The 124,219-nt window shown below is 54.3% G+C and overlaps 6 protein-coding genes across 11 annotated transcripts; 2 read left to right on the forward strand and 4 right to left on the reverse strand.

Moving 5' to 3' along the window:
• Positions 1 to 1,429: 1,429 nt before the first annotated feature.
• On the reverse strand, positions 1,430 to 7,180 carry LOC146440549 (sterile alpha motif domain-containing protein 10-like). 4 transcript variants are annotated; one of them, XM_085057260.1, is made up of 5 exons: positions 6,525 to 6,800; positions 6,139 to 6,230; positions 5,365 to 5,617; positions 2,295 to 5,287; positions 1,430 to 1,715 (listed from the first exon to the last, which is right to left on the reverse strand). In XM_085057260.1, the coding sequence occupies exons 1-4, from the start codon at positions 6,721 to 6,723 to the stop codon at positions 5,283 to 5,285; spliced, it is 549 nt and encodes a 182-aa protein (XP_084913386.1). In that variant the 5' UTR covers positions 6,724 to 6,800; the 3' UTR covers positions 1,430 to 1,715; positions 2,295 to 5,282. The 4 variants fall into 4 exon arrangements, with proteins under 4 accessions (XP_084913386.1, XP_084913385.1, XP_084913388.1 ...); XM_085057259.1 differs by having other exon boundaries at positions 2,295 to 3,464; positions 6,525 to 6,799; XM_085057262.1 differs by lacking the exon at positions 6,525 to 6,800 and adding an exon at positions 6,830 to 7,180 and having other exon boundaries at positions 2,295 to 5,617.
• A 393-nt stretch (positions 7,181 to 7,573) lies between these two features.
• Positions 7,574 to 21,821, reverse strand: HADHB (hydroxyacyl-CoA dehydrogenase trifunctional multienzyme complex subunit beta). Of its 3 annotated transcripts, none has more exons than XM_085057265.1 (16): positions 21,792 to 21,821; positions 19,571 to 19,645; positions 19,179 to 19,220; positions 18,146 to 18,242; positions 17,099 to 17,143; positions 16,125 to 16,224; positions 14,828 to 14,915; positions 13,787 to 13,974; positions 12,466 to 12,646; positions 11,245 to 11,366; positions 10,285 to 10,364; positions 10,159 to 10,206; positions 9,759 to 9,846; positions 9,597 to 9,671; positions 8,781 to 8,945; positions 7,574 to 8,136 (listed from the first exon to the last, which is right to left on the reverse strand). In XM_085057265.1, exons 2-16 carry the CDS (start codon positions 19,635 to 19,637, stop codon positions 8,101 to 8,103), a joined length of 1,422 nt encoding a protein of 473 aa, XP_084913391.1. In that variant the 5' UTR covers positions 19,638 to 19,645; positions 21,792 to 21,821; the 3' UTR covers positions 7,574 to 8,100. The 3 variants fall into 3 exon arrangements, with proteins under 3 accessions (XP_084913391.1, XP_084913392.1, XP_084913393.1); XM_085057266.1 differs by lacking the exon at positions 21,792 to 21,821 and adding an exon at positions 21,627 to 21,650; XM_085057267.1 differs by lacking the exon at positions 21,792 to 21,821 and adding an exon at positions 21,531 to 21,541.
• Positions 21,822 to 22,041: 220 nt separating this feature from the next.
• On the forward strand, positions 22,042 to 47,052 carry HADHA (hydroxyacyl-CoA dehydrogenase trifunctional multienzyme complex subunit alpha). Its single transcript, XM_085057264.1, has 20 exons — positions 22,042 to 22,198; positions 27,219 to 27,260; positions 27,347 to 27,417; positions 28,514 to 28,647; positions 29,800 to 29,938; positions 30,900 to 31,019; positions 31,101 to 31,203; positions 35,296 to 35,418; positions 36,056 to 36,174; positions 36,909 to 36,965; positions 39,144 to 39,253; positions 39,499 to 39,633; positions 40,227 to 40,398; positions 41,103 to 41,189; positions 42,625 to 42,765; positions 43,803 to 43,871; positions 43,999 to 44,194; positions 44,554 to 44,668; positions 45,447 to 45,592; positions 46,531 to 47,052. The coding sequence occupies exons 1-20, from the start codon at positions 22,111 to 22,113 to the stop codon at positions 46,674 to 46,676; spliced, it is 2,313 nt and encodes a 770-aa protein (XP_084913390.1). The 5' UTR covers positions 22,042 to 22,110; the 3' UTR covers positions 46,677 to 47,052.
• An 800-nt stretch (positions 47,053 to 47,852) lies between these two features.
• Positions 47,853 to 54,637, reverse strand: GAREM2 (GRB2 associated regulator of MAPK1 subtype 2). The gene is made up of 6 exons (XM_085057263.1): positions 54,443 to 54,637; positions 52,942 to 53,082; positions 51,345 to 51,475; positions 49,803 to 50,909; positions 49,039 to 49,202; positions 47,853 to 48,953 (listed from the first exon to the last, which is right to left on the reverse strand). Exons 1-6 carry the CDS (start codon positions 54,552 to 54,554, stop codon positions 48,101 to 48,103), a joined length of 2,508 nt encoding a protein of 835 aa, XP_084913389.1. The 5' UTR covers positions 54,555 to 54,637; the 3' UTR covers positions 47,853 to 48,100.
• A 4,629-nt stretch (positions 54,638 to 59,266) lies between these two features.
• On the reverse strand, positions 59,267 to 96,226 carry RAB10 (RAB10, member RAS oncogene family). Its single transcript, XM_085057268.1, has 6 exons — positions 96,092 to 96,226; positions 72,145 to 72,205; positions 64,443 to 64,581; positions 61,882 to 61,971; positions 61,027 to 61,128; positions 59,267 to 59,696 (listed from the first exon to the last, which is right to left on the reverse strand). The coding sequence occupies exons 1-6, from the start codon at positions 96,216 to 96,218 to the stop codon at positions 59,613 to 59,615; spliced, it is 603 nt and encodes a 200-aa protein (XP_084913394.1). The 5' UTR covers positions 96,219 to 96,226; the 3' UTR covers positions 59,267 to 59,612.
• A 10,864-nt stretch (positions 96,227 to 107,090) lies between these two features.
• On the forward strand, positions 107,091 to 119,542 carry KIF3C (kinesin family member 3C). The gene is made up of 8 exons (XM_085057269.1): positions 107,091 to 108,652; positions 112,614 to 112,715; positions 112,798 to 112,920; positions 113,017 to 113,135; positions 114,328 to 114,444; positions 114,712 to 114,820; positions 115,272 to 115,447; positions 116,173 to 119,542. The coding sequence occupies exons 1-8, from the start codon at positions 107,240 to 107,242 to the stop codon at positions 116,252 to 116,254; spliced, it is 2,241 nt and encodes a 746-aa protein (XP_084913395.1). The 5' UTR covers positions 107,091 to 107,239; the 3' UTR covers positions 116,255 to 119,542.
• Positions 119,543 to 124,219: the final 4,677 nt, after the last annotated feature.

The following is a 124,219-nucleotide window of genomic DNA, read 5'->3' on the forward strand; positions in this document are numbered from 1 at the left end:
TCCATAATATAATGTGTATTTGATATCTACTATTGTTGATTTCTGGCATTAATTTTGATTGTTCTTGACTCCTGCAATAATAATTATTATAATAATTTAATTATTTTTGCTATTGACTAATAGCACCCAGGGATGGTGGAAGGTGTCCCTGCCCATGGCACGGGGTGGAATGGGATGGGTTTTAAGGCCCTTTCCCACCCAAACCATTCAGGGATCCTCTGGATTTAATAATCCTGGGTACTTTTTCTAGAAGTGAATTTTGGGGTATTTCTGGCAGAGTAATAAAGGGGGCAGGAGCTGCATCAGGGCACTGTGACCCCCAGCTGCTGCTTCCCGGGTGGGTTCTGCTGGCTGAGAGCTTTTCCTTGCAAACCCTGTTCCCTGGCTGCACTGCTCCAGCTCCTCTGGCTGCCCCATGTCCCCAAGGCCCCACCTGCCCCAGAGCATCCCAGGCTTGGCTCCAGGGAGCTGGGGGAACTCCCAGTCAGTCAGGAGAAGGCAGGGACAAGGTGCGTGGTCTGTCCTGGATCCCTGCAGCCCATCCAGCCCTGCTGGGATTTCCTCCAACAAGGGGGAGAAGCCCCATGGAGATCAGGCACAGGAAGCAGCTGTGGAAGGGAATGTTCTCTGGAAGGGAGATCCTGAGGGACCCAAGAGCTGTGGCTCAGGGGGAAATCTGAGGGCTGATAGCAGCTCAGAGCTGCTCTGCTGGAATACCTGGACATTGTCTCAAGCTGCCTCAACCTGCTGGAAGCTCTTCAGGCATTGACACAGCTGCCCAGGAGTAAATCCCCATCCCTGGGGGGTTAAAAGCCCTGTGGATGTGGCACCTGGGGACATAGGGCAATGGTGGCCTTGGCAGTACTGGGCAATTGTTGGACTCCATAGGCTCTGAGGGTTTTCCCAACCTCTGGGATTCCATGATTCCACTATGCAGTCCAAACTGAAGACACAGGTGTGGAGGAGCATCAGAGCCACACTGGGATGGCTGTGGAGTGCAGGGAGCTTGGCAACCTGAGGTGCCATGGACAGGGAGCAGCTGCTGCTGTTCCAGCTGTGCTGGGAGGTGGACACGCTCCTCCACACCCTGGGACCAACAGAGCCCTGGGAACCCTCCTCACCTCCTCCCTCTCTGCAACAGACACTGGAGAGTCCTGATTGGGGTGTCTTTGCCCAGCTGCCCCCCAGCCCAGAGCACAGAAACTGGGGAGCAGCAGCAGGAATTCAGAGAGGATGTGCTGCTGATTCAGGAAGCTCAGGAATTGACTCTGGGACAAAGCAGGACAGTCTCTGTACCACAGATGGTACCACAGATGAGCTTGGAACAAAAGGGAGGCCAAGTGATGCTTTGGACCCTCAAACCCACATCTAGTGTTAATCCTGCTGTGTTTCTGTTGGTCACCAAAGTAGAAAGTACTCCAGGACATGATTGCCTACAAAACAATCAAAGATATTTTTTCCAGCTGACCAGATTTCAAGAACAGGCCGATAGAGAGCCCAGATGGGGAATTATACATGGATGCAAGTAGCTCTGTTTGCAATGGAAAACACACATGAGGATACTCCATGGTGACTCTGAGGGAGGTAACTGAATCCAAGGCTCCAGAATCAGGTGTTTCAGTGCAGGAGGACAAACTGGTTTCTCCAACATGGACATTGGAACTGAGCAAAAGAAAGTGAACATCTGGATGGATTCTTCTGGTGTAGTGCCTGCCCTGGAGAGAGTGGTTTGTTATCAGCACAAGATATATCAATCTGATGCCTGATGGTTTTTGTCTTTTCTCTTTATACCCTTTTTATACATTGTTTATACCCTTTTCCCTTTCCTTGTACCTTTCACTCCCTGTACCTCAGCCCTACATGTCTATAACTCTTGTACTCTGATATTTAGCTTAGTTTGGGGTTCTCTGGGGAAGATGAGACATCCCTACTATCTCAGAACTAGAAGCTCCAACCTTGGACAGAGCCTCCTCTCTGGATCATGTTTTTGTAAACTAGATTGTAGCCTCATTTAGGGGGGGATAATTAGAATAGGGGGACAATTACTTCATTTGTTAAGTTTCTTATTAGGAGATTTTAGGTAGATATGCTAATTTGTAAGGTCTGTAAAATTGTACACGCCTTGTACACGAGGGGTGCTCCTCAGCATGATTCCACCTTAGACAAGGGTGCACCTGGGATCCTATTAAAATCAACATAATACCCTTTTTTCCCCTATACTGCTGTGTCTGCCTCTTATTTTTACCAGTTTTTAAGGCATCAAATCAAACACAGGATGTGAGTATCACACTTACTGGAAGCAGTACAAAAACAAGCTGAGGCTGCAGTTCTGCACTGTAGAACACACCAGACTGATACTGACATCGGCCAGACAGAAACTTTCTAACACAGTTTTGAGTACTAGAAAGCAGCCCTTCTTTATTGCAGCACTGGTCACTCAGGGGATCCTTCCTCTGATTGAGAGTGAACAGAGATTTTATCATACACACTGATTACATATTCATTTGCTACCCCTGCTTACTTGACTTTATTTTTCACAGTCACACGCCTTTTCAGAAGTTCTTATATGGGTTTTGGGGTCTGTCTTCAACATCCAGTGTCCTTTCTAGGGGGCTGTTCCTTGACCCCTGCTCTTGAGTAAGGGCAATATTGTTGTTTTGCTCAACTTCCGCTTTGTGAGCCTTGCAGAGCTGAGCTGGCATCCTGCTTGTGTTTTTCATGACTTCTGTTTGCCTAAGTTACACCCTTTATCTATTTCTCCAGGGCTGTGCTGTTTTGTTCTGCTGTCCTTATCAAGTCCCCCCTTTTCTGGAGACTAAGTTCAGTACAGGAACCAGTCTCTTAATATTTATATTAACCAGTCTTTATATTTTATTTTAGTGTGTATAGCATTACAACAGCTGCAACACTGAATCTTGATGCAAGATAAAACCATACAACAATTGTTATGGTGATGATAAACAAATCTTTTACCAAGTCCAGCTGAGTAATCATGAAGGAAGTTTGGTCCAGAGTTCCTCAAATGCCCAGGAGGCATCATCTTGAGCTTTGCATTGTAAAATTTGGGGTTTTTTTCCAAATTTCCTGGACATCTGTAGACACTCTACCACTTTGATCAATGCATATCCAGCAACTGGAGTTAATGACAGTGCATATTCCTCCTTGGGATGCTAAAACAAGGTCGAGTGCCATTCGGTTTTGTAAAACAGCTCGTGACAAGCTCTTGACTTCTTCCCAAGGGGCTTCAGCCCTTTTAATTCTGGAACAACATATCCACAGATTTACTCTGTCCCCTTTCAGGGCAGTAAAAGTTGTCAATAGTACTTGGGAAGGTCTTTTCACACTTTGGCTGGAGTGGAGCAGTCTTCCAAGTCTTCCAAGCAGACTCAATCTCCTGGTTGGAACTTGGGCCATGGTGTGTCAAATCCCATCAGTCTGGAGATCTCCACTGCTCACTGCAAATCCTGTAAGGTTGTGGCAGGCTGTGACTGCAAGTGTCAATGGCTGAAGGACCAACCGTAGGAGGCAATGACAGCCTAGACTGTTTAAGTCAGGGAGACTTTTGAAGAACAACAGTGAGCCTCTGTGGCTGAGGAGTTAAACATGCAGCAAAGTTAAAGACTATTGGTCCTGCACTCTCCCCCGTCCCCTTTTCATATATGGATTTTGTGCTAGAAACTTCACCTTTGTTCCCCTGAGTTTTGTATACCATTGGTTCTTTTAAATTTTGTACCCTCCCATATCAGAACCCTATTGGTTTGTACCCCCTTCTTTCTTCCCTCGGACTTCCCTGGTTGGTCCTTCGAGGCTAGCCACTCCCCTTTTCCCTCCCCTTATAATCCCCTGTAACAGTCTGTTCGGGGCTCCCAGCCTCCGGACTTCCAGCCCTACACCCATCCCCTGTTCTCCGTCCCTCTTCGCCGTCCCCAGACCCTCACCCGAAGACCCTCAACAAATTCCCTGGAAGACCACAGACTGCATGCCTTGCATTCCTCCGTCGCTCCGCTCCCCGGGCCTGGGAAGCCCTCTCCCCATCCCGGGGAACCCGTAGGGCATGGGAGAGGATCCCTTCCCGCAGCCTTTCACCTCCTCCCTGCTTCTCACCAGGGGCAGCTCCCCTCTGCGCGAGCCACCCGCGACTGCAGGAGGTGACAGCCAGTGGCGCCAAGGCCAACCGCCAGCAGCTGCACCTCTGAGCCATTGCGCTGACGCTCAGCTGAGAGCAGGGCAACCTCCCAGGAGGACAACAAAGTAGTGGTACGACTACTACATAAGGTTTTACTGAGAGAAATGAAGTGATTATTCAAATCAACCCCTCCTTTTACAGGTGTGTTTCCTGGAGTGTGGTACTTGGTGGGGTCAACCATAGAGCGGCTCAGAGGGATTTTGCTGGTGCCCCACAGCTGAATTGTAATTCAAAGGAGAGCAGCAGGTAAGGATTGGCCCCAGGTCAAGGAGGTTTCCTGACATATTATACCCAATTGTAATTTGATTGTATAATTCATTCACTCCTTCACTCCACTTTGCCACTAGCTTGGTGCCTATAAGGACTGTGAAGATCCCAAGCTATTCCCAAGGCCTTCCTAAGCTGTTGTACCACTTCTGCAATCAAGTGGGAACCTCTGTCTGATGACATTCCCAAAGGTACCCCCAATCTAGGTATTATTTGATTCAACAGTACTTTAGTCAGTTCTCTAACCTGGTTGGTGGGACAAGGGAAAGCTTCTGGCCACCCAGAAAAGGTATCCACCAGAACTAGGAGGGATTTATAAACCCCTTTTCTGCGCAATTCAGTAAAATCCATCTGCCAATATTCATCCAGAACATTTCCAGGTTTTATGGCTCCTGGCATTACTTTGTTAGCCATGTTAGGGTTGTTTCTTTAATAACCTATACTTTGTTGGATTCTTGATTGTACAATCTGAGCCATTTCAGACCCAGTTACATATTTTTGCAAATGTTTCAAAAGTTTTTCAGCACTCCACTGAGTGGCTTTATGTTTGTGGTCCTCTATTTCATGCAAGATCAGTTCTGGGAATACTGTCGGCCTGGTTGGGGTAACTGCCCAGCATGGTGGATCAAATCTTGCTTCTAAGGTTCTGCTGTCCTTATCAACTCCTGCACCAGCCAGAAAGGCTCAGGATTTTTCAGGGGTCAGGGTGATCTCAGGGCTCCTCCAGCACTACTCCTGCACATGTTTCTCAGTCCTAGCTGCTTTGTCCTCGCACTCCATCTCCTCTGCTCCCACAGGCTCCTCCAGGACATCCTCAGAGCCACCATCTTCACTCTGGGGAGAGGGGGGAAGGTGACACCATCCCCCGAGGGGTGCAGCCCCTGCCCTGCCCCCGGCGGGGTGATGCTCACCGCCAGCGATGCTCCGCAGCTCCTGGATCTCCTGCCGCAGCCGCAGCCGCAGCAGCTCCCGCAGCAGCTCCCGGCGCTTGCTCCGCGGGGTGATCCCCATGCGCCGCAGGGACCCCTCGGTCAGGCGCAGCAGCACTCGGCCCGTCAGGGAGTGTTCCCCAGCCAGCTCCGCCAGCCCCTCGGCCCCGCCGTGCGCCGCCAGCCAGGAGCCCACCTCGGCCCCCGACCACCGCCCCGCCGGCCGCTGCGGCCCCTGAACGGGAACAGAGGGAGAGCTGGGCTGTCCTGTCGAGCCCCGCAGCCCATGGGAGCCACTGGGTGAAGCTGCCAGCTCTGTTGCAGTGTCCCCTCCCCAGCCAGTGACATCCCCGCACTGATGCTGCACCCACATCTCCATCCTCAGCCCACGGGGGTCCCCAAACCCCTGCCTGTGTGGATCTCCCATCCTCCGTCCCTGGGGACCACAACTATCCGTAGGAATCCCCCATCCCCTGCCCATGGGGATCTTTTACACCCCCAAACCTCCTCCTGTGGGATCTCATCGTCCACCCATGTGGGTCCCCAAACATCTACCCATGGGGTCACCCACCCTCCACTTGTGGGTATCCCACATCCTTCTTTGGCGTGGATCCTCCATCCTCTGCCCATGGGGGTCCCCAAATATCCACCTGGGGGAGTCTCACATCCCCCACCCATGGATGTTCCCCCGTCCTCCACTCCCCTGGGACACCACTGCAGTTATCCGGGGGGTTCCCAGCCCCTGCCCACTGTCACCTCAATCTCGGGGCACCCCTCCAGGGGTCCCTCAGCCCCATCGTGCGCCGGGGGATCCATGTGGGACAGGGCACGGGGGCAGCTCTGGCTCCCTGCAAACAGAGTTCCGTCACTGGGGTGTCCCCCGGACCATCCCCCATGTCCTGCCAGCCCCACAACCCCCCCAGCCCTCACCCCGGCAAACCCCCATCCCTGGGTCCCTCCTCGGGGGGACACAATCGGGGGTTGTTGTGCCGCTCGATGCCACCTCCCCGGGTCCCCCAGCACAAGGAGCTGCTCCCGGCGACACCAGCCCGGGCTCGCCCGCGCCCTGAGCCCGAAGGGGACACCGGAACCATCCGGCAGGGACCCCTGACCCCTTCCTTCTTATCCCCCCCGCCTCCTACCTCGCTCCGGCTCCGTGCCCAACAGCAGGAGAGCGACAGGAACCTTTGCCCCGGCGCTGGCTTCATGGGCACAGCCCCGGGCGCGCCCCAAAACCCCCAGCGCTGCCCCACGAACGACCCTCCCGGGCACAAGGGACCCCTGGGCACCCCGAGGAGCCGAGGCACAGGGCCGGGCTGGGTTGCAGCGGGCTCCATCCATAGCGGGAGCCGTGCAGGAGCTCTGCCGAGGCTCCTCCAGCCCCTCCCGGAGTGCTGCCACCAGCCCACCCCGCTACCCTGAGCACCCGCACGGGCAAGGGACGCACCGGAGCTGCTTCAGCCAGGGTGGTGTCGATGGCAGCCAGGGTCCCACAGGCGGTGGGGACACCCGAGAGGCACCGGCGGCACAGGGGGAGGAGCGAGATGAACCTCCAGGGTGAGTCACATCCGACGGGCTGCAGCCCTGCCCTGCCTCAGCCCTCGCCTGCAGCTCCCCAGCTCTGCCCCCGCAGCCCGGAAGGGGTTAAACCCCCCCAAAAACATCTGCCCAGGGCAGGGCTGGAGTGCCCATCCCGGAGGGATTGAACAGCAGCGTGGACGTGGCACTTGGGGACATGGGTCAGAGGTGGCCGTGGCAGCGCTGGGGGAGTGGCTGGACTGGATGACGATCTGTTTCCTTTTCCACCCTAAACAATTCTGTGATTCTAAACCCAGCCCGGCGCCGCCTCTCTGGCCCTGGCAGCTCCCCTCTCCCCCCGAAATGCTCTTGCACAAGATTTTCAGTAAAGAATAAACAGGACAGCCCAGGTGTTGCACCCATCGAGCCTCTGCAGCTGGGCTGGGCGGCAGCTGGTGGGTGGCAGAAACAGCCTGGGACAGTGGGAGGTGTCCCTGCCATGGCAGGGGGAAAATTATATGACCTTTAAAAGCCTCTGCCCACCCACACCAGTCTGTGATTCCATGATTTCAGAGCCAACACCTGGTTTCAGCTCACAGCCCCCAACACACACACACCAGGAACGGTCCCCAAAGCATTTCAGGAGAGGGAAGGGAAAGAAAACAGCCAGAACTGGGTTTTGTCCTGATTTATTGTGGTTCCATCAGCGACATTCATTCATTTGACAGATGCAATTTGCTCATTCCAACAGCATTTGGACAGCATGGAGCAATCTGCCCCCTCAGAGCCCAGCTCAGCCCCTGGGACTGAACCTGCTGCCCCAAAGAGCTGCTCCTCCCCACAGCATTACCTCCCTTCTCAGCCAACCCACCCCACTGCCTCACATTCTCCTGATCTCCAAACTTAACTCCATAGAGAGCTTTGGAATAATTTTTGTTCCCCAGTGGGAGAAATCCTGGAGTTTCCAGAGGGATCAGACGGGTTACAAGGAGCCTGTAGAGACTCAGAGCCACAGTAACTGTTCCTTTCCTGGAAGTGGAATAGAGCATGCTCATTAGATAAAAATTACTGGCTGAGTAGCTAAAAGGGGTTGATAAAGGCCACAAATCCCCTCTCCAAGAAGGATTGGGTGTAGGATTTATTAGTGCATTGAAATGGCATCGCCAGGCACAGGACGGGCAGACAACACTCCCAGTGCCATTACTGGGGGTAAAGCTCCACGATCATCGCATGTCCCTGGGAACAGAGAGAGAGAAAACATCACTGAAGTGATTCATTAATAGAGATGAGACTAGTTATTACAGACACAGACCAGAGCTCCCAGGCACTGCATCAAGAACATGAGCCACAGCAGCTGAACATGAGCCCAGGTGTGCCCAGGTGGGCAAGAGGCCAATGGCCCCTGGGCTGTGCCAGCTCTGGGGTGGCAGCAGGGCCAGGGCAGTGCCTGTCCCCTGTGCTGGCACTGCTGGGGCACCTCCAGTGCTGGGGGCAGCTCTGGGCTCCTCCTGACAAGAGAGACCTGGAGGGGCTGGAGAGTGTCCAGGGAAGGGAATGGAGCTGGGAAGGGGCTGGAGCTCCAGGAGTGGCTGAGGGAGCTGGGAAAGGAGCTCAGCCTGGAGAAGAGAAGGCTCAGGGGGACCTTCTGGCTCTGCACAACTCCTGACAGGAGGGGTCAGCCAGGGGGTGTCAGGCTGTGCTCCCAGGGAACAGGGACAGGACTGAGTGGTGGTGTGGGACAGCCAGAGGTGCCTGAGGAAGCTCTGGACACTCAGCACCCACAGCTGGTGTAACCAGACAGAATTCCAGAGTCCCACCAGGATCAGAGCTGCCATTCCTGCCCTCTTGTGAGGGGACATGCAGCAGCACAGCACCCTTACCTGCCCTCCTGCAGCACAGGCAGCGACCAGGCCATACTGTCCTCCCTCCTTCTTCAGCCTGTGGGCAGCAGTGATGACCAGGCGGCAGCCAGTGGCCCCAAAGGGGTGGCCCAGGGACAGGGAGCCTCCCCAGGTGTTGAACTTGTCCAGGGGAGGAGCTCCAACCTGCAGGGACACAGAGGGACATGCTGAGGGTCACACCCCATGATCACCTGGCTGGAAGGGAGTTATCCCATCTAATCCCAACAGCGAGCCTACAGCAGTTCAGGATGGCACATCCAGGTGGCTGATGAGGAGATAAAACCATCCCAAAGGTGTTCCTGCTTTACCTGCAGCCTTACTGTGCAAGGACTGAGCCACTCACACTGTCCTTAATTCCCTCCTCTCCCAGGATTGTGGCTCTGGATCTCCACCTCCTGCTGACAACGGGAATAGCATCCCAAAGAAATTTCATTTCCCAAAGAAACTGTGTAAATTGGGATTTGCTAACCCCAAGCTCAAGAAGCATCACTGCTTCTCACCAGACAGAGTCAGAGCCTGGCTGTGCAGCACCAGCACTGGCAGCTGGCATGAGAGATCCCAGGAATCCCAAAGTTAAACTGAACTGGAGAGAAAATGGAGGAGGAGGAAGAGGCCATGGAGATTTTGGAAGGGCTGAAGCCCCTCTGCTCTGGAGCCAGGCTGGAAGAGCTGGGGGTGTTCAGTCTGGAAAAGGCTCCAGAAAGACCTCAGAGCCCCTTCCAGTGCCTAAAGGGGCTCCGGGAGAGCTGGAGAGGGACTGGGGACAAGGAGGAAAATGTCATGACTGTGCCTCACCTTTGACTTCCTGCCCATGTAGTTCTGTGCAAACCAATCCGAATCCATGGCTTTCAGGTTAGCCAGGATTTGCCCCTGCAAGGGAAGGGAGGGTGACATTGATAAAAACCCACAGCAGTTGCCTACAGGGAGGCATCTCAGATGCCTCTAAGGAGCACTTACAGCAAAAGCCTCGTGGAACTCAAACACATCGATGTCATTCAGGGTGAGCCCAGCCTTCTCCAGCACTTTGGGAGTGGCGTAGGTGGGGCTGAGGGAGGCAAGTCACACCAGTCTTGCATCAGTGTTGCCTGTCAGCATCATCCCCCTTTTTCTAGAGTCACATCCTTCTCTGGGTTCATGGCCCAGCTCTGCCCATCCCACAGTCCCCAGGAGCTATTGCTGAGGTGCCCCAGCAATCCCAGGGTGCTCCTGCTGCTCTCCCACCTCCCCTCCTGCTCACACCTCGTGAAGGCCTGGAGAGATGCAGCATCTCCTGAGGCATTTCCCACAAACCCAGGGTGGCAGGAGAAGGCTGCTGTGAGAGCAGGGGCTGTGGGGAATGCTCTCCATCTCCACCTACCCCAGGAGCAGCTGGTCCTTCGGATCCTGGGACACATACACAAAATCCCTGTGCAGGAGAAGGGCTGTCAGTGCCAGGGAGAGGAGAAGGAGGCAGGAGCAGAGGTCACTGGGGCAGCCCTCTCACCTTAGGTAGGCCTTTGGTTTGTATCCCATGGCCAGGGCCTTCTCCTCAGACATGATCAGCATGGCTGACGCTCCGTCAGTCTGGAATGAGCAGGGAGGAGCCAGGTGAGGGCTGAAGGGTCTGCACAGCCTGCAGACAGCCTGCCCCAGAGCCCTCAGACAGAGAGGAGCTGAGCACCACCAGAGCCTCCAGGACACCCCATGACAGGGGCCAAAGGAAAGCCTGCTGGACTGAGGGGATGGAAGGATGGATTGAGGGTATTGAGTGGATGGATGGATGGAAATGGATGGATCACTAATGATGTCAGCACACACACTGCTGACATCACTGCACTTCCTTCAGCCCACAGGCACAACTCCCCCAGTTTCACACAGGACAGAGGTGCCTGAAAGCCCTGCCAGGCCTGGGGCAAGCTGGTTATCCCAACCACTCACCTGTCCTCCCAGCTCTGTGCCAAAACTGAGAATAATTCTGGGATGACAGAAGCCACAGGCTCACCACACGACAAAAATGAACACTGTGGGTTTGGCATAACAAATCATGGAATGGTTTGGGCTGGAAGGGAGCTTAAATCTCATCAAGTTCCACCCCCCTGCCATGGGCAGGGACACCTTCCACATGATTCTATGACATTCAGACTAAACCTACTGACTTTAGCTGTACATGATTAATCCCATCCTGGGACAGAATTCCTACATGGGCCTGTGAAGGATTGACCCTCCTGAAGCAGCTACAGAGAAGGAAACAGCTGAGAGAACCCAAACCTTCAGAGGTTTTGTTACTGATCTTAAAATGAAACAATACAATACCCAAATTCACCAGATTACAACTCAGTTCCAAGTTACACTTGGAAAATCTGGAAACAGTCAATATTAAAAATCTCATTCCCAGATTACACCAGCTAAGGGAGGCAGAGGGTCAAGAGGACAGTTCTCCCTTCTGGCTGGGAACAGGAATTACCAGGAAGGAGGAGTTGGCTGCTGTGACAGTTCCATAGGGCTTGACAAACGCTGGCTTCAGTTTTCCCATCTGCTCCATGGAGGAAGGCCTGATCCCATTATCTTTGGTAACTGTGTCCTTGCCTGGTGAAGGAAAAAGAAAATTAAAACTAAAAAACCAGCAACACACGAGAATTTCATCACCAGGAGTCCAGGGGGAAAAAAAATCTGAAAATTGTGGGGTTCAGGATAAGTGAGAGGAGAGAAAAAAGGAAAATCCGTTTGTGGCATCAGGACATTTAACATGGCTAAAAACAGCACTTAAAAATTGAAGCTACCTCACTTCTCTGAAGACAGAAAAACGAAGTGCTGCCATCTGTTTACTGTAAGAAAAAATTACCACATGGGAAAAGAGTGAGAAAAAGAGTTTAAATTTACCAGTGAGAAAAGAGTTTAAATTTAGGTTAAAAAGCCTAAATGGAGAACTGGGCTTAAATCAGTTTACATTTATGTGCCGAGTTTTGAGGAATCAAGAGCACTGGGAAAACCCAAATATATCCACCTACAACTATGCCAGCTGCTAAATAAGCCTGTTTATTTAAGCCTAAATAAACTGTTCCAGCTCCCAATGAGGCCTGGTGAACTGGGATCTGCCACATTGCAGTTCTTCCTATCCAGCACCTGAGTTACCAGAGTGGGATTTTATTTGGCTTGTGTTTGTTGTTGATATTCTGGGGTATAAAGGTGGTTTCTCTTGCCTGGCTGGAAGAGCAGGGCGATTCCAGGTCCAACTGTCCTGATTTTCCTTGCTCTGTCAGCACATTAGCAGAGATGTGGGGCACGAGAAGATTAGATATGTAAAGATATGACAGAGGGCAAGGCTAGATGAGATAGTGGGAAGGAATTCTTCTCTGTGAGGGTGAGGAGGGGTTGAGATGGAATTCCCAGAGAAGCTGTGGCTGTCCCTGGATCCCTGGAAGTGTCCAAGGCCAGGCTGGACAGGGCTTGGAGCAACCTGGAAGGTGCTGGGGCTGGAATTGGGTGATCTCCAATGTCCCTTCCCACCCAAACCATTCCATGATTCTGTCTACACATCCAGATATCCCCAAATTCTGCGTTCAGAAACACAAAATCCCTACGCCAGCCATCCTCCGGGGAAAAACAGACAGTAAAACCCACCCAGACCCCCAGAACATCCCAGAGCTGCCACCAGCAGTGAGTGCTGGCTGTGGCACACTGTCACCTGGCACTTTGAAGGGCACCACATCCTCCAGCAGCCCTGAGTCCTGGGCTTTCTTGGCCAGCGTGTGGGAGCGCAGGGCGTACTCGTCCTGCTCCAGGCGGGAGACGCCAAAGGCGGCGGCCAGGCGGTCAGCAGAATGTCCCATGGTCTCGCTGGTGGAGAACTCTGCCACAGCTGGGAGCTGCCAGCAGGGAGGGGAAGTCAGCACAGGTGGGAAAAAAACCTCCTAGGAGCACACAGAGCTCAGCCCCACAGTCAGAGGGATGCCCTGTCCTTTGTTAATTCGGAGCTACCCAATTAACACACAACAACCAGAGCAGAACAGACTCAGTAAAATGTGTCAGAGGAAGTGTGTCTTTCCAAGATTTTAGAAAAAAATGAGGTCCAGGCTGCTGCTTCCTCCAGGGTTTCCAGAACTGTGTTGAGAGCAGCTGCCTGTGCATTTAACAAAGGGTGACCAGACCTTTTGTGTTCAGCTCAAACAACACATCCTGGGACCTCAAAACTCCTTGTCAGACACCTCCTGATCCAAAAGTGGAGCCCAGAGGCGATTTTGGCTTAGTTTTAATTCTTCCAGCAGTACATAGGAAATCCCTGGGTGCATTCAAGTTTGAAATTTTCACAGCTTATGTGGATGTGGGGTCTCAGCTCTGTCATACTTTACCTGGCATGGGTGCAGTTTCCTTGCAAAGACCTCGGGGTGGGAAGGAAGTAAGGAAGTGCTGCCCTTTCCCTCCTCAGTACACTGCAATTCACCTCCCTGTGGCCCCCAGGACAGAGCAGTGGCTCACTCTGCTCCTGGCCCTGTGGATGCTCTTCAGGGGAGCTGAACACATCCTGCCCCGGCAGGATTTGGCCAGGAATGGGAATCATAAGGCATATTTAAGATTAATTAATCAAATAACAATTATATTCATATACTGAGAATATCCCTGTCCACTACTAAGGGGGTTACTTCTATTATGCAGTAAAATTCCTCTGACCCTAGAATTCTTCTGACACTTCAGAATAACCTTTATATTTATGGGGGGGAAAAAATTCTACTTCTGTCATCTGCAGCACAGTTTATCCAGGAGTTGCAGAAGGTTTTGCACTGAGTTGGGTTTACTGAACATGAGGTAAGAAAAAGCAGAGTCCCAAATGGTGTGAGATGTATTAATCAAGGTTTTAACCCAAAGCAGAGGACAGAGATTGATCATGGTGAACCCCAGGAGCCACCTCACCCACCTTAAATCCTCTCCATTGGGGCCAAAAACGTTACCTGTTCACACTTTCTAAAGCAGTTTAGCTAAACACATAAATGCCTGAAAAACAAAAATACCTCAGGAGCAAAGTAGTCAGGGCGGATTTTGGAAATGAGGGAGAGCTTCTGGCCCAGGGTCTTGGCTCGGTTCAGAGTCAGCATTGTCTTCCTCATCTTCCTGCTGTGGCGGATGGGGACGTCAGACATGAGCTCCACACCTCCAGCCACCACCACGTCACACTGCCCAGCTGCAATCATCCCCACTCCTGCAAAGAGAGCCATTCCCAGGAATGCTGCCAGAGCAGGGACACTCACCCCAGCAGAGCCCTGGATACTCCTGCATTTCAGTTCCTCCTCCAGCCCTTCCAGTAACACATGAGCTTTTGTCACTTGGCTCCCACTTGTCACACAGAGCAGGGAGGGAAGGAAGGACAGCCCCAGCAGTTTGAGCTGGGTTTTCATTTTTTAGCCCTTTTTAGGCTAAGCTAGAGATAAAAGGAGCCTGAAAGGAGCAATTTCCTCACCATGGTTAGTCTTTACTTCCCAAATAAACACAGAGACTGGGCAGAGATGCTGCTGCAGGGCTACAGCAGACACTCAATTTATGTTGCATTTTGTTGGTTAAAAAACTTCCACAGAGTCACTGAGGTTGGAAAAGAGCTTCCAAATCATGGAGCCCAAGCTGTGCCATTGTCCCCAGCCCAGAGCACTCAGTGCCACAGCCAGGAATTCCCAGGACACCTCCAGGGATGGAAACTCCAAACCTCCCTGGGCAGCTCCTGCCAAGGCCTGACCACCCTTTCCATGGGGAAATTCCTGCTGATGTCCAACCTGACCCTGCCCTGGCACAGCTTGAGGCTGTTCCCTCTCATCCTGTCCCTGTTCCCTGGGAGCACAGCCTGACCCCCCTGGCTGTCCCCTCCTGTCAGGGAGTTGTGCAGAGCCACAAGGTCCCCCCAGAGCCTCTTCTCCAGACTAAACAACCCCATTTTTCCTTCCATTCCAGCACTTCTTCAGATGTTTTTTTAACATCCACAAGCAGTGCAAGTTGCATGAGGGCTGTAAAAGAATTCCCAAGCTCTTTCTCAACCCCACAGCTTGTTCATCCAGCCCCCATACCTGTGGTCATGGCCTGGTTGGAGGAGATGCAGGCCATGGTGACGGTGTGGGCTGGAGTTTTGTCAGAGAACCCTGCTCCCAAGGCAGCCTGCAACAACAGACAGTGGCTGTTAAACCCAAAGCTTCTGCTCCCCAGGCCAGAGCTGCCCCTGCCCAGCACTCCTTGCCAGGTGCAGCCTAAGACAACAACATGGAGTTTTCCTCCAGTTAATTATGGCAGCAGCTCTTCCCCTCCCCAGACTCTGGAGAAGGAGCTGAGGCTGCTGCCAAGGCTCTCAGCCACCTCATGAGAACACTCACTGCCTCTCCACATTTTTTAATGAAGAGACAAACGAATCACATCCCTCACATTTTAAAAATCACGTCAAAAGAGCTTCCAACTACTTGACATCATCTTTGCTTCACCTTCTTGGCAAAGGCAACATGTGAAAGGGGTGATTTAGACAGCTCAGCACTAAGCACTGTGGCTTCAGAGAGCAGCAAACAGTGACTCATCTGAGCAGCCCAGAGACCTTCCCTACTTGGGATGTGGCCAACTAGTTGAAAGTTCAGCAGTTGTTCCCAAGTTAAAATTACCCTGCAGCCCCATCTGACTGGCAGGTGACCAAAGCCACCTTGCATTCACGAGGCTGAGGCTGCTGCTCAGCACCTCCCCAGCTCCAGGGAGCCCAGGTTACATCATGGATTTATCCAGGTGCAGAGCACAGCAGAGGCTGCAGGTCAGCAAAGATCAGGCTGCCTGGCACATGACTCCAGAGGCTCAGCTGCTCTGTGGATAATACAGGAATTGTGTTTCCTGGCTGTTGGAACAAAGGGCAGCAAAGCTGCTCTGCTTCAAATCCTGCAAACGCTGTGTTTGACCAGCCAACTCAAATAAATAAATACCACAACAAAGCAAACCCTCACAGCACACTCTGCTCCTCCCCAGGACATTGGGTAAGGCAGCATTGGAGTCCAACTGGTATTTAGGAGCTGAGGGATCAGCAATCCTTAACAAAACCTTCCTTTGCAGGGAAGAGTCAAGCAGAGGCTTCGCAGAGTTAAAATATGAAAATCTGATTAAAAACTATGCTAAATGAAATCTGTGGCAAATTTCAACAGGAGGCAGAGAATCACAAAATCATTTTCCTTATAGTTCCAGGCACTCATTTAAGAGAAAATGCTGCATGACTACTTCATACTCTCAAATCATATTTAAGTAAACAAAAATACTGGGAATTCATTTTTATCAAGTATTTGTCATCTTCAGAGCAGTTGCAGAAATCAGACTGCCAGGGAAACACTGAACAGAACCCACCTCTCTGGCAACATTACTGGTTTTCACCTCCTGGATAACTGTGCCATAAACAATGTAATCAACAACATCCCTTGGGACACTGGTCCTGGTCAGCAGGCCCCTAAGGAGAGGATCAAAACAAAGGGAATTCAGCAATAACCTCTCCAACATCCTCTTCCTGCCAGCTTGCCTGGAGAAAAAGGCACCAAGAGAGCCACAGCTTCTGCCCCCAGCTCAGGAGAAACCCCATATGCATGTGGGTCTGTGAGCTGATTATGGGCTGCAAACCATCATGGGGATAATTTCACTATAAATTATTACAGAATTTCATTAAAGCAACTACTTTATACCCCCCATACCCCTCCTTCCACTAAATGGTTTATAGAATCATCAAATCCCAGAATGGTTTGGGTGGGAAGGGACCTTAAAGATCATCCAGTGTCACCCCTGCCATGGGTAGAGACACTTTCCACTGTCACAGGGTGCTCCAAGCCTTGTCCAGCCTGGCCTTGGACTCTTCCAGGCATGCAGGGACAGCCATCTCCAGGCTTTTCCAAGCCTTCCCTCTTCTCCACAGCAATTTGCTCTGCCTCTCAACAAAACAAACCCACTGCTAATGACCCTCAGAGCAGAAGGGACAGGCAGGGTGACAGAATTAGCTTGAGATCCTTGTTGCCACTTAGTTTCCTCTGTGTTTTCCAGGTTGTTTTTCCCAGCAGACGTAAACTCACCTCAACAGCAGCTTTGATCTCTGTGTTTGGAAAACTAGAGCTGGGAAGCAAATTCACTAAAACCCAACCAAATTCCACCAACCTACTGCAAACCCCAACATCAACACAGACCCCACTGCTCAAGCCACCCACTACTGTGGAGAGAGGCCAGGAAAATAAATACCTGGGCTGTTCAGAGCCAAGCCCAGAGCCTTGGCTTTGCAACCCTGAAACCTCAGCAGATTAACAAGAATTCTGAGCCCTTCCAGTGTTCCATTTACTTACTGCAGTGCTGCTCTGGCTAAGTCATGTGGCATCAGATCTGCATACCTGGAAGGTGAAGAGAGGCAGGAACTTAGAGGTGTGAGAAATCAGTAGAGAATTCTCCTGTGAGCACAGAGCAGCAGCAAGAACTGGGGATGGACCAGAAATGCTCCACTGTGTCTTGGATCAAACATTTCAAGGAATCACAGATTAGTTTGGGTTGGAAAAGACACTAAATCTCATCCAGTCCACCCCCTGCCATGGGCAGGGACACCTTCCACTATCCCAAGGTGCTCCAAGCTCCATCCAGCCTGGCCTTGGACACTGCCAGGGATCCAGGGGCAGCCACAGCTTCTCTGGGCACCCTGTGCCAGGGCCTGCCCACCCTCACAAGGAGAATTCCTTCCCAATATCCCATCTCTCCCTGCCCTCTGGCAGTGGGAAGCCATTCCCTGTGTCCTGTCCCTCCATCCCTTGTCCCCTGCCCCTCTCCAGCTTTCCTGGAGCCTCTTTAGACCCTGGAAGGGGTTCTGATGTCTCCCTGGATCCTTCTCTTGTCCAGGTGAACATCCCCAGCTCTCCCAGCCTGGCTCCAATCACTGCACTACACCCACAGAAAAGCAGCAGTGACCAGATAAAAAAATCCCTTCTCCACCCTGACTAAGAGTCAGATCTGGTCCTAGTCCAGCTGTGGATTTGGTGGCACAACAATCCAGGAAGAAGAGCCTACAGAAGATTTTGGCTCCTGTCCTGCTAGTTCTGTGAAACTTGTCATTTCATCTGCTATAAATTCCCCAACAGCTTCCTCTAGACATGCTCCACAAATCCTTACTCTTCCCAAAATTCATACACATGGACAACCTTCCTCAAACACATTTTTGCATTAGATAAGCTGGAAAAACTACAGCAGCCCAACTCACTGCCCCTCCAGAGTCTTTAGGCCTAGGAATAACTAGACTGAAAGGAATAACTACACTGAAATGAAAAAGTGAGATTTTTCACAGGAAGAGTTGAGTATTAACCAATTCAGGGGTGTTTTCTGGATTTTAACTCCTCTCTGATACTCACGAGGTGCCAGACTGCAGAAAGGGGATGCGGACACCCTCCACCACCACAACATTCTTCACCCCACTTTTGCCCAAGGTCTTCTTAGTCTTGGGCTGGACTGTGAAGAGAGAAATGATGGTGACAACAAGATCAGCAATTTTAATACAGATCCTGCAAAAACTTCTAGAAAACAAGGGGAATTGTCCTCTTTTGGTGCTTAAGTGACAGACAGGGAAGGCAGGACACCTGAGCTGGAATCTTGGAATCATGGAGTGGTTTGGGTGGGAAGGGACCTTAAAATTCATCCAGTGCCACCCCCTGCCATGGGCAGGGACACCTTCCATTGTCCCATGTTTCTCCAAGCCCTGTCCAACCTGGCCTTGGACACTCCCAGGGATGGGGCCTGTGCCTCACCACTCACTGCCAAGAATTTCTTCTTAATGGGAGGAAATTCTCTCCCTGCTGGGACAGGGTCAAGACAAGGGATGTGATGATCCAGCATTGTTTGACAGGTCAGAGCCAGGATGAAACTCCAGCACTGGCTGGGGATTTCTTCAGGCTCTTCACCAAGCCAAGGGGATGATGGGGAGCTGCTGTCCAGGCCTGTTCCCAAAATCCCAGAGCATGAATCACCTGAGCAACACCCACCATGAATCCCAGAGCATGGATCACCCCAACACTCACTGTGGACTATGACTGCAAACCAGTAACAGCCACTGGGAGCCAGAGGCAAACTGGGAATGGTGCTGGGAGTGAGGGACAAACAAGAAATGGTGCTGGGAGTGAGAGGCATGCCAGGAATGGCTGCTTGGGGACAAGAGCAGACTGGGAATGGCTGTTGGGAGCCATGGCACTTAGAGGATGAGAGGACTCTGCTGCAAACACTGGTTTGCTTAAGTTATCCTTGTTTGCAGCTTTTCAGGAACACCTTAACTAAGGCACCCTGCACCATTTCCATGATTTAAGTGCAACAAGACTCTGGCAAAGAGAGGCAACTTCCAAAACAGCCTTGTCTAGCACAGACCCACTGAAATTACTGGTGTTTTCCGTTTACCTGCAGCTTGGAACTGCGAGGAGCAGCTGAGTGATCGAGCAACTGGAAAAGAAGGAAGAGGGAAAAAAACAAAAAAAAAAAGTCAGAAACATTTCTGGTCTCTGTAAGAAGGGTTAAAAAAAGCAAATAATGTCACTGTAAGATATCTAAACATCTGTGAGGTATGGGGTGGTTTACTCTGTTCAGGAACTTGACCAGGTTTTGTTAACTGTGAACTCAAGACTCTTCCCCATGGGATGTGGGAAGGGACAAACATGGCAACAATGTAATTAGGGAATAAAAAATAAACACTGACAGCTTTTTAAAGGTGAGAACAGACCAGGTTCAGATCCCAGCATCCACTCTACACCCAACACTTCAACCAGAAGTCTATGAAAGCTAAAGATACTCACAGCCCCCGGCAGCCCAGGCTGAGGACACGGAGAGGTTCCGCAGGGCGGAGCACAGCATGGAACTCATTTTGGAATCTAGGGAAAGGCTGATGTCAGTCCAACCTGCTCTATCCGGAGCAATCCCAAGGGAAGAGACCTGCCTGCCTCCCACAGAGCCAAAAAGGTGAGGAGCAGACACTCCCAGGGCAGACAGCAGCACAGGGAATCACTTCCCACCACACCCCGTGAGTGGAATCAGACCAGGAGGAGCCTGGCTTGTGACTGGGGCTGCAAATGTGTCTGTGAATAAATACTGCCCAGTGAGCTTCCCAAGGAACTGCTGCACCACTTCCCACTGGAAAGTTGTCCCAGTGCCCAGCCAGCCCTGGTGCCAGCAGCACCTCCTGACACAGTGTCCTTGGCACTTCTTCACTCCCCTGCCCCTCGTTATCCCCTGGTGCCAGCCTGAGGAACTCCTGCTCTGCATCCCCACGGCAAACAGAGCAAGTTCATGTCCTCACCCCCAAAAACTGCTCTGCAGCTTTCCCCAAAAATTCCTCTGCAGCTTTCCCCAAAAATTCCTCTGCAGCTTTCCCAAAGCTCACTCCAAATTCGGGTTGCCTTATAAACAAATGCTCATTGCAGATTTGATTGCCCAGGGCTCAGGATAGTCCTCACTCCAAATCTCTGGCTGATCTGTGCCAACATTCATCTCCCTCTGTCACACTTCCGGGGTTCAAATCCCAGCACTTGCTCCCCCAAACACAAAGGTTTGCCATGGAGAGGCACAGGAACACCCACAGTCCCAAATCCAGCCCTCTGCAGCTCCCCAAAATGCAGCACAAGCAGCCAGTCCCCCACTTGGACACCTCCCAGCTGCAGCTCCACAGCTGGAATGTGCCACCACGCAGCATTCCTCCCTTCCCAGCCCACAAACCTAACCCAGGCTCCTCCCATCAACAAAAGTCCTGAAAACACTTTTTCAGGGAATCCTGCTCTTCCTCCATCTGTGCTCTCCCTTCCCACCCCTGATGGAGGCTTTCCCCTAAATTCTGCCTGCCCAGCTGACAGAAGTTCCCCCCAGGTGTAACCTCCTCCTCCCTGCCCACACTTCACAGCCATCTCCTCCCCATGCACCCCTCTTCCTGCCCCCCAAAACGCCCCAGCCCCTCATTTTTGGCAGCCAGTGCTCCCCTGGCACCCCAAGGCTCATCCCTGCCCGCACAGATCTCCAGGGCAAAGCTCCTTCCAGAGCCTGCAGGATCTGCCTGGATTCCACAGCTGAGCTGAGCCCCGTGATCCTCATGGATTCCAACTCGGGATAATCCATAATTCCATTCACAGCCCCTCTTCACACACCCTGACACTTTCACACACCGCAGCACTGTCACCTAACCCCCGGGATTCCCAGTGCCCACCTGCAACACCCCAAAATACACATGTGCTTCTCTCAGCCGACCCCAAATCCCTTCATCCATCCAGGACCGACCCCAAATCCCTCCATCCACACAGGACTGACCCCAAATCCCTCCATCCATCCAGGACCGACCCCAAATCCCTCCATCCATCCAGGACCGACCCCAAATCCCTTCATCCACCCGGGACTGACCCCAAATCCCTTCATCCACACAGGACCGACCCCAAATCCCTTCATCCACACAGGACCGACCCCAAATCCCTCCATCCATCCAGGACCGACCCCAAATCCCTTCATCCACCCGGGACTGACACCCCGGCCCTCCCTCACCCTTCCCCAGCCTCCCCGCCGTCCATCCGGAACAAACCCCCAGCTCTCCCCATCCATCTGAGACAAACCCCCGGACTCCCCTCACCCTCACCCTTATCCCGCCCATTGGGGACAAACCCCCGATCCTCCCGCCCATCCCGGACCGAGCCGCCTACCCCTCGCCCCGACCCCTTCCTCCGGGACGGACTGCCCAGCAGCTCTCACCCCTCATCCCCCCAGCACACAGCCCCTCACCTGCCCGTCCCCGCCGGTCCCCGGTTCCGCCAGCACACAGCCCCTCACCTCCCCGTCCCCGCCGGTTCCCGGTTCCCCCAGCACACAGCCCCTGACCTGCCTGTCCCCGCCGCTTCCCCGTCCCAGCACACAGCCCCTAACCTCGCTGTCCCCTCCGGTCCCCCAGCACACAGCCCCTAACCTCGCTGTCCCCTCCGGTCCCCCAGCACACAGCCCCTAACCTCGCTATCCCCGCCGCTTCCCCGCTCTGCCGCCGCTCACCTCAGCCCTCACCCCGCTCTGCCGCCGCCGCCGCCAGCAAGGACCCCGCGCCCCTCCACCCTCAGGGCTGCCGGCGGCGCGCCTGACCGACACCGCCCGCCCCGCAGCTCCTCCCCGCGCTCCCCCGCGATCCGCTGCCGCTCGGAACGGGTTGAAAACACCCGAGACATCGCGGGGAGTGGAAGGGAGAGAGGCAGCCAGGTGGTGGAGGCGGTGAAGCGTGCAGGCAGTGCATCGGGCAGCCGCGGGCGGGGCGGCGTGGGCGGGGCGGGAGCGGTCAGGCCCCCGGCGGCCTCTCCCTCATTCGACCTCGGCGAAGATGGCGGCGGCGGTGCGAGCCATCGGGAGCCTCGGGCGCCTCCCGGCCGCCGCCAGGGCCGGCCCCACGCGGCGCACCCCGCCCCGCGGTGAGCGGGGGGATGGCGGGGAGCGGCTGGCGGGCGGTGTCCCCGCGTGAGGGGAGCACTGAGGGATGGGGGCACTGGGGGCAGCGAGGGGTAAGGGACGGAGATACTGGAGGGGCGCTGAGGGGACACTGCGGGAAGGGGAGCGGTGACAGGCAGGGGGACAGTGAGGGGACACTGGGGGAAGGGGAGCGCTGAGGGGCTGGAGGACAGTGAGGGGGCACTGGGGGGCGCGGGGGACACTGAGGGGAGGGTGTCACCGACGGGGCAGTGAGGGGTTGGGGGAGCACTGAGGGGCTGAGGACTGGGGTGGGACGGAACCCCAGAATAGTGGGTTCTGGGGGACAATGAGAAAGTACAGAGAGGTGAGCGGGAGGGACCTGAGGGTGCGAGGGGCAGGGGGACACTGAGGGGTCGGGACGGGGGCACTGAGAGATGGGGGAGCACCGCCGGGGCAGCAAGTGGGCGAGGACTGGGGTGGCACTGAGGGGATGAGGAACAAGGTGTCCCAGAGAGGGTCTCTTGGTGCTGGAGAGGGGAGTGTCAGGGTGTCACGGTCTCTAGATGGTGTCACGGTGGGGCCTGTAAGAAATGGGATATTCCCAGGGAAGGGTTTCTTTAGGACCGGGACTGGGACTGGAGGTTCTCTGGGGGAGCTGTGAGGTGGGAAATGTCCCCACGTGTGTCCGTGCCCCGCGTGGGGTTTGGTCCCCACGGTCTGTAAGTCACCTGGGGGATCCCTGGCACATCCCCAACACCCCTGCAAGGTTTCCCGAGAGCAGGGTCTGTTCCCCCATGTCCTGAGGTCTTGAGGAGGGGTGTGTCCCCATGGGGGACATTCTGTGCCAGTCCTTGCACATGGACATACTGTGGGAATCGTGTGCAGCTCTGGGGGTCCCTGTGACCTGCCATGGAGAGGGGACACACCCTCCAGTCAGGATGGTCCCTGCACGTGAATTTATCCACAAGGAGAGAGTGTCCTCGTGCCCTGACACATGTGCCTGTCCCCAGTGCCCTGTGTGCCTGCTTGGAAGGGAGAGGATGTCCCCATGTCCTTGGGTGTCCCGATCCTGTGGTTGCCCTCCAGGCATGCAGAAGGAGCATCCCTGTGTTCCCAGGGGGTGGGGAGGCTGTGCCCAGGCCTCTCACTGTCTCCAGGTGCTTCTGGGTGTCTTGGATGAGACAACTGGGATTGTTCAGCCTGGAGAAGAGAAGGATCCAGAGAAAACTTAGAGCTCCTTCCAGTGCCTAAAGGGGCTCCAGGAGAGATGGAGAGGGACTTGGGACAAGGGATGGAGGGACAGGACATAGGGAATGGCTTCCCAGTGCCAGAGGGCAGGGCTGGATGGGATATTGGGCAGGAATTGTTCCCTGTGAGGGTGGAGAGAGGCTGGGATGGAATTCCCAGAGAAGCTGTGGCTGCCCCTGGATCCCTGGCAGTGTCCAAGGCCAGTTGGACAGGAAGAGGGAGAGGAATCTCCCACTTCCTGGGACAGTGGAAGGTGTCCCTGCCATGGTGGGGCTTGAGACTGGGTGAGCTTTAATGTTGTCCCTTCCCACTCAAGCTATCATGGGATGCAATGATTCCATGATTTTGTATCAGGTATCTCCCTTGCCAGCCCAGGCTGTGACTCTCCCCTGCCTGTTCACAGAGCTGGCTCAGTGCTTCCTGGCTACCAAGGCTGGAGCCCTGGCAAGGCTGAAAACCTCATATTTGAGCACTCTGAAGGGCCTCAGAATCCAGTATTGATGTTGACCCAAAATCCTGTTGCATTTCATTTAAACCCAAACCTGTGCTCAGTAGTGCTGGGTTCAGAGCTGGACTCAGTGCTCTGAAAGGTCTTTTCCAGCATGAGCAATTCCATGACTCTGGGCTCACACCTTGTTACGTGCAGCCCTGGAGCAGGTTTGTACGTGACAGGGTGCTGCAATCACTAATGAGGAGACCTGTGGCAACTCCAGGGAGTTCTCAGGCTACTGCTGGTTGGAATTCTTGTTCCAGCTGGTAAAACTCTTCACAACAAACAGCCCTGGAGCTGCTTTGAGGATGCTGTCACTGCTCCTAATTAATTAGTACCCTTGTTCTGCCTTGCAAAGTGTTTGGGGAGTGGATGCAAACCCCTGCAGGGCAGGCCAAAGGCAGGGAGCAGGCAGGAGCCAGGTGAGCTCCAGGGCTGGCTGTACCTGCTGAGCCACAACCATCAGGTTCCCAGAGTGGATCAGGAAGCTCAGTTTGCCACGAGTTTCCCACCTCACAGGTCACAGCTCTGTGCTGAGCTCACAGGGACAGCTCAGGTGGCCTGAGCTTCATCCCATCCATCCTGCTGGGGCTCGGGGTGCTGCAGGACTGGAAAAAGGCTTTTTCCCTGAGCCATCACCCATGGAGGCTGTTCCTGGTTCAAGTGGTGTGCCACGTCCGGGTGAGTGGAAGGGTGGGAAGGGGAAGTGCTGGACAGGGAAGCAGCTGAGGTAGTAACAGGGAAAAGAGAAAGTGGGAAGGAGCAGGCTGGGCTGTGAGGTGGGATGAGGAATTGTCCATTCTGTCCTGCATCAAAGTCCTGAGAGCACCTGAAGTGTTGATGTCCTGGTGTTGGACAGGGTTTGAGCTGGAGTGAGTGGAGGAGTGAGGCTGGAATCGATTTTTGAGGCTTTAACTCTGGAATGAATGGTAGGACGTGGTGGAAGTCTGCAGCTGGGCTGCTGCTTCCTGCAGCATTTTGGAGGATTTTTCTGGCTCCAGTCTTGGCACATTCCCATTGCAGTGCTGAAGGGATCAGCACCTAAAGCAGATATGCAGGGACTGGGACCAAGGAGCTGCTTTAGTTTCCAAGTGAAAGATATTTCACACAGATGTTCTGGACTCTAAGATAAACGACTGTCAGGCTGCAGAAACCTCACTCCAGTGTTAACCAGCTGTTACACTGCTGGCAGCACCTCTCCCAAAAGAGTCTAAGTTCAAATGGAGTGAGATTTGTCCAGTCATGCCCTTGATTTATGTTTTTCCTGCTTCATCTCTTCTGTTTTGTGAGAATAGAAAAGCAAAATGGAATGGAAGGTTGAAGGTTTTCATGGAAGGAATCTGTTTGGGAACTGATAGGGAAAAGGAAAGCCATGTAAATAGCAAAAAACATGGAATCCCAGACTGGTTTGGCTGGGAAGGATCTTAAAGCTCATCTTGTTCCACACCCCTGCCATGGGCAGGGACACCTTCACTGTCCCAGCTTGTTCCAAGGATTGAATGAATGAATTTGGATAAACAGTTCAGCCCTCGCCTTCCTTAAAGAGGTTGTGTAGCTTTTATTGGGTTAAAATACTGCTGTTAAACATGCATGGTGTTCTGCTGAGCAGCATCTCACCAAAGGATTTCCTGTCAGCCCACACTTGCTTTGTGGCAGTTGAATGTTGGTGCTTGTTTTCAAGAGTACCTGACTTGAGCACACGAAAAGTTTAGGGAAATTATTGTTGCATGCAGCAGTCACATGTGGGTATTAAATATTGCTGAGGAGCTTTGGAGTGGGAGCCAGTTCAGTCTTTGCTTATAAAATTCTGCTGTGGGCACATGACACACACACACCCCAGACCTGTTTGCTGGGACAGCCTGACACTGAATTTCCATCCCCACGGCATCACACCACATATCCCGGGCTCAGGAATGGGAGCAAAGGTCAGTCCCTACTGCCAGCACCCCGGACAAGGTGGAAAGAAGGCCAAAGTGCAGCAGGGCTGCAGCCCTGAGCCTGTCACGGGGCTGTGAGAGGGGGAGACACCTGCTGGGGAGGCACAGTTTGCACTTTATTCTCCTGGGACTGGATTTTTCTCCCTTCTTGCTGCTGGGAATGGGAATGTTTCATTCCTAAAGGTTTTATCAGTGTTGAGCAGAACCCTCCCCTGGCTGATTGGCTGTGTGCCAGCTGGTAGGTACATGTGGAAGTAACACTTTTATTGGAATTCAGACTTAAAGCAGCTTTGGCAGGGATTCCCACTGGATCTGAGTTAGGGGATCCACGGGGTCAAGATCAAGGTCACTTGAATGGAGCTGGAGTTCATTCATGTGCTGAGAGATTGTGGGGCCAAACACAGTTTCTGAGCAGAAAAATGAGATTAAAAAGTCAGGAATTTGTGGGCAGAACTTGTTCATCCCATGGTCTGAGTTTTATGAGGGCTCTGGAACAAAACACATCTGTTTGCTTCCATATGTGATCAGGAGAGAGCTGGAGAGGGACCCCAGGCAAGGGCCTGGGATGCTAGGATGAGGAGGATTGGCTTCCCACTGCCAGAGAACAGGGTTAGATGGGATATTGGGAAGGAATTCCTGGCTGTGAGGGTGGCACAGGGTGCCCAGAGAAGCTGTGGCTGCCCCTGGATCCCTGGAAGTGTTCCAAACCAGGTTGGACAGGAAGCACCCTGGGATAGTGGAAGATGTCCCTGCCCATGGCAGGGGTTGGAACTGGATGATCTTTAGGGTCCTTTCCCACCCAAACCAATCTGTGATTCTTAGTATTTTGCTGGTGAAGGCAAGAATAAGTACTTTGTGAGCCTTTGTGGCCCTCCAGTTGTGCCCCCTGAGATCTGTGTGATCACAGTTGAACTCACCCCATTTGCTGGCACCAGCATGTGTTTTCACAGAAATACCCTGGAGTTGTGTTTGCTTTGCAGGGAATTCACCCTGAAGCTCCCTGAAGTGCAGGAAAGTCCCTGGTTTAGCATGTGAAGAGGTTGGAATGAGGATAATAAAGGCAAAACTCCCTGTGCCATCTGCTCCATCCCTTGTCAGCCTGTTGGGAAGAAGGATTTCATTTTTGCTGCTCTCAGTTGGGCACTGCTGGTGCTGCAGTGTGGTGTCTGTGCTGGAAAGTCACTGCAGTGCTGTGGCCACTGGACTCTGGTGGGGCACAGGTCAGGCTGCAAGGGGAGGGATTTGCTCATGCCCAGAGTTTTCCAAAAGCTGTCCTTGGCAGGTGAGGGGAGCTGGGAGAAAATTAAACTGAGAATTCCTTTAACACCTCTGACATCTTTTCCTTAGGTTATGCCTGCCGTAACATCTCCACCTCCAGTGCCCTCCAGAGTAAGTGTGAAGCTTTTCTATAAATTCGTTTTATTCCTTAAAATCCCTGGAGCAGGAGCTGACTTCACCCTTGTGTTTGTTTGCAGGCAGAACCCACGTCAGCTGTGATATCAAAGGGGATGTTGCTGTCGTGCGCTTCAACACACCAAATTCCAAGGTATTGGAAATTCCCATTTGAGACTGAGAGCTTTCCTAACCTGCAGCCTTACAAAGCTGGGAGCAAAGGAGAAATAGGGAAAGGAGATTTTGGGTGTTTAATGAGACATTTGGAGATGCCACTTGGAATATTTTGTGTGTGCTAAGCTAATTTGTCTCTCTCCCAGGCATTTATGAAGGTCTTATTAATGTCAAAATCTTAAAGAAATCTTACTAGAAATCTAAATTTTACTAAGTTCTGGGATCCAAGATGGTTAAAGAGTGTGTCCATACTGCAGTGCTGTGGAATCCATAAGCGCTTTTGGTTCTATTATTGTGAATACAATATAAATAGAACTAATTTTCAGTTTCTGGGTCAGTACAGCTGCAGTTGTTCAGGTGTCAGGAGGCAGGAGCTCTGTAAATGACATCTCACAGATATGTCTAAAAATGTATTTTGTAGTCTCATAACCAGTGTTTAATTTCAGGTGTCGTCTCACAGATGGAAATCCTCTGTGAAGCAAGGACAGAGCTAGCAATAAAAACCTGGTTTTTAAGCTAAGCAGCTGAGCTTTTCTGATATTACACAAGATATAAAGATTGAACTACTACTGCTATGAAAAATCTTCTATTAATTGTAGAAGTTTGTTGGGTTTTTTTTAGTGCTCCTTCCTTTTGAGGAATAGCTGCAGTCTCAGGTTTGAAATGCCCTATTTTCTGTGAGGATTTTGGTGGTATCTAAAGAAGCTAGGCTGGATTTGTTCTGCTTGTTGCATCCTTTCGGTAAAGCTAGAGGGATGTCATCAGCCTGGTCTGAGGAAGGTGTCCCTGCTCACTGCAGGGGGTTGGATGAGATTACCTTGAAAGGTCCTTTCCATCCCAAACCATTCTGTGATTCTGTAATTTTACAGAAGCAGAAAAACAGTTTACAAGCTCATAAAATCCTTGTTTGGGGTCACAAACCAATGTTGGGAAGGTTAAAGTGGAACTTCCTAATTAAAGATGACCTGCAGCAGGGTTTTATCTCGGAATGGTTTTGTGTTAGGACAAAGCTGAGGTGACTTGCAGCAGACCTGGGCTGCAGCTGAGCCCCTGCTGACAGTACTGCTTTGCTGCAGGTGAACACCCTGTCCAAGCAGCTGAGTGCAGAGTTCACCGACGTCATGAACGAGATCTGGGCCAACGAGGCTGTGAAGAGTGCTGTGCTCATCTCCTCCAAGCCAGGCTCTTTCATTGCTGGAGCAGATCTCAAGTAAGCACCGGGCCTCAGGAGCTGGTGGAGCTCTTCCTGAAATCCAACATTTGGGTCTGGAGTGCAGGAAAGTGCAGAGGTTTATCCCTGACATCTCCCTGTGGTGAGGCTTCCCTGGGAGCCAAAGTTGCTGGAATGAAGTGAGGACCTCAGCAAAAAGGGACATGGAGAGTCCTTAAACCCCTCCTGGCTGTGACACTTGGTCACTCCTTCCTGCATGCTGGGGTGCAGCCAAGGAAACCCATCCTGGCTCTGGGATGGGCATTGTCCCTCAGTCTGGGATACAATGAGAGTGGATAATTCACATGCAGGACTCGTTTAAGCTGGGTTGGAGTGCCTGGCAGCCTTCCAGCCTGGCCCCTCGCTTGGGCAGGGTTTGGCACTCTGCCCTGTGCTGAGCAGCCTCCCAGGCTCCCTGGGTAGCTTTTCCAGGGTGTGGGATGATCCTCTGGGTGCTCACTGGGACCTGGAATGCCATTGGCTCCTCCTGCTGACACTGACAGGAGAGAACAGTTGCTTAAGACAGACATTAAGTTGTTAAGCACAGACATTAAGACTTTACAAGCCAGAAAGCTCTGAGGAAAGAGGGTAAATCACAAACAGACCCTTCAAAACCTGGTTACATTTTTGGCTGGCCTTGTCCAGGGACAGAGACTCACTCCCTGTGCAGGAGGGAAGGAGGTGAGCAGAGCAAAGGCCAGGCTGTGGTTAAGAGGTGCCTGCTGGCCTCAGCACCTCCAGCCTCCCAAACTGCTCCTGCCTGGCAAAGGCTGTGAGCCTCCAGAAGAATAATTGGCACAGGGAGTCTCTAATTGGCAGTGTGGCATCAGAGCACTGGCCGTCTGCTCCTCTAAAAAGTGATCCTGGACTCTTCCCTCCACCCTTTCTCCTCTCCAAAGGCTTGCAGAGCCCTGACTCAAGGGATCCCATTCAGTGCCTCAGGCACAGCCCATGTCAGTGTGCAGGGCCTGACCTTGCTGGATTTGATCTCCCTGTGTTGTCTGATCCAAAATTGGGGCTTAAATAGCTCTTGCCTGCCTGTCAGGCACTGGAGATTGTGGGAAAACAGGGACAAACTCCTCAAAACCTCTCATTTTCCTGCCATTTTGTCAGTGTTTTTCCCACCCTGATCCTGCTTTCTCCTCCTTTCAGCATGCTTGAAGCCTGCAAGACTGCTCAGGAAGTGACTCAGCTCTCTCAGGACGGACAGAAGATGCTGGAAAAGATTGAGCACTCTCCAAAACCCGTGGTTGCTGCCATCAGTGGCAGCTGCCTGGGAGGAGGGCTGGAGGTATTGGACAATCCTGGGGCTTGCAGCAGGACTGGGAGCTGACATTACTGGTTCTCTGATTATCCAAATGATGCTGGCAGGACTGGTACTGTGAGAGGGGTTTGGGAGCTGATGAGGGCTCATTACATCATGTAAATGAGTTTGTGGCAAGTTAATGGCTCAGTTGTGCTTCAGGGCTCTGCTATGTGAGTTCTGCTGCTGCTGTGGAAAGAGAACAAATCAAATCTGAACCTGTGTGGGCCAGGCTAATATTTAGTTGTGTGGCAGGGAAAACTGGCTGTTTCCAGCAGGCATTGGATCTGCATCAATGCTGCTGGCAGAGTTCAGCCTGGAAATTGCTGCTTTTCAGATGAAATGAGTCTTGTATCCCAGCAACTTCCATTCTTTGTAGGGTTGCTGTGAGAGGGGTGAGTGTGGGGACCCAGCTGGGCTCCACCCTGCCAGCAACTCTGCTCCAGCACCTTGGCTGGATCTTCTGCCTTATAATCTCCATCTAGGATTTTGTAAATGGCAAAGGCTCTGCTAATTCCTGGAGCAGGGTTGTTACTGAAACAGTGTAATCTTGGGATGGAGTCTCTTCAGTTTGTGCTGATTTCTCAAGCAGTCACAGCTTTTTACACCCACTGTGTTGGCTCATCTGGGTTTGGCAATCCAGGGATGAACCAGGAATCATGACTGATCCGTAGATGGGACTGTGCTTTTGGTGTAGTGAATTAACTAAGCCCTTGATGGCCTAGGTGAGGTTTAAAATCAGTTTGGTAGTTTGGTGTTCATCTCATACCTGCTTGCTGTCATCCCCCAGAAGAAGCCACCCATGAGCACAGAGGGAATTTGGGCAGTTGGATTAGAGAATTGGAGTAGGTCATGAGGAAAGCTAAGGCAGGAGAGAGCTGTGTGATGGATGCCCAGTTCTCCTGTGATCTTTCACATGGAAACCTTTCCTTGTCTCTTCCTTTTTAAGGTTGCCATTGCCTGTCACTACAGAGTAGCAACAAAGGACAAGAAAACTGTCTTGGGAACACCTGAAGTGTTGCTGGGTCTCCTGCCTGGAGCAGGGGGTACTCAGAGGCTGCCAAAGATGGTGAGTAAGAGGAAAACCTGACTCCATAGCCCCTTCTGCCTGCTAAGCTCCCACTCTGGAATCCTCTTTCTGCCCTTCTAGGTGGGACTTCCTGCTGCCTTTGACATGATGCTGACTGGGAGGAACATCCGTGCAGACAGAGCCAAGAAGATGGGGCTGGTTGACCAGCTGGTGGAACCACTAGGTCAGACATGATATCTCTGTTTCTTCATGTGCTGCCTGTCAGGGAACCTCTCCTCTCACCAAAATGTGTGCAGAGGTCTTGTCCTGCTCTGCAGGGGAGTCACTGTTCCCACCTTACAAGCATTTGGAATGTCAGGCTGCTGCAGGAGCTGAGTGAACAGGAGAGGTCAGCACTGAGGGCAGGCCTGCTGGCTCTCCTCCTTGAGCTGATTATCCAGAGAATAACCCACATTCCTCATTCATCATGTCAGAGGACAGATTGCAGCCCCTAATGGAAGGACAATAGATGACTGATGTCTGTGTTTCTGCAGCCTGCAGATGGTAATCCCTGACAGGAGCTGGAGCAAGCAGCCCCATGGCTTAGGCACTAGGAATTGCCAGCTGGCTGTCAGCTGGGTGGAGAAATTCCCTGCAAACTGCAGGATTCCAAGTGCTGAGCAGGCTGCTCAATAATGTCTTGCTCCCAAACTTCTTTCACTAGGGCAGCTTCCTGGGAAGGTGACTAAATGGAGGAATTTGGGGACTAATAAAAAGGGAGGACCAAACCCTCCAGAGCCTCCTTAGACAGGTGTGATCAGCCCCACCCAGGAGTTAGAATGGAAGTCACTGCTCCAGCTGGCAGTGCCATGGAGTTGGAGGGTGCTGAGTGTGGTTTCCCCAGCAAAGCATGGCCAGAGCACACTGGTGGTGCTGAAGAAAATAAAATTATCAAAAAGGTGCTGCTGCCCACCCTGAGCAGTGCCAGCAAAGCCCTGCTGTCCCACAGGCCAGTGCTCAGCTGGATCACAGGATCATGGAATGGCCTGGGTTGGAAGGGACCCTAAAGATCATCCCCCTGCCATGGCAGGGACACCTTCCACTGTCCCAGGCTGCTCCAAGCCTCATCCAACTTGGCCTTGGACACTGCCAGGGATCCAGGGGCAGCCACAGCTTCTCTGGGCACCCTGTGCCAGGGCCTGCCCACCCTCCCAGGGAACAATTCCATCCCAATTTCCCATCTATCCCTGCCCTCTGGCAGTGGGAAGCCACTCCCCCTTGTCCTGTCACTCTATCCCTTGTAAATTCTCTCCATCTTTTCTGTCAGCTCCTTCAGGCACTGGAAAGCTGCAGTTAGGTCTCCTCAGAGCCTTTTCTTCTCCAGGCTGAACAATCCCAATTCTCTCAGCCTTTCCTTATAGCAGAGCCATCCCTCTGATCATCCTGGTCCTCTGGACTCTCTCCAGCAGCTCCAGGTCCTTCTGCTGTTGGCCCAGGGCTGGGGCAGCTCTGCAGGTGAGGTCTCACCTGAGCAGAGGGGCAGAGGGCAGAATCTTCCCCTTTCCAGTGCTGGAGGATCAGCCCAAGATACCCAGATACTCTTAGCATGTATTTGTTAAAAAACAGATCTGTGGTTCCCAGGCTGGAGTTAAAATTGCCTGGATAAACTTTCCCACTTTATACTTGCTTAGAAGTGAATTGGTTTTTAAGAAGCAGCAAATGTGGATTTTTATTACCCCAACTTGCTAAAAGGAAACATCAGCTTTCTGAGGAGCTGCTGGGAATCCTGGCTCAGCCCAGGGAAGCACGTAGGAGGAACACAGAAATACAAATTATATGCAAACATTGGATGTTTTCCTTGTTATCCCAAACAGCAGCCAGCACCAGGAGGGCTCCTGTTCACCGTGTCTGGGGAAAGCAGCTCTGCCTGGGGTGGTGCTTTAACTGATGATAGAAAGCTGGGAAGGAGACAGACTCCATCAATCAGGAGGCAATTTCAGGGCATGCAATCAGTTCTCCTTCAGCAGGGAGCTCTGCAGCATTCCCTGGATCCAATTCTGGCATGAGCCATTTGTAAAAGAAAGCAGATGGGAGTGGACAGCTCAGAGCTCCTGGGTTAGGACACAACAAAACAGTGGGAATTAACTGCAGGTAAAGGAAACCCACACATGTGGGGTCAGCCACTTTGTGTGAATGGTTCTCACAGCTCAGACTTTGAAAGGAGCAGCATTTTTCTTCAGCTGGAGTAGCAGAATCCAGCACTTATTAATGTATCCAGGCTACTGGAAATGGGAAATCAGGGACTGACATCTTGAAGCACATCAGTCACAGAGCTGAAGGTCTCAGCCTTGGATGGCGAGAAGAGAATTTGGAAGCTGGTGAGGTCTGAGCTCTCAACTCCCAGATTTTCAATGAATCTAGAATTCTCTAAAACCCACAGGGCACTGCTGAAATGTAGATTATGCAGCAGCTCTGAGCTATGTTTTGTCTGCTGCCTGTAAAATCATCTGTGTTGTTTTGTTTGGCCTGTTTTTCCTTGGACTGGCTCTGACATTCTGCCAGGGCAGGAGGGAGACTTCCACAGGGAGCTTCCCTGAACTGTCAGAGTGTTTGTGCTTCTTTATCTCCTTCTTGCTGAGAGACTCCCCCAGCAGGGGGGTTTGGTGGGTGAAAACCCTCAAGTTGTTACACAAAGAGAGGAGAAACAAAGATGTTCCAAGGACTTCAGCCAGGCTGGGAGAGCTGAGGGTGCTCACCTGGAGAAGAGAAGGATCCAGGGAGACCTCACAGCCTCTTCCAGAGCCTAAAGGGACTCCAGGAGAGCTGGAGAGGGACTTGGGACAAGGGATGGAGGGATAAGACACAGGGAATGACTTCTCACTGCCAGAGGGCAGGGAGAGATGGGATATTGGGAAGGAATTGTTTCCTGTGTGGGTGGGGAGGCGCTGGCACAGAATTCCCAGAGAAGCTGTGGCTGCCTCTGGATCCCTGGCAGTGTCCAAGGGCTGGATGGGGTTTGGAGCAGCCAGGGATAGTGGAAGGTGTCCCTGCCATGGCTGGGGTGGATTATATGACCTTTAACATTCCCTTCCCAACCAAGCCATTCTGAGATTCTGTGATTAAAACTTTTAAACTGAGGACCTCAGCCTTTTGTGGAGAAGGAGAATACTGGAAACTGAAAGAGGAGGGAGTTTCTGATTTTGGATTTTAGTTGTCTCCTCTGTCGGGGTGTCTGGGGTGTTTCCTTTGCCCTGAGGACTCTGCAGCATCTGGATGTGTTTGGAGCAGTTTGTGTGGAGGTGAATGTCTCTGCCCAGCTGCAGGGACACAGGGTTGTCACTTCACCAGGTTTATTCAGCCCAGGGTTGCACATTTAGCTCCAGGGTCTTGGTGGCCCTGTGCAGCATCATCAGGCACTGCTCTGTCATTAATGACTCAGTTTGCCTCTGGCAGCATCTCACAGCTGCCTGTTCAGCCCTGTGCTGTGTCCTCCTGTCCTGATGATACAACTGTCTGGAAATGAGGATTACTTTGCTTGGAAATTGTGCAACCCACCCTCAGAGGCTGCTAAAACTGGTTTTGTGGTGGCTTGCTTCATTGTGGGACAGCTTAAAGTTGGGCCAGGTGTTATGAGGTCTTGCAGCAGCTAAAGCAAGCGAGAGGTTTCCTGCACTGAGTTCAAAGGTTGGGGTTTGTTGGACATTGGCCCCAGAACAGGTGATTTCCAGGGATTCAGCACTCCCTGAATGCTGTCTGTGTGTTTAACAGTTGGTACAGTGTGGTGGTGCACACTTGTTCCACAGAGGAGAGGAGAGGGGGGGGGGGGGGGGGGGGGGGGGGGGGGGGGGGGGGGGGGGGGGGGGGGGGGGGGGGGGGGGGTGCAGCAGGGGGGAGTGGAGGCAGAACACCTCAGTTCCCTTGGGATTCCAGCTGCCTGCAGTTATGCCAAGTGGAAGGAATAAAGGGCACAAGTGGCAAAAAGATGGTCAGGAGCTGAAAGAGGTCATGGAAGGTCCTTGGAGGTGTTCAGAGGCTGGCAGAAGGTGGTCCTGAGCAACCTGGTCTAATTGCAGAGCTGGATATAACTTGGCCCTGCATCCACAGGGAGCCAACATTGCAGCATTTCTGCACAAGGTCTATATAATCTATATATATAATCCCTTGGGGCCTTCATATGGTTCCTGCTGAGCCTTTCCACCATTGGACATTACCAAGAAAAGTCCAACAGGAGCAGGGAATGGAATGGTAACAGTTCAAAGGCTCATCATGTTGTGTCTGGCCATGGTTTCCCTGCATCCTCAGGGATAACATCTGCTGTGTTCTCTGCTCTCCCCAGGGCCAGGGCTGAAGACTCCAGAAGCAAGAACGATTGAGTACCTGGAGGAGGTGGCCATTGGCTTTGCCAGGGGTCTGGCCAACAAAACTGTGTCTGCCAGGAGATCCAAAGGGCTCATGCAGAGTAAGTCAACAAATGGGACAAATCCCAAGGGACTGCAGTGAGTGCAATCCATCTTGGCTTCTCTGGGATGTGTTTGTGCTCCTGCTTAATTCCATTTTGAGTTTCAAACCCAAGTTAGTTCATGTTGGAATCATCTCTTGAGCCAGGTGGGGTGGTAGAGAAAACATTGCTCTGCAGATCTGGGCTTTGGCAGAGCTGGACATGGTGGCTCCTGGGGTTGCTGGAAGGGAGACAGGCCTCAAGGAGAGGGGGGAGCAGATAACCTCCAGGGGATTACCTATCCTCGAAGTTTTAGTGGCAAGTTCTGCACCAAGCTCTTGTAGGCAAGTGGGAAAAGACACATGGGGCTGCTCTGTGCTGATCTTCAATATCAGAGCCCAGAAATGGGGACATGTCTGTGGCAGTTCTCTCCTCAGGGCTTAGTCTGTCACTATTTGTGTTAGGAGGACACTTCAGCCCTCCATGAGACTTGTCCATGGAACAAGCCATGGAAACCCTCTGAGCAGCCCCCCTGGGTTTCAGGTGCACATTTCCAGTGCAGATATTCACATTTGTGTTCCCTTACCTTTGCAGTCCATCCTGGCAGGCTGGCTGTGCAGCAGCCCTGTGCTGACCCCTGTTTTGTCCCACCTTGCAGGGCTAACAGACTATGCCATGGCTCTTCCCTTCGTGAGGCAGCAAGTTTACAAGACAGTGGAGAGCAAAGTTCAAAAGCAAACCAAAGGACTCTACCCTGCTCCCCTGAAGATCATCGAGGTAACCCCACTGTGAGGTGTGAGGAGCTGCAGGGCAGGCAGGGAAGGTGATCCTTCCTCTGAGTCAGGCCAACATCCTGATCCTCACAGAGATCAGTCCTTAGGAGTGCTGGCTGTGGGGTAGAATTCAGAATTACTCAAAATATCATCACCAGTTTATGGGCACTGGTACCAGTGAGGGGGTCGAGCAGGAACCCCAGTTGAGGAAAGGCTTAGCTGGAATATTTTGTCCATCAAACTTTCAGCTGCAGCTTTCCCAGGTTTTCTATACAGTCTATAAGGAGTTCAGGGAACCTGTTTGAAGCTAGAAAAACAGAAATTGCTATAATTTTCTTAGCACTAACCACATAACACTGTAATAGTCCCCTATTACACAGACATCCTGTTACAGACACTCTGTGATTGAATCCTTATTGTAAAATGACTTTTCACTGTTGAAATTGTTGCCAAGATTTCTCTAAAACCTGTGAGGGATTTGAAGAGCAGTAACATTATGGGAGTACAATTCCTGAAACCACACAAGGGATGAAAGTGAACTTGCTGGAAAAGTCCCCACCTGTCCTGTGCTAGAAGGACAGGGTGACACAGCTCTCCTTTGAGCACCAAGGACAGGACCCAGGGACTCTGAAATCTTGAATGTAGGGGAGGGGTCACTGGAGACAGCAGAGAATCCTGTTAAAGTGTGTGTTTGCAGCATGACTGAACTGTGGTTTGTCTTTCCTGCTCTTGGACTAGGTTGTAAAGACTGGTCTGGATCAGGGGAATGATGCTGGATACCTCATTGAATCCCAGGTAAGGAGAGGCAGGGATGTCCTGGTGTGCTCAGGGAATCTGTGTTTAACCACACAAAAGGTTCATCACCCCCTGCCAAGGCAGGGACACCTTCCCTATCCCAGGGTGCTCCAAGCCCCATCCAGCCTGGCTTTGGACACTGCCAGGGATGAGGAGCCTCAACACAAACCACTCACAGGCAGGGCCAGTGTGGGTGATGGATGCTGCTCCTCCTGGATGGCTGAGCAGAGCTGAAGTTCCACACCTCCCTCTCAGAGCTGGCTGTAGATGTTTCATCTCTCACTCATCTGACCATGCTGGCTCATGGACCTCATGTCCTAAACACCATCCAGTCCTGCTTGAGCTTTGCTGGGACAGAGTGAAAACTGGAGAAGAGTTTAATTGAGGGTGTAGGACAGACTGTGGTGAGCAGGTCCAGGGCTGGAGCAGAGGAGTGTCCTCCCCAGCAGCTTGTGTGTGACCTGTTTATTCCACACACACAGTCTTTGTTTTCCTCAGCCATCCTCATCCCTCCATTTCTCTGCCATAATAAACAACCTGTCCCTAATTAGTTTTTCCTCACTGGACCCAGTTTTGCTACAGTTGTGCTCAAATTTGTGCCACAGTGGTAATTCTGGCTTTGCACAGAGTCACAGGTGGGGTTACCTGGGCACTGCCAGCTCTGCAAGACTCAGGTCCCCAGCAGACCCACATTTCCATCTGATTATCTCTGTATTTGGGTCATCCCCAAGGTCATTGCCCCTTAAATGCTGGTGAAGTCCACCCATCTCCCACTTCCCTGATGTGCTTTGTAGCTCCTTTTGTTCCTTTCTGGTGCCCAGGCCTGCTCTGAGCTGTAGCTGTCACCTTACCAGTGCCCTCCTGGCTGTGCCCCATCCCAGCTGGTTGTGCATTCCACCCACGTTTGGTCTGGTGCTGAATAAAAGCCTTGGGATACTCTGTTCCTTACAGCAAAGAATGAGTGGGTTTTTTTCTTCCTGAGAACAGCAGCAGGATGGAGATCTTCCCAGAACCCCTGAAGAATAATAAGTGTCAGTGTCATGGCTTTTTTACTGCCTCCCTGTCTCCCCCAGGACAGGAGTTTGCAGATTCTCTTTTAGGCTTTGTTTTGGATATTTAAACTCACAGGGCAGTGGTGAAGGAAGGTACAGCCTGCTCCAAACCACATTCTCTGCTTTTCCTTGGCAGACTTGGCTCAGACAACCTTTGTTTTGTGTGTGCTTATGCTTTCTTTGTGTTCCTCAGAACATTCGTGCTGAGAGCTGGGAGGTTATGCAGGCCTTAGATTTTGTTGCGTGTCTGTGATCCTCTGAAAATAGGATCAGGCTGCTGCTGCCAGAGAGAGCTGACCTGTTTGTAAAGACTTTTGTCAAAGCCTGAGGACAGGGTCCATCCACCTGCATCTGTGGGGACAGTGGCCCCAATTAATGTGGGATGCATGTGGGGGAGGAAGGGTCTCATGTCAGGGAAATCCAGTCCTGCCACTGAGGAGCTGGAATAATCAAATTCCAGAATGGTTTGGGATGGAAGGGACCTTAAAGGCCATCCAGTGCCACCCCCTGCCATGGCAGGGACACCTTCCACTATCCCAGGCTGTTCCAAGCCTCATCCAACCTGGCCTTACACACTTCCAGGGATGGAACAGCCACAGTTTCTCTGGGCACCCTGTGCCAGGACCTTCGCACCCTCAGGGGGAAGGATTCTTTCCCAATATTCCATCTAACCCTGCACTCTGCCATGAAAGCCATTCCCTGTGTCCTGTCCCTCCATCCCTTGTCCCAAGTCCCTCTCCAGCTCTCCTGGAGCCCCTTTAGGCTCTGGAAGGGGCTATAAGATCTCTCTGGAGCCTTCTCCTCTCCAGGTGAACACCCCCAGCTCTCCCAGCCTGGCTCCAGAGGTGCTCCAGCCCTCTGAGCATCTCTGTGGCCTCCTCTGGACTCTGCAGCAGCTCCACGTCCTTCTGCTTTTGGGGAGGAGGAGGTGGTGCAGGGTGGGCTGTGCTGAGCCCAGAAGGTGCCTCTCCTCAGAGATGACTTGTGTCCTTGTCCCTTTTCTATCCAGGTTACTCACCTGTGCAGTCACACAGTGCTTGTCTCTCCCCTTGACATATTTTGGATGTGCTGGCACTGAGGCAGCTGTTCAATGTCAAACTCTGCTTCTCTCTCCCCTTTCTTCCAGAGCTTTGGCCAGCTTGCAGTGACCAAGGAGTCCAAGGCACTGATGGGGCTCTACCACGGCCAGGTGCACTGCAAGAAGAACAAGTTTGGGACACCTCAGAAAGAGGTCAAGTAAGTGCCAGCATGGGATGCCTGAAGGAGCAGGTGGAGGACCTGTGAAAGGCTCCTGGCATTGAATGGGCTGGAGATCCATCAGAGCAGAGATTTCCAGCCTCCAGAGGCTGATCTCCTGCAGTTTGGAGGCCTCACTCAAAGTGGTGCCTGGGTGGGTGACAGGATCTGTGTGAGTCTGACAGCAGTGATGGGAATTCAGATGTTTCCAGCTTTGAATGTGTCCCCTTGGTCCTTCCCTGCAGGACTCTGGCTGTGCTGGGAGCAGGGCTCATGGGAGCTGGGATTGCCCAGGTTTCTGTGGATAAAGGCATCAAGACCATTCTGAAGGACACAACACAGAAGGGCCTGGACAGAGGCCAGCAGCAGGTCTACAAGGGGTATGTGAGTTCAGGGGGATTGGCTCTGGGTGGGATTGGGCTGCCTTGAGTCACAATTCTCTGCTGTCAGCATCAGGAGCTCCTGACACTGATGTTCCCATGGAGGAGCCATTGGATGTCACAGAAAAGCTTTATTTCAAGGTTGTCCCCTGCAGTGTGCTGGGATATTGCTGTGGGATAGGCCCAGTGACTCAGCCTTAGCTCCTTAGGTAGGCAGAGAGCTCAGTTTGGCTTTTAGATTCAGCACTGACTTGTAGAGCTAAGGAAAGAGTAACTCTGTCTGCCTGAAGGCCCATGTCAGAGGAGCTGTTCCAGGTCAGACTTTCCAGGAAAGCTGGATTTCTTTCCGTGTTCTCCTGCAGTAATGTTCTCACTCTCATTTCCATGTTCTCATGCAGTAATAATGGTCAGCTGTGTGTGTTCAGGAGGGTCAGAGATTGGCCTTCAGCTGAGCTATGGGAGCAGGGAAGGAGGGAATGCAGAGTGACAGTCCTGCAGGACTGGAGATGGAATTTTGGGTGCCAGCTCTGGGAGGGAAGCAGGAGGGAGGCCTGGCTGGCCTGCTGTGCTGTGACAGAGCTGTCCCTCCCTAGGCTGAACAGCAAGGTGAAGAAGAAGAGCTTGACATCCTTTGAGAGGGACTTCATCCTCAGCAAGCTGTTGGGGCAGCTGGACTACAAGGGCTTTGAGAAGGCAGACATGGTCATTGAGGCTGTGTTTGAGGACATCAACGTCAAACACAAAGTGCTGAAGGAGGTGGAGGCTGTGAGTATCAGTCCTGTGCAGCTCCTGCATGTGGCCCCTGGGTGATGGAGGGTCCTGGGCTGTGCTGCTGGCTTTGTCCCTCCCCTTTGTGCTGCAGTTTGGTTCTTGGTGCAAATCAGTTACACCAAGGCATGGCTGAGCACCAAGGACAGCCTTTCTGTTCACTGGGGACATTCCCTGCTCTGTAAGGAATTGCTAGCTGAATGGGGCAGTTCTGACATTCCCTCACTCCTGGGAGCTGCTCCAAAAAAAGCTGTTTGGGGACATTGATGTCCTCTGGTATCTCCACACCTCGCAGTCCTTCACCTGCTGTCCCTGCTCTGTTTTGTTCAAGGGCACACTGGGGGAAAGGAGTGCTCCCTGCAGTGTCTCCTGTGGCTGCAGAGGTCTGGCAGAAACATGGAAGCTCTGGGACTGATATTGCAGACCTAGGGAGAGTTCAGGGCAAGTCAGAGCTGGCTGACTTCAGCTACTGCTTTCCAATTAGTGTCTAATGAGGAAGCCCAGATTGCCTTGTTTGCTGGGGTTCCCTGGTGCTGCTCCCCCAGGGCTCTGCATGTCACACTCCAGACCTGACTGCAGGTCATGTGTGCTGACACAGCCCCTTCCAACCCTTCCAGGTGATCCCTGCTCACTGTCTCTTGTCCCTTGTCCCCTGCCAGGTGATCCCTGCTCACTGTGTCTTGTCCCTTGTCCCCTGCCAGGTGATCCCTCCTCACTGCATTTTCGCCAGTAACACCTCTGCCCTCCCCATCAGCCAGATCGCTGCTGCCAGCAAGAGGCCTGAGAAGGTGAGTCCCCAGGGCCATGTGCCCTGCTCAGAGCTGTCCCTGGAGAGGTGGCTTGGCTTTAGGGACCTTCTGCTCCCTCCTCAGGACGTGGCACAGCTCATCCTCTGCCCCTGGTGCAAGCTTTCAGCAAAGAGGTCATGATATTGGGGCAGGTGGGAGTGGGGGAAAGGTGGATTCAGTGCAAGTCAGGAAATGTTGGTACACATGGGAGCAAAGCAGCTGTGGAAGGTTGGAGCCAGGTGGGGCTCAGCCACTTCCCCCAGGGAACAAGTGACAACATGAGAAGAAATGGCCTCAAGCTGTGCCGGAGAAAGGTTCAGGTTGGACATCAGGAGGAATTTCTTCCTGGAAAGGGTGGTCAGGCCGTGGCAGGAGCTGCTCAGGGAGGTTTGGAGTCCCCAGTCCTGGAGGTGTCCAAGGAAAGCTTGGCTGTGGCACTCAGTGCTCTGGGCTGGGGACAAGGTGGGGACACAATGGTCTGGGAGGGCTTTCCAACCTCATCTGAGCACCAGCATTGGTTCCTACAGCCCTGAGGCAGCAGTGGAGTGCCTGCCAGGGGTACCTGTGGTGCCTGTGAGTATGAGGTGACCTGCTGGAGGCTCCTGTACCCTGCTGAGCCTCTTCCTCATTTGCTGTGGGACCTCTGCTGCATCCAAATTGCCAACTGAGCCTCATTTGTTCATCCTTGCAAATAACATCCTCTTGCTGTTTAAATTGCCTGTGCAATGACTCTTATGGGGAAACTCATAGGAAGTCAGTTAACTAATTAGCGCATTTTCTTTAATTAGTTTTGCAGCCTGCAACTCAGCAAGGTGCCTCTGCCTTACACAGGGCTTGGTGCCAAGTGTGGCTGCCAGGAGGCATGAAGGTGACACGCTGATGGCATGGTCACATTCAGAAAGTGAGGCACACAGCTGGATAATCTCCACTTACACGCTGTTCCCGGGGGAAGGCTGCACTTCCTTCTGTAATTAGCTCCTGGATTCAAGCTTTCTCATCCTTAAATCCACTTCAGCACCAAAGACATTCACAGGCAGCACACAAGGACTCCCTGAGTGCTGCTCCTCTCCGAGCCCAGCAGAAGCAGCAGCTGGGTGGGGCTGCCCTGCCAGCTCTGGTGCCCCTCCAGGTCACACTGTGCCTGTTGGTTTCCCTGGGGATGAGCTCAGCTGGGATTCTCAGGCAGATTTGGCTGCCAGACTATAAAGTGGTGCTGTAAAAATTGTACCTTAATCCTCAGAGCCAGGAGCTGCAGGGCACCTGCTGTGTCCTTGGGAAAACCAAGGAGAGAAGGGAGTTGGAGAGCACTCCTGTCAGAGAGGGACAGAGCGAGCTCAGGGCCCTGCAGGCCATGCTGGCCTTCCCTCTGCACTCCACTTGCCCAGTTGATTCCCTGATTCCAGAATCCATGTGAACTCACTCTTCCCTCTGCCAGGTGATTGGGATGCACTACTTCTCCCCTGTTGACAAGATGCAGCTGCTGGAAATCATCACCACAGACAAAACCTCCCAGGACACAGCAGCTTCTGCTGTTGCTGTTGGCCTCAAACAGGGCAAAGTGGTCATTGTGGTGAAGGTGAGGGGACACTGCACACAGCAGGGGCTGGGCAAGAAATAAAAGGGCACTGAGGGGAGGGTGAAACGTGGCTGTGGACATGCTGGCAGGGGCTGCTGCTCTGAGAAGTGAAAAGGGAGGTCAGGAAGGGGCAAGTGGCCAGATGATCTTCACATGTCCCTCAGAGCAGCCATGGAAAGCCACCAGGCACAGAGCCAGCATGAGGAGCTGGCACTCCTGCCCCACACAGCTTCCAGGGCATCCCAGACAGCAGTCTGGACAGGACTGTCACCACCTCAGCTCCCTGGCAGGCTGCAAGGACAGAGGGTCAGTGAGCAGGAACCCTCCTCTGCCTGGGTTAAATCTTGGGGGAGAGGGGCAGGAATACAGACACAAGTGATTAAATTGGATGATAGGGAGAAATTCTTCCCTGTGAGGGTGGGGAAACCCTGGCACAGAGTGTCCAGAGAAGCTGTGGCTGCCCCTGGATCCCTGAAAGTGTCCAAGGCCAGGCTGGATGAGGCTTGGAGCAACCTGGGACAGTGCAAGGTGTCCCTGTCCTTTCCCTGATTCCTGAGGTTGTCAGTGATGCTGAGCAAGTCTCTCCTGTGGTTCTGGGAAAACTGGCTTGTCAGAAAGTGCTCTGAGCATCTCCAAACACAAGTGGGGACACAGTGCTGCTTCCCTGACCTCCATCCCCACCCCAGCTGCCTCCCTGAAGGGCAGTTTGCAGCTCATCCGTTGCTTCCTGATTTTGTGGGGAGCAGCAGAGGTGGAACAACTGGTTTTTGCTGGTTTCCCTTGTGCTGAGCACTCTTTCCCTCACCAGCCTGTTGGGCTTGGTGAACCAGCAGCCTGCTCTGGACCTCCAGTTCATATAAATATTGGGATGGGGACTTCTAGGGAGAAGCCTTCAAACACTGCTGGGTTCTACACTGGGGAAAAAAAAAACCCTCTTCTAGCAGTCATAGTGTTGGAGATGGGGTTTGGGGTGTCTGAAGCACAGCTCTGGTGCTGCCAAGAACTCACACCCTCCCTCCTGCACTGCTCTTGCCTAGGATGGACCTGGATTCTACACCACCAGGTGCCTGGGGCCAATGCTGTCCGAGGTGGTCCGAGTTCTCCAGGTGAGTGTCCTGTACTGAGCATCCCCCAAATCAGCTCTGCTTCATCCTTGGCCAGGCCTGGGGTCAGCCTGGCTGTGGGTCCAGGACCTCACCCCGAGATCCCATCACTTCCCCTCTTACCCTGCAGGAGGGCATTGACCCAAAGAAAGTGGATGCCATCTCCACAGCCTTTGGGTTCCCCGTGGGAGCAGCCACGCTGATCGATGAGGTGGGCGTGGACGTGGCCACACACGTGGCTGAGGACCTGGGCAAGGCCTTTGGCGAGCGCTTTGGAGGGGGCAGCATCGACCTCTTCAAGCTCATGGTGCAGAAGGGCTTCTTGGGTGAGCTGCTAAGCTGTTTGCATCTAAAAGGTGTTCCCTCTGCTGCAGGGAAAGTGGCAGCATCCATCAGCCTCTCCTGCCCCACGTGAGAGCAGCCCTGGGAGTGGGGCAGGAATCCATCCCACACAAGCACTGGTGGTGTTTGCCCTCTGGACCTAGAGAGGGCATTAGGGCTTGGCAGGGTGGCAACACCTTGCCAAGGGGTTGGGTCACCTCCCTCTGCCTCTGCTGAGGCAGCAGAGCCAAGCTCTGAGCTGCAGAGCTCTGGGAGGATCTGCTCCTGGGAGCAGAGCAGGAGTCACAGCAAGATCTGATGTCAGGAGGAGACAGGGGTGATTTGTCTGCTTTGATCCCCACAGGTCGCAAGGCAGGGAAAGGTTTCTATGTCTACCAGGAGGGAGTGAAGAACAGGAGTGTGAATTCTGGCATGGATGAGATCTTGGAAAGGTTCAAGGTGCCAGCAAATCCTGATGTGTGAGTACCTGGGTGACTCTGAGTACCTGTGTGTGATACTGCAAGAGCTGGAGCTCCTCTGCCATGGAGCCAGGCTGGGAGAGCTGGGGATGTTCACCTGTGAAGGCTCCAGGGAGAGCTCAGAGCCCCTTCCAGTGCCTAAAGGGGCTCCAGGAGAGCTGGAGAGGGACTTGGGACAAATGCTTGGAGGGACAGGACACAGGGAATGGCTTCCCACTGCCAGAGGGCAGGGATAAATGGGATATTGGGAAGGAATTGTTCCCTGTGAGGGTGGGGAGGCACTGGCACAGAATTCCCAGAGAAGCTGTGGCTGCCCCTGGCAGTGTCCAAGGCCAGGTTGGACAGGGCTTGGAGCAGCCTGGGATAGTGAGAGGTGTCCCTGCCCATGGCAGGGGTTGGAGCTGGGTGGGCTTTAAGGTCTCTTCCCACCCAAACCATTCTGTAATTCCATTACACTGCTGAGCACAGAGCCTGAGCAAGCCCTTACTTTTATTCCAAATCCATCTGGACGCAATCCTGAGTGCCATGCTCCAGGAAAGCCTGCTTGAGCACAGAGGCTGGACTAGAGGTGCCCCAGTGGTCCCTTCCAACCTCAACCATTCGTGATTATTAGTGTCTGCACAGAGCTTAGCCCTGTGCAGACTGGGACATTGGGACACTCCCAGGGAGGCCATTGCCACCCCTGGCCTGGCTCTGTGTCCCACCTGTGCTGTCCCAGGGCTGGGCCATTCCCTGCCCAGCTGGGAATTTCCATTCCCTCACAGCCTCTCTCCTGCAGCTGCTCCGACGAGGACATCCAGATGCGCCTGGTGACACGGTTTGTGAACGAGGCAGCCATGTGCCTGCAGGAGGGGATCCTCAGCAACCCCGTGGAGGGTGACATTGGTGCTGTGTTCGGCCTGGGCTTCCCACCCTGCCTGGGAGGTGAGTGCTCTGGGCTTTGGGCTCCAAAGCCCTCCATGGGCTGTAGCCATGTGGCAAGGCAGGAATGAAGGCCAGGTTTGAGCTGCAGCCTGAGGAAATGGCCTCAAGCTATATCAGGGAAGGTGTAGGTTGAATATTTGGAACAATTCCTTAATGGAAAGGGTTATCCAGCCCTGGCACAGCTGTGCAGAGCAGTCAAGTCCTCATCCCTGGAGGGATTTAAAAGCCGTTTGGATGTGGCACTTGGGGGCATGGGTTTGTGGTGGCCTTGGCAGTGCTCGGGAATGGATGGACTCAGTGGTCTCAAAGGGCTTCTCCACCCTAAATAATTCCATTATTCTGATGCTGTCTCTTGTTACTGCTGCTGGAGTTGTCCAGGGGCTTTTGGACCAGAGGTGGTGCTTCTGCCAAGTGCTTGGTGCGTTCCCTCCTTGAGCCAAGCTCAGACTGAGGGAACCAGCCCCAAGGGACTTGAGCATGGCGTGTCAGGGCAAGGGAGAATGGCTTCCCAGTGCCAGAGGGCAGGGATGGATGGGATATTGGGAAGGAATTGTTCCCTGCGAGGGTGGGCAGACCCTGGCACAGAGTGCCCAGAGAAGCTGTGGCTGCCCATGGATCCCTGGAAGTGTCCAAGGCCAGGCTGGACAGGTCTTGGAGCAACCTGGGATAGTGGGAGGTGTCCCTGACGCTGGCAGGGGTGAGACTGGATGGGCTGCAAGTTCCCTTCCAACCCAAACCATTTATGATTCCATGATTATCCATGTCCCAGCTTGTCACCAGCACTCAGTGCCTCTGCCCAGCTCAGGTGAGCAGAGAGCAGAGCCTGAGTTACCCTGATGAGAAACTGGGGGGGTTTCTTGTGGAGAAGGATGAATGGGACCAAGCCAGCGCTGTCACCTGACACTGTCATTGTCACTCTGCTTCTCCTGTCCCCACAGGTCCCTTCAGGTTTGCAGACTCCTACGGCGCCCGGCAGCTCGTGGACAAACTGCGCAAGTACGAGGCTGTGTATGGCAAACAATTCACACCATGCCAGCTCCTGCTGGACCATGCCAACAGCCCCAGCAAGAAATTCCACCAGTGAGGTGGCCTGGTGACACCCCGACAGCGCCGCCAGCTCCCCGCGACACCCCATTCTCCGTAGGTTAATCTGCAAAGCTCCCGGAGGAGGCAGGGAAGGAAGGAAAGAAGGAAGGAAGGAGAGGGGCAGCAAGTTGCCTCAGGGCTTGTAGTCATTTCAAGTGCCTTATCAGCCACTGTGTGTTGGGCACATCCGTCCGTCCGTGCCAGCCTGGGCCTGGGGGTCTGTGCTGGGGGAGGGAATTCCTGCTGCCTTCACCTCTGTGCTGTGGCCTCCAGAGCTCCCAGTCTGGCCAGTAGCATCCAGCATGTGGCTGGAGCCGAGGCCTTGCCTTTCCATAAACATCCACCAAAATAAAGCCCCGTCTCCTGGGTTTGGACTCCTGCTTCTCCTCCTGCCTCCCTGAGGGAACGGCTCGAGGGGATTGATGGGTTCAGGCAGTGCCCTGGGGTCCTGTCTGTGTGTGCCAGGGCCATGGAGGGGCAGCAGTGCAGGACAAAGCACTGTCACTTCTGCCATCACTCAGGGCTGTGAGGAGCCTCCAGCTCACTCTGCCACAGGGTGATCCTGGCAGGTGATCCTGGCAGATGGACCTGCCTGTAATTGCAGATCGAGCAGCCAGAGGCCAGAAGGGCCCCCCGTGGGGAGAGCTCAAGTTAAACTAAAAGGCTTTAAATCTCCAGGCACCTGTCACTGCTCTGCCCCCCCCTCCCTGGCTTCCTTTCCAGCTTCCAGCCGTTTTCCTGCACCCTGGGCAGGCTTTGGGCCAGGAGCTGAATGCTGCTGCTCTTCATGTCACCTCTCCCTGTCTTTCAAAGCTCCCAGACCAAAACTGGGCCAAGACATCATTTCTTCCTGCCTCTGCTGACTGCTGGGGAAAGCACGGGCTGGTAAACAGCTTTCAACCCTGGGGAGAGGTACAGCATTCCCAGGACCTGCCCCCTGCTCTGGGATGCTGCTGCATGCAGGGATGTGCCTGGGGCTCCCTCAGGCCTGGAGGTGTTCCTTGCAGCCCCTGGGATCCCCCCAGAAACAGCTCTGACAGCATCTGCCCTTGCAGGGAGGACTTGAATCCCTTCCCGAGCAGGGGGAAGGGTCAGCAAGGAGGGGAGAGACCCCCAGAGCCTCTGTCCCCAGCAGTGGCCCTTCCCTCCTCCCCGAGCAAGGTTCTCCAGGGGCTTGTTACTCTCCCGTACATTTATTATGCTAATCCACAAGGATTAAGTTAAACCAGTCGACGCAAAATCCAGTGTTTTCCAGCCCGTTGGGGCCAAAATTACTGTCCAGTGTTAAAACGGGGAGGGGGGAGGGCTGGGCAATGGGGGAGAAGAACCTGCAGCATTGGAGAGGGACAGGAGCAGGGCAAACCCCAGCCGTGGTCCAGGTGACTTGGGGACCTCCCGGCGCAGGGAGTCCCCAGCGTGGCACTAAATCTTGGGGCGCCAGCCCTTGATGAACTGCATGATCTTCTTCACCTGGAGCTTGGTGAGGCGGAAATCATCGGCCAGGATCTCCTCGCTGAGCTGCACGAAGATGCTGCCGTCGATTCTCTCACGGGCGAAGAAGCTCACGACGTCCTCGGAGAGGCCGATGAAGCGCAGGCACTTGGACACCTCCTCCAGCGACAGCGCCGACAGGTCGGCGGGGGGCAGCCAGGCCGGGCTGTCCCCGCTGGCCCGGGGGGCTGCCGGCGGAGCCCCTCCGTCACCCCGCGCCGCCGGTGGCACCTCGATGACACCCTGGGCCAGGTACAGCCGGGTGACGCCCTCGGCCCCGCGCAGGACGGCTGGGGACAGCGGGGTCGCCCCCCGGATGACGATGCCGTCCCCGTCCAAGCCCTTGGGGGGCCGAGGGGGGGCCGCCGGCTCCTCGGCGGGGGCGAAGGGCTCCGGCGAGGAGGAGGAGGGAGGAGCGGCCGGGGCCGAAGGCGCTTTGGGCCACTCGGGGCTCTCCGGCCACTCGGCCTGGCCGGCGAAGGGGTTGAGCGCCCCGAAGGGAGCAAAGCGCTTTTGGGGGTGCGGGGGCTTGAGGCGGGGGCAGCTGCGGAAGGGCTTCAGGGGCGGCTCGGATCCCAGCAGCGGCGTGGAGCAGCCGCTGCCCGGCCCGGCTCCCGGCTCGGGGAACGCCCAGGGGTCGGACCAGGAGCTGGCAGCGGGCTGGGCGGGGGGCAGCGGCCGCCCGGGGGGCTCGGCGGCCTTGCAGTCTGCCCAGGTGCAGGGGTAGCAGTACAGCGAGTAGGCGTCGGGCGAGGGAGAACCGCTGCCGCTCCGCGGGGCCGACCTGCCGGAGCGAGGGCAGTGTCACCATCACCCCCCGGCTGTGTCCCCCCATCCCCACCCGTTCCGGTGTCCCCGGAGCTACTCACCCGTCGTGGAGCCCCGAGGAGTAGTAGGAGAGGCTGGGGCTGGGCGAGGGTGCTGGAGCCAGCTTCGGGCAGCGCAGGGGGGCTGGGGGGCTGCAGGGAGCCGGGGGGCGACTGCCCCGGGGCGGCACGGGGGGCGCGTTCAGCAGGCGGCACTCCTCCTTCACCTGCAATGCGGGCAGAGCCGTCAGGGTCCCAGGAGGAGCTGGGGGTCCCGCGGCTCGAGGGGGTGATGGGGGAGCTCGGGGGCAGCCGGTCCTGCCGACCCACGGAGCTCTGGGTGTCAGGGAGGAGATTTGGGAACTCCCTACCCCGTGGTGCGAGGAGACCAAAATATTGGGGTACCCCGTGGTGAACGGGAGCCTGAAATTTTGGGTACCCCGTTGTGTAGGGAAGCCCAGAGAATCTGGGTATCCCATGGGTCTGGGCGGCCCAAGAGCTTCAGGTGTGCAGAGAGCCCTGGGAAACCAGGGACACCACGGGACAAGAGCGTCCCCGAGGATTCCAGTGCTCAGTGGCGGTGGAGAGTCCTAGGGAATCGGGGGTGGCATGGTTTGATGATCTCCCTGAGGATTTGGTGATGGTGTGGTGAGCTGAGGTCTGAAGATGTGGGTGACCAGGCAGAGTTGGGGAGGGATCCCAACAGGGACAGGGAGCCTGGGGACGGGTCGGGCTGGCCCTGCCATGGGGCTGGCCTTGCCACAGAGTGGCTGACAGGACCCCAGCGGTGTCATTCCCCATCCCTGGCGACAGGACCGGGCTCTTACCGCCTCCGATTTGGGTGGCACAGGGGGCGGGGTGTCCCCGCGGGGCTCGTCCCCGGGGCGGTGCGGGGAGCCCAGCGGGGTGACAGCCCCGAACGAGACGAGGTCCGGCCGGCCGCCGCTGCTGCCCAGCTCGCAGCAGCCCTCCGGGCTGGGATTGCTCCAGAGCTCCTCGTAGGGAATCTCCAGCGGCTCCTGAGTCCTGAACTCGGGCTCGGCCCAGTCGGGCGTCATGTACTCCCGGTCGGGGTCGGGGAATTCGGGCAGCGGCGGGCGCAGGGTGGCCCCGCCGAGACCCCGCGGTGCCTGGCAGCGGGCGGGGGGCTCCCGGGGACCCCCGGAGCCGCAGGCACAGAGCGACAGGCGCTGCAGCGGCTGGCTGAGCTCCTCGCGGGCGCAGGCGGGCAGGCAGAGCCGCAGGCGCCTCGGGCTGGCACATTCCTCCAGAAAGTCCGGCTTGGCCTCCCGCACGGCCCGCGAGTACTCGTCGGGGTTGAAGCGGTCGTGGCAATACGCGGCGCTGTCCCGCAGCAGCTTCTCCAGCTGCGGATCGCCGGCCAGCAGCCCCTCGGGCAGCTGGAATCGCGGCATGTCGGTCAGCAGCAGGAAGTGGAAAGGCACCAGCTCGTCCCGCCGCAGGATGCAGCACAGCACCACCGTCTTGGAGATGATGCTGACCAGCTTGTAGCAGTGGCCCTCGCGGATGGCGTGCAGGTCGTAGGGGTTGCGGGCTGGCCGGCTGGGCACGGCCACGTTGACGGGCAGCCGCACCTTCTCGATGATGCTGCGGATGGTGTGCTCTCCCTCCTGCAGCCGCAGCTCCAGCGGGCTGCGGGTGCTGAAGCGGCCCTTGCACTGGAAGGGCAGGCTGAGGCTCTCGTTGGTGCGATGGTTCATGCAGATCAGGCACGGCATCTTGCCCTTCACCTGCCGCGCCCCCGCCGCCGGCGCCGCCTTGCCCAGCTTGCGCAGCAGGGTGTTGAAGCGCGACTTCTCCTTCACCGTCTTGGCGCACAGGATCTCCGCTTGCCCCATCAGCGTCAGCTCGTCCCCCGCGTTCAGCGTGAAGTTGTAAACCTCGCTGTCCTCGCTGAACTCCCCCGACACCACCTGCCCGCGACAGCCCAACGTGGCACCCGCCGGGGTCACCCTGCCCCGGGCCCTGGCATCCCACCACCATCCCTGATCTCCCACCACCATCCCTGACGCTCCACCACCACCCATGATGCTCCACCACCACTCCCTGCTGTCCCCCTGTCCTCTCCTGATGTCCCAACACCAACCCCAGCTTTCCCACACTCCCCCCTTTATTCCCACCCCTGTGCACTGCTGTCCTACCAATACCCCAAAATCCCACCGCTTACCCCTGGTGTCACCCTTTGCTGTCCCACTGTCCTCTCCTGATGTCCCATCAACCCCTGAAGTCCCTGTTGCCTCACCCTTACCCCCCAGTGTTCCCCTCCAGCCCCACCACTGTCCCCGGTGTCTCCTGAATTCCCAGTGTCCCCTGCTGCCCCAGCCCGGTCCCCTGCTGTCCCCCAGGACCTTCACGCTGAAGGTGATGGCCTCCATGACAAAGATGCGATCTGGGAAGATGCTGGCCACCTCCTCCACGCTGTTGAAGTACTGCACAGGCTCGCGGAGGTCCCGATCCTGGTCCAGCAGCTTGAACTTCCCTGGACAACGCCAAAAGCCACCGAGGTGAGAGGAGAGCAACTCCTCCCAGGAGTCCTGGTGTCCTGTTGTCACCTGTCCTGGGGCCAGCACAGCCCTTCACGGGGACAGGGCAGCCACCCCTGAGGCAGCTTGGGGTCCCCACCGCATCTCTGGGGACACTGCTTGGGCTCTGCCAGTGTCTTAGTGCTGCAAGGAGACCCCACAGCATCCCCTCCAACCCCCACAGCAGCACCTGGGGGGTTTCCGGGTGGGACAAGGCAGAGGCTACACGGGGTGTCCCAGCAATGCCACTCGGCACCCCCAGAGCTGCGGGGAACCCCCAGAAAGTGTCCCTGTGGGTGGAAGAACACGCCCAGAGCAGCCCAAATGGCAAGGGGTGCCCATAACCCCCCAGACATGTCCCAGCCCTGCCGGGGCACGGTGACACCATTCCAACCACTCCTCGGGTGGGACAGACACCGGGAAGGGGAGCTGGGAAGGGGAGCAGCAGCAGGGAAAGGCAGGAGCAGGAGCGGAGGAGCTACAGCCACGGCAAAGCTGCTGCTACCGACATCGACTGCCGGGCTCGGACCTGAGGGGAATATTAATCCCGTACCGCGCCCGGGTGGCGGAGCTGGGGCACTGCCGTGCCCGGTGCCACCAGAGCTGCCACTCGGCTGTCCCCCGCTCGGCTCTGGGGACACCGAGGCTGGAGCCCCACATGCAGGGGCACCGCAGGCTGTTAACACAGTGCCCAGCCCCCTCCATCCCCCGTGGGAAGGGTGATTAACCCCTCCCCCGCTCCATTTCCCATTATTTATTTATTAGCAGGACTCATTACCGCCATGGAGCACTTAGAGGGGTCATTAAGGCTCTGGCGGCTGCCGGCAGAGGCAGCTCAGCACCTTCGTCTGCACTGCCGGCCTCAACCCATCTCCATCCTCATCCTCATCCCAGCCCAGCTCCTCCACAGCCCAGCCCGGCCCATCCTCATCCCTCTCCCTTGTCCCCATCCCTTCCTCATCCCATCCCAGCTCATCCCTGTCCCTTTTCCCCATCCCATGCTTATCTCTCTCCCATTCCCAGCTCTATCCCATCCTACCCTGTCCTCATCCTTGTCCTTCTGTGCATCCCATCCCATCCTCACCTGTGTCCCTATCCCATTTTATCCTTATCCCCATCCTATCCCTGCCCGTGTCCCCATCCCAACCTCATTCCCATCCCATCCCATCCCATCCCATCCCATCCCATCCCATCCCATTATCCCATCCCATTATCCCATCCCATTATCCCATCCCATTATCCCATCCCATTATCCCATCCCTATCCCCATCCCTGCCAGCCCCCTCTGCAGCCCCCTGACCAGAGCACCTCCCACCCCAGACTGGACCTTACTGGAGCAGCCCCAGCGGGTCAGGGTGCAGCTCCCGGCCCTGCTGGCCCAAGGACACCACTCCCGTTGTCCCCGTTGTCCCCAGGTCCCCACCTGGGTACTGGAGCGGGATGTCGATTTTGGGCCCGATGACGTAGTGTCCCTCCTCCAGGCTGTGCGCTGTCACCGTCGTCCACTGCCGGCACGAGTGGACCAGCAGCACGTCCTGGGCTGTCACCCCCTCCACGCGCTCACCTGGGGGGGGACAGAGCTGTCACCACCGCCAGGCCCCCCTCCCGCCCCCCCCCGGCGCCTCTGGACGGACGGACGGAACGAGGGATGAGCAGGTGCTGCTGCCAAGAGCCGCCAGTTGCCCAGGAAACTATTTCTTTGTCCCCCCTGAAAAGCTGCAGCCGCCGCAAACAAGAAGTTTATTGAGTCGGGGCCGCCGGGAAGCTTCCACAACCGCGGCACCCCGGAACTCCCCAGGGCCCCCCGGAACCCGCCAGGGCCCCCCGGAACCCACCCTGCCCCCGGGATGGGCTCTGCTCCGGAGGGTCCCCCTGCACTCCCACATCCCCTGCTCCGCGCTCAGCCTGGGCAGGGGGTCACAGCCAAGCCCCCCAGCCAGGCCGTGCCCCAGGGAGGGCGGTGAGGGGACACGGTGGCTCCCAGCCGCTGCCAGCCTGGAGCCAGCAGCTCCAGAGTGTCACTCGGGAAGGGTGGCAGTGGGGAAAATGCTGGGCTGTGGCTCGGGGGAGTGGGGGCAGCTTGGGCTCCACAGCCCCCCTCATCCCCACAGAGGAGGAGCCCAGGGACCCCCGGGAGGGGCAGCCCAGACCCCCCTGCCTCAGCTCCCCCCGGCCGGAGGGATCCCTGGAGCCGCGACAGCAGCGTGGTCATGTCTCACCTGCCCCCAGCCTTCCTCCCTCCCTCCCTCCTCCTCCTCCTCAGCACTCCAGACTCCTTCCTTCTCCTGGTCCCTCCAGTCTTCCTCCTCCTCCTCCTTTCAGCTTCTTCCAGGGTACTCTTCACCCGTCCAGCCCTCCTCTCTCCCTCCTCGTCCTCACTTCTCCAGTCACCATTCCTTCTCCTCACCCCTCCATCTTTCCTATCTTCCTCTTCATGCCTTCACTCTCCATCCCTTCCTCCAATCCTTCCTCCCTTCCTCCTCCTCACTCTCAAGCCTTCCTCACTCCCCCATCCCTCTGCCCTCCACCGCTCCCTCTTCCTCATCACTCCAGTCTCCTTTCCTCCTCTTCGTCCCCCCAGACTTCCTCCCTCCCTCCTCCTGGTCCCTCCGTCCTTCGTCTCTCCCTTTTCCCCATCACTCCAACCTCCCTCCTCCTCCTCACTCTCCAGCCTTCCTCCCTCCCTCCCCATCCCTCCGCCTTCCACCCCTCCCTCCTCCTCATCACTCCATCCTTTCTCCCTCCTCCTCATCACTCCAGCCTCACTCTCTCTGTCCCTCCATCCTCCCTCCCTCCCTCCCCTGGTCCCTCCAGCCTTCCTCCCACCCTCCTCCTCCTCCCCATCACTCCAACCTCCCTCCCTCCTCCTCCTTCTCATCCCTCCAGCCTTCATCCCCGCTCGTGTCCTCCCCCGCCGGGCTCACCCTGCCCGAGGCAGACGAGGGTGGGCAGGCGGCACTGGCTGACGATGGCGTCGAGGGGCAGCGCCGCGGGGCTCCAGCGGAGCCGGGCCAGCCCCGCCGCCAGCTTCTCCATCGCATCGCGGCTCAGGCCGGCCCCGGGCCGGGCTCCATCGCCGCCGCCGCCGGGCCGGGGCCGGGGGCGGGGGGCGGCGGGAGCGGGGCAGGAGGAGCGGGGCAGGAGGAGCCGCCCCCCGCCCGCCCCCGGCCCCTCCTGCCCGCCCGCCCCGGCAGGCGGAACCCCCCCGGCGGGGGCGGAGGGAGGAGGCGGCGGGCGGTGCGGGACACCCCTGGCCCCCGGGCATCCCCCTGGCCCCCGGGCATCCCCCTGGACCCCGGGCATCCCCCCGGCTCGGGCATCCCCCCGGCCCGAGCATCCCCCGCCGGGCAGCTCCGGGGTGTCCCGGGGGGAACGCGCTGCTCCCGCGCCTCGGGATCCCGGGAGGCTCAGCTGCGGCTCCCTGCGGGTTTCGGGGTAGCGAGGGGAGTCCCGGGGAGCCCCCAGCCATGCCGTCCCGCTGCCGGAGCTGCCGGGGGTGCCAAGCGAAGGCTGCGGGGGACACGAGGGGCCGCTGGGGGACAGGCGGGGGACCCCAATGCCGCCCCACAGCCCAGTGTCCCGGCTGGCACCGTCCCGGAGCACGAATGGCACCGGGAGAGGGTGCCAGGGACATCACAGGCAGGGGGAACCGCTGGCAGGGACAGCACCGCCACCCCGAGCGGGGACTCCGCACCCGGGGGACTCCCGGCCACCCTCAGCTGGGGACACTGCACCCGGTGTGTCCCCCTCGCTCACTCACAGCCCCCGTGCAGCTCTGGAGCATCTCCTCCCGGCCCTCCCCACCCCGCCCCGGTCATTCATCGGCTCCATCCCCACTCCCTGGGCAGCTGCAGACTGGGAGGAGGAGGATGAAGGAGTGGAGGAAGCAGCAAGTACGTGCAAGGCTCGTGCCCAGCCCTGGGGACATGTCACCGCGTCTGTCCCCTGCCCCCGCACAGGGGGATGCTGCTGGAGCAGAGATTGGATGGAGCAGAGATGGAACAGTGAAAGGGATGAAGCAGGAACAGGGAAGGAGCAGGGATAGGATGGAGCAGGGATGGGGAAGGAACAGCTGTAGGGAAGGAATAGGGGCAGGGAAGGAACACGTATGGAACAGAGCAGGGATAGGATGGACACAGGGTGGGGATGGAGGTGAGATGGAGGTGGAGCTGGGATGGGGATGGAGCTGGGATGAGGACAGCAAGGAGGATGCAGCAGCAGCAGGAGGATGGGGAAAGACCCCACTGCTTGTCCCCACTGACAAGCAGGACACCGGGAGCTGCTGGATGACATCCATGGGGGACAATCCCTGCCAGGTCCCCCAAAATCCCTCCATCCATGGATGGCTGTACAGCCGTGAGCCCCCAGCCCGGGGCCGGATGAATTCCCTTTCTCAGTGCAGCACACGGATAATTCCTGGACTGGGGAGGATTTGGGATCGCTGAGCTTCTCCCCACAGCCTCATCCCCTCGCAGGACTGCCGAGGCCATGACACAGTGCCGGTTTTATTCCCACCAGCCGCACAAAGCAGCCTCTCCCGGATACCGGTGCCATGGGAACGGGGACACCATGGCAGCAGAACGCCGTGGCAGCAGGGACATTGTGGCAGAGGGGACACTGTGTGTGTAAGGCACCATGGCAGCAGGGACACTGTGACACTGGGGACACCGCGGCACTGGGGACACTGTGACACTGGGGACACTGTGACATTGGGGACACTGTGGCACTGGGGACACCGTGGCAGTGGGAGCACAGCAGCTGAAATGTGTCCTCTGCTGTCCCTGGGATGTCCCTCACTGGGTTTTTCTGGGGGAACATCCTGACCCCCCAGAGGCTGCAGGAGACTCAGGAACACCCAGCTCTGGGGCTGGAGAGCTGGCAGAGGGACTGGCAAGGGCAGGAAGGACATCAGCACAGCAGTGGGGCTCTCAGAGAGCTGGAAGATCCACCCCTGGTTCCCATCCAAGGCAGGACCCCAAGGAGACCTCACACCCCCAGGCCAGCTGTTCCCACCCACAGAGACTCCACCTCGGACCTTTCACTGCACTTCCCACCATCCTGTCCTTGGAAAACACCTCCAGCACCTTTGGAAAAGGCAGGAGGAACAGCTCTAGCCCCAGCCAAACTGGTTCTGGTGGCCCAAAGTTTGGGGAGGACTCATCCCACCTCCCCCAGGGGCAGCCAGGGCTGGGCTCACTCCCACCACAGGGAATTCAAGGGGGCCCAGGAAGTCACCACTGCAAGTTTATAAAAGCTTTTATTTGCTCTTGGTACGACCAAGAATGGGACAGTGATCTTTTATACAATTTGATACAGTAAGTGGTACAAAAGAATGTGTTTTAAATAAAAAGCCAGAGTGGAGTAGCAAAAATATTAAAAGATTAAGTAAAAAATTGTCGGCATGGGAATTAATCCAAGACCTTGATGCTGTTTTATTCCACCGTCCGAGGGCACGAAGCGTCGTGTGACACGGCCGTGGGACAGAGCCAAGCTCAGGTTTGGTTGAGCAGGACCAATTTCATCGGTTAACACTTTTTTTGTGACAGAAGGGCAGCGCTGAGCTCCCTCCGCGGGCAGGGCTGGGGACACGGAGGGGCTGCTGTCACCTCCCGCTGCCCTTCTCTACTCCACAGGGCTGGGCTGGGGCTCCAAGCAGAGGTTTCACAAGCAGTTAGTTTGGAACTAGCAGGGAGTTTAGATACCAGCAGACATCACGTTACTGCAAACTCCTCCGACATGATGGTTATTATTATTACTTTTAGGGGTTTTTATCTGTTTCAGCATCGGCACTGACCCGTGCTGCTCCCTCCTCCCGGCCCCGCCCTGCCTGAGCCCGCGGGTGCAGCTCGAGCTTGGACAGGAACAGAAAATAGACCCGATAGAAACAGTTCAGATTTATTGACCGGGGAGGGACGAGGGGACAGTGGCAGCGAGTGGCACCAGCGAGTGGCTTGGGCTCTACCTGTGCCTGCAACGAGCACAGCGTCTACTAAGGGGTTACACACAGGAGCAGAGCCCCTGCAAGCAAATAAAAAGCTCACGTTTAAAACAAGGATTATACAAAACCCCCCTCGATGTAGATTTCGCCTTTTTTTTTCCCTTTTTGATCACGTTAGAAAGTGCAGATTCAACCAAAAGCGGCCGGACTCTGAACGACGCTGAGCCCAACCCCACCAGCCACTCGCCTGAAAGGGAAGGGTTAACACACACAGGGACAAAATGCCAAATACAGAGGGACAGGGAGACACCTCGGGGAGTCCCCAGACGGGAGGGAGGGAGGGAAGGAGCCGCTCCGGATACGAGGAGTTCCACGTTAAAACACCGTCATTTCATTAGAATTCACTCAGCGTTAGCCCGGCTGCGGGGCGGAGACAGTCCTGGTGCCAGCGCCGGGATGGAGAGAGGCTCAGGGGCTGCGAGCAGAGCTGGGGCTCGGCAGGCTGCGGGGTGGTGGGATTCACCAGCAGGGATTCACCAGCAGGGATGTGGGGTTGGGGTGGGGTGTGGGGTTGGGGTGTGGGGGCAGGGATCCACAGTGAGGGATTCACCAGCAGGGATTCACCAGCAGGGATCCACAGTGAGGGATTCACCAGCAGGGATCCACAGCCAGGGACCCACGGCAAAGGATCCACGCAGACACTGCCCAGGAGGTGAGCTCAGCACCGGCAGAGGCAGTGCTGGGTCACTCCTGCAGCAGGACAGGGACAGCACAGCCTGCTGACAGCGGCAGGAGCGGCAAGCAGCGCTGGAAAAGCCACTCCATCCCTGGAAAAGCCACTCCATTCCAGGAAAAAGCCACTCCATCCCCGGGGTGGATCACCCAGACCCGGGGTGGGGTTGGCCCTGCGTGGCTTTGGACATGGCAAGTTTCCAGGGAGGTAATAAATCAATCTGCCCGCTGGCTGGTTGGTTTCCTTTCCTTTCCTCTCCTTGGCTTCCCAAGCGGCTCTGCTCAGCTCACGCAGCCCTCGGAGCGGCAGGAGGGGAGAGAGGCTGGGAGCTCGTGTTAATGAACTGCTGTCAGTTTGGGAATCCATGTTATATTCATACACAGAAAAGTAGACAACCACATCACCCTCCATAGAAACTAGTGCATGCAAATAACTCTTCCATAGGGGAAAGGCTGGGGCTAGGCGGGAGGAGGGAATCACTAGTGACGGACAGGGCTAGGGGGGTTAGTAGGAATCTCAACATTTTTACCTCGGAAGCTAAATCAGTGCTTTGTATTAAATTTTTTGGCAAACACACCGCGTTGCCATCCTTTCCATTAACACATCACACCATGGAGAAATGCAAATCAAAGCGGCATGCAGGCAAAAAAAAAAAAAAGAAAAAGAAAAAAGAGGAGGAAAGAGCGGCAAAGTGAGAAAAAAGAAAATGGCAGCAGGAAGAGTTGGGAACGGCAGGATCGCCGAGAGGAGACACAGCAGGTTACATGGAGTTTGCTTTTGTTTTGCACCACCCTTTGTCCTCGATGCATGACACCAACGGTACAGAAAGCAACCACTACAGAGGTCAGGACTCAATGGCACGGGGGATGGGATGTCTCCTGCACATGCTTCCACCAGAAAAAAAGAAAAGAAAAGTGAAAATAAAAGTTCCTTTTTCCACATAAGGCACAGGACAAAGAAACCCCACTCACGGACTCAAGGCGAAAATGAGTTTTTCCTGGCTCTTGCTGATGCATCTAGAGAATATGGTGACTCAAGCACATGATCCATGACAGAAAATTCCACTGTTGTACAAAATCAATTGTTAATTCTAACCTTTATTCTTATACAATTTGCAGAAGAGAGTTGAGTATGATTGCTCTGGGGTTTAATGGCAGGAGGGACGGGACTATAATACAACCCAAACGTAGTGGTGAGTTGAGCAAGGGACATGGAAATGAAGTCACGGAGATGAATTTCCTATACATGTGTTGAGAAAACTGGAGTAGGCAAAGCTGTCCTAGCCGGAAAACCAAGGGGAGGCAGGAGCTCGTTAAGATGAGGAACAAAAACATTGGTTTCAGGTTAAAAAACGGGCAGAGTGGTTTGTTTTGCAGCGAGAAAAAAGGGGCGGTGGATGGCGATTGGTGAGAGAGGAGAAGGTTCAGCAGCACTTGCTCTTCCAGCCCGTCACCCCACCGCCACTGCTGATATCTACATTTTCACTGTTGGGCTCTTTTACAGGGGTCTGCAAGGAAAACAAGTGAACAGAGTTAGATGGAGATTCCCAGGAAAACACTCTGAGCTGGAGAGCTGGCAAATCGCACAGACTGACATCACCAGATGATATTGGGAACCAACTGTGCACAAAGAGCTCCACAGAAATGCAGGGAATCCTCCCCCCTCTCCAGCACAAATGTGAAAAAACAGCTTAAGGGTTTTTTTTTTGGTTGGTTTGTTTTAAATAAACAACTGGAAAGCTGGGAAAAAACCCAGTGCTTGGACTTGGACCACCCCAAAGTCAACTGGAACTATTTTAGGTTCTGCACACTGCTGGGTTTGGTGGAGTAAGGAAATCCCAGCCTACAAACAACACAAGCTGAACTCTGATTATGTGAACTAATGACCTCCAAACCCCACAGTTTTTAGGGATAAACTGGGTTTGTTCCCAGCCTCTGCTCCCTGCTCCTTGGGACAGCAGCTCCTGAGGCAGAGGACACACAACACAGGTTCCTCCTTGTCACAGGACGGAACTTGGTGACACCAAAGCCAAAACCCCACTCCAGTGGGTTTGATCCAACACCAACATCTGCTTCCAGCTGGTTGGAAATGAACCTAAACCCTCACCACACTTCAGCCTCCACAGTCCTTTTTTAACTCTCTTGCAAAAGAACCCCCCAGATAATTACAGAGGCCAAAAATGAAGATTTAAGGCCCAAAGGTCAGTATGGTTTGTAGCCCCACCTCCTGTCCACCAAAGGCCAGGGGTTTTCACCCCATCCCTCACACAAAGCTTGTCAAAAACTGATTAAGAAATGAGTGATTACAGTGACAACTGGGTGACATTATCCACAGCATTCCCATGGGAGAGAGGAGCAACAGGAGCCAAGCACTGGTGCAACAGAACCTCCAAGGAAAGGCAGAGGCTGGGAAATGATTCCTGGGAACAAGGCTGGGAGTGGCAGAGCTCCTTCCTCTGTCCCACCAACCACAGCTGAACTCTTCCCACCAGGTCCTCACGAGCTGTCAGTGCAGTGACAGGGATGGTGACAGGAAAGGACAATTCTCTCCACACCAATGGCAATGGTTTAACTCCAGGCACACACACAGCCATGAGTGGAAGGGCCAAACAAGCAGGAATTTCAGTTCCTGGGCTCTGGTGGGTATTATTCCCTGTAGGCAGCAGCCCCACAACAACTAAACACCAAACAAGCTTCAGAAGTTCAGCCCTGCTCCTCCAGGGACTCCTTTGCCTCAGCACAGCAAAACCAAACACTGCAACAATTCAGGTGAACACCAAAGCAACGAGAGGTGGAATTGCAGGATATTTGTTTCACAGGAATGCTGTGAGCACCTACCTTTCGAAGAATGTCTTCTGCTAATGTGAGGAATGCCTTCTCAATGTTTATATTTGCTTTTGCACTAGTTTCGAAAAACCTAATACCGTGCTCCCTGGCAATCTGCAGCAAAGAGAGAGAGGGAGGTTAGACATCCTGGGGATATTCCCAGAGCTCCTGGGGATATTCCAGCAGTGCCACCATGGCTTTGGGAGAAGCAGCATTTATAAAGCAGGGAATGCTGGACTGCACACCAGCCCAGCTGTGACCAGGTGGGAAGGGTCAGGTTGGACATCAGCAGGAATTTCTCCATGGAAAGGGTGGTCAGGCCTTGGCAGGAGCTGCCCAGGGAGGTTTGGAGTTTCCATCCCTGGAGGTGTCCAAGGAATTCCTGGCTGTGGCACTCAGTGCTCTGGGCTGGGGATGAGGTGGGCATTGGGCACAGGTTGGACTCAGTGGTCTCAGAGGGATTTTCCAACCTCATTCTGGGATTTTGTGACTCAGCCCCAACCAGGTGAGGTGCATCAGAAGAAGGTTCAGAACTTCACAATTCAGAACAATTAAAGGGTACTAAATAATCCCAAATCTCTGTTTGGGTGTGAGAGGATGGACACCACACACTGTCACACGGTGAGGAACTTCAGGATGTCTGGGAATTTTGAGTTATCAAAGGAAGCAGAAAAAGCACAGCTGAACTCATCCCATCCATAGCAATTTCTGAACCAACATTTCCTGAACTTAAAACCCATCAGCAAATCCAGCTGCTGTGTTCATTCCCTGGCACATCCCAAGGGACATCCCAGCTCCCTGGAGCAGATGGGAAGTCCCAGCAGTGATTTGCTGATTTGGATGAAGAAGTTTTTGTTTGACACTCACCTGTTCACCTTTTGCTTTAGGGACAACTCTTTTATCTTCCATGTCACACTTGTTTCCTAACAGCATCCTCTCCACATCCTCGTTGGCATGCTGGAAGGACACAGGGACAGAGTTCAGGGTTACACATCTCCCCCAGAACATCTGAAATATCTGCCTCACTTTGGTGTGGCCAGGCCACCACCCACAGCTTGAATTTGGGGACAGCCACAGCTGCCCACAATGGAGTTTCATGCACTGCAGTGGCTGAGGAACCAGCTGTAATTAAAGCCCAGCCTCTTAATGAATTCCTAAGAGGTTAATGGTTTTCTCCTCCCCACTTTGCCACTGCACAATGTGAGGGATGAGCTGTGGAGAAAGAGGGACTGGGGAGGAAACAGGGAGGTAGAACTCAAAGAGAGAAATGTGGGAGAGATGGGAAACAGAAGCCAAGGAGTGGAGCAGGGTCTCCAAAGGGAACAGGGAGGGGTTGGTGTTTCCTTCATGGTGCTGGGGCAGGAATGAGGAATCTCAGATCCATCCCATCCCCTTCAGCCCAGGCCTCTCTGAGGGAGGACAGGAATCATTTAGCATCAGTCCTGCTGAGCTGGGAAGGTCCCATCTCACTGCAGCTTGGCCAGTGTGATGCTCAGCTCCAAAAAGGGCTGCCCAGGAACTGCAGCCTGTCAGCCTGGAGCACATCACCTGGAATGTGACCACACAGCACGTGCAGGACACCCAGCCTGGCCTTGTGACAGCTCCTGCTGGACCAGCCTGATCTCCTTCCATGACAGGGTGACCTCAGTGGATGAGGGAAAGGCTGTGGATGCATCTGCCTGGGCTTTGGTGAACCCTTGGCACTTTTGCCATGGCATTCTCCTGGAGAAAATGGCAGTTACGGTTTGGACAGGAGCATTCTGCTGGGATAACCCTGGCTGGGATCAAGCTGGGCCCAGGCAGAGCTGGGGATGAGCACATCCAGCTGGAAATGAGCAGCAGTGGAATCAGTGCTGGGTCAGATGCTGGAGGGCAGGGAGGCTCTGCAGAGGGATCTGGACAGCCTGGATGATCCATGGGCTGAGGGTCAGCAAGACCAAGGGCCAGGTCCTGCTTTGGGGTCACACTAATCCCATGGAGTGCTCCAGGCTGGGGAAAGCTGCCAGGAAAGGATTTGGGAAAAGCTTTTCCCCCCTAGGCTGCCCAGAGCAGGGGTAGAGCTCCCATCCCTGGAGGGATTTAAAAGCCACATGGATGCGGCTCTTGGGGACATGGGTCAGTGGTGGCCTTGGCAGTGCTGGGGATGGTTGGACTTGGTGATCTCCAAGGGATTTTCCCAACTCACTCCATGGTTTCTCCAAACACACCCCATTACTGAGCTTTTCTCGTTATAATAAAACATCCCTTTTATAGCCACAGAGCTATAAAACCACCTGAGCAGCCTCCAGAGAGCACCTGAACTCAGCTGCCCAGTTTGTGTGGCACAGATTGAAAACACAAAGGCACCAAAAGCCCTGATGGTACCAATGACATCCATCACTCACCTGAACGCCTCTCAGGTTTTTAACAAAGCAAGTGCAGAATGCAAGGACCTCAGTTTCAAGTTTAGAGTCAACTCATTGCCAAGTCTCTTCCTGTGCTGCCTTATCCCCTCTCTAGTTCCCACCACACTGGGCACCTTTCCATAAACACAATCATTTCCCACTTTTCATGCTGGGAAATTCCCAACACCCCAGTTTTGCTGTGCTGCTTTCCCCACTGAGCAGTGCCTGACAGCCCTGAGCTGTGCTCAGTTCCACAGAGCCATCTCCGTGCTTTCTAGGAAAATCCAAACATTTATTCCACATGGGAACAGCGTAACAAACCCAAGAACTACCAGTAGTGTTCCTCTCTTGCCATCTCAGAACTCCTGCAGGATGAACTCTTGGGGATCCAGGCACTTAATGCTTCCACATCACTTCCTTCTGCTTCATTTGACTTTGCCTGAAATTTTCCAGCCTCCTCTTGTCCTGGTTTTCCTCTGCCAAGGGCAACAATCAGCTACCCAAACATTCCCAGCAGCAGGAGCCAAGCTACCTGCACCAGCCAGGAGAAACCTCCAAATATTTCATGACTCAGTTTTGAAGGAGTGGAGATGGTGATGGTTAATTATCTTTGAGGATTTACAGTCACACTCAAGAAACAGCTACTATGAGTAGTAACACTCAGTGCCATGGTTGAGTTGAGGTGGTGTTAGGGAATGGGTTGGACTTGGTGGTCCTGAAGGTCTTTTCCAACCCTGTGATTCTGTGATTCTGTGATTCTGTGTGATTCTCTGCCTGTGCTGCCCCTCTGCCCTCACTGTGTGCTGGCAGTTGCTCCCAAATCTACCCTTCCCAGCTCCCAGTGTACTCCCCATGTACACATTGGGTATTTCAGGACACCACAAGCTCCTGTTTAACGTCACAACCCTCCTGGCACAGCTGAAGGGAGAGCAGAGGGGACACAGGACACCCAAAGCCCTGGGTCAGTGATGCCAGCTGAGCTCTGGGGATCCTCACCTGGTCAGAGGTCCCCACCCAGCACTCAGGTTTGGGACTGTCACTCACCTCATCGATGTTCCTGAGCCACTTGCTGATGTTCTCGAAGCTCTTGGCGTTGGTGATGTCGTACACCAGCATGATGCCCATGGCCCCTCGGTAGTAGGAGGTGGTGATGGTGTGGAATCTCTCCTGTCCTGCTGTGTCCCTGTGGGAAACACCACAGCTCCTGTCAGGGAGCAGCTCCATGATGGATCCATCAGGCACCTCCTGCTCCCAAGGGATGCAAGAGCTTCTGCAGGAGTTTGGAACTGCAGCCCAACTGTCCTGTCACCACCACCATGACCCACAGGGTGGCTTTCCATGCCAGCAGCCACCAGGGGGATGATCACTCAATATTCTCTGGAATTCAGACTTAACACTGAGAGAAACTTTGTTCTCAGATCAGTTTTGTGAAGCTTTAACTTGATCTTACAAATGTATATTCCTGATATTTTTGATCAAAGTCGGTGGAACATCAGCAAGCTGCTCTGTGCTCTGTGCTGTTAAATGACAGATAATCAATATGCTGAAAACTGATCACAAAACATTAACCACAGGCTGGATTTTCCCATCTCATTCTGGGATCTTTGGTGGGATGGGTGAGTTGTGGTTAAGCAAACCCGCATGGCAGGAAGGTGAGAATTTAGCTGTATACTGAGAATTAATTGAGAGTTAATTTGAGAATAGTGAAGGAAGAATTAACTGCACATTCTGCAGTCTTTCAGAGGCCATAAAGCCAAGAGATTGCAGGTTTACAGATAAATTTCAGTGACATTGTTCACATCAGAAGGATGAGGACCTGTTGGAAGCCATGGAGATGCTCCAGGGCTGGAGCAGCTCTGCTCTGGAGCCAGGCTGGGAGATGTGGGGGTGTTCACCTGGAGAAGGATTCAGGGAAAGCTTAGAGCCTCTTCCAGTGCCTAAAGAGGCTCCAGGAGAGCTGGAGAGGGACTGGGGACAAGGGCTGGAGGGACAGGACACAGGGAATGGCTTCCCACTGCCAGAGGGCAGGGATGGATGGGATATTGGGAAGGAATTGTTCCCTGGGAGGTGGGCAGGCCCTGGCACAGGGTGCCCAGAGAAGCTGTGGCTGCCCCTGGATCCCTGGCAGTGTCCAAGGCCAGGTTGGACAGGGTTTGGAGCAGCCTGGGACAGTGGAAGGTGTCCCTGCCCATGGTGGGGGTGGCACTGGATGAGTTTTAAGGTTCCTTCCAACCCAAACCCTTCTGGGATTCAGTGGTGCTATAAGACACCAAATTCAAACCTGCTCTAAATTCAACCTGCTCTAAATGGAGGTCACATTGTCCATAACCACTCCAGAAAGGCTCAGTGCCCCTCTGACCCACTGTGAGCTCCTGGATCACAACCAGTGCCCTCAGAAAGGTGATGGAGCTCAAGTCATTTCCCTCTCAGGTGTTCCTGAGGTCCCAAAGCCTTGGCAGGTCCTGGCCAGCGCCAGGCACTGAGTGCAGTGAAATGCCAGCTGTCCCCAGCAGTGTCACCTACAGCTGAACCAACACTGGCCAGAGCTGCCAACCCAACTGCTTACACCTCTGATTTCTGGCCAAGGATCAGTTGGAAATGGGGAGTAAAGAAAACCTTGAGATCTGAAGATGCCAAGGAGGAAGAGTTTCTGGGATGCAGAGGAAAAGCTCTGTGAATTTTCATCTCCATGAGTGTTGTCAGCTCCATTTGGCTCTGACCCCAGAGGGCTGCTCCAGAACACACAGCAGCCAATCTCCATCTGCTCCCAGAGCTGGGGACACCAGGATGAGGGCAAAGAGCAGAGCAGGAGGAACTGGGGAGGTTCCAAGCCTGGCATCCTTGGCCAGGGATGGCCTGACAGGCCTGGCTGGCTGGCTGTGGCCTCAGGAGGCAATCAACTCCATTCCCAGCTCCACAAACCACCCAGGGATCCCCACAGCATTCCTGAAAACCCCTGATGTGCTGCTGGAGATCTCCCCCAGCACTCAGGGGCCAAAAGCCTCAGGGGCAGCCTCAGCTCCCACTGCCTCTGGACTTCTCCCATTTGCCTCTCAGCAAAGCCCAGGACACTCCAGCTGGAGCCTCACCAGCCCCACACTGGGATATTTCCTGGCATTCCTGTTTACTCATCCCACTGGCTGCCCTCACCATGAGCAGACTGCTCTGAACTCCACACCTGGCATTTGGCTGCACTGAATTTCCCAGGACTTTTTCCAGTGACATTTCTCCAGTCAGCTGAGAGCAGCTGGAATTATAACCACAGGAGTTAAACTTGACAGCTTCACCTTTTCTGGCTTATCTTGAATACAAGATCCACAGTCCATCCCCTTATTCCAGCTGTTAACACTTCCCTGGGAGGGTGGAGAGGCCCTGGAAGTGTCCAAGGCCAGGCTGGATGGAGCTTGGAGCAGCCTGGGATAGTGGAAGGTGTGGGAGTGGCATGGATTTCAAGTTCTCTTCCCACCCAAACCATTCTGGGATTCTATGAAGTAATTTGGGAGAGTTTAATCCTTTAATTAATGGGTTTCATGTTTCCCAGAGAGTGGGATCCTTTCCTTCACTCAGGACAGACTCCTGCAAAACATCTCCATGGATCTCCACTCACACCCTGATTATTTTCTCTCCACATCAGTTCTGCCCCCACTTGCCAGCATCTTCCCTGGGTTACTCCCTCCCACTTGCTCCTACCACACAGGACAGTGCTGGAAAAGCCTTAGAAACCCCTCCAGACATTTGGGATGTGTGAGTCCTCCCTCCTGCCACGGCCAGCAGCCCTCCCAGGAACAATTCTGAGTGGTTTTACACAGCTTGGCATCGGCAGCAGGGAGCTGCTACTCACTGCTTGTCACATCCTACAACTGACTCCCCTGGTTAACTCCTCCAGTGTTTTTTCTGGCAACTGGAGCTCAGCTAATGGATGAGAAGAAAGCTGGGGAGGGAAGAAGCTAAGAACTTAGAGTGTTTCCTTTTTTTTTTTTTTTTAAATAAATACTACAGCTGCCCTTTCCCCTGGTTAATGGATTCTCCATTCATTATTCAGAGATAACTCTTAATGGATGGGAGATTAGAGGCAAACAGAGGAAATGAGTTATGGCTCTCTGAGTGCCCACGAGTGTTGGATCCACCCTGGGCAAACGGCAGGAGCCAGGCAGAGCACACAGCTCCTGTTTGCTGCCCTGGCTCCCCATCCCTTTGTTCAAACCTCTGGGACAGATTTGGGATCAGCATCCAAAGCTCTGGGTGTGGACACAGAGGTGTGGAAGGTGCCTCACTCTCCCAGTGTGGGCAAGGATTATTAAAAGAGCCAAGGAAATGGAGAGAGCTGGATATTCAACAAAGGCTGTCCTGTGGGACTGGGGGAAGGAGAAGCTCAAGGAAAGTGAAAAATCTATTGGAATGATTCTCATGCCAACATTAAAATATGCATAAGCTGTATCATATTAGAGGTTTAACCCGGAGAGAAAGGAATTTCTGGGACAGCTTTCCAGCTGACCTGGCAGAGACTAAAGAAACCTTAAAATGGATGATGATTTATTGATGAAAGATTTACATGGCTGCAGCAAGAAGAGATTAGATCTGATGATTTGTGAGCATCTTCCCAGCACACATGGCTCAAAATGGTCTTCAACATATTAAACCATGTAATTCTTAGCAAAATAATCCCAAGAATTTTATTGGGATTTACTGGAATTTTATTGTCCCATTATTTCTTACTGTAGTATTTGCAGGACTGTGCAGCCCAGTAGTGCACTGGAGAGACTGAGGAACACCAGGAGCTGCAATGACTGCCAGGATTTCCCTTCCCAAATTTCCTCTGTCCAGCCCATGGCTCAGCACTCCAGGCTGGGATCAAGCTGGGGATGAGCACATCCAGCTGGGAATGAGCAGCAGTGGGTCAGTGCTGCTCAGTGCTGCTCAACAGCTCCATGGATGATCTGCTGGAGGGCAGGGAGGCTCTGCAGAGGGATCTGGACTGGCTGGATCCATGGAAAAGGTGAGAAGGCACTGGAAGGAGTTACCCAGGGAGGTTTGGAGTTCCCACTCCTGGAAATGTCCAAGGAAAGCCTGGATGTGACACTCAGTGCTCTGGGGACAAGGTGGGGATTTGGCACAGCTTGGCCTCCATGCTCTGGAAGGCTTTTCCAGCCTCAGTCATCCTGGAATTCTATAAGATACTCTGTAAGATACTTCAAACTGGCAAATTTCAGTTTTCCTGAATAATACTCAGCCAGGAAAAAAATCCATAATGAGAATTATCCAATTGTTTTACAGGACTGACATGCCAGAGGAACATCTCCCACCTCGAGTCTCAAAAGCCCTCAGCAAACAGAATTAACTCCTGGACATTGCTGGGGTAATTGCAGAATTAATGAGGCTGATGGCACCTGGGGAGTGGAGCTGTGGGAAGCTCTGGCTGGTCACCACACAGCTCATTAAAAGCCACAACCTGCACATCCCAGGGAATTTCCACACCTGGAATGACTTGGGATAGCTACACCACATTGCTGTCAGCTGCACAGCTGGTCCAGGACAGGGGATTACTTTTTTAGATTTGGAAATTTTAGAAATTTTAGAATTTTAAAGATTCTGAGGACACTTCTCTGGCCATGTAAATGGGCTGCCAGCAGAGATGCACTGAGAGAAAAATGTCACTTTATGGTCCTCCACACAGGTAAGAGCTGCACACCAAAAACGTAAAGCTGTTTCTAAAATTTGGGATCAGTCAGGAAGAGTGTAGGAAAACAGGCTGACACACAAATGTCATTGAAGACAGGAGAGCTGGAGGAGCAGCTAAGCAGGAAAAAGAGAAAAAATTCGATTTTTAACTGACAGTAACACTCCTTTGAGCCTGTGCTTTCCCTGGATGACAAACCCAACTGCTGTTTGTGCTTCCTGACAAGCACCTCAGAGCTGCACCTGGGCAAGCCAGAGGTTTTCCAGCTTCCATTTCCCAGAGGTTAAGGAATTCTGGAGCCAGGGATGCCCTGTGTGGATTTAAGAGTGCAAAACACACTGCTCCTTTGTGAAATCCCTTGTGAACCCATCTGTGGACATCTGCATGTGGAGTTTCCCAGCATAACTTCATTTCCTGGTGTTTTCTACATGCCACCTTCCAGAACTCTGATGTCCTGGTGTTGGAAAAGGCAGGGAGTTCTACCAGACCCTCCCTCCTGCTCAGGATATCCAGGATTTTACAGATGTGCTCTGACATCCTGAACAATCCTCATCTTTCTAGCTGTTCTTCCTAAGAAAGTCCCTTTTTTCCCAGGCAGTGCTGATCAAACCTGTGTTCTGTGGGACTGACAAACTCCCTTCCTGCCCACACGATCCGGAAAATCCCATTTCATTTCTCAATGGCTCCATTCCATTAATGACTTCTGGGAACTGGAGGATGCCAAAGCCTTTCAGTTTCCATTTCAAAGCAACTCTACCTGAATTCCTGAATGTGTGATTATCACACTCAATTTTTAGCTTGATTACCCTGTCTCCCTGAAGTCCTTCAGTGCTTTCCCAAATCCAGCACCATCTTTTCCTGGATCTCTCACTCTAGTCCTTCATTCTTTCTCTGCCCCATGACAGCATTAATATTATTCCAGATATTCAACACTGTAAAGCCCTCCAGGTCTCACCCTTTCTAAGTGTTTCTATTCCCAAATCCACATTAATTCCTTTCTCCCAGATCCTGGACTAGACCCATGACTAGTGACTGTCCCAGCAGCAATTCTCCTGAACAGGAGCTGGAAAATGACCCAGACAAACTCAGTCCTCCATCCTGCTCCTCCCATTCACATTTACATTTGGAGCAACAGCAAACACTCTAATCCCAGCCTGATCCTGACAGAGCAGCTCCCCAATTTTAACAGCTACTGAGTATCGAGTTGCTTCTCACCTCAGGCAGGGTTTAATTCACCCTGACCTTTGTGTTCTTGCTTTCCTCCTAAATATAAATTTCAGAGGTCAGGCATGGCTGTGAGATTTGTCACGAGGGCAATCTTTCCAGAGCCAGGGAGAGGTAAGGAGCTGTCCTGCTGTGTAGGGAGGAAAACTGTGGTGTGGTTGTCACACCTGAAGGACAGGACCAGCCACAGGGAGCTGGAGGAGCTCCAGGAGCAGCCCATGGGAATCTCAGGAGGTTTAACAGGGCAGATCCATCCTCTGGAGCAAGGAAAGCTCCCAGAGCAGCCTCAGGTTTACATGGGAAATTCTACCTTCAATCCATGCCCTGCTGCCTTGGATTGTTCTGGGAATTTTGAACAGCTCCTGCAAGTGTGGGGTGAGTTCAAAGGCAGGTGGGAAACAGAGATGCACTAAACACCTTCACAAGACACTGAGACTGCTGGGCTAAACTCCTGCTACAGGAAAAGTTGGAAGAACAATGCTGAGATTTTATTGACTTTAATTTTTTTCTTTTTGCTGTAGGAGATTCATTTTCTGCTTTCCAAGTTTCATTTCAAATGTGCAATTAGAACCTGGCAGGAACAAACAGCAGATTCAGGCCACAACTCCCCGATTTTGTGACATTTTAAGTGTTGCCATTGTATAAATCTTAGCTCACCCAACTCCTCTTCACTTCCCTAAGGCACTGAACTCCACAATCTGTACAGCTTCACTACAGCTTCTTCGTCTATATATGCATTAAATGTCTCAATTTTGCCATATTTTCTGGTTTTACATTTCATGATGATTTTTTCATGATGATTTTTCTTAAGTTTAATCATAGAATCAGGGAATGGTTTGGGTTGGAAAGGACCTTAAAACTCACCCCCCTCCCAGGGTCAGGGACACCTCCCACTGTCCCAGGTTGCTCCAAGCCCCAGTGTCCAACCTGGCCTGGAACACTTCAGGGATCCAGGAACAGCCACAGCCTCTGGGAATTCCATCCCAGCCCTCCCCACCCTCCCAGGGAACAATTCCTCCCCAGTATCCCATCCAAACCTATTCTCTGTCAGTTCTAACACTTCCTCAGGGTGCTGGTGGCATGAAGATTCTGGATGCACTGGTTGGGAAGGATAATCACTCATGATTGTCCTGGAATGACTGCTCAGAGAGAGGGAGACCAGTGCTCCTCCAAAATAAAACTCACCCACCTGCATCTACAAACAGCAACGTTATAAAGCCACAAGGATTGTTACTGGTGGGACAAAATGGACAAATTCCAGTTCTGAGCTCTCAGGGAAGCTGGAGAATGCAGCTGGTGAGCAGGGAGCCCAGCCAGACCCACAGGCCAGGAAAAGCCAGCAGCTCTCCTGACCTGAGCTGGTGAAAAAGCTCTGGTTAAATGCACAGAAGCTCCAAGAAAGAGCTGAGGCTTTGCCTCTTGTCAGACATTCCCACAGAGCAGCAGTGCTCCAGCCAGCTGAGAACCTCTCACAGCTGAGCATGGAAAATTCCAGCCCAAGTGCAGCCCTGGATTGCATTTTCTTGCTGACACAAAGCAAAGCTACGAATCAATTTATAGTCACAGACTGGAGGCAACTCCTAATTTAAAAATTCCAGTTTTAAACCACTTCCCACTAAATGACAGCCTGTGAGGATCCTCTCCTCCCCACAGCAGGAGGTTTGCCAGCAGGCTGTCCGAGGGAGCAGCCAGTCCCAGTGGTTACAAACACTGCCACTGCTCCAAACACACACACAGAGTGGAAATACAAAATACAATTGTAAACCTGGATCCCTGAATGGAATTCAGGAAGAGCAAACTCCCCCCAGGAACACCTGCTGCTGAAGAAAGCTGTGTGTTACTCACCAGATCTGTAGCTTGATCTTCTTTCCTTGTAATTCAACAGTTTTAATCTTGAAGTCTATCCCTAAAATAAACAAACACATAAATAAGTAATTAGTGTTTATGAAAAAAAAAAAAAATCAATGCTGTGTCAACTCAGAATAGCTGAGACAGAACAGCTTTTTCCTTCTTTTACTGAACTGCCAGGGATGTCCAGGGATGCTGGAATGGGAGAGGAGCTCCTCAGGGATCTGCACTGAGCACCTTCCCCTGGAATTCCCTGAGTAGGAATGACCCCCAGGGATCACCAGTCCAACTCCTGGCCCTCCAACAATCCAACAATCCCACCCTGTGCCTGACAGAATTGTCCAGAGGATCCTGGAGCTCTGGCAGCCTTGGGAATGTGACACAGGATTTCCAGACACTCTGAGCTTCCCAAGGGATGCAGAAAGGTTTGAGCCACATGGAGATTTAAAAGCAAGAAAAGGTGAGTTAAAAGGGCTCAGTCTCCTTGTCCATCCCTGCTCCAAAGTCAGGCCTTGGCAGAAGTGTCACCAGGACTCAGAACTCTGCAGAAATCATCCCCACAGACCATGAAGAAGGTGTTTATTTTCAATAACAGCTAATACAGAAAGTCCCCAAGTGCCACATCCACACGGCTGTTAAATCCCTCCAGGGATGGGGATTCCACCACTGCCTGGGCAGCTGTGCCAGGGCTGGACAGCTCTTCCCAGGATGAAACTGTTCCCAAAATCCAACCTGACCCTGCCTGGCACAGCCTGAGGCCATTTCCCTTGTCCTGTCCCTGTTCCCTGGGAGCACAGCCTGGCTGTCCTCTCCTGTCAGGAGCTGTGCAGAGCCACAAGGTCCCCCTGAGCCTCCTTTTCCCCAGGCTGAGCTCCTTTCCCAGCTCCCTCAGCCACTCCTGGGGCTCCAGCCCCTTCCCAGCTCCATTCCCTTCCCTGGACACTCTCCAGCCCCTTCCCAGCTCCATTCCCTTCCCTGGACACTCTCCAGCCCCTCCAGGTCTCTCCAGTCAGGAGGAGCCCAGAGCTGCCCCCAGGATTCAACCTTCTCCTCCCAAAGCTGTCTGCATGAATTACCAGCAGAGGCTCCAGCAGAGCAGCAGAACACTCCAAAGCATCCTCTCCAACTGCTCTGACACTAATCAGATGCCACAGCTCTGACTTTCAATTCCAATCAGAGAACACCACTGATCATTTCTCACGCTTTCCAAAAACCTGTTTATATTTAGACTTTCTAAAAGGCAGCAGCTGCAATCCCAAACTTCCCTCCTAAATCTACAAGGTCATTTTATACCAAGGAAGATTAAACAGAATTTATGAAACGCACCATTACATAAGAAGTTTGCATGGGAGATCTGCTTTGAACTCCTTTCAGTCAATACTCAACACAAACTCATGGGCTGAGAAAGGCCTGGATGTGGCACTCAGTGCTCTGGGTTGGGGACAAGGTGGGGACTTGGCACAGTTATATATAAATATAATAATATATTATATATTAAATATTTATATATATATATATATATGTATAAGTTATATTTATGCATCAATGTATCACCTAGCACAGAAATGTGATTGGAAATACAAACCTGCTCAATGATTGATAGCCAAGATACAAAACTGCCCCAAATCCACCCAACCCTGTGTTCTTTCAGCATTTCAGAGTTGTTTGCTGCCATGTCGTGTCCCCAGCAACACAACCAAACAAATGAACTCCACAGATCAGAAATGAAATATTTGATGTGGTGACAGTCACTTCTGGGCTGTGCCCAGCTGCAGCAGGATGTTTGAGAGCCACTTTTTGTGTGTTAAGATAAAGTAAATTATTAACGCAGCCAAGGAAATTAACTCTTCTCTGCACTGGGAGGGATTTAGCCAACTCCAGTATCTGGGGATAAAATAAATCTCTAATCCCATGTTATACTCAGCTCCCATTCCCATATAATGCCAGTTCAGCCTTCAGAACAGAAAAGCTGTTAAAAATAGCAATGTATTTCCCTCGAAATACTTCCAAGGGAGTTTTAGCAGAATGGGAAAAGGAGGTTCCTGCATGGCTGTGGCTGAAAACCTATTCAGTCTGAGGCTGTTGACAATAAACAGCAGAAACACAAAGGCTTCCCAGAAAACAGGGTACAGACAAGGAGAGGTTTCCAGGAAAATTCAGTTCAGGAAAGAGCTGGAGAGGGTAACTAACGGATATAAAACCTGACTGGCTGAAGATCAGACATCTCGTCATCACAGGGGGATAATGACAGAGCTCATGAATTAAAGATGAGCATGGAATTACTCCCTCATTAAGCCTCGATAAGATATTTATCACCTTCAGCAGGGCAAGCTGGAATTCACTGGGAAACCTGGAAGAATACGGCCAGGCTTATAAAAATCTTATAAATTCCATATGTTCAGATTAAGATATGGAAATGTTCACAGCTCACACTAACGACAGGCAGATCCTCATGGGTTCCCAGCTCACTTCTGCATTTCCTTCCAGTTCCCAGTTTTCCACCTGTTGCTCAGAGCAGCTTTGGGGTGTTGCTGGGTGGGAGGTTGGACTCTGCTCCTCTGCCCTGCTCAGGTGAGACCTCAGAGTCTCTTCCAGAGCCTAAAGGGCTCCAGGAGAGCTGGAGAGGGACTAGGGACAAGGGATGGAGGGACAGGACACAGGGAATGGCTTCCCACTGCCAGAGGGCAGGGAGGGATGGGATATTGGGAAGGAATTGTTCCCTGGGAGGTGGGGAGCCCCTGGCACAGGGTGCCCAGAGAAGCTGTGGCTGCCCCTGGATCCCTGGCAGTGTCCAAGGCCAGGCTGGACATTGTTTGGAGCAACCTGGGACAGTGGAAGGTGTCCCTGCCATGGCAGGAGGTGGCACTGGATGAGTTTTAAGGTCCCTAGCCACACAAACCATTCTGGAATTTGATTATTCCATGACCCCAGGTGTGACAAAACTTAACTCTCAGCTTTAGAAAGGACAGAAGCATTTACAGAGTTTTTGGCTTCCTGCCCTGGGGGTACCAAGGTTTTCAGGAGCAGCAGCAGTCGATCCCATGCTCTGTGCAAACAAAACCTCTCCTCACATAAACACTGAGTCTCCTCTGCCCAGGAGCAGCTCCAGGGGCTGCCAGGTCACACTGCACCCTGAAATGAGAGAATATTGTCCCCAACTCCACTTGTGCCTGGGCAGGTTTAAACCCCTCAGGGGGATACTGAACTACTGGTTTAAAGGATTTGTGTTTCCAGCACTCTCAGCTATAAGATGTTAACAAAGAGCCAAGACCTGCATCAGCAGAACAGTTTTAAGTCTATAATCATTTCCATTTCACACCTTCCCAAGCCCCTGTCAAGGGCCTGCCAAGATCCCTCCTGTGTCACTAAATCACAAAGTGACTGTTCTTGACAAGTGACAGACCCGAGGCCACCAGTACGAGAGACAGAGAGGGAGAAAAAGTTATTTTCCAGTCCATTGCAGAGCTACAAATGATGAGCTGGCCCTTTTCACACAGCCCGAATTTTGTTTGCATTCCTTCCAAACAAAGCCCCCATTGAGCGCGGGGAGGACGAGGGGCGGGAGGAAGGGAAATGTAGGGCAGGAGGAGGGCAGGGCTGGGAGCTGGAGCTTGACAGGCATCCTGCAGGGACATCCCACTCTGCAGGGACATCCCACTCTGCAGGGACATCCCATCCTGTAGGGACATCCCACCCTGCAGGGACATCCCACTCTGCAGGGACATCCCACCCTGCAGGGACATCCCATCCTGCAGGGACATCCCACCCTGCAGGGACATCCTACTCTGCAGGGACATCCCATCCTGCAGGGACATCCTACCCCATCCTAAAGCCACATCCCATCCTGCAGGGACATCCCATGACATTCCATTCCATCCCATCCCATCCCATCCAGGCTGAGAGCAGCAGAGAAACAACTGCATTTAGTCTGTAATTCATTAATAATTGCTGCACCAGCACCACGTGTGCTCAGCTCAGGGAAGAAAAGCAAATGTGCACCAATTTCAGCAGGGCAGGACAACTTCCACTGTCCCAGGTTGCTCCAAGCCTCATCCAACCTGGACTTGAACACTTCCAGAGATAGAGATTATTGCTGGATTATCTAATCTGTAAAATTGTCAGCTATAAACGAAGTCACTGTACCACCAAAACAGAGTTTAGTTCTTGTTTGGGCTTTATTTTTTAAGAAGATGAAGAGGCAAGGCTTTTCCTAGCAGGTGTGGATGTTTGTGCAATCCTTGTGTTTTCCCACAGGTATCCCCAGAGCTGGAATCCAGCAGTGCCAAAAGTGGCACAAAGAGACAGGACTGGGGTTTGCTATTGCCCCTCCAAAATCAACTCTCCTGTCTGAGTTTGTGCTTCCAACACCTCTCACACCACGAGAAAGTGTCCCAGCAAAGTCCCAGCTCCAGTACTGGGGATGACACCTGGAAAAACCAACACTGAGACCTCGTTCTGTGCTGAAGGGTGAAGGAGGGAGAAAATAGTTCCTGGAAAACCTCTGGAAAGTGGTGTTGGCACTTAAAATGTTGGGAGTGGTTGGGGATGGTGTTCATCTACACCATGCAGGTCTGAATCCCTCGCAGAAGAAATGTTTTGAAAGACTTAAGCAGTAACTGAGATCATTAAGAGCTTAATTAAAGCAGAACTCTCAGCTCTTGCCTGATGAGCTTGTGCTGGGCTTTCCTTCGAAAGAGAAAGTGGATTTACTGCTGAAGCTTTCTGACAAAATAATTAATAATTATCTTAACTGATAGCCAAGGTTAACAGCTGCCTGCTGTAAGTAATGACACTCTGAAGCATTAAAGCTTCTTTGCTAGAGATGCATTGTCTTGAAAGAGTTAAGAATTCTGGACTTGATATATTTGGGAAATTTGTTACTGGGAGGGATTGGAGGAATCAGCAGCAATTTCTCCATGGCAAGGGTGGTCAGGCCTTGGCAGGAGCTGCCCAGGGAGGTTTGGAGTTTCATCCCTGGAGTGTCCAAGGAATTCCTGGATGTGGCACTCAGTGCTCTGGGCTGGGGATGAGGTGGGCATCAGGCACTCTGTGCTCTTGGGGGTCTTTTCCAGCCTCAGGGATTCTGGGATTCTGCACTAAGGTTAACACATCTCTCTCGAGACTCAGGGGATCTCACGATGAAATAGTTCTGTTTAGAAAGACCAAAGAAAGCTTTCCACCCCCAAGTTCATTTGGCAATTTTAGAAGCTCCCAGGCTTAATTACTGCAGCATTTCCTGCTGGTGCCAGTTCTCTAGTATTGCAGTTTTTATTTAAATAAAGGCATTTTGGGGCTGTTTCCTGGGCCCTGTGTAAGCTCTAAGCACACCTGGAGGATCCCAGCTCCACCCTGACTGCAGGAATGGCACAGCCTGTGCTCCTGGAATTGCTGAGAGTCCCAAAGCCTCTTTCCTTCACACTCTGTGAATGTGATAATTGTTAATTCAATGAAGACAACAGCAGTTTCCTTCCGCCTGCTCAGACACTCTTCACTGCAGGAATTTCCAAAAAGTGAGGGAGTAAAGACATGATTTATACCTTTCTGTGGCTATTAAAGCACTTGCCAGAACTCCACCTTGAGTTGGATTGGTGTAGGAAGTGCTCCAGGCCAGGCTGGATGGGGCTTGGGGCAACCTGGGGTAGTGGAATGGATCTGAGCTTTAAGATCCCTTCCAACCCAGACCATTCCATGACCCATTCTGTGATTACACTGCTTAGCTTCAATTCCTGCAGCTCCTCTCAGCTCCTTGGGGTGTCTCCTTTCCCTTGTCCACGGGAGATAAGAAAGGAAAAAGCCTCCATCACTAAGTGCCACTTGAAAGAATCACAACTCTCTGATAAGGGTATTTAGCAAAGAGAAACTGAAGCTATTCCCAGCCTCATCCTTTGGCAAAGGCTTGAGAGAAAAATGAGTTTTATCAGGGAGCCAAACTCAGCTGACATGGGAGGGAGTGGGAAGCTCTAGGCTGGCTGGGACAAGCCTTGGCACTCATGAATTCCTCCTGCAATCCAGCTTTGCCACCACAGCAGAAGGGAGGAACCACTGGAACAGAGCTGCAAAGGGAGCTGGAACCTACATTGTGCTCCTCCACTTCTATTACAACTTCTCTAACTTCTCTGACCATCAGTGCTTCAGGAATTTTCCTTTCTCAGAAGGAAATTGCAATAAAACAGCACAAGGGTCCCCAGACAAAGTCTCAAAACTCACTCACTGATAATGATATTATCAAAGAGATGGCAATGAGGAAACCTGAAAGCTTGGGAGCACCTGGCTTCTTTAAAACAGTGCCAGGAACTTTCAGAATCCAGGAACTGACACTTCAGGCCATGGCTACTCTTCTTAACAAAACATTTATTCATCAGGAGGGATTGCACTGCATTTGACCTCTTCCTTGTGTTCAGCCCTGATTAAGTGTAACACGGTCAGGTACAGGGGAAAGGCAGCCTGACCAGCAATAAAAAACCAGGGATGGAATCAAAACAAAAGCCTGTGGATGCTCTGGGGTCTGACAAGACACAAACACACAGAGCTCCTGGTTTGATCCCAGCAGGCAGCACTAATTCTGCTCGTGCCTCTGCAGGAGGATGCCCAAACCAACAGCCCTGCACACACCCTGCTCTGGAGCTCAAACACACTTAATCCCCTCAGTAAACAGCAGAGTAACTCAGTCAGTCCAGCAGCTGCTCCTCCTCCTCCAGGGAAAGCTGCACATGCAGCTCACCTGCTGGTTTCTGTGTACACAGACATGCCCAGCACACAAATCCCCTGCTTCCCACACACACATCCCCGGGAGAGCATCCATTCCTGCATGGATCCTTCAGGAATTCTTGGAGGAAATAGAAAAAATAGCAATCATTGAATCACGGAATGGGTTGGGTGGGAAGGGACTTTATCCCATCTATCCATTCCCCCTTGTCCTGGCACCATATAACCCAGCCAGCCATGGAGAGCAGAGGACCAAACAGGAATCTCTCCCCCCTGGACACCTGGATCAGACAACCCAAATGCTGCTGCTGGCCCAAGCCCAGCTCACACAAAGAGGTGAAACACAAATTACAAATAATGCAGAGCCTCACCACACACGGGCAGCACAGCTCAGTGCATCTGCTGGACCTCGCTGCACATTCCCTGCCTTAACTACAGGCTACTCCCACACTGCTCAGACCCAAATAAATGCTCCCCAAAAGGACTCAGTGGTGCAAACTGGCATGGGAGTTCCCTGACAGCCTCCAAAGTGGCAGTGACTCAGGATTTCAAGGGCAGGATAGGGAGGACCTGCCTGACTTGTTGAGACACAGAGCCCAGGGCTTGGAGTGGGAGCAGAGCTAGGCAGAGGCAGCAAGGGCAGCCCAGGAAATGAACTGAGGACTCCCAGAGACCCCTCTGGGCTCCCACAGCTATGGGGAGAAGCAGGAGCAGCCCTGGGAACAACCCAGAGAGTGTCAGTCACCCCAGTGACACTGGAATGGCCTCCTGGCTGTCTTTGTTCTCCTCTTCCACACCTTCAGTTCCATCATTTCTGACATCCCATGACCAGGAGCTAACAAAGAACTCCAGGTATGACTAAACCATGGATTTATGTGCTAGCAAAGCAGAAATCCAGTGAATTCAGGTGTTTCACCACCTCTGCAGGCAGTTTTTCCCAGTGCAGTGTACAAACCAGAGCTGCAGCAGAACTCACTCGGCCTGCTCTGCAAGGTTTCAAGTCGTGACAGCTCAGCATTGTCAGAGCACCTGAAGCTGCATCTGAACCAAGTTAACACATACCTCACATGAAGTAAAGCAGCACACACCTTAGCTGAAACCTCAGGAAAGGTGCACTGAGCTCATTTACAGAACAGAACCATGGAATTGTCCACGATGGAAAAGACCTCTAAGATCACCAAGGTCAAACATTCCAGTGCTCCAAGAAAGCTCCACAGCTGGGTAAGAGAAACTCCCCCTGAAGGTGAAGGTCCTGCCTGGGAGGCTGGTTTGGATCAAGCTGGGCATGGCAGGACCATGGGAACAGTCGACTGATTTAATTACTTTAATTCCACCAGCCACAACCGATGACATGATCAGCTTTTTCCCACACATGCAGTCCCTGGTCCAACCCTCCCAGCCTCAGACAAATCCATCATCCAAAGGTCCTTCCTCAAATGCTCTACTCATCACCCATTCCCCAAACCATCCCTTGCAACCTTTGCTTTCCCCCTGAACTACCACCTGGGCAAACATTCTCTGCTTTATCCCGAGGTCACCAACCTCCATCCATCCACACCATGACACCAACAGCTACACAGAACTGCTTTTCTGGGTAACATTCATAGTAACAGCAAAGAAACTCCCATGGGAATAGCTGTGTGCAGCTGCTGGGGAGCCACAGGACCTGCAGTATCCTGAAAATTGGTTATGTTTTAGAGCAGGTGTCAAGAACAGGAATTATGACCAGATTTCACTCTGTAAAGATAAGTTAAAGACTCTTAGCCAGTGGTATTTGCTAGCATGAGCTTGTGTATCTTAAAAAAACTAATTTCATTCCAGCATCTATTTTTAGGAATGCAGTAGATTCCCAAAATCCAAACGAAGCACTTCTTTAACACAAAATTTGCTAAATTAGAGATTCTTAAAGCCAAGTCTATCTCCCTTCCCACTGGTTGCTCAAGCTCTACCACCCCTCTCAGTGACCCCCTGGCTCTGTGCTGGGTCCTCCATCTCCCAGCCCTTGATAAAACCTTGATAAAACTGCCCCTGCAGGCAGAGTTGCCCCAATCCCACACCAATCCAGAGAAATTCCCGAGCTGGTGATGTAAGGCAGGACACGGGACAGGAGCAGCAGCAGCACTGTGCCAGATCGTCTCCTCCCAATTAATCTATTCTTAACGAAGCAGATGACAGTCCTGCGAGACAGCAGCTCCTCGGGGTGACCTACATTCCCCTCCTGGATGCATTTGTGAGCCTCAGTCATTGTCACACATCCCCACCAGGGCGCAGGGAGATCTGATTTAAGCAAACCAGCCCTGCCCAGCCCATCGGGGACTCGCTGAATATTCATTTTTGGTGACAAATCCAGCAGTCTATCCCCCCAAATCCCAGCCTTAATCCCCCCCAGACAATAGGAGGCCATTGTTATCCAGCCTGACCTGGTGTCTGGGAAAGGCTACGTGCTGGGAATCCATCCACAGATCCACTGCTGGAAGAATTTGGGGATCCTCCTGCCACCAGAGCTTCCCAAACCCATTCACATTGCCCTTGCAGCATCAACCAGCTCAGAGATGAACATTCCCAACTGAAGGATTTGGAATTCCAGGAGGGAGGAGGACTTTCCTAACTTGAAATTCTTTTTTTAAGTGCTCCTGTTGCCCCTCTAAGCAGCAGAGGAGCCTTGAGCAGGTGAGATCTCTGCCATCAGCCCTTCCAGGGATGCACAGCAAATGTAGGTTACCTAAACTGTCTCACTGCAAGTCTCACCTGAAACCTCCTCCACGATTTGTATTAAAAATCACAAATTAACACCTGAGGTAAGTCACTACAAAAGGCAATATTGCTGCCAAAAAAATCTTAAAGCCCACCTTGTCACCAGCCCAGACACTGAGTGCCACATCCAGGCCTTCCTTGGGGCAATAATAAAAAATATTATAGAGATGAAGTGATCAAGGAGACAGAGGTGGTGGGAGCTGTGTGTTCCTCACAGTCTCACCTAAATTCAAGTATTAATCACTTCCAGGAAGAAACCTTGACATCTCCTTTGTTCCACCTCATTCCCTCCAACAGGGAAAAGTCCATTACCTTGCTATTACACACTGGATATTTGCAGATGTAAATCCTTTTATCAGCTGAACTTGACTTTTTTCCCCTAAAAAATACAGATTCTATCCCCACATTTAGGTCTGGGAAGCCACAGGGCTGTAAGGAAGCAGAGTATCAATGTTTGATAGATGCATTATGAGCAGAAATGCTGTTCAACCCCAAACCTGGAGTTAAAATCCAAATCATCAGGAGGTGGGAAAGGCTCTGGTACCATGCAGCAGACAGAGCTGACCTGCCTGGGAGGGATTTCCAAATATCCCTTCCTTGTTCAACAATGACACTCAGAGCCTTCCCAAGAGCTCCACAGGTTCCATCTGCTGCAGGTATGTAAATACTGACCTGGACACAAGTTGTCAGCCATGAATTTTGTACTGATCTTTGCAAATAAACCTCAATGTTTCTGTAAAGGGAAGGTGACAACTCTTTCAAGGGAGCAACTAAGGGGTGGGAGTTTAAAACCATGAGTTAGAGGTGCCTACCTTGCTGGAGGGAGAAGTGTCTTAAGTGTCTTAATTACTTAATTACACGTGTTTCCACCTTTGATGAATGTCCACCTAAGATCCTATTAAAACCAAGGTAATACCCTTTTTTTCCCTATACTGCTGTGTCTGCCTCTTATTTTTACCAGCTTTAAGGCATCAGACTAAAGTGAAATCCCCAATGGCTCCAAGGTTGTTTTCACCAACTTTTCCTTGAGGTTTTTACCAACCACATCCTCATCCATGTCTGCAGGGAGGGACAATGGCACACCTGACAAACTCAGTTATCACAGAATCATTGGTTGGAAAAGCTGTCCAGGATCATCGAGTCCAACTGTGCCAAATCCCCACCTTGTCCCCAGCCCAGAGCACTCAGTGCCACATCCAGGCCTTCCCTGGACACCTCCAGGGATGGAGACTCCAAACCTTCCCTGGAACTGTGTCAGCTGTGCCAGGAACGCTCCAGGGAATGCTGAGCCACCCACAGCCACATCCCACAGCAGTCACATGGTGGCCAGGGCAGTCCCAGAGCCTCAGCCAGTGGGCCAAAGCTTCGTGGCACAGTTTGGATCTGCTGGTTTGACTGCCAAGCCAGTGCTCTCCATATCAGCACCGGGCAAAGTTCGGGAGATAACCAGAGCAAGGAGCATTTCCCATAAAATGGAGCATTTCCCATAAAATGGAGCATTTCCCAAGTGCTGTGATCTGGACATGAAGGGACAGCCACTTCCAGTGGTTCAGGATCCAGCATGTTTAACTTGGATCCTGGGAATAAATGGGAACAATTGCCTGCAGAGGTGGTGAAACACCTGAATTCAGTGCATTTCTGCTTTGCTAGCACATAAATCCATGATTTACTCATCCATTCAGCAGATGTGCTCAGGTTTTGGGAGCAGTGAGTGTACCTGGCATCCCAGCCATGCAGGTGAACACAAAGATCCCAGACAATGATGGAGGTTCACAGAGAATTCCAGAACTGTTTGAGCTGGAAGGGACTTGTGGAGATCCTCCAGGGTTACCTGGAGCAGGTGGGTTTGGAAAGTCTGCAGAAAGGGCAGCTGCTCCAGGGCTCTGCCACCCTCCACAGAAAGTGGTTCTTCCCCAAGTGGAGATGGAATTTGTGTTCCAGTTTGTGCCACTGCCCCTTGTCCTGTCACTGGCACCATGCTCTGGCATCCCCCTTGGCAGTATCTGTGTGACAATCACTCTGGGGCAGGGATTTGTCACACACAGGGACATTTCTGAGGCCAGAACCACTTATGGAAGCTCCTCATCCTCTCCTCCCCAGCTGCCCTCAGCTCACAAACATCAGTGCAGCTTCTGTCCAGGGAGGTCTGACTTACCCACACTCCTCCCAGGGAAGGAGTTTCAGAAGTCACAGGAAATTACAGCTCAAATTTACATGTAAAAAACAAATCTCTGTGCAGAAAGAAGGCTCCAGGTTCCTGCTGACACCACCTACACTGTCACTGAGTCCCCGAGACCACAGCTTCAACACAAGCAGTTATTTCTTCCAGAAAAAAGAAATTTGATCATTTTGTTATTCCAGCAGCTAAACCTTACACAAGGCTCCCACAAACAAAACAAAAGAAAATGAACAAAGGAACTATTTTAGTGATGTTTTATGCATACCAAGAGACAAGAGGGACAATAAGGTTTTTATTCATAAGGTACTAAGGGGGAAAAAAGGAAATGAAGCTCTAGCAAGGAACAGAACTTCCTTCAGAGCTGTTCCCATGCAGCAGTAACCTCTGCTCAGTGTCAGTTAATTCCAGGTTTGAGGGCTGATTTAATTCCCTGCCATTACATCTTTCATTTTCCAATATACTCAATTACCTCCAGTCCAGGCACCTTTAGCAGCCTCTATTTTTAGGGAGAGCATCACATGAAGCAGCTGCATCTCCCCATGAATCCCCCTGCCAGGAGCCCAGCAGGTTCCACACCCAAAATCACAGCAGGGGAAAGTCTGGACTCCAGACAGCCCAGTCTGCAGTTGGAATTCTACTCTAAACCGCCAGAGACATGAATTAAATATGTTCAAGTTCAATTACAGCCAATTAAATCAGTTTTCATGCATGTCTCACCCTACTTGAGCTATATTTGTTAGCTAGAAAATAAATACAGTACATGGATCTGCTTTCACATAAACTGCTATTTATGAAACACAGAATTTGTCACTACTCGCTGTAATGGGAATTTTGCCCTCAAATTACATAAAAATAAAATTCAAGTTAACACTTATCCTGGCTAATTTATACTCAGCAGATGGACAAGACAGATAACATATAAATGAAGGGAAGTGAATTCATTCAGAAAAGCATCAGCTTTACCAAAGAGGAGGTGCTGTGCTGGAATAGTTAAAAAGATTCAGCCACTCAATTCACTCTTGTGGAATCACTGAATCCCAGGATGGATTGGGCTGGGAAGGATCTTAAACCTCAACCTTGTTCCATGGGCAGAAACACCTTCCTCTGGACCAGACTATTCCAAAAGGATGCATGGGATGATTCACTGCTGGAAAACCTGTTTCTGTTCTTAACAACCACAAAATAACACCATTATTTCTGAGTGTCCCAAGCCAAGCTGCCCAGAGCAGGGAGTTCTGTCACTGCTGGCACCAAGCACACAGTGCCATCCATCAGTGCCACCAGCACTGCCACCCCACATGTGACCTCAGCATCACTCCTGCTCACAAAGGGCTGGGATCCACTGTGAGCCAGCCCTGCTGGAGATTTCCAACAGGGAATGGCTGGTTAAGGACACACCTGGTCCTTCCCCCAGGACCAGCAGGGTGTCTAATGTTCCTGCAGGATGTTCCCTCCAAGGCCCCAATACTCAATCCACTCAATAGGTGTAAATAAACACCTGACTGGGATGGTCTCAGTCACTGAATAGCAACTTACAGGTCAGAAAAACCTTTCATTTATTAACCCCTCAGCATCAAGGCAGCAGGTTCTGATCTTTGGTTTACACCAAGCTCTAGGAGTATGTAAGACATTTCCTGCACCTCAAGGTAATGGCACAGCATGACCATGAGAGTTCCTCCAGTGTCCAGCTCCTGGAGGAGGTCAAGTATTGAACTCCAGATGTTTCCACCTGAAAGTTCTCCAGCAAGTGAGAAGATGAATGGCAGAGCTCTCAAGTTCATCAGCAGGGAAAAACCTTGAAATAAAGGTGTATTGTTATGATATTGCCCTGAAGCATCACATTTATCAGAAAGTTTTATCACCTTGTTTAGCTATTATTGACACTGCAACAGTCAAATTGAACTCACAGAAAAAGCCTGAGAAACAGGAATAACGTGCCTTTGAAGATGTTGAAAAAACTGGCAGAATGTCCCACAACACACCTAGAATCAAAATTGCCTGCTACCCCAAAACACTGACATCTCCCGAGGCAGCACTGCAGGCTGCAAGGCTTGTTTGGATTCCTTACTTTGCTGTGCTCTGCCAGAAAGTTCACAGAACCTCAGAATGCTTTGGGTGGGAAGGGACATTACAGCTCATCCAGTGCCACCCCTGCCATGGCAGGGACACCTTCCACTGTCCCAGGCTGCTCCAAGCCCATCCAGCCCTTGGACACTGCCAGGGATCCAGGGGCAGCCACAGCCTCTCTGGGAATTTCATCCCAGCCCCTCCCCACCCTCTCAGGAAACAATTTCATCCCAATATCCCATCCATCCCTGCCCTCTGGCAGTGGGAAGCCATTCCCTGTGTCCTGTCCCTCCATCCCTTGTCCCCAGTCCCTCTCCAGCTCTCCTGGAGCCCCTTTAGGCACTGGCTGCTGGGTTTCCCAACTGGTGCTGCTGAGGACAAAAAGAGGTCAACTCTGATCATAATAGGAAAAACCTCATCTGGGTATTGGGAAAAAGTTGTGCTGCAGGTGGGGTGTGACTGGCACAGAAATGCAGAGAGGTGCTGGCACTGCTGTCCCTGGGGCAGTGAGAGACCCCAGGCACCCTAAATTAACATGGCCCTGCTGGGAGGTGACAGCAGCACAAAGTCTGTGCTCCACAGGCTGCCTCAGTCTTGCTGTCAGTCCTGGTGCCAGGACAGGACCCGAGGTGTGGATCCCATTTCCCAGTGGCTCAGAGCTGCTCTGGATCCACCAAAAGCCCTGCAGTCAGGGGAGATTCCTGCTGGATGAGGTCTCCTTTTGATCTTCAAGGCATCAGATAGTGGCCACCAGCTTTGAAAGGGCTTCTGACCCTGCAGGTGACAGAGGTGGTGTGCAGTGTCCTGCTCAGAGCAAGTGCAGCCATTGTCACCCAGCTGCTGCAGGAGCTGCTGTGGGCACAGTGACTGTCAGTGCTGTGGTTTGTCACCCTGGGGGTTGTGGGGCTGCTGCTCCAGCTGTTGGCAGAGCTCTCTTCCTGTCAATCCTCATGTCACTCTCTGACACAGGCCATGGCTGCACTGGGGCTTGGAGCAACCTGGGACAGCCAAAGGTGTCCCCAAGGCATGGGGTGGAACAAGATGAGCTTAAATGTTCCTTCCAACCCAATCCATTCTGTCATTCCAGGACCCAAACCCAGGCAGCTCCATCTCCTGGTTCTCTGACTGGGCCAAGGACACATCCCTGGGGCTGGGGACACCTCCCTGGGGCTGGGGACACCTCAGCAGAGCAGACAATCCCAGTCTAACGCTGTTGCAAATGGGGTTTCTGAGCCCCTCTGATGGAACCCACAGCATTTCTGCTCCCTGAAGCAGGAATGAGATGCAGCAGACTTTCCAGAGAACTCCCATTGCTGGTCCATGCTGATCCAGACAGACCAACAAGAAGCACAAATCCCAAAGAACTAGAAAGGAGCTGCCTTTGCCAGAGATTTGTGCAGCAAACATAACTAAGTAACTTTGTTGTTTACCAGGAAGATCAAAAAGTTCCGTGGAGATGAAAGCAGTTCCCAGCACGCTCAAGGAATCAGGAGCATCTGAGGGACTCCTTTAACCAGCAATTAGACAGCTGTGCTGAAGCTCCACATCTGAGCTCCCTCTCAAGTGACAGAGGCACGAGCACGTCCTGCCACGTGCACAGAGATGGAGGTGACAGCTTGGTTTCTAATGAGCTCGTTATGCCACAGCAACCCCACTTCGGAGGAGGAAGAGGATGGATGAGACACAGCCTGCAGCCAGCCTTGGAAGGTGTGAAATCAGTGTTGCTACCTGAGGAGCTGGCAACTTGTAGATACTGCTAGCAGCGTTTTAATGACCAAAGTTCAGACATTTATTATAGATCTGAAGTAATGAGAGTGCAGTCGAGGTTGTGCCCTCAGGGAAGTCACCTGCCAGGGAGATTTGGTGGTGAGGAAGAACAGGTAGCATGGCTGTGGTTAGAAGGGATAAAGATGACACTTGGCACATGAATATGTCAGACAGCAAGAGGTGAATTCGTGTCCAGGTGCCTGGAGTCAGTAACTGAACACCTGAAGGGAAATGTAAAATCACCTTTACTGTGGAAGATTACAATGCTGGTGGGACTCAACACACAACCATCTCAGAATGACTTATTTGGGACCAGCTACAACCTGTCCAGGGAATGTTATCAGGAAACAGAGACAAGAGTTTGATCTCAGAAGGTGCAGAGGAGCCATGACAAGCCCAGCTTTCCTGAACATTCCATAAGTCCAATAGGAAAATTTCCAGCACCCTTCCTAGTCCAACAACAGCTTCAGTGGATCCAAACACCAGTTTAAAAAGCATCCTTGAGGAAAAAGCTGAGCAGGTATGGATATATATCACTGCAGGAATTCCACACCCATCGGCTCTCAAGCAAGGTCTCTCTCTAGGAGCACTGAGTCAGATTTTGGAAATGCAAGACACAAACGAGAATTTCTCCAGGTTACACAGCACAGAACAGACACAATCCCAGCGGGAAAGAAAGCCTAGGGTTGTTTTAGCTACAGAACAGAACCAAAACATGCAGAGACTTTAGTTAAACCCACACAAGACTTGTAGTCAAACCCACACAGAAAGGAAAACCCACACAGCTGAGTTGCACTGAAACACCAGACGTTCAAGACAACTTGCAGCAGCAGCTCTGGTCTCTTCCCTGTTTTCCAGGGCCAGACAGGGAATTCCCACAGCATCAGGAATTTGACAAGCTGGTTTTCCACGAAGCATTTCTGAAGTACCTTTTCCCTTTGCCAGAGTTACACAAACCCAACACCAGCTGAAATCCTTCTCCACTTCGTGCCATCAAAAAGTCATGGAGCAAACAGGCACTGGCTGCCACTGCCTGGAGAATGTGAGCAACCTGCTCTGCTGCCCAGTCCCTCTTGGGCATTTCTCAAGCCCAGGTGGGATGAAGTCTCCTGGCAGAGCAGCCTTGCCCAGCCACCATCCTTCCCGAGGTTCTGCAGCTCGCTAACAAGCAAGGACATGCAGACTCTCCCAGCTGCAGGGAGGAGGAGCACGGAGCAGGCTGTGGGCAGCCAGGGCTGCCAGGAGCAGAGCCTGCCAAGGTAAAACCATCACAGCCATCACTGCTGGGCTACAGGCAGCAGCATCTGCCTAAAAACCTTCAAGTTAGGGTTGATTCTTTCTATCCCCTGATGAGGTTTTCATCAATAGGCTCTCAGTCAATCCCCTAATTAAATATCAGTATTGACTTGAAGGGTGGAGAAGATCGAGTGTTTTCTCAGGATTAAGACAATGGTTGAATCACAGGATGGTTTGGGTGGGAATGAGCCTTAAAGCTCATACCATCCCACCCCTCCCATGGGCAGGGACACCTTCCACTGTCCCAGAGTGCTCCAAGCTCCATCCAGCCTGGCCTGGGACACTGCCAGGGATCTAGGAGCAGCCACAGCTTCTCTGGGCACCCTGTGCCAGGGCCTACCCACCTCACAGGGAACAATCCCTCCTGAAAGAGAGTAACAGATTTTCTTTCGAAATACATAAACCAAGGAGTCCAGAGGAAATCACTTCTCTGCACCTCCCAGTTGTGTTTATCGCCCAACAAGGCACTAAAATCTAATCAATGGCTACTTAAAACAAAGGCTGCTTGGCAGTTCATTAACAAGTTTCTACCAACACCAACAGAAATATTGTTTGACCTCTGAAAATCCATGAGCAGCCCACAGATCATACAGCCTGTCACAAGAAGCTACCGGCCTGTGCTCCAAATCTGAACACACATCACCCTAAAAAATATCAGGGAATTCCTAACTCTTCATGTCTGTCACTGCTGAAGTGACAGCTCAGTCCCCACCGGGACACAGCACGGGCATAACCCGGGCACTCTCCTTGCCCTGCTTGGCTCCTGGCTGTACTCAGCACATTTGGGGAGCAGCTGCCCAGGAGGTTCAGCTGCACATCAACAGCGTGTCAGTGCAAGGACAGAGGAGCAGCAGGGCTGCCAGCACAGCACTGAGCCCAAGGAAGCAGCTCTGCCACGCTCACGTCCTTCACCAACCGGCTTTGCCCGAGGCACTGACAGCAACAGCACCGCGAGAGGAGCAAACCCAGTTTAGGGTTTGTTTCATACTGGGGGCAGGGAGGAGGGAAGGCCAGGCACTGAACTGCTGCCAAGAGGTTGTTAATGTGGAACTGCGACCAGAAAGTGAATTTTCAAGGGGAACCTCTCAAGCCCAGGGCAGTGCCTGTCCCCTTTGCTGGCACTGCTGGGGCACCTCAGGACAGGAGAGACCTGGAGGGGCTGGAGAGTGTCCAGGGAAGGGAATGGAGCTGGGAAGGGGCTGGAGAGTGTCCAGGGAAGGGAATGGAGCTGGGAAGGGAATGGAGCCCCAGGAGTGGCTGAGGGAGCTGGGAAAGGAGCTCAGCCTGGAGCAAAGGAGGCTCAGGGGGACCTTGTGGCTCTGCACAACTCCTGACAGGAGGGGACAGCCAAGGGTGTCAGGCTGTGCTCCCAGGGAACAGGGACAGGACAAGGGAAATGGCCTCAGGCTGTGCCAGGGCAGGCTCAGGTTGGACATCAGCAGGAATTTCTCCATGGAAAGGGTGGTCAGGCCTTGGCAGGAGCTGCCCAGGGAGGTTTGGAGTTTCCATCCCTGCAGGTGTCCAGGGAATTCCTGGCTGTGGCACTGAGTGCTCTGGGCTGGGGATGAGGTGGGCATCAAGGCACAGCTTGGACTCCATGGGCTGGGAGGTCTTTTCCAGCCTCACTGATCCTGGAATTCTGAGTACAAGCACCACCTACTCTGCTGTTTCCACGTTCCCTGCTGCCCTATCACTCCACCAGCACAGATTCAGAGGGTAATGGAAGGAGCCCCATCAGGGAACTGATCCAGCTCAGCTGAAAAAACAGCCACGTTACACAAAGAAGTTTCTAGCCAGCTCAGTTCCTCAGCTCTTCACCACAGCCATCCCCAGTTTCTCATCAGCTCTCTGAGGCGTGTGCAAAACTGCTGCTCATTATTCACAGCCCTAGATGAGAAAAAACCCAAAACACACCCCCAAAAAACCCCTACAAAACAAAACCAAAACCAAACCACCCTCCCCATACAGTATCACAGCACAAGTCCAGCTCACTCTGTAACCCTTCTCTCGGGTGTCCCAGCAGACAGAGGACAGGACAAACCCTCTCCAGGCCAAACAATACTTGTCCCACACCCAGCAGCCAAGAGCTGAGGGGATTCCCAAGCTCCAGCCTACATCCAGAGCACCACATCCAACAGCCACTGACAGATCCACTTCCATTTTCTGCTTTCATTCTGAACCCACTCATCTTTCCCCCCCAAAAATTCCCTTGGCAGTCAGTTCTGCAGCTCAGCCACCTACAAGTGGAAATGACTTCTGGTTCCCCACATCACAGAAACGACTGAGCAGGAGTTGAGATGGGGAGGTTTTGGGACAAGGTTTATTGGGTTTTTTCCTTTTCTAATTCACCTGCTAAATGCCAGGAGTCAGGAACAGAGAACACAACTCACAGCTGCTGCTGTAAGCTGTAGGTAGGATAAAAAAAGGGATATCATCATGGGATCATGGAATGGTTTGGGTTAGAAGGGACTTTAAAACTCATGCCATTCTGGAATTTCCATTTCTGGAATCTTGAAACTACTTGTTTTTCAAACTTCATTGCAACCACTGCACAGCAACAGCATCTTTACCATTCTAACCATCATTTGTTTCCCAAAGTCTGCCAAGTTTTTTTTTCCCCATTCTCTATCTGGGGCTCCTGCCTTCCAATACTAATATATCACAATCCTGGGTGAACAAATCCTCCCAGGATGCACAAACAAACTTGCATTTAGTATTGAGGACTAATTTTTTAAAATTTCACTGCTTAAATGTGCCAATATGAAGTGATTTCAAAGCAAGCAGTAGCAACTCAAACCCACTTGGAATAAAGGCAAGAGAAATAATTTCAAAAGGGGTTTTCCTATACTTTCACATTTAAAATGAGAGTCTTGAACACTCCTAGCACAACTTTGGTTGTGCTGAAAATAAAACAAACCTCAAAAATAACTCCTTTTTCTCTCTGGATTTGTAGAGTTGCAGCCAGGTGAGTAAAGCTCAGGAATACAGAACACAGCTGCACCTCCAGGAGGGGTTAAGATCCAGGGAAGTTTTCCCTCCCTCAGGAGCACTGGGGGGGAATCTCTCCATGCTTACACACCCTTTGTTCTCCTGAGCTGCTACTAGGGATTTCATGGGAAAGCATTTTTTGTGACTCACCTTCATTTGCATTGGACTTAGTCAGACAACAGTGATTATTACATGCTTAGGCTCAGTTCTGGCATTCAAATTGCTCAGCAGCCATCCTGGCCAGAGGAGCCTCCCTCCCCAGCTAGGCAGCAAAGGTTGGACCTCAAGGAGCTCCACAAAGTGTGCACAGTTCCTAAGGATCCTTTTGCACAGCTCACTTCAAACCAGCAACAACTAAACGCCAAGAAAGAGTTATTAAAAATGAAGATCTCAAGGATACGCTTACCGGGAGTTACTTATCGCAACATTTTTAGCACTCAAAAGAAAGATAATCTCCTGGCAGCAGGGAAAGCACTGAACCAGGAGAAGCACCAAGGAGCATCACCACTGCCCAGAGGGACAGCTACACCCACACAGACCCAGCGGGGAGTATCCCCAGAGCACAACTGAGAAATCATCACAATTCTCAAAACCAAATACTATAAAAATGATTTTCACACCACAAAATCGCTGAAGAACAGTTAAAATTAAAAATGGTTTGTGATGGACTAAGTCTTCCAAGACTTACTCCTTTTGCAGTTGCAAAAAACTCACTGAAGAACAGTTAAAATTAAAATTGTTTCGTGATGGACTAAGACTTCCAAGACTTATTCCTTCTGTAGCTGCAAAGAGCAGGGCAGTGCTGGAGGCCGAGGCGCTGCCCTCTCCAGGGAGGCTAGGATGACTCTGGGATTTCTTGCAGAAATGCCATCTGGAATATTTATAGTGCCTGAGACAGGGCAGTGAAATCACTCACACTGGCACCTCAGCACATCCAGAAGCTTAACTGCTGCTTTAGCAGGAAATATTAGATTGAAGTGACTCAAAGTCAAAGCGAGAGTACATTGAATTACAGGGACAGTAAGTTATATCCCAGCAGCCATTGTGGATCAGGATCAATCAATGTGCAAAGATGAAATGTGAAGTTATTAACATGAAGCAGAAATGCTTTATTAGTGTGTCTTCCCTTACAAATGCAAACAAGCCTTTGGTAAAACAAGCCTTTAGAGAATTAAAACCTTTTCCCCATTCATCCTCCTCAGACAGAGGCCAGTTTCAGTATTCCTTGAGATCCTTCTAAAGACTGAACCTTCCAGTGCCTGAGGAGAAGCTACAAAAGAGCTGAGAGGAACTAGACAAGGGATGGAGGGTCAGGACAAGGGGGAATGGCTTTCCACTGCCAGGGATAGATGGGATGTTGGGAAGGAATTGCTCCCTGGGAGGGTGGGGAGGGGTTGGGATGGAATTCCCAGAGAAGCTGCGGCTGTTCCATCCCTAGCAGTGTCCAAGGCCAGGCTGGATGGGGCTTGGAGCAGCCTGGGACAGTGGAAAGTGTCTCTGCCATGGCAGAGGGTGGCACTGGATGGGCTTTAGGCTCCTTTCCCACCCAAACCATTCCATGCAGCACTCCCTGCCTACAGCCACCACCAAACACTGCAGTATGTTTTACATCCCAGACTATCCCAGGCCATTGGTGGAGCTCTGAACAAACCCCGAGTCAGAGATCAGAGCTGCTTGGGTTATTCAAACACAGGAGAGCTCAGCCAAGGATCCAGTCACCTCCCGTCACCCACTGTGTACACAAGGGCTTTGCAAACCACATTTCCTTGTTGCTACAGGTCAAAGACTCCATTGGAGGTTTTCCCTGAAAATCTGCTCTTCCAGCTGCAAAACCAGCCTGGGCTGCTGTGTTGGGATTTCCCAGAGCTGGGACTGCCAGGGAAAGCCCCTCCACATGCTCCTGGATTGCCACTGCTGCATGGCAAACCTGAGGAGTGTGAGAATGCAGTTACCAGTGGGAATTTGAAATCCCATTTTCAGATTGCAGCATCACTTGGGAATAACACAGAGACAACTGAGTGGACTTGGATAACTCAGGTATTTGAATTCTTCCCTCGTGGAGAGGCTGTTTTCCCCAAGGTGCTAATGGAGATTCTCCCTTTCAATTGACACTTCCCTCAGGTTTCCACATTGGCTTACGGAACAACTACAGACACAAAACATTTTAAGGCATCTCTGGGCAGTTAAACACCACACGGAAGATCTACCTGTACCCCAAAACCTGCCAAATTCCACTGTGAAGACACAAGCCTGGCACACCAAACAGTAACCAAAGGGTGTTCACAGCTACCATGACCAGATGTTTAGGTCAGAATTCAGGGAATGAAACACCTCTGGAGAGCATAAGCCATCCAGCTTATGCTCTCCAGAAATAAACAGCCACTGGTCCAACTGGTGGGAAACACTTCCAAAATCTGCACGTGCACACTTCCTATTAAACTGAGTGATACACCTCTTGAAGGCCCCAAAACTAGAGAGTTAGCCCAAAAACTAACACTAATTACTAAAATACTAATTATTTAAAAGCACAAGTTGTCTGGAGCAGGAGCCAGTATGCGCCTGCTGACTTCTTAACTATGATGTTGACTATTTTTAACTTTGGGAATTGAAATAAACCTTCCCAACGAACTCCAAAGGCAAGGAATGCCATGTGACCGCAGCGAGGATCTGCCAAGCAGTGCCAAAATACACCCCAGCCCCAGCAGCAAAGCCATCCAGCCTCCCAGGGTATGCCATGGCAAGGGACAACATTAACAACTGCCACACAGTCCCCCCAAAAATTCAGCAAAACACCGAGTTGAGGCCCTAAGAGCTTTTAAGCAATAACTTTCTTGATACTTAGTTGTCACAAAGATACTTTTTTTCACTTTCAATTTCCCAAGCCTTGCTTAAGAGAATCTTTTTACGCATTCTAGCGCTAGGTGCAATTTTTGGGTGACGTTTCAACACACAAGAGGAAGTGCACAGGGGTGAACTCACACCCAGCACTACGATTTACACTGACACTCCACGTTCCCTGCCCTCAGTAAACAGCTGCATGACCAGTGATTTAAGAGATTCACAGCAAACACAAAAGTCAGATCCAGTTCAAACTCCTCAAAATAATTTTCTTTTTTATCCAGGTGTGGGTATCTGCTCGTGTTACACCAGTGGGTGCTGTGAGAAAGCTGAGACAGGAATTATCCTAAATTTCCAGAGCCAGTCACCAAGAAGGTGAGAAACGGATAACCTGAACTCTTCATCTGCAAAATAAGACGTTCAGGAGAAGGCAAAGGAAATGCTGTGATACACCTGGGATGGAAGGGTATTTGGTACCAGGCCTGTCCCACGGCACAGATCGCACGGAAAAGGGAAAGACACATCCCTCACGATGTCAGAGCAGCTCTACCTCGGTCAGGAGCTGCTCAGTAAGTCAGCTATGCCAGGAGCCCAGCCGAGGGGGGAAGGATAGCTTTGTTGGGCGAGAAAACAGACCCCACCCACGAGCGCGATGGCTTCAGAGCCACATCAATACGCGGTGCAAAGCCGGCGATGGGGACCCTGCCGCCCGCAGGGACACGGATTAACGCTGATGGAAGGGGCCAGGTGGGCTCCGGCGGCTGGCACGGGGCGTGGGGGACGAGCTGCCAGCGCGGTCCCTGCGGGGGGACAGCGAGGGTCGCTCAGGGTCACCCAGCGCGGAGGGAGGAAGCAAAGCCACCCTGCCCTGCGGCGGGGGCGAGGCGGCGTCGGGCGGCAGCGGGGCGGCTCTGCCGGGCTGCGTGTGCAGGGCGAGGGGACGGAAATGGGCGACACTTGGGGGTCCTGGGGGGTGACACGGGAACGGGGCTGGGGGTGACACGGGGCGTCCCTGGGGGGGACAGGAGTGGGGCTCGGGGGTGACACAGGGGGTCCCTAGCGGTGACACAGAAACGGGGCTGGGGACACACAAGGGGGTCCCTGGAGGGGGGTGACAGGGGGTTCCTAATGGTGTCACAGGGGTTCCTAATGGTGACACAGGAGGTTCCTAATGGTGACACGGGGGTCCCTGTGCGGCTGGAGATAACACACGAGGTCCCTGGGGGTCGCACAATAACGGGGCTGGGGGGACACAGGGGGTCCCCGGGGGTGACACAGGAACGCTGCTGGGGGATTACGGCGATGGGAATTGGGGTGTCCGCAGCCCCCCCCGGGCACAAAAGCACTGACCGATGGTGGAGATGAAGGTGGTGTTGAAGGCATCGTCGGAGAAGCGGAAGAGGACGCAGGTCTTGCCGACCCCCGAGTCCCCGATGAGCAGCAGCTTGAAGAGCAGGTCGTAGGTTTTCTTCGCCATGGGGGAGGGCGCGGCGGCCGCCGCCGCCCCTCCTCGCCGCCTCCTTCACCGGGCCCGGCCGCTCCCGAGGGCGGCGGCGACGGCGGAGGACGAGGAGGAGGAGGAGGAAGAGGACGAGGGCGAGGAGGAGGAGGAGGAGGAGGAGGAGGGGGCCCACAAAATGGCTTCCTGTGGCGGGGCGGCCTCGCGCGCTCCCCGCGCCCGCGGCTCCTCACGGGGAGGCGGCGGCGCCCGCCCTCATAACCCCGCGGCGCAGCCCGGCTCCGCTCGGCTCGGTGGGCCCCGGCGCTGCCCGGCCCTGCCCGCTTCTCCCCCCGGGCTCGCCGCCGCTCCTCAGAGGCGCTGCCGAGGCTGCGCGCGCCGCCTGCCCCCCTCGCGCACCGCGCAGGCCCGGCGGGGGCGCGCGCGCACGCCGCTGTGACGTCACCCCGCGCGGAGGGGGGCGGTGCGGGTGACGTCACCGCGCGGCCCCGGCGTTGGTTTATTTGGTGTATTTTCTGAGGATTTTGGTTTGATTCACTGCTCGGAGCTCAGGCTGTGCGGGGATGGAGGAGCGCCGGGAGCGGCTCCATGGGAATGCCGTGGGGTTTAATGGCAGCGAGTGCTGGGGCTGCGCTTGGGTCGGAACAAAGCCGCGGAGCGATCCAGGCTGGGGAGGAGCAGGGGGAGAGCAGCGCTGGGGAGCACTTGGCATGTTGGTGGGTGAGAGGCTGGACATGGCCCGACCCTGAAGCCCTCCGTGTGCTGGGCTGATCTCCCAGCGTGGGCAGCAGGAAAGGGGTGATGCTCCTCCTGTGCCCCTGTGCTCAGGTGAGACCTCACCTGCAGAGCTGCCCCACCCTGGGGCCAGCAGCACACGGACCTGGAGCTGCTGGAGAGTCCAGAGGGGCCATGGAGATGCTCCAGGGCTGGAGCCAGGCTGGGAGAGCTGGGGGTGTTCACCTGGAAAAGGGAAGGATCCAGGGAGAGCTCAGAGCTCTCCCAGTGCCTAAAGAGGGTCCAAGAGACCTGGAGAGGGACTTGGGACAAGGGATGGCGTGACAGGACTAGGGGTGATGCTGTCCAATGCCAGAGGGCAGGTGGATGGGATATTGGGGACGAATTCTCGGGAGGGCAGGTGGATGGATTTTGGGAGGAATTCTCGGGCGGGCAGGGCTGGATAGATTTTGGGAGGAATTCTCGGGAGAGCAGGGCTGGATGGATTTTGGGAGGAATTCTCGGGCGGGCAGGTGGATGGATTTTGGGAGGAATTCTCGGGAGGGCAGGGCTGGATGGATTTTGGGAGGAATTCTCGGGAGGGCAGGTGGATGGATTTTGGGAGGAATTCTCGGGAGGGCAGGTGGATGGATTTTGGGAGGAATTCTCGGGAGGGCAGGGCTGGATGGATTTTGGGAGGAATTCTCGGGAGGGCAGGTGGATGGATTTTGGGAGGAATTCTCGGGCATTCCCCGCTCAGGTGAGATCTCCGCAGAACCCCCGCGTGATGACGTCACCGGCGGCCCGCGAGCCCAGGGTGTGTCAGCCCCGCCCTTGCGCCGGCGCAAGCCACGCCCCCTCCCGCTCACGCATTCTCCCATTGGCTGCGGTCGCCTCCTCCCCCCGGGGGTGACGTCATCGAGGGGCGGGCAGAGCGGGCGCGCGGCCGCGGGCGGGGAAGGAGGCGCCCCCTGGCGGCGGAGGCGTGAGGGGGCAGCGAGGGCTGAGGGGAATGTCGGCCGGAGCGGCGCGGGGAGTGCCGGAATTATGGGATTTGTGTGGGAAGGGAACTCAAAACCATCTCATTCCACCTCCTACCATGGCAGGGACACCTTCCACTGTCCCAGGTTGCTCCCAGCACTGTCCAGCATGGCCTTGGATACTGCCAGGGATCCAGGGGCAGCCACAGCTTCTGCTGTCCACCCTCTCAGGGAGCAATTCCTCCCCAATATCCCATCCATCCCTGCCCTCTGGCAGTGGGAAGCCATTCCCTGTGTCCTGTCCCTCCATCCCTTGTCCCCAGTCCCTCTCCAGCTCTCCTGAAGCCCCTTTAGGCTCTGGAAGAGGCTCTGAGCTCTCCCTGGATCCTTCTCTTCTCCAGGTGAACATTCCCAGCTCTCCCAGCCTGGCTCCAGCCCTGGAACATCTCCATGGCCTCCTCTGGACTCTCCAGCAGCTCCAGGTCCTTCTGCTGTTGGCCCCAGGCTGGGGCAGCTCTGCAGGTTTGGTCTCACCTGAGCACAGGGGCAGAGGGGCAGAATCCCCCCTCAGAATCAGCCCAGGACTGGGGGTTTGCAGATGCCAGCACTGACAGCCAGGTTGTGTTCTGCCTCTCACCCACCAGCATTCCCAGGATAAGCTGCAGAGGGTGGCTCAGGTGGTGACACAGCACAAGGAGCCCAAGGACCTCCAGCACCTGGTGGGTTTGTAATGGACCCTGTGGCAACCTGAACATGGGGAATTCACTCACAGTTCCTGCCCTTCATAGACAGGGAGCAAACCTTGCAAGAGCCAAGCTGTGGAATCACCCCTGAAGCCACTGGAATTACCACATCACAGGGCTTGCACAGAGCCCACCTCTTCTCTCACATTGGATCCAGAGCTGTCCTGTGGTGTGATCCAACACACTGCAAACTGCACTTTGCTGTCATTATTAAGTATCCTGCCATCAGTAATCTCCCACTGTTTGTGGGATGAGTTAAGTCATCTGGGGACAGAGGGGCTGGAAGGCTGAAAAGGGCACTGGGGGTGCTGGTGACAGTGACTGGGCATGAGCCCAGGTGTGCCCAGGTGAGCAAGAGGCCAATGGCCCCTGGGCTGTGCCAGCTCTGTGGTGGCAGCAGGGCCAGGGCAGTGCCTGTCCCCTGTGCTGGCACTGCTGGGGCACCTCCAGTGCTGGGGGCAGCTCTGGGCTCCTCCTGACAAGAGAGACCTGGAGGGGCTGGAGAGTGTCCAGGGAAGGGAATGGAGCTGGGAAGGGGCTGGAGAGTGTCCAGGGAAGGGAATGGAGCTGGGAAGGGAATGGAGCCCCAGGAGTGGCTGAGGGAACTGGGAAAGGAGCTCAGCCTGGAGCAAAGGAGGCTCAGGGGGACCTTGTGGCTCTGCACAACTCCTGACAGGAGGGGACAGCCAGGGGTGTCAGGCTGTGCTCCAGGGAACAGGGACAGGACAAGGGAAATGGCCTCAGGCTGTGCCAGGGCAGGGTCAGGTTGGACATCAGCAGGAATTTCTCCATGGAAAGGGTGCTCAGGCCTTGGAAGGGGCTATCCAGAGAAGTTTGGAGTTTCCATCCCTGGAGATGTCCAGGGAATTCCTGGCTGTGGCACTCAGTGCTCTGGGCTGGGGACAAGGTGGGCATCAGGCACAGGTTGGAGCTGATCTTGGAGGGCTTTTCCAGCCTCATGGATTCTGTGAAAAGGTTTCCTACAAGTCGTGTCCCTCCCAAGGCACAGCTCTGAGCACAGAGCCGGCTGTGTTTGGGGGTTTGGTTTCCCACCCTCCTGGCTGTGCAGGCAGCTGTCCCCACTGGCTGTGGTGTCCTGCCCTCTGTCCCCAGCACCCTGAGCCCCAGCTCTGCTCCAGAGCTGACACAGCACACGCAGCAGTTTGCAGCCTCCCAGCGCAGGTTTATTTTTAGCACTTTGCTAGAGCAGCGTAAGGTCGCTGCACAAACACTTCCTCTGCGACTGAGCTGACAGAAGGGGAAAGCAGCACTGTCCTGGAGAGCTCTGTGGCACAGGCACTGCCACCAATCTTGGCTGGGGACCCATGGGCTTGTGGCTCCCAGGCACTCCTGGAAGGTTTGCAGCACTGGATGTTTGCACTCATGTTTACAAGAACCTTTTGTCCTACAGAGCTTGTTCATGGACTGCAACACTTCAAGGAAGGGTATCTTTAGGATCCTGGAGAGGAAATGGTATTACACAGAATCCCTGAGGTTGGGAAAGCCCTCCCAGACCAACCTGCACCTGATCTCCACCTTGTCCCCAGCCCAGAGCACTGAGTGCCACAGCCAGGAACTCCTTGGACACCTCCAGGGATGGAAACTCCAAACCTTCCTGGGCAGTCCCTTCCAATGCCTGATCACCCTTTCCAGGAAGAAATTCCTCCTTAGAATCTCACATATCCCTCTCCAAGCAAAAGTGTTTTCTGTCTGTTGTGTAAGGCTGGGCCTTGTGTTAAATTGTTAAATGTTATCCCATGGGGGAAGCAATCCCCAGGAGATGCCTGACCAAAGACAAAGACACCTTTGGTCTTGGTGGCTCAGTCAAGAGACCTCTGCTGCAAGACTGCTGGATGTGGGGATGTCCAGGCAGAGGTGAAACAGCTCTCCCAGCTCTCCCCACCCATCACACCCTTCCCAGGATCTTCTGTCCTGATCCCCAGAGGACACTGCTCTGTGACAAGGAGAAATAACCAAATTAGGAGCAATGAGGTACAAAGGGAGAGCCAAGAGGACCTGGCAGCTTCTTCCTGGGCTTTGCAGGAACAGCTGAGCAGCCGGAATTGCAACACAGCACTGGAGATGTGGTGCCCTCCGGCTCTCCTGTGGGACATGAGGGGAACTGTGAATCACCAACCAGTTGTGCAACAGGAGCTGTGCTTGGGGAGGTTGGCTGGGCAGAGCAGTGACACACTGGGCTTGCTGGTTACTCACTCAGCCTCACAGAGCAGCCCAGCCCGTGGTGCTGCAGGGATGGAAGAGCCTTTGTCATCTCAGAGCCACTGGGAACAAACTGCTCTGTGTTCTGCAGCTCCTCCCCCAGACAAGGCAGGGCTGGGGGCTCTGCTGCCAGGCATGGGCACAGGGCAGAACATCTGAGGAGGTTCTGGGACCACCATTCCTTGTTGCTCACATTGCAGGATGAGATCCCACAGAGCACAGACCCTCCCAGCCCTGGACACATCCAGCTCCCACCACTTCAGGAGTGTCTGGAACCCTAAACTTGTGTAAGGATAAGAGTCCCAAGGGAGCTGTTAAACAGCCCCAAATGCTCAGGGCATTGTTCTGAGGAATAGAAAAGCTGTTGAAGCTGCTCCTCCTGCTGCTACAGGATGTTATCCTCTTAGCAGGAGTGTCCACAGCGTGTTCTGTGCTCCAGACACCCCGGAAACCAGAGCAGGAGCTCTGAACTCCAAACTCCAGCCACCCCTCTGGCTTTTGTTTTTGCTGATGTCATCATTAGGGCAGGAGAGCTCAAATAAATACACAGAATCACAGAATCCTTCAGGATGGAAGAAACCTCCAGCATTGTTGAGTCCAAGCTGTGCCTGATGCCCACCTCATCCCCAGCCCAGAGCACTGAGTGCCACAGCCAGGAATTCCCTGGACACCTCCAGGGATGGAAACTCCAAACCTCCCTGGGCAGCTCCTGCCAAGGCCTGAGCACCCTTTCCATGGAGAAATTCCTGCTGATGTCCAACCTGACCCTGCCCTGGCATAGCCTGAGGCCATTTCCCTTGTCCTGTCCCTGTTCCCTGGGAGCACAGCCTGACTCCCCTGGCTGTCCCTCCTGTCAGGGAGTTGTGGACACTGAAAAATCCCCCTGATCCTCCTTTTCTCCAGGCTGAGCCCCAGCTCTGGTGAGTTTTTTGAGATACCCCAGGAAAGCCCAGCATAAGAAATAAGCTTTGTCAGAAAGTTGAATTCCTGAGCAGAGGAAATGACAGCAAAGCAAGAAGAGTCTTCCACACAGATTTTCTGTTTTGAAGATATGGTGTTTGGTCTCACCAGGGTCAGGCTCTCACCACCTTGGATCTCAGCTCCTTCCCCCACCCATCTCCCAGGACAGAGAGAGTATCAGAGGAACAAAAAAGGCAGCTTCATGTTCCTGAAATGAGGCCTTTTCCTTGGTTTCTGTTCCAGCCACCCCATGGAGAGCAGAAGGACTCAGTCAGCACTTCCAGGTGACAGGGAGGACACAAAGGGCACACAGAGCCTCTGGCAGCAGCTCTGTGGGCCAGGCACATCTCTGATTTCTGCACAGTCACCCCAGCTTGGCCTCGGGCTCAGCACTGCCAGCGTGGGGCACTCAGCTGGGCTCTGCCAGCATGCCTGGATGCATGCAGGGGCTCCCTGCCCAGGGCACACCTCGACTCTGCACTCACAGGGGCTCCTTCCCAGCTCTAGTGCCTAAGGACCTCTGTCTTCCCATGCCTCTACCTGTCCAGAGCTTCCCCTCCAAGAGCTGTGTGTCTGCAGCCAGAAATCCCTGCCCAGTGGCTGTGGCATCACTCACTTGTGCTGGGTCCTGATCCCGTGCTGCTGAGTCAGGGAAGAAGCCCAGCATTGTTGTCAGTGCTTTGCAGAGCCAGTCACAGCTTTGTTTCCTGCAGTTGGGAATCAGAGAGTGGAGCAGGGGTGGAACAAGGGACTGAGGAGCAGCGACTGATGGATCCCCACTGCTGCTGAATGAGGCTTTGACCTCCACCAAGGGCAGCTCTGCCCCCCCCAGCACTCAGAGGCTCACCATGTACCTGGAATCATGGAATCACAGAATCAGTGATGTTGGGAAAGCCCTCTGAGACCATCAAAGCACTGCCAAGGCCACCACTAGCCCTGTCCCCACATGCCACATCCACTACCCAGCACGGAGGCAATGCCACTCTCAATTCCTTATTTTTTCAGGAGAAGCTCAAGGTACTGAGTGAAAAGCTCCCTGGCAGCTTGTTACTGATAAATCAATAGTTACCTATGAGGGAAGACAAAGTGTCAGTCCCTGGATCCGTGGAGAACAGGGCCTGCCCCATACACCCTGGGGATTTACTGTGCTTGCCAGAAGGCTTGTTGGGATCTCGGGAGCGTGGGAATGCCCTGCTGCATCAGTTGAGTGCTGCACAGCCAGAGCTCTGCCTTTTTCAATTACATCTTGCCAGCAGATTATTAAATCCTTTAATCTCAGAGCAGCGATGCTGAGCTGCTGCCTTACAGACATTGCTCACTCCACATCTGTCGGAAACCACGATCCAAGATAAAAGCCTGGAGCCTCCCACACGATTGCCACCCGTCCCTTTCCCCCCTCTCCACTCCCATGAGAGGATGGCAGAGGTGGGAAGAGGGATGGTGGAGCATAGCCCGGAGCTGTGGGACCTTGGCAAGCAGACATGGAGTTCTCCAAGTCACACAGCAGCCAAGACACAACTTAGGAGCCACAGGCCAGGGGCACTGGGCACATCTGGGCTCCCAGCCTGCAGCTCCCAAAGCCAGGCAGGGCTGCAGCTCCTTCCAGCCCCCGGAGTGTTGGTGTGGGACAAGATGCTGCTAAGCCATCCAGCCTGCATCCCAACAGGATTCACCCTCTGGGGTTTCATCTCCTTGGGGGCAGCCTGAGGCCTGCAGAAGAGGGAGCACTTTGCAGCAGCTTTCCCTGCTCGTGTCCCCCTTGGTCAGGAGACACAGCTCATGCCTCCCCCGGCTGTTTTATGATCCGGGGGTCATGTGGGATGCCATGCCTGCGGATGGGGAGATGTTGGAGCTCCGTGCCCCGAGCTGGCTCCTGTTCCACTGCTGCTGTCTAATTATAGAGGAGTCAGCTGCTGGGAAACTGATCCATCCTAAATCCAGGCTTAGTGCGAGCTGCGCTGGCCCCTCCAGCTCCCCCACTTTGGATATGGGGTGAATCTTGGTCTGGAGTGATTCCCTTCCTGCCTTCCCATGTGGAGCTCCCCTTTCCCAGCCCTCCTGCGCTGTGCCTGGGCAGTCCCTGCTCAGTTCACAATCCGAAAAACCGCAAAACCTCTGATCTCAGCCCAAAAGGGTGGCTGCAGCCTGAGGCCCTGCTGCTTCCCAAGCTCCCCCACTGGCACTCTGGCACATGGAGATGGGGACAGCAGGAGGGAAGCCAGGAGCGTGGGGAGGATGAGGAGTGCCACAAACAGCTGGGGACAGGGATGAGCTGAACCGCAGAACTGCCGCAGAGGAGGGAAATGGGAAATAAATCCAGTGGATCTCTGGGAATGCTCGCAAGCTGGTTTGGAGGGAAAGCAGCCAAATGCCTGCTGGACCCTCAGCATCCCTTCCCCCCTACAGAGTGAGTGAGAGGGTGAAGGGTGGGGGAAAACGAGAGGATCCACCCTGTGAGCTGCAGCCTGAGCTGGGAACATCACAGTGGGATGTGTCCTTTTCCCACCAGGGAGGACAGGCTTTTCTCCAGGGCTGCTCCAGCCAACACCACCAGCAGCTGGCCAAACACCACGAGAGAGCCTAAGGAATGTCAACACAGCACTGCCAGCAATTTCCCTGTTCCCAACCCGTGCACTTCCATCTGTCCCCACAGCAGCATCCACAGAGGAATGAGGTCCTCCCTGGGGACAGTGGTGCCTCCTGTGATCCCAGCAGCACTGGCAGGACTCTGCCCAGAGGTTGTTTGTGAGCTCCAGCATGATTTCCTGGTGACAGTGAAGGTGAGAGGATTTTGGCACCCAGGCAGTGCTCAGTGTGCCAGAGGTGATTGTGGTGGCCCAGGGAGACCCTTGGTGGCCCAGGTCTGGCAGTAATGTCTCAAAAGTGGCTGTGGTGTCCCAGGGATGGCTGTGGTGTCCCAGGGGTCTGCAGTACCCAAAGCCAAACAGATTTCCAGGGGCTGGCTGTGGACTCCCAGGCATGTGTGAGTAGTCCTGGGCACAGCTACAATGCCCAAGGGATGGCTGGGATGTCCCAGGGTGGCTGTAGGATGTGGGAACACCCGGTGGGGAGGAATGGGAAAATGGAGGTTGCAGGAACTGAGATGCCACAGCCCTGCGGAAGCATTTTGAGAATGGTGCAGGCCCCAAATGTCATCCTACCCTGTGGGGCACCTGGACCATGTTCCCTGCCCCAGCCAGCCCTGTGTCACCCCTGGCTCAGGTCCCATGTGCCATCCCATGCCAGCAGGTGCACTGGAATGTCACCAGCTATGCCACCAGGACCGTCCATACACACCATGTCCCCACACACCCCATAACCCTCTCCACTCAGAGGGGGCTCAGGGCTCTGTCCTGGCTGCTCTGGGGGTTCTGTGGGGTGTTTGCCCCAGAGTTTCCCTGCCCAGGCACCCCAGGGCTGGCCCAGGATTGCCACAATGAGGGTTCACTGTCCCCTCAGCCCCACGGACAGTCCCAAGGGTCAGCCCAGAGGCCACTGGCCACCACCAGCACACTCTGGTCCTGTGCTGACACTGGTGGGCAAGGAGCTGTCCTCATGTGTCACCCTGGACTACCTGGCACTACTGTCCCTAGGTGTCATCCTGCCCATACATGTCACCTCATTGTCCCCATGGCACTGTGTCCCTACAGGCCACCCCACCCTGACACATCACAGTGTCCCTACATGTCCCTGCTCCTGACACATCCCCTCTGTCTCTTTGCCCATATCTCATGCCCTGCCTAAATATCCTCCTGCTCCTATGTGTCACCCACCTGCTTGTCCCCACAGCCTGGTCCTGTGGGGGATTTGGCACCCCCCAATGTCCCCTCCATCCTCCTCTATTGTCCCCTCCATTGGTCACCCTCCCCATCACCTCCATCCCCCTGCATCATCCCTGTCATTCCCCTTCCATTCCCTCCATCCCTTCTCCACCCCCTCCACCCTCCCTATCATCTCCATCCCCCACATGTCCCCTCCATTGTTCCCCCATCCCAATTCCATCTCCTCTCCATCCCTCCTGCATCTCTCTCCCACTTTCCTCCCTCACACCCTCCTTTGTCCCCTTTGTCCTCTGGGGCTGTGCCTTGGGTAGGGGACTGTCCCTGCCTGGAAGCTCCTCCTGGAGCCAGAGGGCTCGGATGGCACCAGGCAGGCCTGAGTATGGCAGCAAACACCCTAATTAATTAATTATGGGATAATCTCTGGTTCTGGGGAAGGAACGGGCTGCTGCTCAGACTTGATTAACCACAAGAATGTTTAATCTCCCCCTGCAGCCCCATAAGGCACTGGGATTATTCCCACTGGGCCATGCAGGGATGCACCAGCCATGCCCAGCTGTGAGGGGACAGAGCCTGGAGCGGCACAGGGACCCCCAAACACCACAGGGTGACCTTGTGCCAACCCCACAGGGATGGGATGGGATAATGGGATGGGATAATGGGATGGGATGGGATAATGGGATGGGATGGGATGGTGGTTTATCCCTGTGTTGGCTGTCAGGGCTAAGGAAAGGGCTCTGTCCCTGTCAGAGTGCTGGGACTTGACATCTGGATATCCCCTGTTTCTCCCACCTCTCCTGCCTCTTCCTGCATCCCAATCCCACATCATGGACTCTGCACGCTGCATCCCACATCCTGCATTCCACAGAACTGCTCTCCACCACATGTACAAATCCTGCATCCTGCATTCTGCAACCCACCCACATCCTGTATCCCACAACCCAGACCTGCATCCTTCATCCTCAGTCCTTCATCCCACATTCTACTCCTGCATTCCAGTGCAGCATCCCAGCAATGGCCCCCAGTCCTGCATCCTTCATCCCACATACCAGACCTGCATCCTGCACCTTGCATCTCCTTGCTGCATCCTTCCTCCCAGTCCTGCATCCCACATCCCACATCCCAGTCCTGCATCCCACATCCCACATCCCAGTCCTGCCCCCCAGTCCTACATCCCACATGCCAGTTCTGCATTCCAATGCAGCATCCCAGTCCTGCATCCTTCATCCCACATCCCAGTCCCGCATCCCGCAGCCCAATCCCGGGCGCAGCACAAAGGCCGCACTACAGCTCCCGGCGTGCCCGGGGGGACCGGCGGCGCTCCCGGCTGCGGGTGCGTGTGCGGGAGCGGGAGCGCGCTGGGGGGCGCGGGCGGGAGCGCGCACCAATCGCGGCGCGGCCGCGCCCCGCCCCGGCCCGCCCCGCCGCCCCATCCCCGCACCGGGCGGGGCGCAGCGGCCGCGCTGCCATGAGCGAGCGCCCGGCGGGGCCGCCCCGCCGCGCCCCGGCCGCCCGCGCCCCCCGCCCCGGCCCCGCCCGCTCCGGCCCGGCCCCGGCCCCGGCCCAGGCTCCGGGGATGCCGCGGGGGCGGCGCGGCTGAGCCCCCCAGCCCCGCTGCGCCGCCGGCCCCGCCCGCCGCCGCCATGGCCGGTAAGCCCCGCAGCGGCTGCGAGGCGCTCCGGGTGGTGGCCCGGTGCCGGCCCATGAGCCGGCGGGAGGAGGCGGCGGGATACGAGCGCGTCCTGGAGCTGGACGTGAAGCTGGGCCAGGTGAGCATCCGCAACCCCCGCGCCGCCCCCGGGGAGCTGCCCAAGACCTTCACCTTCGACGCCGTGTACGACGCCAGCTCCAAGCAGGCCGACCTCTACGACGAGACGGTGCGGCCGCTCATCGACTCGGTGCTGCAGGGCTTCAACGGCACCGTCTTCGCCTACGGCCAGACCGGCACCGGCAAGACCTACACCATGCAGGGCGCCTGGGCGGAGCCGGAGAAGCGCGGCATCATCCCCAGCGCCTTCGAGCACATCTTCACCCACATCTCCCGCTCGCAGAACCAGCAGTACCTGGTGAGGGCCTCGTACCTGGAGATCTACCAGGAGGAGATCAGGGACCTTCTCGCCAAGGACCAGAGCAAGAAGCTGGAGCTGAAGGAGAACCCCGAGACCGGGGTGTACATCAAGGACCTGTCGTCCTTTGTGACCAAGAACGTGAAGGAGATCGAGCACGTGATGAACCTGGGCAGCCAGACGCGCTCCGTGGGCAGCACCAACATGAACGAGCACAGCTCGCGCTCCCACGCCATCTTCCTCATCACCATCGAGTGCAGCGAGACGGGGCCGGACGGCGAGGAGCACATCCGCGTGGGCAAGCTCAACCTCGTGGACCTGGCCGGCAGCGAGCGCCAGAACAAAATGGGAGCCCACGGAGAGAGACCCAAGGAAGCCTCCAAGATCAACCTGTCCCTCTCGGCCCTGGGCAACGTCATCTCGGCGCTGGTGGACGGCCGGAGCACGCACATCCCCTACCGGGACTCCAAGCTCACCCGCCTGCTGCAGGACTCCCTCGGGGGCAACGCCAAGACAATCATGGTGGCCACCTTGGGCCCGGCCTCCCACAGCTACGACGAGAGCCTCTCCACGCTCAGGTTCGCCAACAGGGCCAAGAACATCAAGAACAAGCCGCGGGTGAACGAGGACCCCAAGGACACCTTGCTGCGGGAGTTCCAGGAGGAGATTGTGCGGCTGAAAGCCCAGCTGGAGAAACGCGGGATGCTGGGGAAGAAGAGGAGAAGGAGCAGCCGGAGGAAGAAAGCGATGGATGGAGAGGGCGCCGTGGACAATGAAGGGGAGGACGAGAATGAGGAAGGCCTGGAGAAGAACATGGAGAATTACTTGAAGGAGCAGAAGGAGAGGCTGGAAGAGGAGAAAGCTGCCATCCAGGATGACCACAGCCTGGTGAGCGAGGAGAAGCAGAAGCTGCTCCAGGAGAAGGAGAAGATGATAGAGGACCTGCGGAAGGAGCAGGAGGCCACGGAGCTGCTGGCCATCAAGTACAAGGTTTGTGTTGTCACACGTCACAAGCAAGGCCGTGGGAAGAGCTGCTGTGCCCCCAGCCCCTCACGTGGTGTGGGCATGGATCCCAAGCAGGGGAGGTGCCCACTGGGGTGCCCAGGCAGGGTGGCCAGGCAGGGTCCCCAAGGGCAGCTCCAGGGTGCAGTGAGGGGCTGGGCAGGGCTGGGGAGGCCCTCAGGCACGGAGCTGTGTGGGGACCCTGTGTGGGAGCTGCGGGGGCAGGAGGGAAGGGCCAGGGGGGAGTGGGTCACTGGTGGCACGAGTTTGCTGTGCTCAGCTGTTGTCCTCCTTGGCACAACAAAGCAGCTTGCGTGGGAAGGGGGAGTGACAGGAGTGATGCTGCAGATTTGTCCCTGGTGGCCTCAGGAGTGAGCCCGGGGCTGGGCCTGGGGACACAGTGCACCTGACCCCCAGTTCAAGGTGTCCCCAGTTCAAGGTGCCCCCACCTGCCCCCCAGTTCTGTCCAGCCCCTGGCTCCTGCTGGGCTCTGTGGGGACATTCAGGGCTGTGACCCCACGGCAGGGCCTGGCAGCCCTGCAGGGACCCCCATGTCCCTCCCCACCCCAAATCCTTCCTGCCCCCCGAGCCAGATGGGTGGGGTGACACCGCTGGGGGCTCAGGGACGTGGGGCTGAGGGTGAGAAGGTACAGCTGGGGCCCAGGGCTGCACCTCCCTCTGCCCCAGCCCTGCTCCTGTCCCCACTGACCCCTCCCACCTGCCGTGGTGGCCGTGGGGCCACTGTCCCAGCAGTGGGGAGGGAGCCCCAGCACCCTGACCCTCAGTGTCACACGTGTCACAGCTCCTCTGGCACCACACTGGCCTGGATGTGGTGACAGTGCTGGAGCCCAAGCAGGGACCTCACCACGGGGGACATGCCAGGCTGAGCAGGGGTCCAGACCCTCCTCCATGGCCAGGGTGGTGTTGCTGCAGCCCCAGGGACACACAGCCGTGCCCAGGGAGGTGCCACCGTGCCCAGGGATGCAGGGCCACACCTGGATGGCTGCACAGAGCCCGTGGGGTGCCACTGGGACGTGCCACTGGGACGTGCCACCAGGGCAGAGCCGTGGGCTGCTGGCTGGCACAGCGGGTGTCCCGTGATGGGTGTCCCGTGGTGCTGTCCTGGCAGAGCAGCATGCCTGGCACAGGGGTCCCTGCAGGCTGGCACAGGGGTCCCTGCAGGCTGGCACAGGGGTCCCTGCAGCCTTCCCCCCATCACTGGGTGCAGGCTGTGGGGTGCAGGCTGGGCTGGCAGCTCTCCAGCCTCCCTGGCTGGCACAGCAGGGTTGGCTCAGGGCCACTTGTGTCCTGGAACTGCTGAGTAACAAGGCAGGGCCTGAGGAGAGATGACACCATGTCCCTTTTGGTGGCCTTTGGGGCCACTCTGCAGCCAGGGGCCCTCTGGGGACAGCATGGGCACAGCAGAGAGGTGTCACCTGTGCCAGTGACAGAGGGGCACAGCCTGCTGTCACACTCACCCCAGCTGTCACTGCCCGGGGGACATTGCAGGGGACACTGGGTGGCCTCATGGGCAGCTTTGCCACACAGTGGGGTCAGGCAAGGAGCCACAGGCTCCATAGTGACTGTGGCAAAGGCCGCCAGGGGGACAGGGGTGTCACCCATGGGCAGCACACTGCACCCCATCTGGCTGTCACACCCGTGGGTGGGGACTCTGCCTCTGCCACCCAGCTGGGACATGTGGGACATGGAGCTCAGAGAGGTGGGGTCAGCCTGCCCTGGCAGATGTGCACTTGGGCACCTAGATATGGTCCTGAGTGCCCAGATGTGCTCCTTGGTGCCCAGATGTGCTCCTTGGTGCCCAGATATACACTGTGGCGCCCAGATGTGCTCCTTGGTGCCCAGATATACACTGTGGCACCCAGATGTGATCCTGAGTGCCCAGATATGTACTTGGGCACCCAGATGTGCTCCTGGGCATCCATATAGGCACTTGGGCACCTAGATATACTCCTGAGTGGCCAGATGTGATCCTGAGTGCCCAGATATGCACTTGGACACCCAGATGTGCTCCTGGGCATCCATATATGCACTTGGGCACCTAGATATACTCCTGAGTGGCCAGATGTGCTCTTTGGTGCCCAGATATGCACTGTGGCACCCAGATGTGCTCCTTGGTGCCCAGATGTGCTCCTGGGTGCCCAAGTGATTTTTGCCTGCTGTGCCACAGGGCAGCTGAGCACAGTGTGGGTGTTTCCAATGTCTCTGCTGAGGACTGAGGTTGAGGTCAGCGGGAGGGAAAGTGCTGGGAAGTTCTTTGGGTGCCGGAAATGAGTTCCTGGGAGAGGCTTAGGGCTAAAGGAGGTTGGGAGTGTCTTGTTTAGAGGGAATAAACGCCTTGGCAGGGAGAAAACAGCACTGAGAAACCTCTTAATCCGGTCAGGATGGTGTCTCTAGGGAGGAGCTCTGTGGGAAGGGATGGCAGCAGGATCATTGTCCTTGCACCCACCTTGGGGTGGCCTGGTGGCCTCCCTGCCCCTCAGGGCCATGGCCATGGCAGCTGGGGGGTCAGGTCCTGCTAGGAGCAGAGCCCCTGGGTCTGGGGGGCCAGAGGGACCCCAGGGGCAGACACCAGTGGGTGAGGGTGGCCACGTGCTGGTGGCAGAGGGGACATTTCAGAGGTGGTGGCTGAGCTGTCTCTGTGTCTGGGAGATTGATTTTTCAAGCTGTGTGTGGTGTCTGGGTCTGTCCTTCTGACACCTCTGAGCCACAGCCGTGGGGGCACAGGGTGTCCCCCTGCTTGTCTCCTGTCACTGGTGCCCCAAGGACACCCTGACATGGCTGCAGGCCCTGCACTAGTATACACACACACACACGGGCTGTGCACACACACACACACACACACAGACACGGTGTCACCCTCTCCCATGGGTGCACAGACACCCAGTGCTTGCACAAACACCTGTGAGGGGGTGAACGTGTTCAGCCTGGCACGGGATGTGCTCCCTGTGCTTGTGCACATACATCCTGCACGCTGTGTGTGTGTTTGTGCATTTCTGTGTGCACAGCCCGTGTGTGTGTGTGTTTGTATTTTTGTGTATTTGTACATTATTTGTGTATTTGTACATTTCCGTGTGCACAGCCTCTGTGCGTATTGGTGTATTTGTGTGTGTGTGTTTATGTGTGTGTGTATTTGTGTTTGTGTGTGTGTCTTTGTGTGTGTGTGTCTGCGTGTGCACAGTCTGTGTGTGTGTATTGGTGTGTTTATCTGTGTGTGTATTTGTGTCTCTGTGTGTGTTTGTGCCGGGAAGGAGGGGCAGAGCCCAGCCCAGCCCATCCCATCCCATTATCCCATCCCATCCCATTATCCCATCCCAGCCCATTATCCCAGCCCATCCCATTCCAGCTCGCAGCTGCTGCACATCCCTGCAGCCCCAGCTGTGCGGAAGGAAGGAAGCAGGAGCAGCCCAGCCTGGGCTCAGAGCCAGCAGCCCCGTGGAGGGGACACGTCACCCACAGCCCCTGCAGCCCCTGCAGCCCCTGCAGCCCCTGCAGCCCCTGCTGCTGTGCCCACGGTGCTGAGCCAGCCCCAGGCTGCTGGGTGTGCATGGAGTCATGGAATTGTTTAGGTGGGAAAAGCCCTTCAGGGATCACTGAGGCCAACCAACTCCAGCACTGCCCAGGCCACCACTGCCCCATGTCCCCAAGTGCCACATCCACAGGGCATTAAATCCCTCCAGGGATGGGGACTCCAGCCCTGCCCTGGGCAGCTGTGCCAGGGCTGGACAGCCTTTTCCATGAGGGAATTGTTCCCAATATCCAATCTGAGCACAGCTCCCTCACCATCAGTACTGACTGCTGCCACCTCGCTGAGAGCAGGGATGAGGACAGGGACCAGGGATGGGGTCCTGGATGGACAACCCCGTGGGTGGGGGTGAGGAGCACTGCTCTGACCCCCCTGTGACCCCCCTGTGACCCCCTGTCCCCCCAGGCCATGGAGAGCAAGCTGCTCATCGGGGGCAGGACCATCGTGGATCACACCAACGAGCAGCAGAAGATGCTGGAGCTGAGGCGGCAGGAAATCGCAGAGCAGGTAACAAATGGGGCAGGGGTGGTGACAGGGCTGTCCCAGGGCTGTCCCCATCCCAGCTCTGACTGTGTCCCCTGTGCTGCAGAAACGCCGGGAGAGGGAGATGCAGCAGGAGATGCTGCTGCGGGACGAGGAGACCATGGAGCTGCGGGAGACTTACACATCCCTGCAGCAGGAGGTGGAGATCAAAACCAAGAAGCTGAAGAAGGTGAGAGCATGACAGCTGGGGACAGGGACAGGGATGAGGGTATCCCTTCCTGGGGCTCCCCCAGCTCTGGGGCTGAGGTGCTGCTCTCCCTCCCAGCTCTACGCCAAGCTGCAGGCTGTGAAGGCTGAAATCCAGGACCAGCATGATGAGTACATCCGCGTGCGCCAGGACCTGGAGGAGGCACAGAACGAGCAGACCCGGGAGCTGAAGCTCAAGTAGGTGTTTGTGAGGTGCTTGGGGGTCCTCTGGGTTGGGTACCTCTGAAGAACTGGGGGCTACAAGGCAGAACTGGGGTGCACAGGGCAGAGTTGGGGTGCTCAGAGCAGAGCTGAGGTGTTAGAGCTGGGATGGCCTCAGCAGAGTTGGGGTGCACAAAGCAGAGTTGGGGTGCTCAGAGCAAGGCTGGGATGTCAGAGCAGAGCTGGGGGGGCTAGGGGGCTCAAAGCAGAGTTGGGGTGCTCAGAGTGGATGCAGAACTGCAGGGAGTGACCCCCCCAGTGACAGGGACAGCTGAGCCTTCCCCAGCTGTTGGTGGTGGCACAGGGGGTGTCCAGGAATTTCTGAGAAAAAGGAAAAACCAGAAACCATTCCAGCAGAAACCCTGGCAGTGACTGAACCTGCGGGGTGGCAGTGGTGGCAAGTGACCCCTGAGGGTGTCTGGTGATCTGCTCTGGCCCCCAGCACTGTCCTTGGAGGGCCAGCAGCTCTGGGGACTCGGGGTGACCCCAGCTCTGGGGGACTCGAGGTGACCCCAGCTCCCCAGAGCTCCCTGGAGCTCCCCTGGCACCGCCACAGCCGGGCAGCAGCGTTTTCCCTCCGGGAGCCTCCCACCGATGCAGCTGCTGCTCCACCGCCCCCGGGGGTTTGTTCTCACTTCAAACACTCCTCTCTTTCAGTGTCTTTAACCCCTCAGACATTTACAAGCACTACATTTCACTACAAACAGAATTCCATCCCCAGTTTTGCCCTTTTTTCCCTCCATCACAGTTCTGACTGTTCAGAAGTCACAGCTCAGTGAAGCAACTCGTTGCCTCAAAACAATTTTTGACAGCTGCTTGACTCACCCCAAAAAACATGGGAAAAAATTCCCTCTGGGGTCCACTTGGCATCGTTGAGCTTTCCTGATTTTTGGGTCAGGGAGCAGAGAGAGCAGACGTGGGAGGAGAGGAAGGAAGGGATCCTGATCCTGCCTGGAGCCCCAGAGCTCCCAGGGGTCCTGGCTCCTCTCTGGCTGCATCTATTGCTTCAACCTCTCCACTTCCATCACGTTTCCATCCTCTGGATTTCTTCTCCCTGCAATGTCTCCTTCTCTTCCTGCCTTTCCTCTCCCTTTCCGCCCTGTTTTCTGTCTCCTGTCACATTAACCCCTTCCTCTCTGCTCCTTCCCCACCTCTCCTGCTCTCTCAGGTATTTGATCATCGAGAACTTCATCCCACCCGAGGAGAAGAACAAGATCATGAATCGCCTGTACTTCGATGGTGATGAGGACCAGTGGAAATTCCAGCCGCTGGTTCCCACTGGAGGGTAATGTCCCTGTCCCTGTCCCCAGGGTAATGTCCCTGTCCCCAGGGTACAACCCCTGTCCCTGTCCCCTGCTCCCTGACAACCCGCAGGCACCAATGGCCCCAGGGCTGGGGGGTTTAGGGACTCCTGCAGGTGGCCACAGGTGGGAATTCCCTCCAAGCCCAACCCCATGGGAAGGACCACCCTTCCCTCGCTGCTCCAGCTCTCTCAGTCCTGCTCAGACCTGGCTGTGTCACTTCATCATCCCCTTCCCTCCCTGTGCTCCAGGAACAGCTCCCAGATGAAGAGGCGCCCGACCTCCGCCGTGGGCTACAAGAGACCCATCAGCCAATACGCCAGGGTGGCCATGGCCAGGAGATCCCATCCGCGCTTCCGGGTGCGGGAGGGACACTGCTGGGTGCTGGGTGGGAGTGTTGGATAAATGGGAGGGAGGGAGGGAGGGAGGGAGGGAGGGAGGGAGGGATGATGGATGGAGGGAGGGATGGGTAGATGGACAGGAATGGATGGATGGACAGATGGATGGATAACACTAGGAGAGAAGATGGAGGAAACAAGCTCCCGAGGATCTGGGATGTGCCAATTCAAGCTCCCAGCTTTATCCTCCCAGTCCTGGAGCTGCTGGCTCCCTGGCTCTGGCAGCTCCTGCCATGGGAAAGGACAGGGCTGCCCAGCCCTGGGAAAGGCCAGGAGAGGCGGAGCAGAGCCTTGAGCCCACAGCCCCGTGTGGAGCTCTCCCTGTGCCAGCAGCTCCCCCAGCAGCACGGATTGCCAGAGCTGTGCCTTCCCAGCGGTGACTCCGGTGTTGGCTGTCCCTGTCCCCTGTCCAGGCTGAGAACATCATGTTCCTGGAGCTGGACCTGTCCCCCCCGGCCATCTTCGAGTTCGAGCGCAGCAGGGACGCAGCTGAGCAGGACCCGCGGGCGCTGCACCTCGAGAGGCTGATGCACCTGGACAGCCTGCTGGAGCGGCCAGCAGCCTCCCGCGTGCGCAAGTCCCGCTCCTGGTGAGTGACAGCGGGCTGGGGACATTCTGTGGGGCCAACTGGGGGCTTGGGGCAGGAGGAGGAGTCGCAGCAGAGCTGGAAAGGCCTCGTTCCTTTGGGGCTGACCCTGCCTGTGGGTTGCTGGGTGTGGTCAGAGTTTGCAGTGCTGCTGACATTGTGCTGTTGAACAGACGTGGAGCTGCTGAGGCCAGGCTGGGAGAGCTGGGGGTGTCCAGCCTGGAGAAGAGAAGGCTCCAGGGAGAGCTCAGAGCCCCTTCCAGTACCTAAAGGGGCTTCAGGAGAGCTGGAGAGGGACTGGGGACAAGGGATGGAGGCATAGGACAAGGGACAATGGCTTCCCACTGCCAGAGGGCTGGGAGAGATGGGATCTTGGGAAGGAATTGTTCCCTGGGAGGGTGGGCAGGCCCTGGCACAGGGTGCCCAGAGAAGCTGTGGCTGTCCCTGGATCCCTGGCAGTGTCCAAGGCCAGGATGGACATTGGGGTTTGGAGCCACCTGGGACAGTGGAAGTTGTCACTGCCCATGGCAGGGGTGGCACTGGATGAATTGCAAGATCCCTCCAACCCAAACCATTCCCTGATCCCATGATATCCCTATATCCCAGACACAAGGTATCCTCCCACCCAGCAAGGGCTGCCCTTTGGTGCTGCCTGCACATCAGATGACCAGGAATACAGCTGGATTTTGGGGAGGCCAGCAGAACCCAGAGTGTCTCTGTGTCCCCAGGTGCCAGACGCCGCGGTCGCTGCCATCCTCCACCACCCACGTGTCCCTCGCCTCCAGCTCCCCGATGCCAGCCCAGGAGTGACAGCCTTGTCCCGGACTGAGCCCCGAGGGCCGAGGGAAGCCCAGCCCAGCTCGTCCTTGTCCTCAGCTACTGTGTGTGTGTTTGTGAGACACGAACGGCCCTGGGCCAGGGCAGCTGCCCCTCCCTCCTCCCTCCCTCCCTCCACCCCCCCAACCTCGATCTGTCACTTTATTTATTTATCCTATTTATTTATGGAGCGGCTGACCGCAGAGGCAGGATTTGCGCTCGGACCGATGGACATCCAGGCTGGCAGTGGGCACCGTGCTGACCACCCCGGCTTTGCCCAGCTCCCAGCCCTCCCTGCAGCACCCTGGCACAGGGCTGGGCACAGGGACACTGCCCTGCCACTGGGCTGGGCACGAGGACACCATGGGGACACCACTGGGACACTGCTCCATCCAGGCAGGAGGGACACAGGCTCCTCTCTGGGGGCTTTGGTGGAAGCTGAGGCCACCCTGGCCCCTGGTGCTGCTTTGCTTTGCTGGATCCCAGGGAATTTGGAGATTTCTGTGTGGATTTGGAAACTTTGCGGTGGCAGCACCTTGTATGAGTGCCCCAGCAGGACTCCCCAGCCTGCATCAACACTGGTGGCAGCAGGGACACCTCACCGACTTTGGGAATGGCTGTCACTCCAGGAGCACCAGCTCCATCCACAGGGCTTGCAGAGTCACCAAACCAAGTCACCAAAGCCAAGGGATTCAGTGCCACTGGGATCCACCCAGTGCCATGCTCTGGAGACACTCTGGGGACAGCCCTGCCGAGGTTCCCAATGCTCCATCCCTGACTGGGGCTGTGGAAATCCTGACAACAACAAGAGCTGGAAATCTCCATCCCTTTCCACCACCCCTCCAAAGGCACACCCAGCCTGGGAGCAGCACTGCCTGCGGAGCTCTGGGCTGAGAGAGGCTCCATCCTGCAGCTAAAGGCAGCAGAGAAATGTGGGACAAGGCAGTGGTGGTGTCACTGTCCTCTGGGCTGGGCAATGGCACACAGAGGTCACCTGTGTCACCTCCTGGTTGGGACAGACTTGCTGGTGGGTTGTGGAGGATTGGATGTGAAATGGTGATTGGTAAGAGGGGGAAGTCTTGAGGACTCTGGGGATTGAATTCATCTCAGCAGCCTCAGGCTGGGACAGCTGGGTGTCCCTGTGGGATGTGGCTTTTGGATGGAGGGAAGCTGGTGAAGACCTGTCCTGGCAGTGCCAGGCCAGCAGCTGTGGTGTCCCTGGGGTGGTAGAGGTGGGGACATCATGTGTTTGATGAGATCCTGATGGATATGAGGGAGTGACCCCCTGGGTGTCCTGAAGGGAGATGGGTCAGCAGAGGGCCAGCCAGGGAGGGCAAGTCAGAGGGGATTGCAGGTAGGGAATGTCCTCTGGCAACAAAGAGAATTCCTTCACGGAATGGGTGAGCTTGGAAGAGACCCCTGGATCTCATCCAGCCCCCTGGAGTGTGTTAATCAGGGCTGTGTCCAGATGGGTTTGCAATCTCCCCAGGGAAGGATGGAGACTCCAGGACTGTTCTGGGCAGGCTGTTGTGTGCTGTTGGACTGGAACCTCGCTGGTTCCTGCACTAAGGACAGGGTGAGGGAGTGAGGCACAGGCACAGAGTGAGAACATCCAGAGGGAACCAGAGCTGTGTCGAGCTCTGAGCCAGGCAGGTCCCCCAGCAGCTTTGTCCCATCCACATGTGGCTGTGCTGGGACAGCCACTGCCCTTCCCACCTGTCTGTCCCCTGACACATCCCTGTGCTGCCCCAGAGGATCTCCATGTCCCCTCTAACATTGTCCTGCCTCGAGCTCTTGATCATTGCCCTCTGCCCCCTCCTTCCCCTTCCCATCTGTTCCCCCTAACACCCTCTGCCCCTCCAAAACATTTGTCCCTTCTCCCCCTGCCCAGCCCCTGGCTCGGAGGCACCTTGGGAAGCTGTAGGTTGCTCCCTCCCTCTGGAAGCAGCCAGGCCTGGGCTGTGCTGAGCCTGCAGAGGAGGAGCAGAGGGAAGGTGTTTGAGGGTGACAGATGTGTCCCTTGCAGGGTGGGGGGTGAGGTGTGTCCCCAGAAACCCCCAGCAGCCAGGGCTGTCCAAGGGCATCCCCCAGAGCGAGCTGGCCCTGGAAACCATCCCACCCATGGCCAGCCAAGGCCAGGTTGGACAGGGCTTAGAGCAGCCTGGGACAGAGGAAAGTGTCCCTGCCTGTGGCAGGGGGTGGAACTGGATGAGCTTGAAAGTCCCTTCCAGCCAAAACCATTCCCTGATTCTGTGAAACACAGTGGTTGGGAAAGCTGGTTCTTCATTTAATTTCCAGGTAAGCATCTGGGAGTTTGGGTCAGGAAGCACAACCTCAGAGTGGGAAGAAGCTTGGGGAGCCTGCAGGAATAGATTTTCTTCCCTTCCTTGTTTTCTAACGGTCTCAGTTCCCCTTCAGTGGATCAGCAGCTCACAGAGCCCCAAAGTGATGAACCAGTGACCTTCTCTTGCCTCTGTTCTCACCCAGGGTGTGGGAAACAACTCAGGAGCTGAGGGAGTCCTCATCCCTGGGGTTGCCCTGGGCCATGGAGTATCCAGGGAAGGCAGGCTGTGCCCAGCAAGGCAGGCTGTGCCCCAGGCCACTGTCCCACCGTTGGTTCCCTCTCTGCCACAGCCCAGGCTCAGCTCCAGCAGGACTGTGGTCACAGGGACCCTCTGGAAACACTTCCAGCCAAGCACAGGAGGGCTGTGGGAGCCCCCAGGGCAGGGGGTGGGATGAGGCACTTCCAGCATCCAAACTTCCAGCCTTGTTTTGGGGCTCTGGGAGCACTCGGGGTGTCCCTGCTGCCCGCTGTGTGTCTGTGGTGTCCGTGTGTCCCACCGGGGCTGTTCCTCGGGGACAGGGGCTGGGCTGGGCTGGGCTGGGCTGGGGCTCCCTTTTGTTGTTGTTGAACTGTTCTTTTGGGGTTCAGGTTTGGCCGTTTTTCCGCGGGGAGGGGGGTGCGGGTCTGTTCCGGGTTCATGGACAAGGTGAGGGCCTCGATTAGGACCAAATTTTCGTGCCTGTTGCTCTGGTGATTTATTTAGAAATCAAAAGTTTACTGTCTGGTGGCCCATCCTTGTCACTCTATACATAGGAATATACAGGACATATTATAAATATATATATATTATACATAGTGTCTGGAGAGAGGCCGTTCCTGTTGGGATGGACACTCCTCACTGTGCTGTAATGTAGCTTCGAGCCCGTGCTGGGAGCGCCCAGGGAGCGCCAGCGCCCTCCAGGATGGCGAGGACACAATAAAGGAATGAGCATCAATCACTGCCGGCGCCTCCGCAGCCTCCTTAGCCCCGCCCGGGGAGGAGCGTTTGGGATGAGGGCGCAGCTCGGTGCCCTCCGGGGTTTCTCTGTGTTTGTGTTCCTGGGAGAATGGGGAGTTTGTACAAACTCGGCCAATTCCAGCTCGGGGACAAGGACACGGTCTGGGGTGTCCCATGGCCACAGCTGAGCTGGGAGCAGCACGGGGCATGGAAAAGGGGGAGCTGCCCAGGAGCCCCCAGCTGCAGTGTGGGGAGGGCAGTTCTTGCACAGGGAGGAGGGAAGAGCCTGGAGGTAACAGCAGAAATAAGATTAAACAGATTCACAGCCCACGGGGAGAGCAAGGAAGCACTGGGAACATCTGGATGAGTCCAAGCTGCTGCAGGAACAGCTTGTGTGGCCTCACTGCCTCAGGAGCAGCAGTTTGGAGTGGGGAAGGGCCTGGGCATCCCCAAAATTGGAAATGGGGAAATTCTCATGGCTTAGGCATTAAAGCAGCTCTAAGAAAACAGTGCTAAGGCATGGAATGGGTTGGGTTGGGAGGGAACTTAAAGCCTACCCAGTGCCACCCCTGCCATGGCAGGGACACCTTGCACTGTCCCAGGCTGCTCCAAGCCCTGACCAGCTTCGCCTTGGGCATTGCCAGGGATCCAGGGGCACCACCCAGCTTCTCTGGGCACCCTGTGCCAGGGGCTGCCCACCCTCACAGGGAACAATTCCTGCCCAATATCCCATCCATCCCTGCCCTCTGGCAGTTTAATTCCCAGCTCTGAGAGGGATTTAACAGCCATGGGGATGTGGCACTTGGGGACATTGGTGGCCTTGGCAGTGTTGGGGGAATGGTTGGACTCTTTGGTCTCCCAAAGCTTTTCCAACCCAAAGGACTCTGTGATTCCAGGCAAGCAGAGATTTGGTTTTTTCAATCTTCGTGAAAAGGTCACTTGTGATCAGGTGAGTCACAATAAATGCCACTGAAAAGGGACTGAGGCTGAAATAAGGAAAGGAAAGATTAAAGGTCTCTCATAGGCATTGGATGTCCCCAAATCAGCCAGGTCAGATTTAACTCACACAGAGGGGATTTGAGCTGCCAGTGAGGGGTTTGAGATCTCAGAGAGAAGAGGCTGAGTGTCCAAACAGGAACAGGAAAGATACAAGGAATATCTTTAAAATGTGGAAAGGGTAACTCAGGGGTTCTCTGCTCAATTTAACTTCAGCTCCTGAAAGGACTGAATGGATCAGCAAAATCCATCTGTCCATCCTGGCAGGGGAACCTGTGAAGGTAACAACCACCATGGGCTGGTTCAAAACAAATCCCACCAATCCCACCAGAGCAGCTTCATGCTCTGCTGGAATACAAAACCCTATAGGTGTGGAGGAGCACCATTTGGGATAGAATGAGAGATTTTGGTGAAACTCTGACACCCTGAGGTGAGAGCCAAGTGGAGTTAACAATGGGAGTTCTCCAAGAGAAACAGAGCATAGGGAGGTAGAGCCAAATGGGATTTGTTCTCCTTCAGCCCAGTTGCTCCCATGGATCAGCCCTGCTGGGTACCTGCTTTCCAACCAGCAATGGGACCAAAATCAACAGGAATGATGTGAAAAGGTGAGAGAAACAGGGTGATTTCCACCTGGGAACACTGCAGAGCAGTCGCCATGGTCTGTCAGTGCTGGAAAGAGAAAGGGATTATCCCATTGCTGCTACCAAGAGGAGAGAGGAGATGAACTCCTGGTCTGAAAATATTTAGAGGAGGAAATATTTAGAGGAGAATTCAGGACACCCACAGTGATGCCCCAGGGCTGGTGGAGTTCACCCCTGTAGGACTCAGGGCTGTTCCAGGGGAGGTTTTTAAGGGCTGATGGGACTGATGGCACCATTAATGGCACCAGAGGGCACAGAGTGATGGGAAAACTCCTGACCATTCCTCCCAGTCCTGCTTTCCAGGAGTCTGTGATTTGAAATTACTGTGAGCACAAGGTCCCTGAGGGACAGTGACAGATCAGAGGCATGGCCATGTCAGGAGCTTTGTGCAGCCAAGGGACTCCTGAAATCAGGCATGGAAAGCAGAGAAAGGATTTTTCCACACCAACTTCAGGTGCCAAAACCATCCTGCAACACAGGATTTGGCAAACCTCACAGTACATCCTGAAGGAATAGAGGGTGAGTTCAGGAAAGTGAAAATGCTCCAGGCACCAGCAATCCTCTTTCCTTGCAAATTCTGCACTATCTGGTCACCAGCAGGGCCATTGGGCTCTGCCAGCCCAGCAGAGCTGAACTGACAGTTCAGAAAATATTATAATTTTTTTTATAATTTCAATCTACATTGAAATGTAGAAAAATTGGGATAAATTCACTCTAGCAAATTTGGTTTCTTTCTTAGTACAATTCAGAGTACTTTTTCTGTCATAAATCTGAAATTTATACCTTACACCTTACACCTACGCCTGGAAGTGTCCAAGGGCAGCTTGGACAAGGTGGATCTCAGGAAAAGGTTCTTCCCCTAGAAGAACAGCTGGAACAGCTGGAACAGCTCCCCAGGGAATCAGCACATCCTCAAAGCTGCCAGAGCTCTGGGATGCAGAGATTGTTGGGGTGTCTGCAGGGCCAGGAGTTGCACTGGATGATCCCAGTGAGTCCCTTCCAGCTCAGGATATTCCATGATTCCTGTCGCTACAGCAGTGCTAAAGCTTATTATCATCTTTGCAAAGTGCTTTGGGATTTATTGGTTATAAAGAATTCCCCAAGGACTGAATGTTTTCAATCTGATTAGATTTCAAAGCAGGAAGGGAACCACAGCCACCAGGAATGTTCTGTGTGCACTTCTCAAGAGAGAGGCTGTGTGGGAAGCCTTTGGTGCAGAGAGGGTTTGGGGGTTATTTTGGGATTTTTGCTGTTCCCTGACGCTCTGATGACACCCTGTGGGCTTCCCCTGTACTACTGTGGCTGCACAAAGATCCAAGAACTCCACGCTGTCTTACCCCAACAGCTCTTCTGTCCCCACATTTTTCTCAGTGACTTTTCCTTCAGACTGTACCTCAGTCTTTAATGGCTTTCAGCAAGGAATTCTTGTCACTGATGTGGCTTCCTCTGGATCCTGGCAGTGTCCAAGGCCAGGGCTTGGAGCAGCCTGGGACAGTGGAAGCTGTCCCTGTCCATGGCAGGGGCTGGAATGGATGGGCTTTAAGATTTCTTCCCACCCAAACCATCCCAGAAGTCTATGATTCTGTCACAGAACAGTCAATGCTCTGCCAAGCTGAGATTCAGACTAAACCTTGGCTGAAAAGTGAGGTTGAGTTTTATTGGGAATATTTTCCCAAATGCCAGCAGCAGCAGCAGAGGCAATCCTAGAGATCTGAACATCCCCTGCAGCTAGGCAGAGGTTCAGTGAAAGGTGAGACATTGCAGAGGCACAGCCTGACAGCTCCTCTGGGAAATGAGGCTCACACACTGCCTGGGAACTCTGTGTGGAATGAGGGGAAACCTTTGAAGGAATAGCAAACTGGTAAGCATGGGAAAAAGAGAGAAATGTCCCTCCCAGTACTGCCAGGGGCTGCTGAAGGTCTCTGAGTGCTCCAGATGCAGCAGTGCTTTGAAGTGCTGGGTGGAATAAATTGAGTGGAGGCCTCCGGGGTGGATATTTGTCAAGGAATCTATAGAGTCACAGAACCATGGAATGGTTTGGGTGGGAAGGGAACTTAAAGCTCATCCAGTGCCACCCCTGCCAGGGTAGGGACACCTTCCACTGTCCCAGGCTGCTTCAAGCCCTGTCCAACCTGGCCTTGGACACTGCCAGGGGCAGCCACAGCTTCTCTGGGCACCCTGTGCCAGGGCCTCAAACCCTCACAGGGAAGAATTTCCTCCCAACATCTAAATTATTTACTATCTAATTCCAGCCCCTCCTGTTAGGCGTCCACTGGAATGTTTTCTGCTCGGATAAGCACATGGCACCCTGCTGGGAGCTGTCGGGAGAGAGAGCTGAGCTGGGAGTGATGGAGTGAGCTGATTTGAGCTGAGCTGGGAGTGATGGAGTGAGCTGATTTGAGCTGAGCTAAGCTGGTCCCGAAAATCCAGCTGCAGGGAATGACCCATTCCACGGCACATCCCAGCCTCCACCTGCAGAAATCCCCACCTGGGGCTCAGTGCATCACTTCCCAGGGAAAGGGAAGTGGAGTCTGCATCCTTTAGTGGCCATGGAGCAGGGTGATCTCATTGTTATCATGTCTGACATCTCCGGGCAGGAGGGAAAAGCCAGACCTAACCCCAGAGCTCCAGCAGCTGATGCACTTCCCGAAGAGGTGAGATCAGCAGCCTGGAGCTTTGGGAATGTCTCACACCTCGGTGCTCGACCCACCCCAGTCAGTGCAGGGTGTGGGAGCTCACTGGAGCCAGCCCATGCCACAGCCTGTTCCAGCTCCCCGTGCTGGGATCACGCTTGGGTGCAGTTCTCATTCCTTCCCTGGGTTTCAGAGCCCCTGTGCTCCTTCCCTGACCCTTCTCCCACCCCCCTGTGCTCCTTCCCTGACCCTTCTCCCACCCCCCATGCTCCCTTCCTGAGCCTTTTCCCATCATTGGGGTGTTTGATTGCTTCCATCCCTCAGTGCACTGAGTCATGAATTCAAACACTGAACATCGTCCACAGCAGCAAAATGCCAGGGTGAATCCAGAATAACAGCTGGAAAGAT

Source organism: Lichenostomus cassidix, chromosome 3 (genome assembly GCF_008360975.1).
Source record: "Lichenostomus cassidix isolate B80296 chromosome 3, HeHo_3.0, whole genome shotgun sequence".
Lineage (NCBI taxonomy): Eukaryota > Metazoa > Chordata > Aves > Passeriformes > Meliphagidae > Lichenostomus > Lichenostomus cassidix.

Coding starts and splice junctions, on each gene's coding strand:
- HADHA (XM_085057264.1), top strand. CDS start 22,111: ATGGCGGCGGCGGTGCGAGCCATCGGGAGCCTCGGGCGCCTCCCGGCC. Junction 28,648..29,799: donor ATTGCTGGAGCAGATCTCAA/GTAAGCACCGGG, acceptor TCCTCCTTTCAG/CATGCTTGAAGCCTGCAAGA. Junction 31,204..35,295: donor CCAGCTGGTGGAACCACTAG/GTCAGACATGAT, acceptor TGCTCTCCCCAG/GGCCAGGGCTGAAGACTCCA.
- LOC146440549 (XM_085057258.1), bottom strand. CDS start 6,723: ATGGATGGAGCCCGCTGCAACCCAGCCCGGCCCTGTGCCTCGGCTCCT. Junction 6,231..6,524: donor GGGCACGGAGCCGGAGCGAG/GTAGGAGGCGGG, acceptor CTCTGTTTGCAG/GGAGCCAGAGCTGCCCCCGT. Junction 5,618..6,138: donor AGGGGTGCCCCGAGATTGAG/GTGACAGTGGGC, acceptor GTTCCCGTTCAG/GGGCCGCAGCGGCCGGCGGG.
- HADHB (XM_085057265.1), bottom strand. CDS start 19,637: ATGAGTTCCATGCTGTGCTCCGCCCTGCGGAACCTCTCCGTGTCCTCA. Junction 17,144..18,145: donor TTTCTGCAGTCTGGCACCTC/GTGAGTATCAGA, acceptor TTCACCTTCCAG/GTATGCAGATCTGATGCCAC. Junction 8,137..8,780: donor CCTGTGCTGCAGGAGGGCAG/GTAAGGGTGCTG, acceptor CTCTGTTCCCAG/GGACATGCGATGATCGTGGA.
- GAREM2 (XM_085057263.1), bottom strand. CDS start 54,554: ATGGAGAAGCTGGCGGCGGGGCTGGCCCGGCTCCGCTGGAGCCCCGCG. Junction 51,476..52,941: donor CATCCCGCTCCAGTACCCAG/GTGGGGACCTGG, acceptor GGCGTTGTCCAG/GGAAGTTCAAGCTGCTGGAC. Junction 48,954..49,038: donor TCCTCGGGGCTCCACGACGG/GTGAGTAGCTCC, acceptor TCGCTCCGGCAG/GTCGGCCCCGCGGAGCGGCA.
- RAB10 (XM_085057268.1), bottom strand. CDS start 96,218: ATGGCGAAGAAAACCTACGACCTGCTCTTCAAGCTGCTGCTCATCGGG. Junction 72,206..96,091: donor CACCTTCATCTCCACCATCG/GTCAGTGCTTTT, acceptor TGTTTATTTTAG/GGATAGACTTCAAGATTAAA. Junction 61,972..64,442: donor GGCTCAGGAACATCGATGAG/GTGAGTGACAGT, acceptor GTGTCCTTCCAG/CATGCCAACGAGGATGTGGA.
- KIF3C (XM_085057269.1), top strand. CDS start 107,240: ATGGCCGGTAAGCCCCGCAGCGGCTGCGAGGCGCTCCGGGTGGTGGCC. Junction 108,653..112,613: donor TGCTGGCCATCAAGTACAAG/GTTTGTGTTGTC, acceptor CTGTCCCCCCAG/GCCATGGAGAGCAAGCTGCT. Junction 113,136..114,327: donor ACCCGGGAGCTGAAGCTCAA/GTAGGTGTTTGT, acceptor CTGCTCTCTCAG/GTATTTGATCATCGAGAACT.